Source organism: Chiloscyllium plagiosum, unplaced genomic scaffold, assembly GCF_037043375.1.
Source record: "Chiloscyllium plagiosum isolate Xiang-an unplaced genomic scaffold, Cpla_swu_hap1 HiC_scaffold_24, whole genome shotgun sequence".
NCBI classification, from domain to species: Eukaryota; Metazoa; Chordata; class Chondrichthyes; order Orectolobiformes; family Hemiscylliidae; genus Chiloscyllium; species Chiloscyllium plagiosum.
This window is the reverse complement of record NW_028270162.1, coordinates 14,312,838-14,448,132: the sequence shown is the minus strand read 5'-3', so window position 1 is coordinate 14,448,132 and position 135,295 is coordinate 14,312,838. Positions and strand designations below refer to the sequence as shown.

General features: G+C 42.6%; 4 protein-coding genes across 7 annotated transcripts; 3 read left to right on the top strand and 1 right to left on the bottom strand.

The window, feature by feature from the left end:
- Positions 1-4,978: 4,978 nt before the first annotated feature.
- On the top strand, positions 4,979-12,363 carry LOC122562453 (uncharacterized). The gene is made up of 3 exons (XM_043715300.2): positions 4,979-5,494; positions 7,748-7,907; positions 10,586-12,363. Exons 1-3 carry the CDS (start codon positions 5,017-5,019, stop codon positions 10,797-10,799), a joined length of 852 nt encoding a protein of 283 aa, XP_043571235.2. The 5' UTR covers positions 4,979-5,016; the 3' UTR covers positions 10,800-12,363.
- Positions 12,364-25,164: 12,801 nt separating this feature from the next.
- hps4 (HPS4 biogenesis of lysosomal organelles complex 3 subunit 2) lies at positions 25,165-74,749 on the bottom strand. Of its 3 annotated transcripts, XM_087999910.1 has the most exons (14): positions 74,166-74,749; positions 62,266-62,356; positions 58,601-58,744; positions 56,398-56,505; positions 55,100-55,216; positions 50,569-50,663; positions 49,381-49,453; positions 47,081-47,099; positions 38,901-39,000; positions 36,058-36,943; positions 34,078-34,207; positions 30,077-30,179; positions 28,887-29,102; positions 25,165-27,387 (listed from the first exon to the last, which is right to left on the bottom strand). In XM_087999910.1, exons 1-13 carry the CDS (start codon positions 74,204-74,206, stop codon positions 28,931-28,933), a joined length of 2,079 nt encoding a protein of 692 aa, XP_087856036.1. In that variant the 5' UTR covers positions 74,207-74,749; the 3' UTR covers positions 25,165-27,387; positions 28,887-28,930. The 3 variants fall into 3 exon arrangements, with proteins under 3 accessions (XP_087856036.1, XP_043571406.2, XP_043571407.2); XM_043715471.2 differs by having other exon boundaries at positions 25,165-29,102; XM_043715472.2 differs by having other exon boundaries at positions 25,165-29,102; positions 58,601-58,726.
- A 2,724-nt stretch (positions 74,750-77,473) lies between these two features.
- Positions 77,474-89,650, top strand: dgcr6 (DiGeorge syndrome critical region gene 6). Of its 2 annotated transcripts, none has more exons than XM_043715470.2 (6): positions 77,474-77,685; positions 80,135-80,315; positions 84,013-84,161; positions 85,834-85,934; positions 86,436-86,576; positions 88,541-89,650. In XM_043715470.2, exons 2-6 carry the CDS (start codon positions 80,191-80,193, stop codon positions 88,616-88,618), a joined length of 594 nt encoding a protein of 197 aa, XP_043571405.1. In that variant the 5' UTR covers positions 77,474-77,685; positions 80,135-80,190; the 3' UTR covers positions 88,619-89,650. The 2 variants fall into 2 exon arrangements, with proteins under 2 accessions (XP_043571405.1, XP_043571402.1); XM_043715467.2 differs by having other exon boundaries at positions 77,478-77,685; positions 84,013-84,173.
- A 10,943-nt stretch (positions 89,651-100,593) lies between these two features.
- On the top strand, positions 100,594-134,968 carry slc7a4 (solute carrier family 7 member 4). The gene is made up of 5 exons (XM_043715465.2): positions 100,594-101,013; positions 108,251-109,367; positions 115,059-115,726; positions 122,512-122,620; positions 125,499-134,968. The coding sequence occupies exons 2-5, from the start codon at positions 108,386-108,388 to the stop codon at positions 125,690-125,692; spliced, it is 1,953 nt and encodes a 650-aa protein (XP_043571400.2). The 5' UTR covers positions 100,594-101,013; positions 108,251-108,385; the 3' UTR covers positions 125,693-134,968.
- Positions 134,969-135,295: the final 327 nt, after the last annotated feature.

Here is a 135,295-nt window from a genome sequence, read left to right as displayed (position 1 = left end):
TCATGCCCGAAACGTCGATTCTCCTGCTCCTTGGATGCTGCCTGACCTGCTGCGCTTTTCCAGCAACACATTTTCGATTCTGAGATAATGTCAGGATTAACTTCTTCACACAACTGGTAATGAACTCCCTAACTCTTAGGAACATCCACACCACCTCCTATTGAACTGTTAAGGCTCAGGGTCAACTGAAAGTGTTGAAATTGCAATTGATAGGATATCTTGTTATGGAAGGATATTGAATGAAGGTGGGTAGGTGGAGCTAATATACAGATCAGTGTTGATCACGTAAATGATAGGACATACTCAAAGGGCTGCATGGCCTTCTTCTGTTCCCATGTGACTGTTGCTGAACTAGCCATGTAAATAATGTAGAACATTTTAACCAAACTCTAGGAAATTGGTCAACTCTGCCTCTGAGAGGGATTTTCATGCTTGCAAATGAAAGACTGTGCTAGCTGTCAGAGACAACCCTGTAATTCGATTGGGTGTAATATGTAACAAACATCACACTACCTTAATGTTTCTTCATTAAACCGTTACCCTTTGATTTACATCTATTTGTATGTTCAGTTAATTTTACATAACAATGAAGTAAGGCTCATCTTTAATCATCAGCAAGACACCCATGGGCCTTAATGTTGCATAATGTGAAACTGTTACACTAATCGCCACTTTATTCACACTCATGCATCTTTGTTTCAATCCAAGAATGAGCCTTTTGAAGCCCCTTCACCCACCCCTCCCAAACAGTGGAGCCGCTGTACAATACATCTCATCTCCAAGCATTCTGTAACTTGTTCCAATTCAGACAGATAGATATTGGATCAATGAGCACATACTCAAATTTGAGAGGTCCTTTCAGAAGTCCATTGTCAGACTGTGAAGCGGATCTTTCAAACTTAAATTCTTCAGGATACCACTACCACATTTGGAAAAACAGTGGGCATTTATCAGGAGATGGGAAAACTGAGGAGAGATGCAAGTTGAGAGCACAGCTGAACAGATAGGTTTCAAGAAGTGCTCTAAGGAAGGGAAAGTAACAAATTAAGTGGATAAGGAGACAGTTCCTAAAACAGAGTGTGGTGCTGGAAAAGCACAGCAGGTCAGGCAGCATCCGAGGAGCAGGAGTAAACAGTCCTGACCCTCTTTACAAGTGATATTTTAACCAATTTCAAAACTTAGATTTAACAGGAATGTGCTTATGCCCAAAACATCGATTCTCCTGCTCCTCAGATGCTGCCTGACCTGCTGTGCTTTTTCAGCACCACACTATTGATTCTGATCTCCAGCATCTGCAGTCCTCACTTTCTACTAGCTCCTAAAACCAGAATTGTAATAGCCAAAAGATCAATCATTTGAAATTAAGGTGAAGGAACAGGGAATAGAAGTCTGTGTTTTTCAGAAAGCCAGGCTTTTAAAGGAGGAGTAGGAGAGGTGTGAGACTTTCAAAAAAGGAGTAAAGGGGTCAGAGAGTGTTTTGTGTTGGACAGGAGTCAGTAGGTAAAGCCAGGTACAGACGCTTGGTGTGGAGGTTTCAGTAAAAGAGAAGCTGTTTCCTATGAGCCAGTTTGCTGTGGAAGTTGCAATGACATTGCAATCAGTCCGAAAAAGGTTCTGGATGGTATGCACTTTGTTCCCAGGTGACTGGGCAATTCGAAGCAGGAGAGGGACAATGTTTATTTTTCCTTTGGCAGAATCCACAGGATTGTGATGTGAGGGACAAGTGAAATGGGATAGAAATGCAGAAAATAGGAGCAAGAGTAGGCCATTCAGCCCTACGGGCCTACTCCACCATTCAATATGATCATGGCTGATCATCCAACTCAGTGTACATTGGTACATTCATAATGGACTGGTCATCCAGAGGCCCACTGTAATGACACAGGGACATTGGCTGCAGCTTTAAATTCAGCTAATAAAAATAATTATTTGTTCCTTTGTTGGAAGGAAGGCTGGCAATTGTTGTCTGTCCCTAATCACCCCTGAACTAGGTAGATTGCCTTTCCTAAATGGCATTAGTGAACCATAGAATCAAAGAGATGTACAGCATGGAAACAGACCCTTTGGTCCAACCTGTCCACGCCGACCAGATATCCCAACCCAAACTAGTCCCACCTGTCAGCGCCTGGCCCATATCCCTCCAAACCCTTCCTATTCATATACCCATCCAAATGCCTCTTAAATGTTGTAATTGTACCAGCCTCCACCACATCCTCTGGCAGCTCATTTCATACACGTACCTCCCTCTGTGTGAAAAAGTTGCCCCATAGGTCCCTTTTATATCTTTCCAGTTGAGTTTTTATGATAATTGATGACAGTTTCATGGTCAGGGTCTAATCATAGAGTCCCTCAGTGTGCAAACAGACCATTTGGCCCAACTAGTCCACACCGATCCTCCAAAGAATAACCCACTCAGAACCATTCCCTTACCCTATTACTTTACATTTACCCTTGACTAATGCACCTAACCTAGACATCACTGAATACTGTGGGCAATTTAGCATGACCAATTCACCTAACCTGCATCTTTGGATTGTGGGAGGAAACAAGAGCACCTGGAGGAAACCCACGCAGACACAGGGAGAATGTGCAAACTCCACACAGACAGTCACCCGAGGGTGGAGTCGAATCCAGGTCCCTGGCGCTGTGAGGCAGCAGTACTAACCACTGAGCCACCATGCTGCCCCAAAACCTTTAATTTCAAATTTATTCTGAATTGAAATTGCATTAGCTGCTGTGGATATGAACCCACTTACCCAGAACATTAGTCTGGGCCTGTGGCAATTGGTCTTAATGGCAAAATCAAGACAGCACTTCAGACCTAATGTGTAAATCTAATCAGTATAGGTGACCATGATGATTACTATTGATTGTTGTGGTAGCACATCTTGTTTATTAATATCCTCCAGGGAAGAATAATCTGCCATCCTTACCTGGTCTCGTCTCCATGTGACTCCAAACCCACAGTAATGTGGTTGACTTTTAACTGCCCTCTGAAATGTCTGAGCAATTCCCCACTTTGAGGGGAATAAGGGATGGACAATAAATGCTGGCCTAGCCAGTGATGCCCATATCCCAGAAATTAATCAAAGAAAGACCCTGGCAGGGTCAGTAAGCTTGGTCCCAAATAAAAGCTTATTTTATGTAATCATCAACTGATCCTAAAACGATTCAACACAGCAAGCAGTGTTTGTACCTCTGCTGACCCTCTGAAAGAGGCTCGCTATTCCTCCTTAGCTCTGAAGAAGTCGTGCCAGATTCAACCTGTTACTCTCTCTCTCTTTCCAAAGATACTGCCAGTCCTGTTGAGTTTCTCCAGCAAATCTCTGTGGTGCAGCCACAGTATTTTGCCTTTTTCTATTTCTCCCATTTGTCTGCCCTTTCCCACAAAGTTGTTGAGGAGACTGGGTCTGTACTCAATGGAGTTTAGAGGGACAAAGGGGAATCTGATTGAAGTTTACAGAATACTGAGAGGTCTGGATAGAGTGGATGTGCAGAAGACGTTTCCACCAGGAGGAGAGACTAAGAGTCAATGGCACTGCCTCAGAGGGAAGGCTCGACCCTTTAGATGAGGAAGAATTTCTTCAGCCAGAGTTTGGTGGATCTGTGGAGGACAAGAAATTAGATTAGATTAGAATCCCTACAGTATGGAAATAGGCCCTTTGGCCCAACAAGTCCACACCAACCCTCCAAAGAGCAACCCACCCACACCCATTCCGCTAGCCTGTATCTATCCCTGACTAATGCACCTATCATTATGGGCAATTTAGCACGGCTAATCCACCTAACCTGCACATCTTTGGATAGTGGGAGGAAACTGGAGCACCCAGAGGAAACCCACGCAGACACGGGGAGAATGTGCAAACTCCACACAGTCAGTCGTCCAGGAATTAAACCTGGATCCCTGGTGCTGTGAGGCAGCAGTGCTAACCACTGAGCCACTGTGTCACCCTAAGGCATTGTTTCTTGACTGGTAGGGCAATATAGGGTTATAGGGAGAAGGCAGAAGAATGGGATTGGGAATCAAACAATGGAGCAAAATCAATGGGCCAAATGATCTACTTCTGTTTCTGTATCTATGGCCTTATATTTTATGCTCTAAAGTCTTCCAAGTTGAAGCATTTAGTAACTCACGTTTGAAAGTTTTGATTGATTCCTCCAACTATCCAAGCTGCAGGTTTCAGATGATAAAATTCAAGAACGGTCTGCAATGTCCAATTGCTTATGTAAGGTTATGAACAAAATAAAACAATCTTGTGAATTCCAGAAATCTGGGGGGAACAAACAAAGGAGACAAAGCCAGAAATTGCTGGAGAAACTCAGCAGGTCTGGTAGTATCAGTGGAAAGAATCGTTTCAGGTCCAGTGACCATCCTTCACAACTGAAATCTTAGCTGTTTCTATCTCTACACAGGCTGCCAGATCTGCTGAGTTTCTCCAGCAATGTCTATCTTTTTTTGTTTCAGATCTCCAGTACCCGCAGTTTTTTTTGGTTTTATTTTAGTTCGAAGCGACAGTAAACATTGCAAAGTTCAGAAGGTCAGGTGTGTTGTCCTGAAATGGGAATTGAGTAAACAGTCCTGACCCTCTTTGCAAGTGATATTTTAGCTGAAAATGTGTTGCTGGAAAAATGCAGCAGGTCAGGCAGCATCCAAGGAACAGGAGAATCGATGTTTCGGGCATAAACCCTTCTTCAGGATATTTTAACCAATTTCAAAACTTAGATTATGTGGGCACCCTTTCGACTGAAATTCCAGGCCCATTCTCTAATTTGGTAAGTGCCTGGCGACTTGATGTGCAGCAATGGTGGCTATTAGGGACAAGAGGTATTGTACACCATTATCATCCCATTCACAGGCAAATTTGTTTTAATATCGGCGGACGCCACAAGGCTAGACACACCCTCGTAAATGCTGAAACACACAGTGGCCAGGATTAATGAGTCGCCTGAGGATTATATAGATGTGGGTTGGATCATTAGTTCTGCCCTGACTGATCCTTCAGCTGTTCCTGCCTCATGCACAAGGAGTTGCTCCCCAGTACAGGCAGGATGGTGCTCGGCGCTGCATTCGCTTGCTGCCTGTTCCTGAGCCTCCCTCGGGCTCAATCTGCCTTCCCTGCTGCTTCCCCTTCCCCGTCCCTGGAGGCCGGCCCCTTCTACGACTTCCTCAGCGGCAGCCTGGAGCTGGACCTGAGCGATGACACCCTGGATCCCGCCATCAACAAGAGGATGGGCAGGAGAGAGACCTTCCTAGGGCTCAGGCACCCACACTGCTCCAAGTCCAGGGAGAGCTGGTCCTCCAGTTCCAGCGGCCTGGCCGAAGTCACCGACACAGTCAAGTATAGAGTAACCATCACCACCGCCTCGACTGAACCCCCCTGGAAAGTTTTCCCATTGTGGCACCTCCTGATGTTCATGAAGCGGTTTTACAGCTGCTGCAAACTGGGCTATCCCTGTAAGAAGATAAGAGGCTACCAGGGGCGTTTAATTGGGCGTAAGTACACCCAAAAAGTAATGTGCTCATTGTCAGCCGAGAAGTCAGTTCAGAACAAAAGGGAATACCCAGAAGACTGGCTCGAGCCAGAAGTTGTCCAAAGTCCGCGGAATGTAGAAGGGACAGAGCGAATGCGGGAGAAACTCAAAAAATTAAAACAAAACAGGGATTGCTGGAGGTCCAACAGCATCTGTGGGCAGGGGAACAAGAGTTAAGGTAGAAGGTCTGAGTGAGACGTGAACTCACGTTTCTCTCCCCGCAGATGCTGCTAGAGGTTCTCCAGCTAAAAACCCAAAAGATCTACGGATGCTGGAAATCAGAAAACGTTGCTGCATAGGCTCAGCAGGTCTGGCAGCATGCAGCAATGCTCCAGCTCTCTGTTTCAGATTTCCAGCATTTTGCTTTCAATCCAGTCGAGAAATGATTGAGCTTTAACACATGAATTGATGCAGTGTGTGCTTAAGCACTTTTTTTAAAAAAAGTAATTTCACAGCCATTTTAGCCTCACAGCGCCCGGGTTCTATTCCACCCTCGGGTGACCGTCTGTGTGGAGTTTGTTCATTCTCCCCGTGTCTGCGTGGGTTTCCTCTGGGTGCTCTGGTTTCCTCCCACAGTCCAAAGATGTGCAGGGCAGGTAAATTGGCCATGCTAAATTGTCCACAGTGTTAGGTGCATTAGTCAGGGGGCAGAATTGGATGGGGGAATGGTTCTGGATGGGTTACTCTTCAGAGGGTCAGTGTGGACTTGTTGGGCCGAAGGGCCTGTTTCCACACTGTAGGGAATCTAAATATTTTCAGCTTTTCAGAGGGTTAATAAAAAGGCCAGGATGCTTTATTTTCTGGGCAAAGCAGAAGTCAGCAGGAAAATTCAAAAAGGCTCCGTGGAACCAAAGAGAGAGGGGCAGTGAAATGCACCTCAAAATAGTTAAGGCCAAGAAAGAGTCCCATCGGCCCATCGCAGTTCCTCTCTTTGCTGCCAGTCTCCTGCCTTTTCCCCATATCCCGGCACATCATCTGTATTTAAATAATAATCCAATGTCCCTCTTGAATGCCTCAATTGAACCTACCTCCACCACATTTCCAGGCGGTGTGTTCCAGACCCTATTCTTACTGGCTGTGCAATAACACTCTGACATTATTTGCACATCACTTTAAATCTATGCCCTCTCATTCTGATTCCTGTTACAAGCAGAAACAAGTTCTCCCGGTCTACTCTAGCCAGCTAGTTTGTGATTTTGAAAACCTCCATCAAATCTCAATTGTTAGAATTTCTCAGATATAGTAGTGATTTATGAAGTGCCAGTCTCTTGTCAGTGTGTGTTGCGGGTGATGATGGTGAATTCAGTGCTCCAATGGCAATAAGACATTTTTGTTTTTGGTAACAAAAGAAACCCTGTAGAGCATGTCCCTGGGGCTGGGAGGGAGGGCATTCACACATGGAACAGGAGCTGAGAGTCCAGGGAAAATTGAAATTATAACCTGTGCAATTCAGCAAGGAGATGGGATGGTGAGGAAAGAGGGGTTTAAATGCAATACTTTGACATCGTAAAGCTCCCAACAATGACTTTGCTAGAATTTGGGAATGGGTAATTACCTTCAATACCGTGCTGTAACATGTGCCCACTGGGAATGACCACAGGGTCTGAAATTCAGGAAACTCCAGTCAGTAAATATTCATAGAATCCCTACAGTGTGGAAGCAGGCCATTCAGCCCACACTGACCATCCAAAGAGCATCCCATGTAGAAGCCACCGCCCTACCCTATCTGTGTAACCCTGCATTTCCCATGGCTAATCCTCCCAGCCTGCACATCCCTGGTCACTATGGGATAATCCAACATGGCCAATCCACCTCACCTGCACATCTTTGGACTGTGGGAGGAAACCTGCACAGCTATGGGGAAGAATGTGCAAACTCACCTGAGGCTGGAATCGAGTCCAGATCCCTGGTGCTGTGAGCCACCAGTTCATTACTAAACATTCAAATAACCACCTCTTTTTACTCTTCACCCCATACACCATACAATTTTTCATCTGGACAAAGAATGAGGGAATAGTTTCCAAGTTCATGTACAATATCAATGCAGAGACTTAATTTCATTTACAAATATTTTCTGAACTCTGAATCCTTGTCAACTGGCTGTCAGTTGGATGCAATGGGTTCTGCTCAATTTCAAATGTTACTTCAAAGTAGGCAGGCAGGATTATTTCAAATGAAGTTGAAAGGCTGACGAAGATATGTATTTGTTTCACAGATGACGAGAGGAAGATGGAATTCTTCCTAAGGCCGGAGTATTTGAATCTGAATGTACTCCGAGCACAACTGAACTTGCACATTGCCAACCCAGATCGAGTGATGCTGGAGGCAGAGATCAGATTAAAAATGCAAGGCATCACAGCTACCAAAACCACACGGTGAGGAAATATAAAACCATGCAAATCCTAACCCAGCAATGTAACTAACCGCCATTGTCACCGGGAATGTGATCTAGTGGGTTGCACAGTCAATTCAGAAAACGAGGATCCCATAGTTGATACCAAATTCAGCAGAGCTTGGGAAAGAGGACTCCACAATTAGCTAAAGAGTCAAAATGTTAGCTGTTTCTCTGTCCACAGATGCTGTCAGGCTTGCTGAGTTTCTCCAACACTTTCAGTTGTATTTCTAATTTCCAACATCCAGTTTCTTTCTTGTTGATACTTTTTATTTGTCTTAAGCCCCTGGGCTGGAGAAAATCAGTTGAGACAAATTTCTGACAGAGGTCCAGAAATCACTGGTGGAAATGTGTAAAAATGTCAGGTCAGTATAGGATGAGGCTGTGATGACCTTCCTGTGCAAATAGACAGAGAATCTTAAAGATGTACAGTATGGAAACAAACCCTTCGGTCCAACTCATCCATGCTGACCAGATATCCTAAATTAATCTAGTCCCATCTGCCAGCATTTGGCCCATATCCCTCTAAACCCTTCCTATTCATGCAGCCATCCAGATGCCTTTTAAATATTGTAATGGTACCAGCCCCCACCATTTCCTCTGGCAGTTCATGCACCACTCTCTGCGTGAAAAAGATGCCCCTTAGGTCCCTTCTAAATTTTTCCCTTCTCACCTTAAATCTATGCCCTCTAGTTAGGGACTCCCCCCCACAATCCCAGGGAAAAAAGACCTTGTCTATTTACCCTATCCATGCCCCTCATGATTTTGTAAACCTCTATAAGTTCACACCTCAGCCTCTCATGCTCAAGGGAAACCAGCCCCAGCCTTTTCAGCCTCTCCCTGTAGCTTAAACCCTTGACAACATTCCTCATCAACAGGTTTACATGATCCGTGGACATGATGCCAGAGATAGACCTCTGTCCGTGGAGGCAAGGATCAAGGAAAGAGAGGATAATGTCCTCAGAAATGCTGGCAGCAAATTAAAGATTATTTTAAAGTTGTTTGGGACATATTGCTGTGGTGTATCTTTACTGGCAGGCCATTGCAATTGTGGAAGCTCTGGACCTCAGATTACCATCATCCTGTCTTAGAGTCTCCACACCCAAGCTATTTCTCAAATTTGTAAGGTCATTGTTGCCTGGGCCAGCATAGATTGCCTATCCTTAAATGTCCTTGAGAAGGTGATGTGGTTAGCCAAATTCTTGAACCACTCTGTAACAAGTACCATGTGGTGTAGGTACACCAGAGCTCTGTTTGGGGAGGAATTTCCAGAGTTTTAACCCAGTGACAGTGAAGGAATGGCAATAACAGTCCTGTTGGGATCATGTCCCACTAGTAGGGAAATTATTTGCCGTTTCTGTTGAGTTGCTGTTCACCTGAAGTGCATTGCATATTCATCTGCAAAGTCTAGAGAGATGATTGATGAGTCTCAAAGGTTAATGGGACCCAGACCCCTGTGCCATGGACTATAAGTCCACTTTGCCTGAGGTAAATTCAGAAGCACTGACAGCACTGAATGGCTAACGCAGTGGAACATTGGCAGACAGTCCATGTACCCATCAAGGTTGGCTAATGAGAATCTTAGTGGGAGGAAGCTCAGCTTTCAGCTGTAGCTCTACAAAGTACGCCAGTTGATTGGTCAACTCATCATCTCTTCCTTCAGCTGGCAATCCCTCTGTGCCACGGGGCACACCCAATTTTTGTGAAACCGTGATGAATTAATTGGCTACTGATGAGTTGGAATTTGCTTCCCTTCTTTGATACTGCCCCCTTGAAGGAGAGACTACAATTAAGGGCGACAATATAAGTCTATTTGTGATGAAAATGTGAAGGATTTGTGGATGCTGAGCCTTTGGAACCTTTTCCCTGAGAGAGAGAGACTTGAGTCATTGAATATTTTTAAGACGAGGCAGTTAGATTCCTGATGAACATGGGAGTGAGAAGTTATTAGGTGGTGGGGTAGAGAATGGAGTCAAGGTCAAAATCACCTTATTGAATGATGACACTAGACAGGCTGAATGGCCTACTCCTCTTTCTAAAGGGTCAACCCAACTAAGCAGACGAGAGAGTGATTTGCTGTCTGTCCCTCTGCCAGTGTGTTTTGTTGCTTAGGCTAGTCACCTATTGTACAGAGAATAAAGTCCTTTATATTTGAGCAAATTGTAAAAAATCAGTGTCAGGCTTTATCAAAAGCAGCCTACACATCCTGATGAAAGGCTTTTGCCCGAAATGTCGATTTTCCTGCTCCTCGGATGCTGCCTGACCTGCTGTACTTTTCCAGCACCACTGTAAGCTAGACTCTGATTTCCAGCATCTGCAGTCCTCACTTTTGCCTTTATCAAATATATTGATGAATTTCATTGGGCAGCCTGTCTTTATGGACTCTAAAAGAAATGAAGATCGTAGGAATGTACTTTCTAATTGATGATTGTTCACTGAATAGAGTCATAAAAGGGCATGGTCGTTGGGTATATGGAGATATGGGGATACAGGCAATACAGGATTTGCATTTTGTTTTGGCCCTTGTGCTAATCTATTCATTTCCAGCTTCTGCTGCATCCCTGTGTACATTTGGGAAACGGGAGGCTAATTCAAGGAAAGCTGCTCTGATTCATTCGGCAGTTACCTGTTTCTCATCTCGTCTGATTTTGTGTGTTGCAGTAACATCACCTGGCACAAACACGATGAATCCGAGCTAGCCTTCGACACGTTGTTCCTCTTCAAGATGATGAAGGAGGCACATTTTAAGGAAGGTGGTGGGACAATCGAGTTCTCCCTAATACTGAAGTGCTCTCAGGGCAATACAGCATTGTCATGCAGCGAACATGGGGTCAGTGTGTTGCGTGCACCTTTCATGGCCATTGGTTACATTTAACACACTCCATTAAAGAGGGCGTGCATCACAATCTTTCCTGTTCAGCCGACTCAGCTGAATAAATGCATGGACAGCTGAGGCTTGGTATTGGAATTGGCAGTTTTACCAGTTTGCACCAGCTTTATTGCCCTCATAATGGAACCCCTCTTTAGCGGGATTCCTGATGGTCAATCTTCCTCTTCAAGTGGGGTTTCTGAGCTGAAGCTCAATGTCTACTTGCTCTTTAGTTAAGGGTCTGAATGGTGTCCCTCACCATTAACAGCGATCCTGAAAGCAAGACAAATTCTACAAAGTACAGGGTGACATGGTGGCTCGGTGGTTAGCATTGCTGCCGCACAACGCCAGGTACCCGAGTTTGATCCCAGCTTGGGTGACTGTGTGGAGTTTGCATGTTCTCCCCGTGTCTGCGTGGATTTCCTTCAGGTGCTCCGGTTTCCTCCCACAGTTCAAGGATGTGCAGGTTAGGTCAATTGGCCATGCTAAATTGCCCATATGGATGTGTAGGTTAAGTGCATTGGTCAGGGGCAAATATAGGATAGGGGAATAGGTCTGGGTAGGTTACCCTTCAGAAAGTCGGTGTGGACATGTTGGGTCAAAGGGCCTGTTTCCACACTGTAGGGATTCTAATTCTAATTCTAATGTAGGCTTTTGAAGATGCAATTCACTCATGAAGTCCTTTAAAACCAAAATAGTCAGTAATTCCACTCAACAGAGAATATGCTATGCCCTGGTCCTGAAATGATATGACTAAGGTGGGTAGAATGCGGGCTGTGTAAAAACCCTGACCACAACATCACACAAGGACATAGCATCAAGTCTATCAGTGTTTACAAGACAAATGGCACCATTGAAACAATGGTGAAGGATACAAGTACATTGTCTGCTCCATCACAGTGGGATTTATCCAGTTTGCAGGATAAACCTACAGGAGACGATGCAAAGACGTGTGTTGAGTTGACAGCTTTATGTATATACATGACTAACTTTCTGTCCCAATGTGCCAAATTGAGACTGGAGAAATTGGACAAAGTGCCAATAAGTAATCACTTCTGCTCATGAGACTTCACTACCTCACGGGAATCAAAACTATCTGACCCAATGATGCCAGGAGACTAACAGCCAAGAATAATAATTTGAACAAATTACTATTCAGGCCATTTCTCTACCAATGCCAGCTATTTACATGAATATCATCCTAGAGGTAACACTGTATTGGTGTATAAATATCTAAATGTTAACATGGATTTTTTTTCAGGAATTGTTATCAATTTGCTATGATTTCCTAAAACACTTTAGACACTTATATATTGCCAGGTTATTTCTGGGTTAGGGTTTAAAGATAATGTTGTTCATATTATCTCACTAGTCATATGCACTTTAGAAAATATGTACAGAATTTGTAAACATACAGAACCTGTAAATACAGATTGAATCTATTTATGTATATTTTTAACTTTTTCTTTGTAAATGTATCCATTAAGGTACCTTTACTGTGATGTTACAACATGCTGTAAAAGATATCCATGTTCGGAAAAGCTTTGTATTAAAAACTGCTGTATCTTTGTATGACCACCTTTATCCTCAGTTTCCTTCCCTCCTCTCCACATTCCTGCTGGAGTGCAATTCACGAGTATTAGTTGTACTCTGGTATCTTGCATGTTCTCTGCCTGAGACAGCAAATGCTGAGCAGTCATATTTTTGTATCTGTACCATCCAGTGAGCTAAAGGTCAAGGGATTTAATCAAATCAACATTGTTCACCTGATTGCATTCACTTGCAATAACCACTCTTCTGAAATTAACATATTAATTTGATATGGAACTAAAATTATTTGATTTGTTCCTTACCTGACCGTGCAGGTAATTGTAAAGATTGAATAATATAGCATAAAAAGAATGACTTTTGGTTAATCATACCTGTGATGGCTCTTCAGTAGAGCTTTCCAGTTAATATCATTTCTCTGCTTATTCCCCTTTAAGTGTTTATTAAATTACCATTCGTTCAGGCAGCATATTTCTAATGACCTCAAATGCTTGTAGTCACGTTTGCATGGTGTTCTGATGTCATGAGATCCATCTACTTTTGCAATTTCAAATACCTTGTCATTTGTCTTACATGTTTGTACCATATGGGATTTGTACCACAACTCTTATCATGCACATGTCAAAGGCTTTTACTTTCTTGCGCTGATATTTACTAGTTTGAGTTTTGGTGCATTAAAAGAAGCTCTTCATAGACCTGAAACTCTGGTAGTTAACTGAAAATTTCAAAATGAAGACCTTTGTTAGGTAAGGTTGTGGAACTGAAGCCTTTAGATAAAATTAATGCACAGATCAGATGGAACTGGCTCCAGAAATTGACCAACACAGTAATTGTAGGATTTTAAGATGGATGAATAATGATGTGACACACCATCTGTGACAGTTGTAAGCTGTTCATTGCTTTGAGTGATGGATCACCACTCTCTGTGTCTAAAAGTGCAAAAAGCTAGTACAGTGCAGATCTGTACTTTCAATAAGAATGATCAAACGAGATCAACTCACACTCAAGCTTCTGACCAAACTGTTGGCTATTAATGTTGTATTACAGCGCGACTCATTTTCCACGAATCATTTAATCTCAGACAGTGAATTTTAACATTGCTTTTTCAACCTATTTTGAACATTTTTGGGGAACCTTAAGGCCTAACTTTTAATTACAATTAAACATTGAAATTTTATACACACTTTTAAATTTTCTTCAAGATAAATTTGTGCTTTGATCCACAGATTAAGTTTGAGTTAGAAGCCTAGTGGTAGTAAAACTATAAAAGAGACCACTTCTAGCTTGGTATAACCGTTAGGCAAAGTGCATGCATGCTTAAAAAGATATGCAATAGCTTTAGCCTACATCCTATGCCCCAAATTTATATAACCATTACCTTGAAGAGGGAAAGAAATGGCATAAAATATATTAGAATATTCTTTGGACAGTAACAGTTTATAAATGTATAGTCACCTGTCATGCCTGCTAATCCTTACATCAAACCTTCATGCTACTAAAGAAGTCACTGGATGTGAAACTTTTTGTTTCTCTTTCCATAGATACTGCCAGATCTGCGGAGTTTCTCCAGCAATTTCTGTTTGTTCCTCACATTACTATTTACTTACAAAACACGCATTTTGCTTCATTATAATTCCAATTGAAAAAAAATCTATAAAACTAATTGTTTCTAAGGAAAACTTTAAGCACGACTGAAGCTCTGGTAAACCTGTAATGGAGGATTACTTTTGCTATTACGTTTGACATAAGACGCTTGATCCTTCTAATTTAGTTAACTGCCAGGACAATTCTCCCGTTCATTGTGATGCAGTTCTTTGTCACAGACTGGTGGGGGAAGGTCGAGACAAATATTTGCTTAAGTAGGTGACGATGGTGCTGAACCCATAATCTCTAAAGAGACCTGAAGATTTCAGTTAAAGTGCTTTTACATTAAGTGAATGCGAGCGAATGCTGACATGCAGTTTGCACACTGTTGGCTGTATTCCTAAAGCAACATGACCCATACCTACAAAATGCACAGAAATGGGCCGGTGAAGCTGCTATTGGATCAAAGCCTCTTGTTCCAGTAAAACTAAGTGCACATAATGGTTTGTGAGTGCCACTTCTCTATTAGAGAGGAGGAATTTATATTGTGACCTCAGGATATGTTAAATAATTACAACCAATGAGTACTGTTGTAATGCAGAAATACTGAAAAACAGCTTTCCAAAGAAACGCAGCATCTGCCACCAGATATAACGTAATTGGAGGCTGTAGGATACTCTGCTCTACCTATACTCCAACATTTTCTTGGAAAGCAAAGATGCCCCTCATTTTTTCCTCCCTCCCTGACTCCTTCAGTAATAAATTATGACGACGTGATACATGTCTTTATTATTAAAGGTTAGGATTATCCATTGCATTTGACTAGCCATTCCCAAGTCACTGCAGCTTCCCCCGTTCAAACTTGCTGGAACCCTCATCAAAGTCTAAATTTTGATCCCCTTTAAACTTGGATCGCATCCAAATTTCTGCTGTACTCAAAAACAGCCATCGACCGAAATCTAACCTTCCACATTTCAACAGTGACCACTGTTAAAGAGCAATTCATCGGCTGAAAAGTACTTTGGGATATCCAGAAAAACATGACCTAAAGGCTAAATAAAAACTGAAAGAACTGCAGATGCTGTAAATCAGAAACAAAAATAGAAATTGCTGTGAAAAGCTCAGCAGGTCTGACAGCATTCTGTGGAAAGAAATCAGTTAAATATTTCAGGGTCTGGTGACCCTTCTTCAGAACCTAACCACATAAATGCTGGTTACGTTTTTTTTCTTTAATTAGAAATATGAATTTATAAATCATTGTCAAAATTAGTGGGTGATGCTTTAACACTAGTCAGCAATGCAGTCCATTTTAACTGGATTAACAGCTGCTAAAATAGAGGACAATTCAAGGTCATACAAAGATATAGCACCGATAGTAATTTCAGTCATTTCTAAACTGTAGTTCTTTGAAATAACTGGTGCCTCTGGATTTGCAGGCTTAAAGCCAGATTGATCAGTTCACCATTCACATACAGAAATTTAACCCCGCCACACGGTATTAATGAGGTGTTAACAGTTGAAAAAATAAGCAGCAATGACTCTCCAGCTGCTCTTTAATTTAAAGTCAGCAAAAGCCTTATTCTCATGCAGAAACTGCATTGAACACCTAACTGAATGCAAATTTCTGGATTAGTGTTTAATGTAAAAACATTAGAATGGTAACACACAGTCACATGCGAAGGTAGAAATCCACCTTTGTGTAATAGCTGTGCACAGTTTAAATGCCTGGTATTCCACTTAAAGGGACTCTTTTGAGATTCAAGTTTAGCATAAAGACAATTCTTGAGGGTCCACATGATTTTGCCAGTTTATCCAAAAAATAGTGCAAACAAAACAAGGAAAGCCCTGAACTGAATTCCAATTATGAAATAATTTGCCAGTCAGGTCCTTGAGGGGAGGAGAAGAGTGAGAGCTTTGGTGATGATAACTACTCTTTTTATGGAGTCATAGAGGTTTACAGCATGGAAACAGCCCTTTGGCTCAACTTGTCCATGTCACCCAGTTTTCACAACTAGTCTAGTTCCACTTGCCTGTATTTGGTCCATATCCATACAAACCTATCCCATCCACGTACCTGTTCAAATATTTTTGGAGTCATAGAACTGTACAGCATGGAAACAGATCCTTCCGTCAAACTAGTCCATGCCAACCAGGATTCCAAATTAATCTAGTCCAATTTGACAGTATTTGGCCCATATCCCTCTAAACCATTCTTATGGAGTTGTTCAGGGAGAGGTGGGCTCCGCAGGGAGTGGAGTGCATCATTTCTCCCTCTGTGGTGTAAAATTATGTCCCAATACATGTGTGAATCATAATGCAACACATGTATTGGGCCAAGCAGTGGAATGTGGTGAAAGGGTTAAAATTGTGTCCCAATACATGTGTGAATCTAACCGAAAATGGAAGGTGTCGCTTAGTCCCGTGTGAATCTTATTATACACCTTCCCGTGTGAATCTTCTTATCTGTATGTAACCAGAATGGAATGTGTTTTTTAGCCTTGCTCTGCTGTTCACATGAATGTTTATATCTGGAAAAGAGTATATCAGCTGGAAAAGTCTCCAGTTCGGTAGAGTCTGCTCCGGGGTTGCGTTTAACCGCCGAGCGTGGGTTGTTGGCAACCGCTCTACGAGAACTGACGGCTCCCAGTTCCGGTAACACGTAGAGTGAGTATAAACCAGACCCGTTGTAAGTACGAGACCTGGTTGTGGCGACGCTGCGGGGAATAAAACACTTATATTCTAGCAGACTCGCCTCTTGGCTGTTTGTTCTGTGTCAGACTACTTTCCTGCGAGCCTGGTCCTTGACCTTGAGAATTTTTTGAAACATTTTGGCGTAGTCGGCAGGATCAATCGCAATTGAGGAAAGATTTTGATACAGAACAATGTTTTGGAAAAAGGCTAAGAAACCAGAGGAACAAACTGTGGAGGTCCCGACCGTCCCGGGATGGCATGGACCGTGGCATGGCGTGGCAGTTTGTTTGAGAAATGGTGGGGGGCGACCGGAGAACTGGGAGGCCGAGGGCGTAGGAACCCCAGGGTCGCTGCTGTCCACCCTTGAGAGGATCCCAGTCCTGCCGAAGAACCCCTTGCCTGGGGTACAGCGGAGGATGTGGGCCTGTGCGGCGGCTTGTAGACAATAGTCAGACAAGCGCCAAAAAGCTGAAGCAGAATTAGCCCTCCTGAAACATGAGCAGGGACTCAGTTCGGGAGATGCCTCTATGTTGAGGCAGGAAATTATGAAGTTAAAAACTGAATTGACAGCATTAACTGAACTAGCAGGACGAACTATTATGTATCTGTCTGCTAAGAAACGGAAAGAGAAAAGGAAGGTCCCTCGAACCCCGGACCCAGTACAAGTACGGGCGTTTGTAGCCCAGTTAAATAACGGGGATCGGTGGGATATCGATCATTGGGATGGGAACATTTGGGGAGATTCAGATGATCAGTACGAAGAGGACCCACCCGTACTCCAAGCTAAACCAGTGGTTAGGAGAAAGCAGGTTCAGAGACGTCTCCCAGTGCAACGGGAGGTAATGTTAGATGAGGAAGGAAACCCTATACGGAATGAACAAGGGGAGGCAATTATGCATGAATTACCGTGGGCTCAGCCTCCTGCAGAATTCTCTGAATTAACGGAAGACTTCACTACCGATGAGGTGCTGTTTATCACCCAGAAAACCCGACGTAATCCTGGGGAGCCGTTAGAGCTATGGCTAATTCGGCTCCTCGAGGAAGGGGGGCAACAAGTGCAGGTAGACTATCAGGATGCTCCCAAGTTTGGTGGATTAGCAAAGGATGCTGCCATAGACCTGGGGTACCGCAGACAAGCCAAGGATATGGTAATAGATCGCAGTATGGGGACCTTATTTGGGATGTATGCCAGGGCAGTGGCCGAACAGTATCCCTTCCCGTCCGATTGGCCCCCCTTGGAAGGAACTTGGACAACAATTAAGGAAGGGGTTCAGAGGCTAACCCGTTTGTGTGTGCGGGATGCCCTGTTGCTGGGAGTGCTGGACGAGGTAGATAACACAAATGTTAGTAGACAGACTAGAGACCACCTAGTGAAGACTGCCCCCCCCCATTATAAACCACTGTTATTAACCATAATGTTGAGTGGACGGGGAGAAACCCTAGGAGATGCCCGTAGTATGATGAGGGAGATGGGTGGTTTGGGGGATTGGGGACCCACAACCCGTGCTTCTCAGGGGGGCACGGAGGGGCGTCGCCCTGAGGCTCGGGCAGGGGGAAAAGTAAACCCTAATCAAGGAAGTAACCAAGGCCCCTCACGGCGTGCTTTGTGGCAAGCTTTGATACGGGCGCAGGTCCCAGCATCGGAGATTGATGGCCTACCTACACCGGAATTAAAAGACTTATGCAGACGAAAGGGACTGAAGGTGTCCCGGGTAGAGACGGAGTCCCGACCCACTATGGAAGACCTAGTGGAATTACTAACACAAAAATGTCAGACACGGGGTCCGGTTGTTAATGAGCCTCGAAGGGGTAGAACTTCCACTTCCCAGCGGTGGGAATCCTCGGAGGACGAGGAGGAGGAGGAGGTACGGCCTCCCCTCCGAGAGTGTTATAAAGTGGATAGGCGTGGCCGGAAACCTAGTAAGAAAGGCAAGAACAAAGAAGGGCGAGGCAAACGTCTTTACCCAGTGCTGTCTGGGGAAGATGAATGGGAGGAACAATAGGAATCGGGCCAAGCCCCAAGGGTTTGCCCACGAACGAGCCAATGGTCAGCAGACGACATTCGCAAATCCGTCCAAACCGTTATGGCTCTAGTGGACACAGGGGCGGAGGCCACCTTAATCTATGGGACGCCCCATAAGTTTAAAGGAACCCCAGGCACGCTGGTTGGGCTGGGAGGTAATCTGATTGAAGGAAAAACAGTACAATTGCCCCTAAAGATAGGTACAATGCCCATTAAAACTTATTCAATTATCATTACACCAGTTAGAGAATGGATCCTGGGAATGGACATTCTGGCCGGTTTAACACTTCACCTCCAACAAGGGAAGTTTGAATTTGGAATCACGAAAATGGCTTTGCGCTGTAGGACGGTGTTAGTGGGAAAGGTTAAAATGGACCCCTTCCCCATCCCGATCGCCGATCGCGTAATAAGTCTTAGACAGTATAGGATTCCCGGCGGACATAAAGAAATATCCGCCACAATTAAGGATTATTTGGAAGCAGGAGTGCTTAGGACATGCACCACGGCGTGGAATAACCCCTTATGGCCCGTACATAAAGCCGATGGGTCATGGCGGATGACGGCAGATTATCGGCAACTAAACCGTCACACTCCGGCCTTGACGGCAGCGGTCCCGGATGCCGTCACTATTATAGGACGAATCCAACATCATCCAGGGGTGTGGTACGGAGTAATTGATTTGGCTAATGCCTTCTTCACAATTCCTATTCCCGAAGATAGGCAGGAACAGTTTGCATTCACTTGGGAGGGTAGACAATTCACGTTCACGCGATTGCCCCAAGGATATCTGCATAGCCCTACTATCTGCCACCGGATAGTTGCAGAACACTTGGCTGCCTTTAAAGTGCCTGACGAAGTGATGATCTCGCACTATATTGACGATATGATGATACAGGGGACAAGTCAGAAGCAGGTTCAGGAATTGCTGGACCAACTGGTTCAACATATGCGAGGATATGGGTGGGAGATCAACCCAGCCAAAATCCAGGGTCCCTCACAAACGGTAAAATTCTTAGGAATCGTGTGGAACAAGGGGGAAAGGGAAATCACTGCGAAAGCTAAAAATAAGATTCAGGTCTTTGCCGTCCCTCACACCCAGAAGGACGTGCAGCAATTTATTGGGTTATTCGGATTCTGGAGACAGCATATTCCCCATTTAGGACAAATTTTAAAACCTTTGTATCGAGTTACGAGGAAAAAGGCAGCGTTCGGATGGACGGAGGTCCATCAAACTGCATTTGAAATGGCCAAGCAAGCGATACAGCAAGCTGTATCCTTGGGAAAGGTACAGTCAGGACCTGTAGAACTGCAAGTCTCAGCACAGGGGGATTATGCCAATTGGAGCTTATGGCAAAAACAGGGAAGAACCTGTAAGCCATTGGGATTTTGGTCCCGAAAATTACCCCCGGCAGGGGAACGGTATACCCCCTTTGAGAAACAGTTATTAGCATGCTACTGGGGCTTGGTGGAAACCGAAGCCCTGACCATTGGACATGAAGTGATCATGAGAACAGCTATCCCTATTCTTCCGTGGGTACTTAGTGACCTCACTACCCACCGAATAGGAACTGCCCAAGAGAGCAGCATCATTAAATGGAAATGGTATGTGTCGGAGAGAGTGCGGACTGGACAGAAAGGAGTGTCAGTCCTACATGAGCAAGTGGCGGAGGCCCCTGAGGAAGGGGAAAAGCGGTTTGAGGTGATTGAATACAAGGAATCACCCGTTAAGATGGGAAAACGGTATGATGAACTGACCCCGGATGAACAAGCCACGGCTTGGTTCGTAGATGGGTCAGCCCAATGGAAAGCGGGACAGCGTAGATGGAAAGCTGCCGCCTTTAACCCAAAACAAGGCACTACCCTAGAAGAATTAGGGGAGGGAAAAAGTAGTCAGTGGGCAGAATTAAAAGCAGTGCATATGGTAGTCATGTCGGCTGGACTGGACTTACGAGCGTTAACTACACAGACTTTGGTCCAACAAAAACCTACGGTGATTAAGACCGGATTAGGATTGATTTGTCCCCCTGGAACCTATGGGCATATCCTCCCGCGATCGGGATTGTCACTAAAGGGGATTGATGTGATGGCAGGCGTAATTGACGCGGACTACCAAGGGGAGTTGGGGGTGGTCCTGGTCAACATCACTGCTGAACCTTACGTGATACAGAAGGGGGACAGAATAGCGCAATTGGTCATTAAGCCATGTAACCTTACAACGGTGGAAGAGACGGGAGCTCCCGTTAAGGTTACTGAGCGTGGGACGGGGGGATTTGGGTCTACTGACACTCAGGGTGCCAAGGTATGGGTACGCCAGACAACTGGTCCCCCCAAACCGGCAGAGATCATAGCCCAAGGAAAAGACAGTCTGGTCACCATTATGTATCCTGGGGAATCAGTCTGGAGGAGTGTGCCAGCTCAGTCGTTGGTACCCTTATCGAAACAAAATGTAGGTTGGAAAATTAGTAGTGAGGAACGACAGCAAGATGATTTTAAGTGCGCGGCAAATCAATGGTGTACAATTTTAGATCTCACGAGTGATTGTCAAATGTATACTTGTGTACGATGTTATAAGGGGAGAAATGTAACTTTGATAACCCCTAACTGTACATTGATGTTGAATGCAACGGTGAATATGTGTCATTGGAATATAACCGCTCGTGAATGTGAAAGCTCAAACGGGACACGATGGAACATCACGACTGGAGATGAGGACATCTGGATCAGCAATGGAACAGTTATTCAAAACTGGACTCGAATGTTATGGCTGATCTTGGTGCGCCCTAACGTCTCTGACGCGCACCGCACACAGTTGGCTCCCATTATGTCAACTTGTCAGCAGATGGCCCAGGCAGTACTGCACACTGATGTTCACTGGCAGGTGCGGCTGCCGGCTATCCCAGAATGCCAACATAAGAGGAGGCGGCGTGCATGGTATGACACTCTACTGGGAGGTGCAGGAACTGTCATGGGTATCTCAAATGCTATTGACTCTGAGGTAACCCGTACTAAATTATCTAACACGGGACAGGCCACCTCACAAGGACTACATACTATTGGAAGGTGGATGCCATCCGTAATGATGACTCAAGGAGAGACAGCTGAAATAATGATACGATCTCTGCAATGGGAACTGGATGTCTGGGGTGCCACTCAGGAACTGTTTGAGAACATTACGGCTCAGTTAAATTGGACTGCCTGTCATATTCAAATGTTGCATGCTCAAATACAGAAAGAACGCTTTTTGCGTGTGGTAACATCCCCCAATGTACAAGCGTGGAGGGGAATATGGAATGTATCTGAGAAATTGTGGATGATAACCCATCCATGGTGTAACGCAACTATGTGTAACGGATACTTTGTTACCATGAATGTAACCCACACTGTTACGGTCTGTCGATATTATGTATTACCAGTGATTACATCTTCTGGATATTATTTTCTGAAGACAAGGGGACAGTGGTTTAGCCCAGATACCAATATTGCCTATGATCTGTCCGCTTGTGAACAGACTGATCAGGGGAAAACTTGCCTACTGATGGACAGGTATCGGGACCCTTGCTTGACTAAGGGAACGGCCCTGTGCGAATGGACTGTTGAAACTCCAAGGGACATGATGTGGCAGATTGGGCCACACACGCTCTGTGTGGCTACCAATAATCCACATCCTATCGGGATGCCTCTCAAATGTCTATCAGTGGCACTGGCAGAATCAGACCTATCTGTTGACCACTTATAGCAGTGCTCGCCACTTTACCAAGGTGCAGTGGAAAGTGCTGATGAATCCTTGGAACATTTCCCTGGATCGGTTTAAGCGAGCATTGGACCGATCCGAGGAGCTTAAGCAGATATTATGAAAGCATCAAACCAATGTCACCAAGGTTACGGTGTCTACCTTTATACATGGACAGGAGGTAGTACATGCTGCCCGTGTAGTGGACGTGGAGTCAGCTCATCATTGGTGGGACATATTGAGTGGTATGTCCTCCACTGCGGGGACATTCCTGTTCCCACCCTTGTCGATCCTGGTAGCGGTCCTGGTGATTTTAACATGCTGTAATGTCCTGACTTGCTTGTATATTTGGCGTGTACGTAGGCGCTTGTTAGAAAGAATACATATGGGCATAATGTAACACATGTATTGGGCCAAGCAGTGGAATGTGGTGTAAAATTATGTCCCAATACATGTGTGAATCATAATGCAACACATGTATTGGGCCAAGCAGTGGAATGTGGTGAAAGGGTTAAAATTGTGTCCCAATACATGTGTGAATCTAACCGAAAATGGAAGGTGTCGCTTAGTCCCGTGTGAATCTTATTATACACCTTCCCGTGTGAATCTTCTTATCTGTATGTAACCAGAATGGAATGTGTTTTTTAGCCTTGCTCTGCTGTTCACATGAATGTTTATATCTGGAAAAGAGTATATCAGCTGGAAAAGTCTCCAGTTCGGTAGAGTCTGCTCCGGGGTTGCGTTTAACCGCCGAGCGTGGGTTGTTGGCAACCGCTCTACGAGAACTGACGGCTCCCAGTTCCGGTAACACGTAGAGTGAGTATAAACCAGACCCGTTGTAAGTACGAGACCTGGTTGTGGCGACGCTGCGGGGAATAAAACACTTATATTCTAGCAGACTCGCCTCTTGGCTGTTTGTTCTGTGTCAGACTACTTTCCTGCGAGCCTGGTCCTTGACCTTGAGAATTTTTTGAAACACCCTCCAACTCTATTTTGATTTAGTCCCTACCCTCCCCTTCACTGTTTTGATCACACAGCACTGCCCTCTGATGTGAAGGGCAGTGTTTGTCACTGGCCACCCGGGTGTTTTCCTATCTTCCTGGTGGTGGAAATTGAATAAAGATTCGTGCACTTTGTGTCTTTCACTGTGTCTCACACCTGCGCACACACACACCATGGGTGCTGGGAGAAAAAAAAAATATGAAAAAAAAATAAACCATTCTTATTTATATAGCCATCCAGATGCCTTTTAAATGTTGTAGCTCTACCAGCCTCTACCACTTCATCTGGCAGCTCATTCCATACATACACCACCCTGTGTATGAAAAAGATCTCTTTTAAATTTTTCCCCTCTCACCCTGAACCAATGCCCTCTAGTTCTGGACTCCCCCAATCCAGGGAAAAGACCTTGTCTATTTACCCTATCCATATCCCCCATTATTTTATAAACCTCTATAAGGTCACTCCTCAGACTCCAATGCTCCAGGGAAAACAGCCCCAGCCTATTCAGCCCACTCTATAGCTCAAATCCTCCAACCCTGGCAACATCCTTGTAAATCTTTTCTGAACCATTTCAAGTTTCACAACAACCTACCGATAGGAAGGAGACCAGAATTGCACATAATATTCTAAAAGTGGCCTAACCAATGTCCTGCACAGCTGCAACATGACCTCCCAATTCCTACACTCAATACTCTAAACCAATAAAATAAAGCATACTGAATTCCTTTTTTATTATCCTGTGATTCTACTTTCAAGGAACTATGAATCTGCATGCCCAAGGTCTCTTTGTTCAGCAACACTCTCCAGGACCTTACCATTAAGTGTATAAGTCCTATGAGAAAGTGAGGATGGCAGATGCTGGAGATCAGAGTCGAAGAGTGTGGTGCTGTAAAAACACAGCCAGTCAGGCAGCATCCAAGGAGGAGAATCAACTTTTCAGGCATAAATTAGATTAGATTACTTATAGCGTGGAAACAGGCCCTTCGGCCCAACAAAACCACACCGACCCGCTGAAGCGTAACCCACCCAGACCCATTCTCCTTCATGTACCCCTTCACCGAACACTACAGGCAATTTAGCATGGCCAATTCACCTGACCTGCACATTTTTTTTGGATTGTGGGAGGAAACCGGAGCACCTGGAGGAAACCCACGCAGACACGGGGAGAATGTGCAAACTCCACACAGACAGTCGCCTTGGGTGGGAATTGAACCCGGGTCTCTGGCGCTGTGAGGCAGCAGTGCTAACCACTGTGCCACCGTGCTGCCCACGCCCAAGTTGATTCCTGATGATGGGCTTATGCCCGAATTAATCGATTCTCCTGCTCCTCGGATGCTGCCTGACTGGTTGTGCTTTTCCAGTACCACACTCTTCGACCATGCCCGGAGTTGTCTTTTCAAAATGCAGCACCTCACATTTATCTAAATTACAACATTTAAAAGGCATCCGGACGGGTATACATATATGAATACGATGGACATGGACCAAGTGCCGGCAAATCGGACTAGATTTAGACTATCTGGTCAGCATGGATGAGTTGGACCGAAGGGTCTCTTTCTGTGTTGTACAACTCTAAGATTTACTAATGCTTTTGTGAAATGCCCACACACATTGAAAAAACCCTAGCTGTGGACCACGGAAGACATGTTAATGAAGAATTTGGTGGAAACCTCAGGTTGATAAGACATTACTACAGCATGTACTGTAAAAGAAAACAGTTGACAATTAGTTCCTCAAAAGGGCCCAGTCCTGCCCCTCTATCTAATACTTTACTTTAAGAAAAGCACTTGGTGAGCAGTGTATATTCAATTTATTGCACAGATGTGAAAACATAGCAGTCTGAGCTGAACCCAGAATATATTGTATACAAGCTTACATACAACAGATTTTTCATTTAAAATTCTACAATGTACCATTTGAAGAAACACCCTGCATTGTGGAGACACTTTGACTTAAGAAATGTAACTAATATCTATAGTAACAGTAATTCATCAGTCAAATTGTAGCTAGGAGAAAGTGAGGACTGCAGATGCTGGAGATCGGAATCAAAAAGTGTAGTGCTAGAAAAGCACAGCAGATCAGGCAGCATCCAAGGAGCAGGAGAGTCGACGTTTCGGGCACATGCCCTTCATCAGGAATGTGGAAGAAGCGATTATGCTCGAAACGCTAACTCTCCTGTTCCTCGGATGCTGCCTGACCGGCTGTGCTTTTCCAGCACCACACATTTTGAGTCAAATTGTAGCGCCAATTATACAAGGTTGCACTATTAAGAAATACTGAAGTTGTAAAAATTATAAAGTATAACAGGAATGCCTGGCTACTATAGAACCCCTACAGTGCAGAAGCAGGCCATTCTGCCCCTCAACTCCACTCTGCTCCTTCAAAGAACATCCCACCCAGACTCCATCCCCTACCCTATCACTGTAACCCTACATTTCCCATAGCTAACCCACCTAACCTACATCCCTGAACACTATAGGTAATTTTGCATGGCTAATCCACTCTAACCTGCATATCTTTGGACTGTGATGGAAATGTGTTGCTGGAAAAGCGCAGCAGGTGAGGCAGCATCTAGGGAACAGGAGAATCGACGTTTCGGGCATTAGCCCTTCTTCAGGAGGAAACCACAGCACCCAAAGGAAACCCACATGGACAAAGGGAGAATGTCTGTGTGGAGTTTGCACAGTCACCCAAAGGTGCTGTGATACTAATTTTGTGAGGCTGAGGAGATGACAGTAGACAGCAGATTTAAAAGAGAGGAGGAGCAAATTGGAATAACAAGGAGGACACAGATGACCATGTGGTTATCACAGTACTATGGTCAGGATTAGAGTTACAGTGGGCAGCTGTACCACATTACTACTGAAAAACAGCAGCAAAGAGAAAAGGTATTGGTACACACCACAGGAATAGCAGTAAAGATAATTTACACAAACTTACAAAATCATTTAATATACTAAAATGAGAGAATATTAAACTTAAATTTCCATCACCTTATGATGGAAAAAAACTAGGATTTAGGATTTAAAAATACCTATCAAATTCATTCCTTTACATTTGAAATTTAGCTAGCTGTCTGATCATTAAGTCCACCAATTACTACTGGCTTCCAAACATACATATAAAAATAATTTATATTATCTGGTTCAATGACCTCCCAGTGATTTGTTCTACCAACCCATTATTCTCTACATAATGCTAGAATAATGTATTCAGTGTGTGATGAAGTCTAAGAGACCTTCCTCTAGTTTGCTTTCAGTGCAATGCTTCATTCACTTTACATTTCTAATGATTTCAATGTGGGATAAGCTTGCCTGCTAGAGACACCTTTTTTCACCACAACCGTCAATTAGTTACCAAGATTTGAGTATTAAATCACTGAGTATCTCCAGGGTCACTCCATGCAGCTCACCATCATACTGGGCAAATCCGGAGTTCATGACCTTCCAGCTGAGAGTAAGCCAAATCATTAACTGAAATTCCAGGCCTCTCAAACTTTTAGTAGTTCCAAGATGCAAGTAACAAGTTGTGAAGTTAAAAAAAGTAAACAATAATTTGATGGTAAGCCATAGTGGTTGCGAAATATCTAACAGTGAAATGCATTCCAAAAGGGCCATTCAGCAGCAAGGTATACATACATAGTTTACTTTCATTTTCACCTACACCGACCCCAATATTAAAACATTTTATATTTGATATATACGTACACTAATGTTTTCAATTTAGTACGAATGGCATGTTACACTGTTCTGTTTATGATAAAAGTTACTTATAAACATTCAAGTTACCTTTGCTAGCTAACAAAATTCCTAACATCTCTCACATCAGCCACAGAATGTGTGTAAAGTGCAAAACTTAACAGAAATAAAAAATGTCACTGTATCTCAGAAAAAAGGCAGGTGTGCTGATACTGGATTAGTGGTGCTGGAAGAGCACAGCACTTCAGGCAGCATCCAAGGAAGCAGCGAAATCGACGTTTCGGGCAAAAGCCCTTAGTTAGCTCCAATGTCTCTGGGCTGTGGACAAGGAGAAGTCAAGTCATTCTCACCCTGATAAATGCACAAAACCTAGTGTTGAATCAGAGTTAGTTGTAATGTTCTTAAGCATTGAAAAGTCAAAAAGATGAGTGAACACATGGACCAATCATCATAAGATTGTCAGCACCCATGGAATTTCAGAGAAAAAAAAACAATAAAACTATTAAAATTATTCTACTAGCACTGCAATATAGTACTGGGAGAGACTGGTACCGGGGATATTGTTTAAAGGAGAAGATCTCCCTTTTAAGACAGATGCAAGGATGTCGTTCTCTCAAATGATTGTTGGTTCTGTGGAATACTCTTCCCCAGAAAGTAGTGAAGACTGCGTCATTGAATTAAGTCCAGTAGATCTTTAAGGAAGTCAAGGACTCTTACAGCTAGATAAGAAAGTGGAGTTGAGACCACAATCAGATCAGCCCCGATCTTAATGAACAGCAGAGGAGGCTTGACTCCCACTCCCAAGTCATAGAGGCATACAACATAGAAACAGGCCCTTTAGTCCAACATGTCTATACTGACCAACAAACACAAGCTACACTAATCCAATTTTCCTATACTAGGTCCCTAGTCTACCATGGCCTAGCATTTTAAGTCTTCATCCAGATGCTTCTTAAATATTGAGAGAGTATCTGCCTCCATTGCTTCAGGCATCATATTCCATATTTCCACCACTATCTGGGTGAAAAGACCTTTTCTGAGCTCCCCCCTCATTTACTTACTCCTCATTTTAAGCTTAGGTCCTCTAATCTTGAGTTCCTAATATGTATATGAATAGGGATGTTGAAAGTTGAGATATTACAGCAAGCCCTAAGCTCTGAAATTCTGCCATGCACTCCCCAACCCCCCCATGACTCAAACATTTTCCTTAAAACCCATCAAGCTTTTGTTTAGATCTTAATGTTTCCTCATGTAGCTTAGTATCAAATCGCTCCTGTGAAGCACGATAGGATATTTGTCTACATTAAAAGGCACTACATAAATCCAACTTATCAGACTGAAGTTGGAGTAGATCAAGAAAGTCGCAGGAATCAACATTTCCACAAATTTGATTAAATAGAAACTTGTTCAATTTTACCACATTTAATCAAAACTATTGATAAGCCAAGGTGTGTGGACTGGATGTTCCATGTCTATTTAGGAGTTTTCTACATTTTAAAAGCCATGTATATTTTCCAACATACAGATAGTCTGGTTAATGATTTTGGCTGATCCATTAATTCTTTTAAACAATGTCAGAAAACCCCGACTCAAGTAAGGCAAGCTGTGTGAATGCGTTTCTTTACTTCTTTCAACACTCATCCCTATTGAAAATTCCTAAGAATCTCCAATTATTAGTACATCTAAGGAAATATATTGGAGGAAGAGGCAGCCCATGATACCTGAGTGTATTGTCTAATGGTTGTAAGTTGAGTGTGCGACTTTAAAAAGGTTATACTTTTAACCATTTGTTCTTTTCAATTAAAAAAAGTGCTAACATTTGTCGGTGTAATACTGTTGGCAAATCTCAGATTGCTGTGACTCAGAGCAGGTTTACTCCATATTTTAGTAGTTTCTGCTTGGCTCTTCCTGGCAAAGCGAAGGCACTGTCACGAGGGTTTGGAACGCCGGAGTTGCGAGCGGGAGTTGCAAGGATCTGGAAATGCGTTTCCTGGGCTGGGTTCTGGCAGCTGTAAACAGCGGTGGAGGCATTCCTATTGGGTGAGAAGGGTAACGATTAACGCAGGATTGTCAGCTGAAGTGGGGAAATCACTTCATGTCTTATTTCTCTCGCTTTTTCTCTTAGAAGCCTCGGCAGACAGTCCCAACGCCATGAAGTGGAGGTGCTGGTGTTGGATTGGGGTAGACAAAGTCAGAAGTCACACGACACCAGGTTATCATCAACTAGGAGAAAGTGAGGAGTGCAGATGCTGGAGATCAGAATCAAGGTGTGTGGTGCTGGAATAGCACAGCATGGCAGGCAGCATTGCTTGAAACGTCAACTCTCCTGCTCCTAGGATGCTGCCTAACCAGCTGTGCTTTTCCAGCACCACACTTTTTGACACCAGATTATAGTCCGACAGGTTTATTTCAAATCACAAGCTTTCAGAGTGCTACTCCTTCAAAGGATAAACTTGCCAGATGCACTGAGGACAATTGCCAAGAAAGGTTAGTTTAATTTATTTCACTTGCTCAACTGCCATACACTGCCTCTCTGTGCCTCTGGTGCTGTGACAGTGCAAGAGAGACCAACACTCTGCAAGTTGGAGATACTGATAGGCCACTTTTCTTCAAGTTCTGGGAGATAGATATACCAGAAAAGGAAACATGGAAATGTTTGTTCTACAATAAAAAAGTTAGCAAGTAATATCTTGGTGAAAATGTGCTGGAAAAACACAGCCGGTCAGGCAGCATCCAAGGTGCAGGAGAATCAACATTTCAGGCATAAGTCTGATCAAGGGCTTATGCCCAAAACATCGAATCTCCTGCTCTTTGGATGCTGCTTGACCGGCTGTGCTTTTCCAGCACCACACTCACAACTCTGATCTCCAGCATCTGCAGCCCTCACTCTCTCCTAATAAAATGCTAGCAGCCAAGTGCTGGAAATGTGATTAGAGTAGATAGGTGCCTAACTGGCACGAATATGATGGAACTTTGTGCTGAAATACCATACAATTCTACAACATACCGGATAATCATTTCACGAGTGCTCCTGTTGTGGTCCAAATCAGTGTGCATCAAAGCTGTTGCTCTGATGAAATGACCCTTCTGATCACCAGAGGAAAGCTGAGCTTTAAAATGAAAAGGAACAATTTAGTATCAATCATTTAGTCACTAAGAAATATACTGCCAGAGATCTCACCATTTTCTGTCGAAGTCTGCAGAACCACATCAGATGCAACATTAGCGTTTACTCCATTTGGTAATTTCAACCACCAGCACCCAGTCTTCCTCCCTCCTCTGTTAATGATATTTTATAGATTCTATAGATCACCCTCCAGCATATTAACCACGAGCAATGATTCAAACATGAACAGGTACTGCTCACACAGTTGTCAATTAACCCTTAATTACTGCAATTAGTGTGAGGTGAAGGGGTAAACGTCAGGGAATGGGTCTGGGTGGGTTGCTCTTCGGAGGGTCGGAGTGGACTCGTTGGGCCGAAGGGTTTGTTTCCACACTGTAAGTAATCTAATCTAAAGTGTTATACCCAAACTGTCAACTTCCCCACCTCCTGATGCTGTCTGTGTTCTTCCAGCCTCCTGCTTATATACTTTGGATTCCAGCATCTGCAGCTTCTTTGTCTCTAAGTTTATGCCACTGGAAAGTCTCTTCAAAGAATGCCCACTTTGAAGAAGTTCTCTGCCTCCCTCAGACCCTTTCTCACTGCCAGACCACTGTGACCTCTTCAGCTCTTTGACCACACCCCATGAAACAAATCTGCTCCTACAAATATGTGACCTTCCTCAAGGGTTACTGGACAGCAACGAATGGTAACCTTGACTAATTTACCATCGTCAGCTCTTCCACCTCCTAAAATCAGCCAACTCTTCAACTGTGGCTGGTCCTCACTGAAGCTGCTGTCAGCTCGTTTCCGCTACCTCCTTTGTTGAGAATTCTGGGCTCTAAAGACACACCACCATTTATTTGCACTTTCCATTCCATCACATGATTTTGATTTCATTTTAATTAACTCTAATAGGTTTGTATGGTTCGCAGGTGATGATTCTTTCCTTCTTTATAGATGATCAAAGTTTCCAAGTCATCTGGGCATTAATGTTCTCGAGATTGGAACGGATTCTGTAGCTGTTTGCAGGACTAGAGCTGAGGCACGTCTTCAAGGGCTGATAGTTTTGGGGTATTAGTAGATGCAGAAGTAACTTGTTTCAGGTACACTCTTCTCTCAATGAACTTCAACCTTCAGTGTGCAAACAACTCCTTCAGTTCTTTGCCATGCATCCTACTCTCTATTAAATTCTACTTATCCATGGATCCCTGTCCTTATCTGGCTCCCTAGTTCCGCAACATTGATTTCATTACCATGGTCTTCGTTTGTTTTGTTTTAATTCCTCATGGATTGTGGGAGTCGCTATCTGGCCAGTATTTTATCACCCGTCCCTAGTTGCCCTTGAGAAGGTGGTGTTGAGCTGCATTCTTGAACCACTGCAGTCCATACTGACCCACAATGTCCTTAGGGATGGGAATTCCAGGATTTTGACCCAGAGACAGCGAAGGGACGGCAATTATAATTCCAGGTCAGGATGGTGACTGGCTTGAAGGGGAACTTGCAGGTGGTGGTATGGATCCACTGCCCCTTGTCCTTCTAGATGGAAGTGGTCATGGGTTTGGAAAGTGCTGCCTAAGGACTTTTAGTGAATTTCTGCAGTGCATCTCGAAGAGAGTACACAATAATGCTATTGAGTGTCAATGGTGGAGGGAGTGAATGTTTGCGGACGTGGTGCCAATCAAGCAGACTGCTTTGTTTTGGATGGTGACAAGCTTCTTGAGTGTTGTGGGAGCAGTTCCCAAGTGGGGAGTATTCCATCACGCTCCTGACTTGTGCCTGGTAGATGGTGGACAGGTTTTGGGAGATTTGTAGATTCTTACAGAGCCTCATGCCAGCTCTGAAGTCTCTTCCAGCCCAAATTTCCCATCTTGCATGGTCTGTTCTGGGGTCTGAATCACTGTGCACCCTCTCTCCTTCCTCGCACTGCAACCAGTGAAATCTGTGCCTCAGAATAAAAATCCTGCCACCTGAAACCTCACTAATCAGCCTGCACTCTGCAAAATCTCCCCACATCTTCCTCGAAACCTGCAGCTCTGATAATATTTGCATTAGTTCCCAAACCTTCTTATTTTCCCAGTGACCAGTCGGTTTCTTTATGAAGCACCTTAGGATAGTGTTGAACTGAAGTTCTGGGATGTCAAAAAATTATTCGGATTTGAGACTACTGAGGACATCTGCTGGCCCATTTTTAGATTGCACCTTTTTTCTCCAGATGGTTTTTAACATTTCTGACTTTATGAAAACTTCTGAAAACTGACTTTATTATGCAAGATATGCAGAGTTTCTAACATACTGCAGAATGTTAGTCCAATTTAGTTATCTTAAGGACAGAACGTTAAAAAATTGTGGGTATTATTTGGAATGCAGTGTCCGACTAGTGAATGTAGGGGAATGGGTCTGGGTGGGTTGCTCTTCGGAGGGTCGGTGTGGACTTGTTGGGCCAAAGAGCCTGTTTCCACACTGTAAGTAATCTAATCTAATCTAATCTAATCTAATCTAATCTAATCTAGTGGTGGATACAGACACAAGAGTCATTTTGAAAACAGACCATTTGTTGAAAGAGCAAAACATTACAGGGTCAGGGGCCAGTAGGTTGGATGCTCTTTCAAGGGCCAGTGCAGACTCAAATGAGCCAAATGGTCTCTTTCTGCACTGCAAGGATTCTACGATTCTAAAGGGTGACCTCACAATACTAGAGACCTGGGTTCGATTCCACCCTCAGGTGAGAATCTGTGTGGAGTTTGCACATTCTCTCGGTGTCTATGTGGGTTTCCTCCGGGTGTTCTGGTTTCCTCCCCCACTCCAAAGATGTGCAGGTCAGGGTGGATTGGCCATGCTAAATTACCCCATAGTGTCCAGGGATGTACAGGCTAGGTGGGTTAGCCATGGGCAATTTAGGGTTACTGGGATAGCATAGGTGAGTGGGAGGGTCTCCGAAGGGTTGGTGCAGACTTAATGGGCGGAATGGCCTCTAGCTGCACTGCAGGGATTCTATGATTTATGGGAAACAGGAAAAAGTGGGAGAGTGGGTCTAACTGGATTACTCTTCAAATCAAAAAGCGATGAATACACAGGAGACTAATAGCTTCCTTCAGTAAACAACTGTTCTTTGATACCATGAATTAATCATAGAATCCCCCCAGTGTGGAAGCAGGCCATTCAGCCCATCAAGTTCACACTGACTCTTCGAACAGCATCACACCCTGATTGACGCCCCTACCCTATCGCTGTAATCCGGCATCTCCAATGGCCAAACCACTGCTCATCTTTGGACTGTTTCGGAGCACCCAGAGGAAACCCACGCAGACACAGGAAGAATGTGCAGTCAGACAGTCGCCCGAGGCTGGAATTGAACCTGGGTCCCTGGCGCTGTGAGGCAGCAGTGCTAACCACTGAACCACTGCCACCCTACAAATGTCTATGAAGATCCCGCCATCTATTCAGGAGATGCTGGACGTCAGCTCAGGATTAAACCTCGAAATGTTTATGCTGTAATTTCACTCAATATCTAAATCGCAGGTCTTAAATTAACCAGGTAACAGGCGAGACTATAATTGCTTTCATTACCTTAAACCAAGGTAATAAAGGTAAGTAAGGTAACCTTAAACCAACCTAAAACAAAATATTGCTTTTTCTGAATCCTGATCACAATCCAATGATCCCTGATAGAAATTGGAAGTATGTATGCAAGGCAAGAATAGAAACGGGTTCAACTGTGATAACCTTCTTAGCCAAACCCAAATAATCAACATTACATGCTAATGCTCAATATTGAGAGTCAGACAACAGGAATGCCCACTTGGGTAAGATCTCGGAGGATCATCAATACATGATAAAATTACATAGGTCAGCCATTCCTAAAGAGGGAAGTGACATTGACATATATACACACAAATACTGACCTGTGAGTATATGCTGAATACAGTCATAATGCGCAAAGTTGTAGCCAAGTAAGTTACAGAAACTCCTGTTGAGTAACGTCTCACTCAGGTGAACCTCTAAGCCATTTAAAGATGCCAGGACACTGTGATACTGTGGAGGAGACGAAAGCAGTTGGGATTCTGTTAGCCAAGTGACTGCCATTGATGTCTAACTGCAGTCAGCAGTGTGCAATGCATCAAGCACCCAAATTTATACAATATTTATTCAAAATCTCAAAGGATCAAGTTCCCTCAGTGTTTTTCTCCCTAACCGCACAGTTTAAGATTTCCATATGAAATGGATTGAGAACTACATTTAAATGACCCGCACAGCAATTTAAAATTAACCACATGCACAGCCATTAACAACTGATCAGCCCATGTATGTATCCTAAAAAGCATTAATCATAGGGGTAGCTTGATTGGGAGGCATAAAATATAATGGAGAATTTTACAAGTTAAGAAGTACGAAGTTACTTATTTCTTTTCTAATAATAATAATAATAATAATAATAATATGTTGGTGGCTACAATACTGGATGGTAATTAACAGTCAAGAGAGTGGTGCTGGAAAAGCACAGCAGGTCAGGCAGCATCTGAGGAGCAGGAAAATTGACGTTTAGCACAAAAGTCATTCCTGATGAAGGGCTTTTGCCTGAAACGTCGATTTTCCTGCTCCTTGGACGCTGTCTGACCTGCTGTGCTTTTCCAGCACCACACACTTGATTCTAATCTCCAGTATCTGCAGTCCTCACTTTCGCCGAGGTAATGAACAGGTTTCTTGATTGGAATGCAAGAAAACCCTAAAGCACATGAATGAAAAACTGTCTGTTCCCCAGGCTAGCAAATCAAAAACTTAAGTGCATTGGTTTAATGTGGAAGGGCAAAGATTTAAAAAGGACCAAAGGGGCAACGTTTTCACACAGAGGGTGGTGCATCTATGGATTTACTAGCCTGTATGAAGGCCTGTTGCCCCTCACATCAATTTTAAAATTTTTATCCTCATGTTCAAACAAGACTGAGATAGAAAGGTTCTTGAGTATCAAGGAGATCAAGGGTTACGGGAGAAACCGGGAGAATGTGGTTGAGAAACTTATTAGCCATGATTGAATGGCGGAACAGACTTGATGGGCTGAATGACCTAATTTCTGCTCTTATGTCTTACGGTGTATGGAATGAACTGCCAGAAGAAGTGATGGAGACTGGTACAATTACAACATTGAAGAGGCATCTGGATAGGTACATGATTAGGATGGGTTTAGAGAGAGATATGAGCCTAATGCTGGGACTAGATTAATTTGAGATATCTGCTCAGCATGGACAAGTTGGATCAATGGGTCTGTTTCCATGTTGTGCAGCTGTATGATTCTAAGTTGGACAAATGCAGATTGTGCAAACATGGTACCCAATTATACATAATGGGCTTGGTTCAAATCCTCTGCATCTGGGCAGTGTGTGATCATAGTTATAATGTATTACCATTATGTTTGACCTCAAAGTGAGATCAGTCAAGTTTCCTCATCAACATCAAACCATTTCTGCAGCAGAGTTCCTGACATTTAGAGGGGATCAAATAAAACCATAAATGGGTCGCTCTTGGCCTTGTCTCATTCCATATAAAAATCACAGCCATGACTCATTCACGAGAATTTGACACAGTACCAGAAAGCTGCTGAATTATACTCCTGGACAAGTCAATGCAATTGAAAACCAGAACTTAAATCCAAGATGACAATCTCACCTTCCCTAACAAAAGTTAAAAAAACCTCAAGTATTAGACCATGTTTTTGAAAGTATTTATATAAGGAACATTCCGGGAGCAATTTGCTGAACAAACCTGTTCAGGAATTTTACTGGAAGGTGCTAAGATTTCTCCTGTCCATATTTAAGGTTCTTGCAGCAATGACATTTAAAAGACTAGTCTTGTTGTTTTAACATCACACATTGGTTAAAAATACTCACAACATCTTCAATGGCGCTGCGATTGGCTCTAAATCCATCTTCAGCCAAAAGAAACATTACTAATCCTTTCACCGCATGAATATATAGATTGAGTTTCACCAAATTTCCATGGTGACTGGGTTCACCCAGGCATCCATTCTTAAATATCACAGTCTGCTCAATTTCCGCACTCTCTTTTCTATATTCAGTGGGTGGTGAAGGGTGAGACAAGTCTCTAAGCAAGGTTCCTTGAGACAAGACAGCATCACCATGTAGTAAATTCCTGTGTTGTTGCAAAGGAACAGTTTGAACAGCAATAGGAGAGGTTAAAGGAGGCGTGACACTGGCCTCTTTCTGATCAGGAACCTCATCATTTTCAAATTCAGAAGCAAGCTGCACTTTTGAAGAGTCAGATATAGTCAATCTACTTGAAGCATTTATGTCTGAGGAATCACTAATTCTTTCAGGTCCAGTCACTCTTTCAGTGTTCTCATTATTTCCACTTTCTTTCAATTCCACATACAGATCCCTGGAAATTGAATTAGGCTGTTCCCTCTCCAATTGTAGTGTAAAGCAAGAGTTGCTAGGAGGAGTACAGGCTTCAGGAGTGGAAGACAATGGGATTTCGTTCTCAGGATGAGAGCTTGCACTCACTGAAGACTTATAGTCAACCTCCATTGAACGAGGTTGTATAGAGCGTTCTTCTTTGTAGTTCTGGGCAAGATCCCTGGAATCTGCTGGTCTATCACGGTCTTTAGAATTTGAATGTGGGTTCTCAAACTCAGTGGTATCTCTGCACTCCGCCTCACCATTCATCTCAGAATTTGAACTGGTTGGCAGTGTTCTGGAGACAGGCTGTTTCTGAATATTCTCGTCAGTCAAATCCGGCTTCGGAGACTCAGCTAACCTACAATACGAAATGAATTTTTTAAAAAAGATGCAAAATGAGCTTTGTTCCAAATTTTATCTTACTTTTAAAATCCCAGCATTAATGCACAGCGAGTTGATTGCTTTTCATCTGGAGTATTGTCTCCCCGTCACTCTTAACCTTTCACTGAATTTGTCCTCCAACAGTGTCCAACTCCATTATCCATGTATTGACATTGAAAATGTTGATAGTTATTGTATTAATGGTTATTAACAAGACTAAGGGCTGAACTTTCCATCCCCTGAGTAAAGTAGACAATGGCAAGTCAGTTTGGAAAACATGGAGCTTGGAAAAATGAGATTCTCAAAATTGAAAAGAAAAATTCAGATTGCGCAACGAAGTTTCAAACAATGAGGGAAGGGGAAAGAGACTCATTGAATGCATTTACATCTCTTTAGTCCCCAACCTCAACCCATTGACACGCAGTTGTTATTCTCCCAAATGTCAGAGTGACTATTCCTGACATAAAAGAAGAGCAAGTATCTGACAATGCCAGCTCATTGACTGTTCTTCCTGGTCACTACTGTGGACAGTAGGGTGTGCTCCATGAGCTGCAGTTGCCTCCTCATCCATGGGGTTTGGCATCAGACACGCACCAACTTACCACATCATCATGGCACATCTCTGACCCACGTAGTATATCGTTCTCCATTTTCAACTTGAAGCATACTAGCACCTTTCACTGTAATGCTATGCCGGGACAAACACCATTGAATCAGGCTGCACCCCAGGGCTCCTCATTTGATCTCCTAGCGCCTCACATACTTTGCACCTATATGGATGCTCACAGTAACTCTGCCTTGCCTTTCTGTGCTTTGTACCTCATCAGAATTTAGAAGGATCATAGGTGGCTTTGTGGTTAGCACTGCTGCCTCACAGTGCCAGGGACCCAGGTTTAATTCCAGCCTTGGGTGACTGTGTGGAGTTTGCACATTCTCCCCGCGTCTGGATGGGTTTGCTCTGGCTTCTTCCCACAGAACAAAGATGTATAGATTAGATGAATTGGCCATGCTAAGTTGTCCACAGTGTTCAGGGATGTGTAAGTTGGGTGCATTAGTCAGGGGTTAAATCTAGGGGAATGGTTCTGGGTGGGTTCCTCTTCAGAGTGTCGGTGTGGATTTGTTGGGCCAAAGGGCCTCTTTCCACACTGTAGGGATTCTATGAGTAGTTTTGTCTGGACTCTGGGGAGTTAACAACAGTCAGCCTTACAGGTCCAATGTAACCAATACCCAGGGATCTGCTCAGAGATCATTCAGATATTCAGTCACACATAAGTTAGTGCTGTCCATCCCATCCAGTCAGAGTGGTGAGCTGTCGTCAGTATGTTGAAATTGTCAAACCATAACGTAGCAGACTTCTTCAACAGAAACAAAGAGTTTCATTTCAATGTCCGACATATCCAAGTGCTCCAGTTTCCTTCCATGGTCCAAAGATGTGCCGGCTAGATGGATCGGCCATCCAAAATTGCCCATAAGTGTCCAGGGATGTGCAGGTTGGGTGAATTAGCCATGGGAAGTACAGGGATAGGGTAGGGGACAGGATGCTGTTCGGAGGGTTGTTGTGTACTTGATGGGCCGAATAGCCTGCTTCCACACTGTAGGGATTCTATCCTGTGATCATCAATATCACTTCTTCGATGTCGATGCCAGGTACTCTGGGAGCTGCCATGATGTGATGATTGGTCTTTGTTGGGCAGGTCTGGGGTATGTGAAAAGACAAAGCAGTTCACGATTATCATCTAGTGATTGGTTGTTTGGATGTGAGTAAGAAAAGCACTAGAGCTTGCTCTGATGCCTACTCTCTGACCCAAAAGCCTACAGACACCATTCATCTGTGCTTAAATATCAAGAATGCTGTCTTGGGTAGGATACAACTTCAGAAATGTATTGTAACACAGATCAGTACTTGACTCAACTCCTGGAAAGCCAAATCTCACCCATGCATCCATTCAACTGCGAACTGCCGCAGAGCTGCAGACTCCTCTTCAGTAATGAATACAGTCAAGACTGTGACATCTTTGGGTAAGGGTGCATCTTCTGCAAGTAAAAATAGACGCAGGATTATATTATAAATTACTAGCTACAATATATCAACATCACACAGTTACCATAAAAACAACCACACCAAAAAGGATCAGTCATATGGAAACATACTGTTGTCTGTGTCAACTGGAGTGCACTGGTTAGACAAGAGACGATTTAGGGTCCAGCTTGATATCCCTGGGTCTTGAGCCAAAGTTACTCATATCAAAACTGCTCTCCCTTTCCATAAACTTGAAATCCGGAACCAGTTTCCTCTAAAGTAATTGCATCTATGGAGAAGGTATTTGCAATGAAATTGAAATAGGAGATCTGTGTAAAATGGTAAAGACAACGTAGATTGGACTGCATGTATGGGCGCTAAATTTGCTGCTGACACAATGATCGAACATCAATTTGTAAAGAGGGCATAGGGAGTCTAGGAAGGAGTTTTTGAATGAGGTGTATTATCAGGATTTAGATGGGTTACTTAACTGGGCAAAAATTTGCATGTAGCCGAAACATAATGTGGGAAAATCTGAACTTGCCCACTTTGGTGGAGAGTATAGAAAAGCAGCATATTGTTTAAATTGAGAGTGATTGCAGACCGCTGCAGTAGTGAGGTGTCCTGTACATAAAGCAGGAAAGGTTAATAGGCAGGTAGAACAAATTAATAGGAAGGCTAATGGAATGTTAGAAATTATTTTAAAGGAGAAATAAAGATAAAAGGAAGCAAGTTTTGCTGCAGTTATGCACTACATTGCTCTGGAGCACTGTGTACAGTCTCCTTATTTAAGGAAGGACATAACTGCATTTTAAGCAGCACAGAGGTGGTTCATTCGGGTCAGTCCAGGAATGAAGGGCCTGTCTGACAAGGTAATGACACATGGGCGTGAATGTGCCAGTCTGCTGAGGAATGTTCTTGCATCTTTCCATTAAAGATTAAATTCCCAGGCTAAATCTCCAAATTAAACAGCTACCTTGCTTTAATTTAGTGATGGCACTCCTGTCTGATTAAGAATGGGTGATGTTCACACCCCATTCCAGATAATCCCATTAGGTAAACAACAAAGTTCTGGGTTCATAACCAATTGGCTACTCGCAGCAGATGGACGTGGGAGATCCCACTCTCCAGTTGTGTGGGTTGCGGCAATCCATACCATTTTCCTGTGGTATCCAATGAGCTATTGTATCGGTATAATGATTATGGTCTGGCAGATTGTGCATCAGCCGAAGGATGCTTCCTCTCCACTGAAAGTGTATGAAGACATAAAAGCAAGAAACCTATATCATGGGCTGAATACTGCAAGACATACTGAAACTAAATCAATTTAAAAAGGAAAAAGATGGAGAGAACAGGCTGAAGATAGATTTGCAGAATACAAGATATGAGAAGCTCAATCAATTCATTGTTCCAGATGAACTACTCATTCATCAACTGTTTATGGGATCTTGACATGTACAAATTTGGCTGCTGTTCAATTGAGCATTTTCAGTACATCTTCAAATTCAACCACTGTTGTATCCATTACGAATTCTCTTGGCATTATAAAATGCAGGAAAACTTTGCCATTGTTGAATTTGGCTTCCAAGACTGTGCTTAATCCTAGTTGTTGAATTATTCTCAACAGTTCTCATTTCTTCCAATTGCCTTTCTACAGTCTTCATAAAATTAGTTTTTCCTACTTCATTTAATAATGTCTTACGAACACCAAAGTAGAATTCTTTGAGGAGCTATAAAGCAAGGTAGCTAAAGGAGAGCCAGAGGATGTAATCTATTTGGATTTCCAGAAGGCCTTCCAGGTGCCACATATGACGCTGTGAAATAAGGCAAGCGCCCAGGGTCAGGGGTAAGGTACTGACATGGGTGGAGGATGGGCTGACTTGCAGAAGGCAGAGTGTGGGGATAAAGGAGTCTTTTTCAGGATTGCAGCCAGTCACTGGAGATCGACAGGGGTCACTGTTAGGACCACAACTATTCATATTTTGCATTAATGATCTGGACAAAGGAACTGGGGGCATTGATGTAAATTTGCAGGTGACACAAAGAGAGGTGGAGGGACAGGTAGAGTTGAGGATGAGGGGAGGCTGCAGAAGTACTTGGACAGGCTAGGCGAGTCGGAATACAATATGGGAAAGTAACAAGTTATGCACTTTGGCAGGAAGAACAGTAGACCATTTTCTAAATGGGAAATGGCTTTGGAAATCTGAAGCACAAAGGAACTTGGGAGTTTGAGTTCAGGATTCTCTTCAGGCTAATATGCAGGTTCAGTTGGCAGTAAGGAAGGCAAATGCAACATTAACATTCATTTCACGAGGCTAGAATATAAGAGCAGAGATGTACTGCTGGGGTTGTATAAGGCTCTGGTCAGACTGCATTTGGAATATTGAGAGCAGTTTTGGGTCCTGTATCTGGAGGGAGTCCACAGGAAGTATACAAGAATGATCCCAGGGATAAAGGCCTTGTCAGATGAAGAGTGGTTGAGGACAAAGGGTCTGTACCCAATGGTGTTTAGAAGGATGAGGGGAGATCTGACTGAAGCTTATAGAATACTGAGTAGGCTGGATAGAGTGGGCATAAAGACGTTTCCACCAGTGGGAGAGACTAGGACCTGAGGGCACAGCCTCAGAGTGAAGGGACGACCCTTCAAAACTGAGATGAGGAAAAATTCCTTCAGCCAGAGGATGGTCAATCTATGGAACTCATTGCCACAGAAGATTGTGGAGGCCAAGTCATTAAGCGTATTTAAGACAGAGTTCATAGGTCATTGATTAGTTCGAGGATCAAGGGTTACGGGGAGAAGGCAGAAGTATAGGGTTGAGAAACACATCAGCCATGATCGAACAGTAGAGTAGACGTGATGGACCGAATGGCTTAATTCTGCTCCTATACCTTTTAGTCTTATTTACATAGCTTATATTTCATAATCTTTCATGCACAATTAGTCTTGAAACAGGAAAGGAAAACAATTTCCCAAGCCTATATGTAGCAATCCTCCCAGTCTCAGGTCATTCCAAAGCCCTTCACAGCTATTGGGAACACAGTTATGACTATAATGGAAGTCATCATAACAACCAACTCACTCACATGGATGTCTGAATAATTTAACAAGTTCCAACTCATAGGCTATTGCTTTTGGGTACAGTTGCTTCACCCTGGGTTCTTGCAGACATCAGCCAGGTTTACAAGACTACAAGACAAAGATCGATTTTGAGAGGAGGACAATGCTATTTCATGTCTGCCCACGCGAGAGGTTTATCCATTGGCCAGGGCAAATATGAACACGGCCTCCATCCTACAGCCAAATGTCCATATTCATCAAACTTGTTGATGCTGATCATTAACTTAACTGCCATCCACAAACGCCATTATGGCTACAGGGCAGACCCAATGGAAGTACTTGAATTTCAAATCGCTGCATTTAACCGATTCAGAATCGTTAGTTAAAGAGACTGTAGCTGAAAATTCTGAAAAACCCGTCAGTAATCAAGCAGAGTCAGTATGGTTTTGTCAAAGGTAAATCACTTTTAACCAATTTATTGCCGTTTGTTGAAGGAGTAAAATGTACTTTGGATAAGATGGGGACAGGGTGAGGGGAGCACTGTTGATGTAATAAACTTAGATTTCCAGAAGGCATTGGGTAAGGTGCCATTTGAAAGGCTACTCCACAAAATAAATGATGTAGGCAGTTAACATATTAAGCAGAAGTGGGTACTGCAGATGCTGGAGATTTGAGTCAAGATTAGAGTGGTGCTGGAAATGCACAGCAAGTCAAGCAGCATTCAAACAGCAGGAAAATCGACGTTTCGGGCAAAAGTACTTCATCAGAAATGAGCCTCATTCCTCATTCCTGATGAAGTGCTTTTGCCTGAAATGTCGATTTTCCTGCTCCTTGGATGCTGTCTGACCTGCTGCGCTTTTCCAGCACCACTCTAATCTCAGTTAACATATTAGCATGAATAGGTAAATTGGCTGAGTATCCTGAAAGGTGGAGAGATAAATGAGAGGAGCTCCTCTCATTTATCTCTCCACCCTTCAGGCATTCTGCCTGTATTCCTGATGAAGGGCTTTTGCCCGAAACGTCGATTTTACTGCCCCTCGGATTCTGCCTGAACTGCTGTGATTTTCCAGCACCACTAATCCAGAATCTGGTTTCCAGCATCTGCAGTCATTGTTTTTACTGCGTATGTTGCGAAGACAACATAAGGAAGTTTATAGAGAGGTTGGGTGAGCAGGCAGCGTATCTGGCAGTTGGGGTATAGTGGGAAAAATGTGAAGTTGTTCATTTTGGCTGAGAGAATTGTAGAGTGCTGCTTAAACAGAACAACTGCAGAACTGAACTACAGAGAGGAATTTAGGTGTTTTGGTTCATGAGTCACAAAAACTTAAGTGTGCAGGTACAGCACATCATCAAGATGGCTAATAGAATGCTCTGTTATGATTTAGGAATTCAACATAAAAGGAAGGATGTTATGCATCAGTTCTACAGCACATCAGTGAGGCTGCATTTTGAATTTTGTGTGCTCTTTGGGTCTACTTGTTTAAGGAAGGATGAAAATGCATTTGAAGTGGTTCAGAGCAATTTACTAGAGTCATACAGCACGGAAACAAACCCTTCGGTCCAACCAGTCCACGCCAATCATAATCACAAACTAAATTAATCACACCCGCCTGTGTTTGGTCCATATCTCTCTGTAACTTTCCTCTTCATGCACTTATCCAAATGTCTTTTAAATGTTGTAACTGTACCTGCATCCACCACTTCCTCTGAAAGTTCATTCCACATATGAACCACACTGTGTAAAAATAGTTGCTCCTCATGTCTTTTTTTAAATCTTTCTTCCTTCACCTTAAAATTATGGCCCCAGTCTTGAAATCCCCCACCCTAGGGAAAAGACACCTGTCTTTCACCTTATTGATACCCCACACGATCCGAGAAACTTCTATAACGGACAGCCCTCAACCTCCTATGCTCCAATGAAATAGGTCCCAGCCTATCCTCATAACTCAAACCCTCCATTCCCAGCAACATCCAGGTAAATATTTTCTGAGCTCTCTCTAACTTAATAATGTCCTTTCTATTCCTGATGAACGGCTTTTGCCCGAAACGTCGATTTTCCTGCTCCTCGGATGCTGCCTGACCTGTTGTGCTTTTCCAGCACCACTCCAATCTAGACTCTGATTTCCAGCATCTGCAGACCTCACTTTTGCTTAATATCCTTTCTATAACAGAGCGACCAGAACTGGACAAATAATCCAGAAGAGGCCTCACCAGTGTCCTGTACAGCCTCAACATGACATCCCAACTCCTTTAGTCAAAGGTCTGAGCAATGAAGGCAAGCAAGATCGATACTAGGAATGAATGGATTGTCTTAAGGTTGGACAGGCTGAGCTGCTTTCTGTTGGAGTTTAAAACAGTGAAGGCCAACTTGATTGAAGTGTACAACGTTCCGAATGGTCTTGACAAGGTAGAATGGAGAGTACATTTCCTCTTGTGGGTCAGTGCAGAACTGGCAGTGATGTAAAGTTACAGGTCACGGTTTTAAAATCAGGAAGAATTGAGGAGGAACATTTTATTCTCACAGAGGATTGAGAGACTTTGGAACTCTTTGCCTCAGAAGCTGGTGGAGGTGGGGACATTGAATATTACGATACAGATTCTTGCTAGGCAGGGGAATCAAGAGTTAATCAGAGGAAGATGGGAATGTGGAATTCAAAGCAGAAACAGATCAGACCACAATTTTATTAAGCTCGAGGGGATCAAGGGGCTAAAATTTACTTCTGCTCCTATTTCATATATTCATATTTGTGTCACAGAGTCATACAGCACGGAAACAGACCCTTGGGTCCATACCAAACTTAATCCTTAATTTTTATTGCTCATTTTAATAATACAGAACAGGGAATGAAAGAGGCAAAAATATCTTTGTAATGTCTACAGTCTCTGACCAAACTGCCTGGGATCAATAGTTTCTAAAGCTAGAAAACTGGGGAATGTTAACCCTGTTATATAGAGTCATAGACATGTACAGCATGGAAACAGACTCTTCAGTCCAACCCGTCCATGCCGACCAGATATCCCAACCCAATCTAGTCCCACCTGCCAGCACCTGGCCCATATCCCTCCAAACCCTTCCTATTCATATACCCATCCAGATGTCTTTTAAATGTTGCAATTATACTAGCCTCTACCACTTCCCCTGGCAGCTCATTCCATACACGTATCACCCTCTGCATGAAAAGGTTGCGTCTTAGGTCTCTTTTATATATTTCCCCTCTCACACTAAACCTCTAGTTCTGGACTCCCCGACCCCAGGGAAAAGACAATGTCTATTTATCCTATCCATGCCCCTCATCATTTTGTAAACCTCTATAAGCTCACCCCTCAGCCTCTGATGCTCCAGGGAAAACAGCCCCAGCCTGTTCAGCCTCTTCCTATAGCTCAAATCCTCCAACCCTGGCAACATCCTTGTAAATCTTTTCTGAACCATTTCAAGTTTCACAACATCTTTCCGACAGGAAGGAGACCAGAAATGCACATAATATTCCAACAGTGAGTCATCCCATGCCCCCTTCCCCCCAGAGAGTTTCAAATGAGCTTATGGTTTGGCCTGAATGAAGACTGGAGCATTGAGAACTGCAACTATGTTCAGCAATAAGGAGACACAGAATAAAATGGTATTTAGAACAATACAGCACAGAACAGGCCCTTCGGCCCTCGATGTTGCGCCAACCTGTGAACTACACTATCCCAAAATCATCCCTGTGCTTATCTAAGGATTGTTTAAATCTCCCTAATGTGGCTGAGTTGACTACATTAGCAGGTAGGGCATTCCACGCCCTTACCACTCTCTGCATAAAGAACCTGCGTCTAACATCTGTCTTAAATCTATCACCCTTCAATTTGTAGTTATGCCCTCTCATACAAGCTGACGTCATCATCCTAGGAAAAAGCCTTTCACTGTCTACCCTATTTAAGCCTCTGATCATCTTGTATGTCTCTATTAAATCCTCTCTTAGCTTTCTTCTTTCCAATGAGAACAGACCCAAGTCTCTCAACCTCTCCTCATAAGACCTTCCTTCCAGAACAGGGAACATCCTGGTAAATCTCCTCTGCAACTTTTCCAATGCTTCCACATCCTTCCTGTAATGGGACGACCAGAACTGTACGCAATATTCCAAGTGAGGCTGCACCAGCGTTTTGTATAGTCGCAGCATGATATTGCGGTTCCGGAACTCAATCCCTCTACCAATGAAACCAAACACACCGTATGCCTTCTTAACGGCATCATCCACCTGGATAGCAACTTTCAGGGATCTATGCACTTGGACTCCAAGATCCCTCTGCACATCCACACTACCAAGAATCTTTCCATTGACCCAGTATTCTGCCTTCCTGTTATTCTTCCCAAAGTGCATCACCTCACATTTAACTGCATTGAACACCATTTGCCACCTCTAAGCCCAATTCTGCAGTTTATCCAAGTCCCCCTGCAACCTATAACATTCTTCCAAACTGTCCACTACTCCACCGACTTTAGTGTCGTTTGCAAATTTATGAATCCATCCACCTATGCCTGCGTCTAAGTCATTTATAAAAATGACAAACAGCAGTGGTCCCAAAACAGATCCTTGTGGCACACCACTAGTAACTGGACTCCAGACTGAATATTTTCCATCAACCACCACTCGCTGCCTTCTCTCAGAAAGCCAGTTTCTAATCCAAACTGCTAAATCACCCTCAATTCCATGCCTCTGCATTTTCTCCATCAGCCTACCACGTGGCACCTTATCAAAGGTTCATACTGAACTGAAAAGAAAAATCAAGAAATAAGGTTCAAATGTGCTAAATGTCTAGTTGTTAGCTGTTTCTGTAATTGTTTTTTTTAAAGCTAGTAGAAAAATTGTCGTAAAATTACACAAATTAAGGTATAAATGTCTGATTGCTGGTTAGTTAGCTTTCTGACACTAAATTTTAAAGCTCATACCTCAACAGACAAGGTATTTGGAACACCGTAGAAATGGTTACACAAGGTAACATGTTCAAGAAAGAAGGAAACTAGGATGGGAAGTAACTGGAAATAAAATAAATCTTACCGGTATTCTCAGGGAGATTCTGAAAGAAAAGGCAGTGATTCAGTTAAACTTTGTTGTCAATGTCCAAACATTCTCCATCAACCCAAGAGACATAATTCTTGCTTCTGGTCAATGGATACAGATTATTTTGAGAGAGAGGAGAAAATTTGCTTTATTCAGAAATCCTAAGAAAGGGCCATGTTCCCAGATGCAGGTCACCAAACATTGAAAAGGACAGTAAGGGAGCAATATGGAAAAAAGTGGTTAGTTGAAGCAACTCTTGTATTGTGAAAGACAGCACGGTGGCACAGTGGTTAGCACTGCTGCCTCACAGCGCCAGAGAACCGGGTTCAATTCCCGCCTCAGGCAACTGTCTGTGTGGAGTTTGCACATTCTCCCCGTGTCTGCGTGGGTTTCCTCCGGGTGCTCCGGTTTCCTCCCACAGTCCAAAAATGTGCAGGTTACGTGAATTGGCCATTCCAAATTGCCCATAGTGTTAGGTGAAGGGGTAAATATAGGGGAATGGGTCTGGCTGGGTTGCTCTTCGGAGGGTCGGTGTGGTCTTGTTGGGCCGAAGGGCCTGTTTCTACACTGTAAGTAATCTAATATGTAAGAAGGACAGAAAGAGTTATGAAGTTCTAAGTCTTAAAGTCTTAGCAAAGCATTTTTTTCAGTTAATTGTGACACATGTGGGGGTGTAGGGGGAAAGACGAATGTGAGGGGTGACACTGTGGCGCAGTGATTAGCAATGCTGCCTTACAGCACCAGGGACCCAGGGTCTATTCCAGCCTCAGGTGACTGTTTATGTGGAGTTTGCACATTTTCTGTGTCTGTGTTTCCTCCAGGTTTCCTCCCACATTCCAAAGATGTGAAGGTTAGGTGAAATAGCCATGCTAAATTGCCCATAGTGTTCAGGGATGTGTAGGTTAGGTGCATTAGTCAGGGTAAAGGTAGAGTAATGGGGAACAGGTTTGGATAGGATACTCTTCGTTGGGTTGGCGTGTACTTGTTGGGCCGAAGGGCCTGTTTTCACACTGTAGGGATTCTCATTCTTGTTCTATAAGGCTGTTTATTTAGAACTTGCAAGACATAAAACATCAGAAGCATTCATCATATAAAAAGAAAGGTGGGAGGCAGGGAAAAAAAGAGGAATTGCGTTACGAGAGAGGGAACTGTGAGATGAAGAGTAAAAGAGTGATGTAGGGAGATGGAGGACGTGTGAGAGCAACAGAAAGGCTGGGGTAGGAGTTCAGGGTGTGGGAGGCAAGGAGAGGGATTAGGAATAAGAAATCAAAAGGACAAAGCTAGATGATGCAGGAAATAAGAGAGGAGAAGATTATGAAAAGCTAGATGAAATATTAACTATAAATCACAAGGCCTTTCGTATCCCTCATCCACGATTGTGAAAACTTTCCATCACATACGCATTGCATTTAGTCCAGAACTACGTTTGCAACACTTCGTATTTGTGATGGAAAGTGAAAATATTCTCTGGTGCATCACAGAAAGAGTGTTGAAATAATAGCTACTGTTTCAGGAGACCACTATTTTCAGGTTTTCTTCGAACACTAACACGAGACAATGATTTAATTGTCTCAGTCTGGTGAAGACTCTAGTACAGGTAGAAGATCCTTTAACCGAACATCCAAAAACCGAAAAGCTCCGAAATCCAAAAGTTTTTTTGTGAAACGTTTTTTTTTCATTAACAAGGTCGTTTGGTGAGCAAACAGTTAACCCAAGTCGACACCTACTTGATGCGTGTCATTCAGATGCGACGTGGGGAGTGGCGTGGTCAAGCACATTCTTAGAAGTCTGCTCCTCTGTTAAGATTTTTTAAAATTTCACTATTAAAAACTGTTACTTATTCTGAAAACCAAAAAAGTCTGAATTCCGAAAAACAGCTGGTCCTGAGCATTTCGGATAAAAGATTTTCTACCTGTACCACAGCAGTATCAAAGATGCACTTCAGTCAGACATTAGTCAAACAGAGAATATAATCAAACAGACTGTAACATGTTGTGAAGAAGATGTGCAGCACCATAAGTCCCGTGTTTTACTGAAATTTGATTTGCCACAAACTGGCTGAAAATTGTGAATGTGCATCCTCACAGTCAAAGATCAACCTTGCATTAGAAAATGGTGGTGCAGTGGAATCAAGTAACACATTCAACACTGAAGAATCTTTAGTACCTTTCAAAGGAGGAAGTTACTGCACAGATCTGCAAATGTTGAACAAGCGAAATGCAGCATTACACTCAGTACTTGCACATGAAAGATACAATCTGCAAGTATTCCAGTGTATGAATGATCCAGCAACTCACCTGACTGTTAACACCAGGTTGATATGCTAATATTTTAGCTGTTATTGCAGGTGGAAGCTGAGTGCTGACAATTCTGAAAACAGAACATTAACAGGTAATACAGAAATTGTATATTACTGAAAAAGGACACACTTTGGCAAAGTTTCCATCTTTTACTCATCTGGATCATTTTTGCCACAAAACGATTAGATTCCCTATAGTATGGAAACAGATCCTTCGGCCCAACAAGTCCACACCGCCCCTCCGAAGAGTAATCCACCCAGACCCATTCCCCTACCCTATGTTTACCCCTGACAAATGCACCTAACACGATGGGCAATTTTTCATGGCCAATTCACCTGACCTGCACATCTTTGGATTGTGGGAGGAAACCCACATGGACACGGGGAGACTGTGTGGAATTTGCACAGTCTCCTGAGGCTGGAATTGAACCTGGAACTCTGGTACTGTGAGGCAGCAGTGCTAACTACTGAGCCACCAGATAAGGAGACAAAAAGATAAAGAGACAAAAGGTTTCAGCAAAACGTATTTTTTCCATCAATGCATATTATTGTGTACATCGGCATCTAATATCGGGACATAGACCATGTCAACCTAACACTGATTTACACATCCATGATATACGTGAAAAATTATTTCAATGTGTCAAGTTCCTCTGTCCCAATATTCTCCAGATTCCATCTGAAAACTGTGACAATTTTCACGAGCACCAACAGTCTTCTGATTCATAGATAAAGTGGCACAAGTCCAGGCAAGGATTGTCAACTGGCTATTTGACCATGAGGACATCACAGATAAGAGTGACCATGTCCTCAACTGACCAAAGACATATACAAATGCAATGAGCATGGCTGTTTCTTCCCCATCTCTTGTCCAAGGATCTGAAGGTGATTGCTAAATCTCCACCCCTGCCCCTATCCAAATCAGTTAACCCAAAGCACAGATCAGTGAAGCCTCACCACATTGAGTTCTGTAATTACTAAAGGATGTCTGCAGGATGCTGGATATATTTTTCATTCATTTTATACAGGGGAGGTGAAGCTTGTCTACATATTAAAAATCAAAAATACTGCAGTTTAAAAGAGCTATACCTCAAAAGCAAGCATCAGAAGGCAAGGACTGTTAATTAATAGATGTTGGCTTCTATTAGTGGAAATAATGTGGAAACAGAGTACAGCGCAAACTTACAGGTTTTTGTAAAGGATGCAACCAGCCAGGATCTCTGGGCAACGCTGACAAGTCTGTAAGATGAGCGCAGCTTTCAGCAGCAGCAGCGGTTCCACCTTTTGTTGGAAGACAGATAGAGCAGAGGACTGGATCAGAAAACCTGGCTTCGGGAAGCTACAAGTCAACTTCAGATCAACACATGATGAAGTCAGGCCACGTATTCAGCCAGACAAAATGTTAATCACCGCGCAATTATGAAACCAGATTGATTATCATTGTGAACCTCTTAAAACGTCAGGAATACCTCAGAGTTACACTATGAAATTTCTGCAGTATTAACATTTTTATTGGGCTTGAACTCCACCCCACCCCCCCTCAAAGTGCAATCATCAAGGTTTCATACAAATGGTGGGACATATTATTTCAAGGTAAGAATCCGCCTCATCCATGTCATTCTGTGCCTCACAGCAACAGCCATCTGATATATTGATGGAATAATTAGATTAGATTACATTACATTACAGTGTGGAAACAGGCTCTTCGGCCCAACAAGTCCACACCGACCCGCCAAAGCACAACCCACCCATACCCCATTTACCCCTTACCTAACACTACGGGCAATTTAGCATGGCCAATTCACCTGACCTGCACATCTTTGGACTGTGGGAGGAAACCGGAGCACTTGGAGGAAACCCACGCAGACACGGGGAGAACGTGCAAACTTCACACAGCCTGAGGCGGGAATTGAACCCGGGTCTCAGGCGCTGTGAGGCAGCAGTGCTAACCACTGTGCCACCGTGCCGCCCACACTCTTTAGAGTGTGGCACAGTCTTTAGAATTTGGGGATGAGCAACTCAAGTAAGAGTTCCTTAACCTTCAACCACGACTACTGAATAACTTCATTCATCTCACCAGTATTTTACACAGAAAACAGCTGCAGCACTGCCCCACATATAAGCAGTCGGCGCTCTTCAAAATAATTTGACGCACTTGGAAATACTTTTTTCAAATTCTAAGCAATGTAGATGGAGGCATACCATTGCAAAGAGGTGTTGCTTGATGAAGGAAATTGGCAAAAACTGTGTCAAATGGATTTCAAAGATTGGCCTGATCAACAACCTCTTTTTTTTTGCTTCGTTGTGCAAGCTTAATGCTGAAATATCAAAACCATTTCAAGGGATAATGGATTTCTCGATCAGATCATTTCCCACTGCGAATCGTGCAAACCCAAGAACAGGCCCAAGCCAGTCTTGAAAACTGTCCAATCTACCTCCAATTACCCTGGAAGTGTAAGATATCTCAACTGTTTGAGCAGCAAGTGAAGCTAACTCTTACAAACTTCTACTTTGCTGTAGCAACTCAAATAACCAATCTGTTCACCACTAACAGATTGCTGCCTTCAGGTCATAAAGGCATTCTGCCCATCACACCAATAAGTAATATAATACGTGAATTTCTGTGCTGGGTTCATGTTACATATGAAGCCTACACATCCCAAAGACTGGTACATCATATCAAAATAGCATATGCCTTTGGCTGTTTGCAAAAAGCAAGGTTCTGACCTAACAAAACCAGCCTTGCTTGCAAAATTCAAAACACAGTGTACAACATTTGTTTCGATTCTACAATTGGTCAACTTTTGCTAATTAATATAGATTTTGCAAACAATTTAAGGTTGGGTTCCTAGTGTGATGCTCTTACATGTATGGAAGCTACATACATAAATACAGATGGGATTGATATTTGCAGACAAAAAGAATGTGTAAATATAATGCATCCCTTTCTACTCAACAAAATAGGTAACAACTATTCTCTTTTCTTTTCTTGAAGCGATGCCTGATAAATCAGACTCCACCCAAACAAAAAGGTTTAAAGTGTAAACAAAGCTTGGCAGCTAACTGTCAATCACCATCTAACTAGTGCATTTCCCTCCTCTAACTGGCTAACAGATATAAATAGGAGTGTCAGAGGTTCTGTTCACTCAGAGAGCTAGATCAATGTCAAAGAATTTCCACATGTAAGTAAACAGTGACAGGATACCTGCCTCTGTGGAGTTATTTCAATGCTGAATGATTATTTCGCTTCAGTATTCACAGCAGGAAAGGAGGAGAGGTTATCGGAAGTCCCAAAGAAATTAACAGAAGATCAGGGACAGCATAAAAATAAAATCAGCTTAAGTAATAATCAGTTCCATGAATTTTCCTGTTATTGAAGAGTGACAAATCCCCTTTGACCTGATAGTTTCCATCCACGGGTGTTAAAGGAGGTCGGATAGTGCACTGCTGATGCCCTAACCACAGTCTTTCAGAGTTCTCTGTATTGAGGTATTGTACTTCTGGATTGGAATATCACTCAGGTCACTTGCTCTTTAAGAAAGGGGACAGCGGAAAACCAGTGAATTACAGACCAGTTAGCCTAACAACAGGGGTGGGGAAATTATTGGAGCCCAATATCAAGGATAGGGAATTGACCATCCCAAAACATTTCAGTTAATCACGGAGAGTCAACATGGATTCATGAAAGACAAGTCATGCCCGACAAACCTCAGAGATTTTTGAAGAAATGACCAAAGGTGGTAGACAGAGGTAAATCGATCAAACTTGTTAACATGGATTTTCAGAAAACTTCTGATAAAGTACCACAGAAGATGGTTAGCTAAGGTGGAAGCCGACAGAACTGAGGGCAATTTACTGACATGGATCGGAAATTGGTTGAGTGGAATGAACAGAGAGTTGGAATAATGGGTCAGTACTCAAACTGGCAGGACATGACTAGTGATTTCCTACAGAGATCAGTGTTGGGGCCTCCATTATTGACAATATTCATTAATGACTTGGATAATGGCATAAAAAACTGATAATGTTAAAAAACTGGATGACACAAAATTAGACAGCATTGTCAAACCCTGTTGACGACAGGTAATATTACAACCAGTGGTTTGGTAGATTAGGTGAATGGCAAAGCTGTGGCAGATGGATTTTAATGTAAGCAAGAGACTATCTATTTCTGACTGATAAAAGATAAATCAGGGCTTTTTTTTTTCAAGAAGCTGCCAAGTTAAATAGAGTGGATGCCGAACAAGATTTGGGGGTTCAGCTGTAGAACTCTTTGTAATGCCATGAGCAGTTGCAGAAAGTAGTCAAGAAGACTAATGGAATGCTAGCCTTCATATGTAAAGGGCCAGAGGACAGAGATGTAGGCATTATGCTGTAGTTATACAAAACCCTGGTGAGATACCAGTTAGAGTACTGTCAGCATACCTGGGCACCATACCTTAAGAAGCATGTTTACAGAGTGATGCTTGGACTTCACTGGTTATGTTATGAGGAGAAATTAGTCAAATTAGGCCTTTCTTCTCTAGAATTTGGAAGGTTAATGTGTGGTCTAATCGAGATCTTCAGGATATTAAAAAGGGAAAAACAGGGTAGATAATGATAAACTATTTCCACTGGTTGAAGATTCTAGAAACCGGGAAGCATAGTCTAAGAATGAGGACCATTCAGGGGATGTCAGAAAGCAAAAAATGGTGGAGTTTTGGAACCCTCTTCTCCAGATGACGGTTGATGCAAATTTAATCATTAAATTTCAATCTGAGATTGGCAAATTTTTGTTTAGTCAGGGAAATGTGCCCTAGGCAAGGATATGAAGTTAGGCCACAGATCAGCCATGAATGATGGACCAGGTTCGAGGGGCCGAATGGCCTACTCCTGTTCCTATGGAATCTAGAACTAGAGAGCATAGCAGAAGTAAAAAATTAGAACCAGGCATTTCAAGAATGAAATTAGGAAAGACTTTGATATGATAGCTTGGAAATTTGAAATTCTCTTCTGTCAACAATACTTGATGCTAGTTCAATCATTAATTTTAAAAGTAAGACTTCTAGAGTGGGAAAAACAATTACAAATTAGTCTTGATCTCACTGTATATCATAACAGGCTTGAGGTGCTGGATTACCCACTCCTATGTCTACGTTTCCTAACTAAAGCATTTTTTTCTTAACATCACTTATTAGGCTCAGTTCAGCCAAATTGATAAGATTTGAATGTACAACTGAAAAGGATATTATCCATTGTTGTTAGGAAGCAGATTTAATAGCAATGTTCAAAAGGAAATTTGATAAATACTCAGAGGAAAAAAATTGCAAAGTTATGGGAAAAGAGCAGGGCATAGAATGATTCGGATATTTGTTTTTCCCCCATTGTACTGACTTAGGCAGAATTACAACCTCCTGTGCTTTGTTATTTTTTGGCTCTGTCCTGTAAAATTAGCCTCTATTCCAAGACCAACTATTCCAGTGAATAACAAACCGAGCGTTCGGAGGAAGGGTTACCAGACTCGAAATATTAACTCTGATTTCTCTCCACTGATATTGCCAGACTTGCTGAGCTTTTCTAGCAATTTGTGTTTTTGTTTCTGATCTATAGCATCCACAATTTTATTGGTTTTTATTCCAGTGAGTAAGTGGGTTATTGGTTTGGTATTTATTCCTGCTTTAACCTTACAGAAAGTACTGCAACAAAAGAATCTGCCAGTCTTCCAGGACTACACATACTTCAGTCCTGTCCAGGTTAGACAAGGAGGTGAATATCTGGTGCAGGTCACAGCTGTTCTGCTGAATGTGCTCCATATGCAGATCCCACTGATGAGTGAGTTCTTCTTGCTTCTGTACCTGGAAATGGAAATCAAAAAACAGAAGAGATAAGAAGTTTTTCAGAAAAACAAGAGTTGCGTTCCAACAGGTTCTGGAAAGGCAAGTGTTACTCCAACTGAATCTATCCCAGATCAACAGAAATGAAAGGCTTCATTTAACAGAGCAACATAGAATGCGCTGCAAGAGCTTCAACACAATTATGAGCCAGTGCAGATACATAGAACAGAAAACATCTAAACTTTGGTACAAACTTGGCAATTTGACACAGAATCGTTTGCATGGCTGAATTCCAAAATGGAAAAAAAATATTGTACTGATGCATTTGTGAGCTTCATTTTGCACTTGGAACTGCTCTGCCAAATTTGCAAAACGCTCACTGTTGAATTTGGGCACTCAAACTATTAGGCTCAACAGCCATTTTTTCGACAGGCAGAAACTTTCTTCTTAAAATCAGAAAGATCAGCAGCAAATAGCTTGTTATGGGATTTTGCTGCCTGCTGTTAAAAACTTGTATGAGGCAAGTTCATAAGACAATTTAGGCAACTGAGTTCCTACTCACAATTTACTTCTATTTGAAACTAATTCCTATACATCCTAATGGGTTCTGAGAATACCACAATTCTATTGGTCATAATGAACTCTCACACTGGATTCTGCTGTATATTGTAAAATTGCAACACTAAACAACAAGTTAAAATCACAATTTTCTTTATCACTGACTATGTGCTTGATGAATGCTTGGATCTATTTTGATCAAATCAGTAGATGTGATACCAGGTTTTTACAGTCACCAAATAAGCACATCTTTATTATGTATCGCACAAACAAACACAAGATCCACTCGAACTAAAGGAAGATAATGTTTAAATGGTGGTCATCCAGGAATACAAGAATTGTATGACTGACTGATTGATATAGGTGATGAAGGGCTTTTGCCCGAAATGTCGATTTTCCTGCTCCTCGGATGCTGCCTGACCTGCTGTGCTTTTCCAGCACCACACTCTTGACTAATCTCCAGCATCTCAATCCTCACTTTCACTTAGTAAAGACATGGTCAACTCAGAAAAACACTTAAAGAAATAGTAGCGAGCAACAAAATAGAAATTGCAGGAGAAACTCAGCACCTGTTAAGAAAAAGGAAAGTCAAAGTTTCGGGCCCAGTGACCACTCTTCAGAACTTTGCAATTGAAAAGCATTACCTGGTATACATGCTGACTAGATCCATTGTAAAATGTAAAGATGCCGACAAGTTGATCCAGAAATCGTTTACAGCTCACATCAGGGACTTCTACAGAACATCCAAGAGCCTACAACAGAAGAGAGAAAATATCTGAAAAGTCTCAGATGTACAGCTCAGAAACAGACCCTTCAGTCCAACTCGTCCATGCCAACTAGATATCCTAAATTAATTTATTCCATTTGCCAGTATTTGGCCCATATCCCTCTAAACCCTTCCTATTCATATACCCAACCAAAATGCCTTTTAAGTATTGTAATTGTACCAGCCTCCACCACTTCCTCTAATAGCTCATTCCATATATGCACTACCCTCTACATGAAAAAGTTGCCCCTTAGGTCTTTTTAAATCTTACCCCTCTCACCCTAAACCTATTTCCTCTAGTTTTGGACTCCCCTACCCTGGGAAAAAGGCTTTGGCTATTCATCCTATCCATGCCCCTCATGATTTTATAAACCTCTATAAGATCAGCCTCCAACACTCCAGGGAAAACAGCCACAGCCTACTTAGCCTCTCCCTGCAGCTCAAACCCTCCACCCATATGCATTTTAAGCCATTCAGCACCTCCTCCTCTATAATATGGACACTTTTCAAGATGTCGCTATTTATTTCCTCATGTTCTCTATCTTCCATATTCTCTGCACAGCAAACACTGATACGAAATACTCATTTGGTATCTCCTCCATCTCCTGCAGTTCCACACATCTGTGACCTTGCTGATCTTTAAGGGGTCTTATTCTCTCCCTAGTTATTCTTTTGTCCTTAATATATTTGTAGAATTCCTTTAGATTCTCCTTAAAGCTAGTTGCCAACGCATGTCCCCTTTTTGCCCTCCTGATTTCCATCTTAAGTATATACAGACTGCCTTTCTCATCTTCTAGGGATTTACTCAATTTCTTCTTTCTATACCTAACCATAACCTCAATTTCTTTAGTCATCCAGCACTCTCTACAGCTACCATCCTTGCCCGACATCCTAACAGGAACACTCTGTCTCTGGACTCTTATTATCTAATTTTTGAAGACTCCTCAGTTTCCAGCCGTCCCTTTACCTGCGAACATCTGACTCAATCAGCTTTCGAAAGTTCTTGTCTCATACCGTCAAAATTAGCCTTCCTCCAATTTAGAACTTCAACTTTTATATCCGGTCTATCCTTTTCCATCATTATTTTAAAACTAGTAGAATTATGGTCGCTGGCCCCAAAGTGCTCCCCCACTGACACCTCAGTCACCTGCCCTGCTTTATTTCCCAAGAGGTCAAGTTTTGTACCTCCTCTAGTAGGTACATCCACACATGAACCAGAAAATTTTCTTGTACACACTTAACAAATTCCTCTCCATCTAAACCCTTTACACTATGACAGTCCCAGTCTATGTTAGGAAAGTTAAAATCCCCTACCATAACTACTCTATTATTCTTACAGAGAACTGAGACCTCCTTACAAGTTTGTTTCTCATTTTCCCGCTGACTGTTTGGTGGGGTCTATAGTACAATCCCAATAAAGGTGATCATACCTTTCTTATTTTTTAGTTCCACCCAAATAACTTCCCAGGACTATTCCCAGGAATATCCTCCCCAAGTACAGCCGTGATGTGATCCCAAATCAAAAATGCCACTCCCCCTCCTCTCTTGCCCCCCTTTCTATCCTTCCTATAGCATCTATAGCTTGTAACCTTAAGCTGCCAGTCCTGTCCACCTCTGAGCCATATTTCTGTAATTGTTATGATGTCCCAGTGTCATGTTCTCAATCATGCCCTGAGTTCATCTGCCTTACCTGTTCGGCCTTTTACATTGAAATAAATGCAGTTTCATTTATCAGTCCGACCTCAGTCTCTGCTTTGTTCCTGCCTACCCTGACTGTTTGACTTGCTCCTTTTCCTAACTGTACCAGTCTAGGACTGATTTCTTTCCTCACTATCTCCCTGGATTCCAATTACACCTCCTCCCCTTTCACTAGTGTAAATCCTCCTGAGCAGCTCGAGCAAATCTCCCTGCCAGTATAATAGTCCTCTTCCAATTCAGGTGTAACCTGTCTTTCTTCTACAGGTCACTTCTATCCCAGAAGAGATATTTACAGTTTGGAGGTGGTGGTGGGATGGGGGAAATCTGCATTGTCTTGATAAATAGACACTCATCCTTTTGCTGTGAAAGGCACTTATACATACCCAAAGGTATTCCCCATCCAACCGGATAGCAAACTTCAGCTTTCGCAAGTGGATTAAACTGGGTGGTGATCCAGAAATTTCACTAATGCAGCAAACCACACCAGCTATCTGCCCACACAGCAATTCCTGTTGGTCAAGAGTAGTCTGTTCAAGAAAAGTGAGTTAAGATTTAGAGAGTCAGTCAAAAGAGACAGGAGAAAAAGATGGATCTAAAATGGAAAGAAAACTTTTCAAGTGACTTTTATTTGAGGATGAAATGTTGCAACTTACCGGACCACATTTTTAAAATTTAAACAAGTGACTCCCAGTTGCTAAATTTGCAAAAGGCACAGCAAAGCTGAGCCACATAGGCCAGGAGGCCAGTTCCCAGTTAGGATGGTCTTAGCTGATTTCAGCTAGGTGGCTAACGGAGCGTTAGAAATAGAATCATAGAATCCTACAGTGTGGAAATAGGCCATTGAGTCTAAACCAACCCACCAAAGAGCATCCCACACAGACCCAAACCCTCTACCCTATCTCCATGACACTGCATTTACCATTTCTAATCCTCCCAGCCTGCACGTGCCTAGTCACGATGGACAATTGCGCATGGCCGATCCATCTAATCTGCACAGCTTTGGACTGTGGGAGGAAAGCAGGGCACCTGGACAAAAGCCACACAAGACATGGAGAGTACATGCAAACTCCACACAGTCACCAAAGGTTGGAATTGAACCCAGATCCCTGGTGCTGTGAGGCATCAGTACTAACCACTGAGACACCATGCAGCCCAATAATTGAGACCTGTGGGGTATGGAAATCAGCTACATTCTGAAGCCTGCTCACCAATAAGTCAGGTGTTCAAATGCAGACGACGGACAACAGATTCAACCACGTTGGCTTCTTTCCAGTTGACAAATATGACAACATTCACAATCTAAGCTTACCTGTGGAAACGGTCGCTCAGACATTAAACATGACTCTAGTACACAATAGTACCGAGGAGAAGTGAGCAACAAATGACAAACAAATAATTGATGGTTTTAAAATTAAAGAGAACCTTCAGATTTCCTACATTTAGCTGGTAATCAGGTAAAAGTTTTTATTCATTTATTCACAGGATGAGAGTGCCATTTGCTAGGCCAGTGTTTATTGCCCATCCCTAATGGCCTTTGCAAAGGTGGTAGTGAACTGCCTTCTTGCACATCTGCAGGCCTTTCAGATGAATATACATCCACAGTCCTGTTAAGAAGGAAGGGTGACATTTCAGGATTTTGACCAGCAATTGTAAAGGAATGCTGATAGGATTCCAAGTTAGGATGATGAGTGGCTTAGAGGGGAACTTGGTGGTGTTCCTAAGCATCTGCTGCTCTTGTTCTTCCAGGTAATAGAGGTCTCATGTGTGAAAGATACTGTTAAACAAACCTTGATGAGTTGCTGCATGCGTCTTGTGAAAGGTACAAAATGCTGCTACCACATACTGGTGGTGGAGAGAGTGAGTATTGAAGAGGTCAAGCGGCTGCTTCATCCTAAAAGGCTTCTCCAGTGTTATTGGAGCTACACTCATCCAGGCAAATGGAGAATACTCCATCAAATCCCTGACTTGTGAGTAAGGAGTAAGGAAGCATGTTGTTCACCACTCTTGTGGCCATTGCATTTATATGGGTGTCCACTTCAGTTTCAGTCCTAGGACGGCCATCTTAGGAAAATTCAGCAATGTTAATGCTAATGAACGTCAAGGGGAAACTAGATTCTCTCTTGGCTGAGATGGTCATTGCCTACAATTCTTTGGTGTGAATGTTATTTGCCATCCAAACCTGGATGTTGTCCAGATTTTGCTACATATGTACATAGTCTTCTTCCCTACCCAATAAGTTATGAATGGCACTGAATGTTCTGCAATTATCACCAAACACCACCATCTCTGGCCTTATGATGGAGGCATGGTCATTTATTGGCCCTGGGATACTACCCTGAGGAACCTCTTCGATGATAACCTGGGTAGTGATGACTAACCTCCAACAAACCTAAGTGTCTTCCTTTGTGCAATTTATGACTCCAACCAACAAAGTTTTTCCTCAGCTCTTAATGACTGCAGTTTTGCCAAGACTTCTCGATGGCACACTTGGTCAAATGCTGCCTTGATATCAAGTGTTATCAATCTTATCTCACCTCTGGCGTTCACCTCTTTTGACCACAATTGGACCAAGGCTCTGCGAGGTCAGGAGCAGAGTGGCCCCTGTGGAAACCAAACTGAGCCTCAGTGAGTCAGTTATTGCTGAGCAAGTGCCACTTGTCAACAACCATTCCATCACTTTGCTAATAACTGAAGGTACACTACTGATGGTAATTGGCCAGGTTGGACTTGTCTTGCTTTTGTGTACAGAACATACCTGGGCAATTTTCCACATTGCCAGGTAGATGCTAGTGTTGGAGCCATAGTGGAATCATTTGGTTAAGGCAAGTTCTTAAGCACAAATTTTTATTATTACTGACAGAAAAACAAACACAGAAAACAAAGAAGTGGTGGATGCGAGCACAGATACAACATTTAAGATATTTAGATAAGCACATGAATAAGGAGGAGTTGGAGGGATATGGGCCAAGCGCAGGCAGGTAAGACTAGTTTAGTTTGGGATTATGGTCAACATGGACTGGTTGGACTGAACGGTCTGTTTCTGTGCTTTATGACCTCTGTCTATGATTCTATAACTTGCCAGGGCCCATAGTCTGTGCAAAGTCCAGTGAATTTAGCTATTTTTTGATATCATATGGCAAAAGTCATATTGGCTGAAGACTGACATCTCTTATGTTGTGGACGTCAGAAGATGATGATGTAATAATTTATCTCCATCAACATGGCAGTTCATTGGCTAAGTATTACAGACTGGGAAAATAAATGAATCATTACACATAACTGCCCATGGTGTATGTTCACATAAAGACTGGATGAGAATAATATGGGCAGCTGAAAAGGATTGCCCCCCACCCTCAACATCCCTTTTATGCTTGCTACTCTGCCCACACCCAGGAGGAATACATGACAACTTGGATGTGTCCTCTTGTGCAGGACTGTAATTCTGCATAATCTGACATCTTCAGAGTGATTGAAATGAAAGGAAACTCACACAGGAAGGTTCTCACTCCAAACTGTTACTCAATAACTCTTTCTAAGAAGTGTAACATTTATAGTCAGTTACATTGATCATTTAGGGTAAATTCAGAAAGCATTTGTTAAAACAAAACATAAACATAGGGGCAGCTCAATGGTTAGCGCTGCTACCTCACAGTGCCAGGGACCTGGGTTCAATTCCCACCTCAGGTGACTGTCTGTCTGGAGTTTGCATATTCTCGCTGTGTCTGTGTGGGTTTCCTCCCACAATCAAAAGGTGTGCAGGCCAGATGAGTTGGCCATGCCAGGTCGCCTACAGTGTTAGATGCATTAGTCGGGGGTTAAATATAGGGTAGGAGAATGGGTCTGGGTGGGTTACTCTTCAGAGGGTTGGGGTGGACTCATTGGGCCTGTTTCCATATTGGAGGGATTCTAATCTAAACGTGAGGGTATTGAAATGTATTGCCATTTTGTTCATAAATTAAGTTAATTTAATTACATTGATACAGGAATCCTGGTTTGTCCCTCTTCCCCTCCAAAAGAAGTAAACTACCACTTTAATTTCGAGTCTCACCTGTGAAGGGAAAAAATAATAGATACCAGCTCTCGTTGGATCGCCCTCTTCTTTAACTTTTGAAGTATCATAGAGAAAGAAATAGTTACACCTAGACATAAAGGAACAATAAATGAGAAAGATTAGACAAACCAACATATATGTGCTGATATCGGTTAACTTTCTTCTCCCTAATAACACTAAGTCAATGACAACTTAGAAACCTGTTTCACAAATAACTCTGTGTGAAAGCCGATATAAGCACGTGCTCAGTCTATCTGGTGCATCAGTAGATGCAGGAAAGCCTTAAAGTAATGTTAAATACTGGAGCTGCATTCAATTTAGAAAATGTCCTCCTATAAGTTTGTAAAGCACACATGGGATTTAATTTTCTTCCGTCAATTTACATGTTGTGGTAATTTAACACTGGAGGGAAGTAATGTTTGTGCTAGCAAAAGAAACATTTCCCCTTTCAAACACACAGTGTCAACACTCAGTAATCCCAGGTGATATATAGCATAGGTTGATACAGAGAACGGTCTGTAATTGCTCTGAACATGTGCCTCAGCATCCAGGACAGGGAAACATCCTTCAGCCATCTTTCAAACTGTTAGAATAAGATTGTCGTCATCTTTTTAAAAATTCTTGCAGTGTGATTTATGCCCATTGAAAACTGGAATGAGACTGATCAATGTGCATTAGATTAGGATATTTTAAAAAGGACAAGAGATGTACGTACTCAGCTCGGCTGGATCAGAAGCCAGGTCATGGTTTTACGTGATGCTATGGTAAAACTTCCTTTCTCCACTGTGGATTTGCTACTTTTAATTAATTTAAGCCTTTGATGTTGGTTTCATAAGCTTATGGTGTTTTAAAATAAAATATTGTAATTGTAGCAGTCTCCACCACTTCCTCTGGCAGTTCATTCCATACACACACCATCCACTTGGTGAAAACATTGCCCCTTAGGTCCCTTTTAAATCCTTCCACTCTCACTGTAAACCTATGCCCTCTAGTTTTGGACTCCCCTACTCTGGGGAAAAGACCTTGGTTATTTACCCTCTCCATGTCCCTCATGACCTTATAAACCAATATGAGATCACCACTCAGCCTCTAATGCTCCAGGGAAAATAGCTCCAGTCTATTCAGCCTCTCCATATAGCTCAAAGTCCTGGCTTCCTAGTTTCACAACATCCTTCTTATAGTAGGGAGACCAGAACTGCAGAATTTTAATAAGTATTAATAGGGGAGGAAAAGCAGTACATATTAAACAAACAACAATTTTGCTTCTTACATTGAAAGAAAATGCTATGATTGGTTGCAAAATTGATTGGGTTATTTTATAAGACAGTCCCATTTATTTTGAAGAGAAACTTTACCCTCTTCTTCAGAAAGCAGTTACGTGGACATAATTTCCAATATAAACCCATGAAATCAAATTCCATTCTTTCCCTGATCTCCTTATATATTCCATTAATCCCATACAACTTTAAATTGCAGACTTTATTAAATCTCGCTATCAGAAAAAATTTGTTTGGAATAAATTGTACTGACGTTTGAACAAAAAGGTCTTTCAAACCTCAGCACGAGCAAAACAAACATGTATTTCTATAGCACCGCTGACAAATGCAAAATAAGTCAAAAATCACAAAGTAGGACAAGGAAATAGTTCAAATAAAAGCAAACATAGATGCTGGAAAATCTAGCAGGTTTGGTAGCATCTACCAAGAAAGCAGAGTTAATATTTCAGGTGCAATTTGACTCCTCAAAGAGTTTGAAGAGTTCCTCTAGCATTTTCTGTTTTTATTCAAGAAAAGTGCTTGACATTTTACGCAGCTATGCCCTTTCCAAAGAGCAGGTTTATATCATAAAAGGGGAAATGGTTTTCTTACACATTTATCAAGTATACCAAACAGGCTAAATGCTGACATTCTGATAGACAAGCTACTGTTAAACAGACTTACATTTATATCATGCTGTTCACTAATTTAAGATGTTGCAAAAGTCTTTTACAGGCAATTGAGCATTTTGAAGTATTAGTCATTGTGCAATATAAAAAATGTCCCAGTCAACTTGTTCACAGCAAGCACCCACAGATATTTTATAATGTGCAATCTATTGAACGATAACTATTGGCCAGGACACTAGGGAGAGAATCAGATTAAAAGAAAAAAAAAATCAGGCCTGTTTCCCACTCCTGGATTTTCCAACCTAAAAAAGGGTCATGCTAGAAAATGCATATTTTACAGCAAAAACAAAAACCTCTGCTTTCCCAAAGAGAAGCTAGCTATATCTGCCACTGTGCACACCCAGCTGACAATCTGCATTAAACTCAGCTCTTTCCTTTCAATCCCAGAATGTTCTATTGCTTACTTCTGCAGACTCATCAATGACTAGGAGGATCAGCTCACTGAGTGTATAAGCATCTTCCAGTACAAATTCAACTGACCATACTTCTAGCCTATGGTCATAGTATGCCAGCATGCAACAAATCCCATGATTCCACAACTATTATAACAAGTCATCCTTTTATCACAGTTGACAGAATATTTAATTGTCTTCTATCTGCTCTTTCATCTTGTATAAGTGCTGATAGGCTCACAAGACAAAAAGAAATTTTTAATGATTGACAGTGCCATTAATAATTGTACGCAGGTACTTTGTCCCTTAGTAAACATTTACATTTATCAAAAAAAAGGCACGTAGACCGTGATTGAAACTACCAATGAAAAAGTCTTCCTTGATAAGACTCCTCGACATATTCACATAAGAAGAGGTTAAAATAATGAGTAGCCTCGAAGTCAGGCAGTGGACTAGTCATTTATGAAGTGCCATGGGATGTTTTTGTGCTATTAATGACATTATATAAATGTAAGTTGTTGCTGTATGCATAAACAACTTAAGACATATAACTGGGTACCACAATGGGAAGACTCAAGGTACAGCTGGGAAGATCAATTAACAAACAAATAACCTTCCTAAGCCTGTGATCACAATCAATGGAGAAGATTTAAGGAAACACCAGGGTGTTTGTTGCAAAACAGACTGGTATGAGAATATCCCATAGTCTTCCAAGTGAGATACAGCCCAAGAGATGAATGGTTAGGTTATTTCTGATAAAGGAAACAAGTAAAGGGCATTTTATATCCCTTTGTTTAGAAAGATGTCTTACTGTAATGATTCTGTCATTGTACAATTTTAAATGTGCTGTGGCTCTCCCTAGTGGACAGCAACCACCTAGCACACAGAAAAGCTTTGTGATGTTTTAGGAATGAAAGCTGAATTCACCACAACTATTTACTGCAGGCTGGAAAACTGCACTTGTGGAAGCCTCCTCTTCACAATACCCAAAGCATTCAGTTGGTAAGCGGAATGTCTTGTGCAACTAGGTGTACCCCAGACTCTAGTTTACTTCAAGCTAAACTGCTTTTACATTCCTGCTGTGGCTGCTGGAATATCTAATTCATTCAGTGAAACTGCAACCAGCAATAGTGATATACAGCAGGGAAACAGATCCTTGGGTCCAACTCATCCATGCGGACCAAATATCCTAAATTAGTCTTGTCCCATTGGCCAGCACTTGGCCCGTATTTCTCAAAACCCTTCCTATTCATAAACCCATCCAGATGCCCTTGAAACATTGTAAGTGTACCACCACTCCCTCTGGCAGCTCATTCCATACATGCACCACCCTCTGCATGAAAAAGTTGCCTCTTAGACCTCTTAAATCATTCCTCTCTCAGCATAAACCAAGCCCTCTAGTTTTGGAGTTCCCCCACCCCAGGGAAACAACCTTGTCTACTTACCGTATCCATGCCCCTCATGATTTTAGAAGCCTCTATAAGATCACCCCCTCAGTCAAATTTGGATTACCCAAAATTCTGGTTGTCTCAAAGTAGTCAGCTATTCTCACCAGCAGGATAGAAAGTCTAACAAAATAATGCCTGTAATAAGCCAAAATTTCAGAAAATCCAGATTAGTAGCCATATGCTTGTACCAATTAATTTAAGTGTAATTAGGCCATACTACAGCATGAAAAAGGAATCATTTGAAATCAAAATCTCCCTGGGAAATTCGGGTTGGCATGGTGGCTAGTACCGCTACCTCACAGCACCAGGGACCTGGGTTTGATTCCAGGGAAACAGTCTGTGTGGTGTTGCACATTCTCTCAGTGTCTGCGTGGGAAGATGGGGAGGGAGCCCACACTTGCCAATGCTGCCATGCTAGTTCAACACGCCATGCTGAGAAGAAGCTTGGGGTGAGGAAAACCAATGCAAAGACCAGGCTCTTCTCTCACCTGCAGCACAATGGCATGGAAATTCTGGCAGAGACAACTATGGAAATGTGTGCCGAGGTGGATGACACTGAATGCTATGTACAATGGAACGGATGGTTGAATCAATCAGAGGCTCAGCATTTTTTCCACTGAGGGGTCACATCTCTCTGAAGAATTTGATGGATGCCAGCTAATTCTCCCAGCTGAAGCTGCAAAGTCTGTAGAGATACTACAGAATTTCACACTGCAGACCCAAAAACATGGAATACATGGTTGGCTGCACTGATGACATGACAGACTGTGTCCTCTCATCCACTGGCAGTGCGCTATGCAGAAAACCATTACAGAGCTTTTTCCAAACAGAATTTAGAATAACAACAATTTGAAAACCCAACCAACATGATATCCCCCGCAACTTAACAAAGAGCTGTTCTGATTTCCTGCAACATCCCATAAACACACCCCCGCCCCCCCTTGGCAAAGAAGGTAATTCAAACACCAGATCTTACATGAGAGATGTCAGAAAGAGAGAGGATCAGGGAGGAATCATTTGTTGAAGCATGGAACCCCTTTCCATCTGCAACTGTTTCTCGGGGTCCCCAGCTAAAACTAAACCAAACTAGAAAAATCCCTGAACTGGGAGGACTGGCCACTCCCCTTTCATTGTACAGCTGTTATGAAAACAAACCTCAAAGCCTTTTGCCTGATTGCTGTCTTGGGCAGTATCTGTTAGCCATTAGCAAAGACCCCAAATCCCAGACAAATTGGAAACTCTGCCTTTTATAATGCCTCTTAAAAAAAAACCAAGGTCAACATAACCTTGTTAAAGGGGCAGCATTGTCACAGGTGCAAAGTAGTTGAAAATGAACACATTTTGCATATACTCACTGCGTTTGGGATTTTTCTTTCCATGTAGAGTGTGTTTGTAATCAAATGTTTTTCTGCAGGCCCCCTCCAAAATGGACATCATGCTAACTATATCACCACTCCTTCACTGTAGCTTGTTCAGAATCCTGGAACCCCTTCCTCACAGCACTATGCGTGTCCCATACCTCAAGGACTGCAGCAGTTCAAAAAGGCTGCTCACCACTATCCTTCCTGGGTAATAAATGTCTGCGTACCAGTGATGCTAACATCCCTTGAACACTTTTTTCAAACAGAAAATCAGTTTGCATCAGGTTTCCTCAGCTATCTTGAAGCTCCACTTAATATGAATTTGTGGGCAGATCCTTGCAATTTGATTCATCTCAATTTTGTTGTAGGTTAGGCCAAGGTAGCCACTGTTGGCTAATCCAAGGCTGGGCATTTTCAATTTTGATCACTCTACATTTAGCAGCCATGCATTCAGCTGCCTCGGTATGAAGTCTGAAATTCCTTCACTAAACCTCACCGCACACATTAAATCTTAACACTTTGATCTTTGCACACATCTGGTCACTTGTTCTTCTAACTCCTTGACATTTTAGTGTCAAATTTTGTTTCATAATTCTGTTGTGAAGTGTCTTGGGGTGCTGTATAAAGTTAAAGGTGCTATGTAAATGTGAGTCAGTGTTGTAGGCAGGGTACTACTGTAGAACTGGAAGCATCCATTCAGACATGAATAGATTAAACACAGGGTCTGCCTGACAGACCTTTAACTTCGAATCTGTAATGGGCAGAGAATGAAAATTCTCACCCTGCTTTCAGATAATTCTGCATGCACAAACTCCTATTTATTCACGGATTAATTCATCCCAGATGATACTCGAAAGGCTGCCAAATATCATATCTACTCTACAAGGTGAATAGTATGGATTGCGAAACATTTGGTGCCAAAGGTCAGTCTCATTTTCCTGGAGTAGAAGAAGAGGCAAGAGGGAAAGAAGAAATTAAAGGATTTGTTAATGGATGGCAAATGGCTCAGGTGGTGCATTAACACCAGCACTGCCTGTTTCTGAACTATACATTTTGGGAACATGTACTGCCAATGTAGGAGACAGGATACTGCCATTAAAAATGGCCATCATGATCCATCTGCATGTGTAGGTGCAACAATAATTAACAGGAAGAACGTTTTGGAGTCATGATCTGTCTGCATAGCTTTCAAACAAAAACTACATCGCTGTGTTTTTCAGTAAGGGGGCTTGAACATACACGTTACACAGTAATGCAATGCAGCAAATTAATGATTAAACCTAATTATTGTAAGCGGATAAAACATGTTAAAAAAATGAAAATGAGAGGGAGGATCTGTAGATTTAAGTTAATTTAGTGTGTGATGGTCAATAGTAAAATCACATTTTGAAATAAATGCAAACATAAGTTTCATTTCAGTTTGCACACCTCCTTCATAAAAAATGGAAGCACATTTAATGACTAAATATTGAGATAGATGCACTAATAAAATGTGCCAATTTGTGTCCATATTTCATCGGCTTTCATATTGCATTCCAGAAGAGAAATTACTGATAGCATGAACACACGTAGCGCCCTGATTTTAAATAAAAGTGCAACAGCAGTTGTCAGAATGATAGTCAGCGATTGACAAGCATGTGAAAGCTAGGGATTTCTTAATTTTGCGTCTGAATGCGTGCTGTTCCACCTAACAGCATTGTTAGCCACATAAATGCAGCCATACGTTTGTTGTAATTCCTTTTCTTGTTTGACTCTGACAAGTGCGCTTTGATATTGTTACTAAATGCTAAAAACTAGCAACTGTGGCACCATGACAAGTATGTGAAAAAAGTTATCACAGCAATAGCAATGAGGAGTTTACTATAACTAGCCTGAACATTGCTGACCTAATGTTCCATCAAAACTTAGTTTAAGGTCCCTATCTTGATCACAACTCTGTGCTCCTACTGAGCTCGTGCTTATGTCTGAGATTGAGATGATATGATCAGGTTAATCTGCCATGCTCTCCTCAGTCAAATAAATTTCTAATAATTGCTGTCTCCATTCATGTACCAAAAACAGCAAACTTACTAATCATGACTTATCATGTTGTGAAATAGGAAAGAAACTCAAAGAATTTAAAGAAAAAAAAAACCTTCTTACGATTGATGATTTGAGCACTCCAGTTTGGTCTCAATTCAGAGTAATTCAGTCTAATTTAGTAAGATCATTGTACACCAACATAGCCTGTGCAAATTAATACTTAATTCTATCTTGCAGAATCATTAAAATACTCTCCACAATGTAACATTGAACGACTTAACCATTTCAGAATAGCCATGCAGAAACAACTAACTTGTTAAACTTCAGCAATGAATGTAAAGTTATACCCAGAAAAGGACGAGAAGAGAAATTCCACATGTCAAAGATTTAGACGTTTCTTAAAGGGTCTAGGATCAACTGGAAAACTTAAATTTTTATACTGTTTTAATAGAAAGAAGGGAGTTCAGGAATAATATAAAGTATTGTGACAAGTAAATTTCTGGGACATGAGGTGAGAAAGGATGAGAAGGGTAAAATGTGTGACATTGATATTATAGAGCTCCCTTCAGTGGTGATCCTGGCTTTGACTGTTGTAATGTAAACAAGGCAATGTTAAATACCTACAGTAGCAGAGAATACCAATCTTTTCCTTTGCCGCCTATATTTTAAAATTCTCATCTGTTTTCAAATCCTGCCAGGGCCTCTCCCCATTTTCAGAACACCCTCTAGCTTTACAACTATTTGAGATAATGTCGCTCCTCCAATTCTGATCTTTTAAAAACATTTTCAATTTTGATCACTCTACATTTAGCAGCCATGCATTCAGCTGCCTAGGTATGAAGTCTGAAATTCCTTCACTAAACCTCACCGCACACATTAAATCTTAACACTTTGATCTTTGCACACATCTGGTCACTTGTTCTTCTAACTCCTTGACATTTTAGTGTCAAATTTTGTTTCATAATTCTGTTGTGAAGTGTCTTGGGGTGCTGTATAAAGTTAAAGGTGCTATGTAAATGTGAGTCAGTGTTGTAGGCAGGGTACTACTGTAGAACTGGAAGCATCCATTCAGACATGAATAGATTAAACACAGGGTCTGCCTGACAGACCTTTAACTTCGAATCTGTAATGGGCAGAGAATGAAAATTCTCACCCTGCTTTCAGACAATTCTGCATGCACAAACTCCTATTTATTCACAGATTAATTCATCCCAGATGATACTCAAAAGGCTGCCATATATCATATCTACTCTGCAAGGTGAATGATATGGATTGTGAAACATTTGGTGCCAAACAGACCAACGTATGTTTAATGTACAAGTAAAGAGAATATAAGAAGGTAAAAGAAAGAGAACTAACTTGCCTTTCCTCTTTTAGTCCCCTTTAATCAAACATTCCAACACTTAATAATAGTCCTAACACAACTAGGCTGCAATGAGAGTCGACCAGTTAAACATTAAGTAGACAAACATTAAATAGACAAACAGTACCCATTATTTACGAATCTTCCTCAATACTCATGAAAGAGTTCTTGAGTAGATTTAAATAGCATTCTCTGTGTCATGGTGAAAGATTCTTGTCTGTCTGATTTTAGAAAAAAATTCAAGTTGAAAGAGACAGAAAGAGAAAATGGAAGCTAAGAAATCTATTGTCAATCTTTTGACTTCACTGGGTTAAAACCCTAGAACTATGTTTCTAAGTGCACAGTGGGAAGATCTTCACCACACACATTACAGCAACTCCAGGAGGTAACTCACCACTTACTGCTTTCTCAAGAACAAATAGGGATAGATAATACATAAATGCTTATTAGCCATTGATGTCTAGATCCCATGACTTTTTTTTTAAATAAAGCAAATAAGCAGCTATTTCTAATTCTGCATCCAGTTACTTTTTCATCAACTAATGGTTTGGGACAATCAAGCTGCAGCAGTTTCTAATCCAAAATAATATATTTGTTCAGTGCAGAGGGACTGCTGCATTGTCGGTAATTCCATCTCTGTAATGTGGCATTAAACCGAGGCCCCTCTTAGATGGATGCAAAGAATCCCTAACCATTATTTTAAAATAGCCAAGCAGTTCTCTAGGTTGTGTTTTGTTTTTTACCGCTGTTTACCTATTATTTACTTATCTACGCTTCTTAACTCTGTGATCTGCCTGTATAGCTCACAAGACAACGCTTCTCACTGTGCCTCGGTACACATGACAATAAATTGAAATTCAATTCAATTCAGACCAACATTTATCCTTTAACTAATATAACTAAAAACAGGTTGTCTGATCGTTATCTCATTACATTTTTTTGGGGCATGCTGAGTGCAAAATGACTTCTGCTTTTCTCATATTACAGCAGCGACAATTCTTCCAAAGCATGTCATTGGCAGCAAATCAATTTAAATATATTAATGTAACAAAACCCTCTAGATAAATGCACATCTTTCTTTCTTAAAATATTAATCAGCACCTGTGGAACTAGTTGAAGGGATGTAATTCATATGAAATGTTACCTATTTAATGTTATCAAAGATTACAAAGGGATCTTGATCAATTGGGCCAAGGAGTGGCAGATGGAGTTTAATTTAGATAAACGTGAGGTGTTGTATTTTGGAAAGGCAAATAAGGACAGGACTTACACAGTTAATGGTCAGGTCCTGGGGAGTGTTGTAGAACAGAGAGACCTAGGGGTTTCAAGAACATTATTTATTGCAAGTTGTTTCACAGGTAGACAGATTAATAAAGAAGGAGGCAGTGAGGTCTGCAGATGCTGGAGATGAGAGTTGACTGTGTTGCTGGAAAAACACAGCAGGTCAGGCAGCATCGGAGGAGCAGGAAAAATCGACATTTGAGGCTGGAGCCCTTAATCAGGAAATGATGAAGGGCTCCAACCCGAAATATTGATGTTCCTGGGTTTGGGGAATTCAAAACTAGAAACATAATTTTAAGGTGAGAGAGAAAGATTTAAAAAGGGATTGGTGGGGCAATTTTTTCTCAAAGAGGGTGGTTCATGTGTGGAATGAACTGCCACAGGAAGTGGTAGATGCAGGGACAGTTACAACATTTAAAAGACATTTGGACAGGTACTTGAATAGGAAACGTTTATAGGAATATGGGCCAAATGCAGGCAAATGAGACTAGTTTAGTTTGGGAAACTTAACATGCATAAGTTGGGGGTTGAGAGTGTGGTGCTGGAAAAGCACATCAAGTCAGGCAGAATCTGAGGAGCAGGAGAATCGATATTTTGGGCATAAACCCTTCATCAGGCATTAGTTAGACCAAAGAGTCTGTTTCCATGCTGTATGATTCTGTTTCTCTCTACAGCAAATCCTGCCTAGCTTGCTGTTTATTTCCAATCTTTTGTTCATACTTCACATTTTCAGCATCTATAGTAAGCTGCTTTTCCTTAATATGACAATTCTTATTATTTAAAAAGTCTTGATTTGTTTTATTATAAAAGGGTAATACACTTCAGTTTCACTCAAATCATAAGGCGGCTATGGTAGCTAATTTTTTAAAAACACCAGGATCAAAATAAACTCTTAGCAAGCAACCAGCCCACCCAGTGTTAGTAACAGCACATCAAACATGTGCCATTATGCATGTGTGCACAATATAGGCATGATTTTAACTTACGATAGTTACAAACATTTTTTAACCTATCCATGGTAGCAACTATGGTATTGCATTCATACATATCATTCAGTCACAAACACGGTCAAAACACCAATTACAGGCGTTTATGCATGAAAGTAGTAGAGACTGGACCAAAGAAACAGATAACAAAAGCAAGTGAAAGTTTGTTCAAAATGGAGGGCTTTAAAAAAAGAGTGAGATTTAATGGGAAACCTGAGCTCAGGTATCTTCTATTATTTGATATTATTATTATGAGAATCATACGTTACACAAGTACATCAGGGCGATAAAATAAGAATGCAGAATATGTAGCGTTACAGCTACAGTGAAGATGCAAAGAAAGATCAACTCTAATATAGGAGAGGGTTGTTCAAAAGTCTGACAACAGCAGGGAATAAGCTGTTTTTTAAAGTAAAATGCTGAGAGTAAAACCCTCAAATGAATATACAATGCATAAAAACTTCAAATCCAAACAGCATGGTGGCACCTTACTGAAATATATTTCTCAAGAGCATCATTCAGTTACAAGTTCAATTACAACACCTCAAGGTACTTCAAGTCATGGCATCCTCTTACACAGTGTGGTTACATTGATGATAAAGTGCCCTTCCCTCTTTATTTTGTCTGTATTTTTATCATACACCACTTTCTCAACAGTGGTTACCCTTTAAAAGTAGAAAGAATTGGTCTTCATCCAGCAGGGTCCTAAGCTGCTGAACTCCCTCGCTGAACCTCACCATCTCTCTTTCCTTTGTTTTAAGATGCCACTTACAAACCAAGTTCACAGCACAAGTCAATAGCAATATTCTGAACATGCATTTTTTTTTGTTGAAGCTTCTTGGGGCAGCGTCATGTTAAATGTGCGATGTAAACACGTAGTTGCTGGATACTTTACAGAATTAAACCAGGTCGAACCCTTTACAGTATAAAGCATTGTAGCGAATCTATGAGACATGGCAATAGCTGGGAGTCAGATGGACTGGCAGCAAGCAGCTGACTGCAGGACTAACAGGATACAGTGGAACGCCAGAGCAGAAAGCACAATGAATGACTTTAATACATGCGAATCCAAATACTTTCTGCCTAAACCATTGCTTACCATGTTGTGGCTTTCTGTTCTGTATCAGTCGCGGTGGCCATTTACGACCAAGGGCTTCATGCAAGTTTTAAAGACGGTCGGATTCCATGGAAATTTCAGGACAAAGAAAAAGGCTCTGTCCGAGTGGCCAGACACTCATCTCCTTACAGAATGCATCACAACTCCCGACTAATGGAACAACAAGAAAAGACCTCCTCACGGATATCTGAACTCTTCTTCCTGTTCGGCGTCGCTTGCTGTTTTGCGTTGCAAAGCTTATTTTAATCTATGCAGTCGTCTACTCCCTCCCTTCGAGACCAGCCACACCTTCCAGAGGGTTGTTCCCTAACCAGTTTTGGCAGCTCTATAGTAACCATGAGTTGGTTTTTACCCGACCTCCCAGTAACAGAGAGGAAGGAGATAAGGTGGATTTTCGAACTGGTGAACAGAGATGTTTCCAAAAGCGCTGTTCCTCCATCAAACCTCAGCATTTATTTGTTTTCTTCATCTCCTACTGTACAGAACCGAACTGCTCTCATGTCTTTGTATGGATATATCTATTTTCTATTTATGAATCAAGTATATTTTTGAATAAAAGACAGCTGTTCCCCACTTCGGCCAGTGTCTGTAATCATTTCAAACTTTTCAAATAAAATACACTTATCATTTACTGTAAACTCCAGAAAAGGAAATAAAATCAACCCGAGAATTTTTCATCTGATGTTGCCTTCTCTAGTCCCTTTAAAGGCGAATTTATTACAGCTTCTCTCCTTGTCTTCTTGGCCTAAGTATTTTCTGGGAATTTCAATGTATGGGGGCACTTTTATTTGCTAGTCAAATTGTTGGGAGTTTCCAAGGATAGATAGATGTGAAAGTTGGAACACAAACTGATCAGCCGTGATCTTACTGGCAAATGGAGTTTAATCCAGAAATGTGCGTGGTGACGCATTTTTGGGATGTCACCAGAAAAGCTCTTCCAGTTCTATTCCCTTAAAGATACTCCTTAGATTAGTTTCTCTACAGTGTGGAAACATGCCCTTCGGCCCAACGAGTCCACACCGACCCTCCGAAGAGTAACCCCGCCCTTGATTAATGCACTTAACACTATGGACAATTTAGCATGGCCAATTCACATGACCTGCACATCTTTGGACTGTGTTAGGAAACCCGAGCACCCAGAGGAAACCCACACAGACTCAGGGATAATGTGCAAACTCCACACAGACAGTCACCAAAGGCTGAGAATCAAACCTGGGAGCCTGGCGCTTTGAGGCAGCAGTGCTGAGCCACTGTGCCACCAAAGACATTTTCTTACCATCCTGTTCAGAGATGTTATTACACATCTCTGGTACAGGTAGAACCTGAACCTAGGTCTCCTGCTACAAATGGTGTCCAAAAAAACGGAACAGGAATAGTAAATAAAAATCAAAATGCATTTAAAAGCAGACTCAATAGTCTGAATGGTCTACTCCTGTTCCTACCAGACTGGAAAGATTTACAAATGGTAGAATAAATCAGGTGCAACAGATCAGCTTGCATTGGACAGCACCCTCAACCGCTGCTATGCTCCAACTCACATAAAACAACAGTAGGCTATTCAGCCCCAGTCACAATCAGTGTGATTCTTACTAAACAAGGTTAGGGCAAACAAGGGCCCTGACATGGTGAAAGTGGGTACTGCAGATGCTGGAGACTAGAGTCAAGGTTAGAGTAGTCCTGGAAAAGGACAGCAGGTCTGGCAGCATCCAAGATATAGGAAAATTGACGTTTTGGGCCAAAGCCCTTCATCAGAAGCCTCGGGAATGGAGAGTAGCCAACCTCCAGGTAAAGGTTGCACTTACAACAGAAGCAAGCAATCCTGCTCATTAGTGAGAAATGTTCCCTCCAGAAACAAAGTGGACTAATCACCTTAAACCCTACAAATGTGGAAGGGATTGCTTTGCTTCTGGGGATTTGCACTTGCTCAGTAAAACAAATTGCAGCTTAAACTTGATGCTCGGCCCTCATCCATCCAGCCTACTGTTTCAGCACCATAGAATGGTTTCAGCACAGGAAGCCATCAGATCATCACATCTGAGGAACTTTCTCCAAAGTGCTGCATTCTTTTCAGATAATAATCTAATTCCCACTTGAATATCGATTGAGCCAGCTTCCACCATGCAGCACATTCCAGATTGTGCCCTCTTGTCCTTAATCCTACCATCAGTGGGATTTTGTCCCTAACTAAACTGCCAAACGCTCATGTCTTTGAGTAGCTTTATTAAATCTCCCTTGAACCTTCTCTAAAAGAAAGTCCCAACTTTTCCAATCTATGTGACTGAAGGTCCTTACCCCTGGAACTTAAGGAACATTTGCTGCACTCTCACTGTCTTTATATCTTTCCTAAAGTATGGTGTCCAGACATGGACATAATACTCCAGCCGAGCGCCGTATTTTCTACAATTTTAACCTAACTCCGTTGCTTTTCAATGCCTCTATTGAGAAAGCACAGGCCACACCGTATGGATTATGAAACACCTTCTCAACCTGTCCTGTCACTTACAATGAGTTGTGCAGTAGTTCGAGAGCGTAGAACCAGGGAGCAGAATTTAAAAATAAGGGAGATGCCACTAAGGACCTAGATGGGGCAAAATAATTTTACTCAGAGAGTTGTGAACCTTTGGAATTTGGTAGTACACAAGACTGTGGAAGCTCAGTGTTTTGAGGATGTTTAAGGTGGACGTTGACAGATTTCTGATTACTAGTGACATTCAGAATTATGGAATGGGTTTAAAGGGATTGAAGTGTTTGTCCAGCCGTCATCATATTGAATGGAGGGGCAGGATCAGAGGGCTGAATGGCCTACACTTGTGCCTATATATAACCCCAGTCATTGCCTTTACAATTATACCCTTTAGAGCAAAAATTCACCTCAACCAATGGATTCTTGTGATGCAATAGTAGTTATGCAATAACATATCTGAGTAGGTTCATTAATAATAACTGCAATCAGCCAACCCTATATCAAAACTCCCTTTCACGGCCAGCGGTCTCTGAAAAAATAAACTTTCTTCATCTCCAGGTCATTCCCACTCACCCTCCCTTTCCCTTCAATTTAGATCCACCTTCCCACATGAACCACTGGGGGCCCCCTCAGGCTAACATCACGTGATCGCGCCACTCTCAAGATGGCGGACCTTGACAGGCACGGTGTGAAAGCTTTGCAGAGGCGCCACACTCAAGATGGCGGACTTTGGGGGATGCCGTGAAAAGTTCGGCGGTGGCGCCACACTCAAGATGGCGGACGTTGGGGGACGCCGTGAAAAGCCCAGTGGAGGCGCCACACTCAAGATGGCGGAAGTAGCAAGGCGAGGGGAGAGACAGACGGTTAAATCCGTTAGGATTGCGGCCCGACACAGGGTTTCCTTCCAAATACCTCTGGCGTATATCGATTAGCTGCGGGTTTTCAAACAAAAAACAAATTCTGACTTTGAAACAATCAATGTGACTTCTATTGAGCGATGTTCTCCTTTGTGTGAAAGCGGAAAGTATTCACTTTATGGTATAACTCCGTCTTTATGTTGCTGTATTATTTAAGGATTGAGTCAGGGTGCAGAATGGTGATATGTTTTTATTTTTGATTTAGTTTGCATTGTGTGACTTGTACTAATATTGAGCAGAGTCATTGACTCGCACCAATTTAATCAGGAATCTGTGTTGCTAACCCTCCTGGATTGCTCTGTCATTCCCCCCTACCCCCGGGTTCTGCCTGTTATTGTAACCACTGCTAATAGAGAAAACAGGAACCGTGGCCTTTTCAAAATGCTCTTTTAAACACTATAAACTTAAAGTATTAGTGATGGAGTAGGAAATAAGGCTGTCTGGCTAGGGGTGGTAGCAGGTCCTGATGTGATTTTGTTATTGTCACATGTCCTGAGATAGAGAGAAAAAATCATTTTGAGTGGGTCAAATCCCCAGGACTGCATGTAACCAGAGTGGTAACCCTAAATCCAAAGAATTTATTGTTTACTAATGTATTAGGTAAATCCAGTCCCCCAGTTTATAAGAATTCCAGACTATAGATCATGTGATGGCTATTGGTGATACATGATTTGGAGATACCGGTGTAGGACTGGTGTGTACAAAGTTAAAAATCACACAACACCAGGTTATAGTTCAACAGGAGTGCTTCCAATTAAATCTGTTGGACTATAACCTGGTGTTGTGTGATTTTTAACATTGGTGATACAGCTTGCCTTGACTCAACTGATGTGTGTATCTGTAATGTGCCAGTTGTAAGTAATGGTTTATCAAGTGAAAGAACTTCGGTTTATGTAGTGCCTTTCACAATATTGGGATATCCGGAAGTACTCCATAACTCTTTCTGAAGTGGATTTGCTGGCATGATGTCAGAATAAGGACAGCTGGTTTGTGCACTGTAATGAGTCTCAAAACAAGACTGTGTAGGGTTGGACCTGTACCCATTGGAATTTGAGGTGACCATATTGAAACATGCAGAATTCTTAAGTGACTTGACAGGGTAGATATGGAAAGATTGTTTCTCCTTGTGGGAGAGTTTAGAACGAAATGGGTAAGGGGTTGCCTAGTTAGGAGAGACCTGAGGAGGAATTTCTTGAGGATTGTGACATTCTTTACTGCTGAGGGCTTTTGAGGCTGACTTGTGAAGCATATTCAAGACTGACTTTTTTTTTAAATTGGTAAAGGATCTAGATGTAGGTTTGCTCGCTGAGCTGGAAGGTTTGGATTCAGATGTTTTGTCACCATAGTAGGTAACATCATCAGTGAGCCTCAGGATGAAGCACTGGTGGTCCAAGCAAACCTACATCCAGAACCTCAATGTGAGCTCCAAATCTTCTCACAACTTGCTACCATTAGTAAAGGAATTGAGTTGTGGGGTAAGTGAAGTTGAGGATTAGTCATGATCTCATTGAGTCTGCTTTTAATGGGCTGAGTGGCCTAACTTTGCTTCTGGGAGAAAGTGAGGACTGCAGATGCTGGAGATCAGAGCTGAAAATGTGTTGCTGGAAAAGTGCAGCAGGTCAGGCAGCATCCAAGGAGCAGGAGAATCGACGTTTCGGGCATAAGCCCTTCTTCAGGATTCCTGAAGAAGGGCTTATGCCCGAAACGTTGATTCTCCTGCTCCTTGGATGCTGCCTGACCTGCTGCGCTTTTCCAGCAACACATTTTTAACTTTGCTTCTGCATCTAATCCATTTGCATTGTAGAGGAGTTTATGCACCTTGCTTAGATTTTGAGTACTGTAATGGCCAGCATGTACACATGATGCAGTTTTGATAATAAATTGTCAGGCCCGTAGGAATTCAAGTCTCATCTGGCAAATGGTGAAAATAATTACATTTCCACTCTGCAACCAAACTTTATATTACAGCCAATAAAACATCTCTACTGAAGTCTCAAATAATGAAGAATGAATCCCTCACTATGATGTCAGATTTTTTGATTTGTTATTTGCCCATGTGTCTGGTGTAACTCCAGCCTTGGGGTGATTTTCCCTCTTTGGTCTATCTCCTTCAATTTTGCTTGAACTCATTAGTATTGTTTCTGATTGAATGCTGCCCTGATGTGAAGTACAGTTGTTCTCTCTTTCAACCTGAGCTTTAGTTTGCAGTTTCAGAAGTGAGTGGCAAGGGGTACAGCTAATAATTTTCATTGTCTGGGTGGCATGTGGCTTAAATGGTGGTGTGATAGTTAACTTGGTAATTAGTTAAGGTAGGAGGTGGTGTGGATAGAAAACCGGATGTTTTGAACTAAAAGTATATTCTCCTTTGGTCTCTGCCTTACAATTTTTGGGCCACAGAAGGATTAGTAAGGCAATTCACTTCTACATGCGATAAGAGTGCAAATATGTAGTTGTGTCAAATATGTTAAATTACAAAAGAGAAAAATCTATTCTTGTAAAAAATTAACAATGAAGTCTTTGACCATGTGTTCTTGACAACACTAGAAATTATTTTTAAATCTCTGTTTTAGGAGTGGGCATTCCTATTTGAAAGAAACTAGTATCTTACTACTGGGATGATTTCCTCATGAAACATCTGAAGATGAATAAAACTGTAGAGGTATATAAAGAGCCAGCGGATATTGCTAAGCAGCAGGAACAGCATTATCATCTTCTCTCTCAGCTGCAGAGCCTGGTCAAAGACCTATCAAGGTAGCAACTCAGTGAATTGAAACATTTCTAGATATGTTTGATCAACCTGTTCAGAAATGCTACGACTCACCTCTGGAGCAGGTGGGGACTTGAATGCTGTGACTCTCTTAAGCTAGTCTACCGATTATTTGAAAATCTGAGTGATAAACATGTATAATAAGTCTAAATCCTCATCCCTTTAATCTGTATTTTTTACGTGATTTATACATTTCAGCTGCTTCCATTTAAAATGGCCAGTAAAACATAGAACTGGTAATTCGATTTATGCATTGAGGTCTTAGAGCACAAAATTTAAATAAAACAAAGTTGAAGCATCAGTGTAGTAATAAGAGGGCACTGCTTTGTTGGAGATGCAATATTTCAGATGAGCTGTTAAACCAATGCCTTGTCTGTCCTTTTAGGTAGACAAAAAATCACTTTGGCATTATTTTAAATATCAACAAGGGAATTATCCCAGTGCACAAGCCAATATTTTATCCTCCAATCAACATCGCAACAAATTGTCTGGTCAATATTACATTGTTGTTTCTGGGATTTTGCTCTGCACAAAATATTTGCCTTGTCAAGTGCCCTTCATTGACTAAAATATTGTGGGTATATGTACAGCACCAAATAGTCTGCAGTGACTTAAGAACGCAACTTGCCACCACCTTCAAGGGCAATAAGGGATGGACATTAACTATTGGCCCAACCAGCAAAGACCATATCCTATGAATTTAACATTTTTTTTTAAAAATTGAGATGAGGTTGTGCAAGAGTTTTAAAGGCTCTGATTTTTTTAATGTCCATACTTCTATTTGGAAATCTCCAGCTCTGTATTTTTGAATCCTGTCTCATATCCTTAATTGTTGATAAATATCATCTCTTGTCCCATCATGCAGTTCATTTTAAAGTTAAGGCTTAGTTGTCACTAATTTGAAAGCACATGTAATGACCAATAGAAATGGGCAATAAAAGCTGCTCCCAACTAACAAAATGCAACCTTGGATCAGTTCAACAAAAAATATCCCTTTTGCAATTTCTTTTTTAAAAAAAAGAATCTGTTCAGTAATCAAATCTTTCCATTTCTTATTGCATGTGGACAACAGGGAAGTTACTTCTTTTCTACTTCTATATCCTCACCATCTCGTGAGCACAATACATGAATCGTTGAAGGATGCAAATTTTTGTTCTCAAAGAACATTACAGCGCAGTACAGGCCCTTCAGCCCTCAGTGCTGCACCCGACTTGTGAAATCCATTTGAAGCCCATCTAACTTCTACTATTCTATTATCATTCATGGCCTTACTACTCTGAGTAAAGAACCTACCTCTGACATTTCTCCTATATCTATCACCCCTCAATTTAAAGCTGTCCCCTCATGCTAGGCATCACTATCCAAGGAAAAAGGCTGTCACTATCCAATCCTCTGATCATCTTGTATGTCTCTATTAAGTCACCTTTCAACCTTCTCTCTAATGACCTCCAGTCCCTCAGCCCTTCCTTCCATACCTGGCAATATCTGGGTAAATCTCCTCTGCACCTTTCCAATGCTTCTGCCACCTTCCTATCGTAATTGTGCATTATTGGAAATCTAGTAGCTTTTCTGGTTTGAAATAGGTGATTGTATTTAAAAATCAAATCTAATTTGGTATCCTTGAGTAAAACTGCATTCTCCACTCTCTGATATTGAATCCAATAATGAGATGTGGCTGATGATCAATTGCTGGAAGCATCCACTGTACTTTTAGTGGAAGTATTGCATAGGGCAATTCGGTCGAAAAGATTTGAAGTAACTTCATTAACTCCCAAGCTGCCTGTAACTTTTGTAGTGTGCATCTGTCCATGGTCCAGCTCTGCACCTATGTTTCATTAATGAGGGATATATGTATCAAATGGCTGCACTCCAGTCTCGTACTTTTCAGTATAGGACTTTAGGCAGGGCTAGAGATGCCTGTCGAGTGTGCTCTGGGCCCAACCAAAGTGTCTACCAGCTGCTCGGGTGTAAGCTGTTGTGGTGATTACTCTGGTTGCCTGTCTATATTCTGCAGCATTTTCTGTGCCCAGATAATCCCTTAGGAGCAAGTGGCGACTGTTATCCTGCTTGAGGTCTTGTTTGAACGTTGGGCACCACAGTCTGAAATGTTTTGTACAAAAACAATATCTATTTGGTTTTTTGAATTTTTTTCATTGTAGCTCTCCATGAAAAACAATTGGATATTGTTTTTGATTTGCCATTTGATGGCAGCAACAGCTAGTCTTTTTTAATTAACAGGAGAAAGTTCCCATTCCAGGGCAACCACTGTCAATAGGGGCTAGTGGCTGTCACTGCTGCCTCACAGCATCTGGGTTCCATGGGCAATTGATTGATTGATTGATTGATTGAGCAAGCTTGACACATTCTGCCTGCTTCTGAATGGATTTCCTCCTGAGTATTCCAGTTTCCACTCTTAACCAACCCACTTAACTTGCACATCTTTGAATTATGCCCATAGTGTCCAGAGATGTGTAGGTAAATTAGCCATGGGGAATGCAGGGTGACAGGGATAGGGTACTAGGGTGGGTCTACTTTCTGAATGGTGAGAAAATTAATAAAGCCAAAGCACAAAGGGATCTGGGAGTGCTAGTCGAGGATTCTCTAAAGGTAAACATGCAGGTTGAGTCCGTGATTAAGAAAGCGAATGCAATGTTGTCTCTTATCTCAAGAGGGTTGGAATATAAAAGCAGAGATGTACTACTAAGACTTTATAAAGCTCTGGTTAGGCCCCATTTGGAGTACTGTGTCCAGTTTTGGTCCCCACACCTCAGAAAGGACATACTGGCACTGGAACGTGTCCAGCGGAGATTCACACGGATGATCCCTGGAATGACAGGTCTCACATATGAGGAACGGCTTAGGATACTGGGATTGTATTCGTTGGAGTTTAGAAGATTAAGGGGAGACTTAATAGAGACGTACAAAATAATACATGGCTTGGAAAAGGTGGATGCTAGGAAATTGTTTCAGTTAGACAAGGAGACGAGGACCCGTGGACACAGCCTTAGAATTAGAGGGGGTCATTTCAGAACAGAAATGCGGAGACATTTCTTCAGCCAGAGAGTGGTGGGCTTGTGGAATTCATTGCCACGGAGTGCAGTGGAAGCCGGGACGCTAAATGTTTTCAAGGCCGAGATTGATAGATTCTTGTTGTCTAGAGGAATTAAGGGCTACGGGGAGAACGTTGGTAAGTGGAGCTGAAATGCGCATCAGCCATGATTGAATGGCGGAGTGGACTCGATGGGCTGAATGGCCTTGCTTCCGCTCCTATGTCTTATGGTCTTATGGTCTAGATGGTCTTTGTGGGGAAGGGGGGTCGATGTTGACTGGATGGGCTAAATGGCCCATTTCCATACTGTAGGGATCTACAGGTGAGTAGTATTTTAAAAAGGATAGAACAATGATAATGAGAAGAAAATTCACACTTATTTTTAATACATGTATTATTGTCTCCTACTGTCACAAGTTACCACCAATTTGTCCATTTAATCTGTTTCTATGAAGTGTTTAAAAGATCATTCCATTAACTGTCTGGTTGACTCATGGTTTTAACCATTTTAAGTCTCTTTTATCTGTACTTTTGTAAGCTAGGATGAAAAGTTTGCCTGAAGTGTTCTTTGTTTTTTTTCCCATGCATCCTGACTGTGTTTAAATGTTTAGCTTTTTTCTTTCTATTTTTAGCTCATGCCAGCAGCGATTATCCTACGATACACTAAGTAATCTGGCCTTGGCTTTGATTGATGGCACTGTCTTTGAGATTGTACAGGGTTTGCTCGAGATTCAGCACCTGACTGAGAAAAATCTCTACAACCAGCGTCTAAAACTGCACAGTGAGCACAGAGGTAGCATGCTTGTGGATGTCCCAGATTGAAAATTGAACTTTTAACAGATGGAAAGGGGAAGAGGCATTTACATTTGTTCTCAAATCATTCTGCTTAAACACAGTAAATATCTTTGGCAGAAATGACTACCCAGGGGAAAGAAAACAGATTTTCAAAAAAAAATGTAATTAAATGTAGTGGTTCTGCATTTTGAATTCGCCAGTATATGTTATTTGATAAGCAGGTTTTACTGTTTACTACTTCTGCATTGTGGTGCAGGAACCAATATTTATTTTAAGTTGCCTGAAGGCTGGGCTGACCTACAGGCCAACAACAATGTGTAGGGTGAAGAAACAGATCCCAAATCCTCCACAGCTGGAGAATGAATGCTATGTAGTTGGCACTGACCTTTCCCATGCTGACAGCATAGCCAACTTAGCCAACCAGTTCCTTGAGGTGTTTTTGTTGCTGTGACAACGTGTGTTTTAGCACTCCTTGTAGCCTCGAGCTGTAGACAGTGATGCTAACATTATCTTGTTTGGTGGCATTATTAATCGACCATCCTTTACTGTCAAATCCTGAAGTGAAATTTGAGCCGAGATGCTCCCTTTCAAAGGCAGAGACGCTACCCACTGCACCACAAAAAAAACCCAGCGAACTATTAGCATTACTATTTGTTTATTTTAATATATTCTGTATAGTAGGACTAAAATTAGTTTCTTTTTGTTGCCCCTGAAATACGTAGCTGGCTAGGCACGTTTTGAGAATTTGCAGGTAAGTCAGGTGAGCCAAGAACAAACTTCCTTCCCTTAAGAACACTAGTGAACCAGATATAGATTTTCATGACCAACAATGATTATCTTTTTTGTTTAATGAAACTGAAATTGCTGGAGAAACTCAGCAGATTTGACAGACATGGTTCTGAAGAAGGGTCTCTGCATATTTAAAAGCCAACCAGCTGTGGGTCTGGAATTGCATGCAGGCCAAACAACACAAAGATGGCAGATTTCCTTCCTAAAGGTCATTACTGTTTTTACTACCATTGACAGTGGTTACATGGTCACCATGAAAATGACTTTTAATTCCAGATCCATTTATTGGATTCTGATTTCACTATATGCCTTGGTGGGACTTGAACCCTGGGCACTGGTTGGGTATTCTGGTTTACTAGTCCAAAGACGTTACCAGAATTATTCTAGGATTCTTAACTGAATTTAAATCCAAATGATGGGTTTGAACATGTATCCATAAGGCATTAGCCTGGACCTCTGGATTACTGGTCTAGTTCAGTGATATTGCACAATGCCATCACATGCAAGAGGTCCTTGTTGATAGCAAATGTGAACAGATTGGCAGCAACTCACTTAGAAAACCTATAACAGGGAGAAAATGATGATTTCTAACGTCTCTGCTATTTATTACAAATTTAAAACTCTAGTAACATGCATTTTACATAGTGAAATATTCTTATTGCAATGCACTTCACAGAACCATTATAGAACTTGACATCAAAACAGCTGGTACACTGCTTTTAGTAAGGAAAGGTTCATAGTTTGCAAGTTGATCTGGAAACCAGCACAGTCCCTTTGGCAGGGGAGAGGGGGGAGCAGTTCTGCCAAAATATTGTATTTCTTGATGAAATTTCCTTCAAGAAAAAAATACAAAATAAATTTTCTTAAAGCGCTTAAACAGGAGTTGCTGAAAAAACACAAGGAGGCACTACAGAGCTGCAAGACCCACAACATGGCAGTGCTCCGTGCAGCACAGCAAAGGGAGCTTGAGGTAAAAGATTTGAGTTAACCTGCTTTTGCAATGGCTTTAATCCTTTCTCCAAGCTTTTTAGATTTGTCTAATATTTTTGTACAAGATGAGCTAACATTCAGAGGCTAATTCTTAAGTGTTGAACTATATTGGATATGTTTCACTTGTTAAATTTTGGTCACTTATTGATTTCAAGTCGTCATGACGAGAGAGCTGTCTTCAGTCTGAAATTTACTTCAGACCTCTACTAGTGCTGACGGGTAGTCTGACTGTTGTAAGACATCAGGGAAATAGACAAACGTGACTTTTCTCCTGCATTCAAAACTTAATAAGGTTAAACGAACAAAGGCTTGGGTTTGCAATACTTAATTGTTTTTGTATTTTTTTAGCAATTACATTCCTTTGCCATTGCTGTAAAATTTAGAACTGAGCTAGTGATTTTCTTTTTTTTTCTTTTCTCTTGTCTTTTAACCCAAACAGGCTTGAGCTCTATAACACTTTTTTTTTTTCTTTCCTCGCTAGGCTTTGGAGCAGAGAGTTAAGGATGAGCAAAGGATGATGGATGAGAAGATAGTCTTGGAGCTAGATCAGAAAGTGATTGACCAGCAGAACACCCTGGAGAAGGCTGGTGTTCCAGGATTCTACATTACTACAAACCCTCAGGTGACTCCCCTCTCAAAGATGTTTAGTATAATCTTTACTTTTTGGGTCACTTTTCTTTGCTTACCAATTACACTTAATGTTAATGGGTTTTATGTTTTTTAAAAAAAAACATTTACTTCTAGACTTCCAAGCCTGAGTTGCTCTCCAAAAGTCTGTCAATATTGTACTGTTAACTTGTGTATTTGGATAACAGGTGGTGAGAAGACAACTCTCAAACAGGACAAAGAGCATTCTTGCTGAGAAGCTTGTTATCCAGAGCTTGATGATGTTACTAGGACTGATTATTCATAGGCTTGCTGTCAGCAATAGTACAATAAAATGTGCTCGTGTGTGTATGTAATCTATTCATATTCATGTTTTGTGAATTTTTAAAACCGCACTATCACTGTTACTCTGCTTTCCCGTTGGCTGAGAGTTTATCCTATGCTGTAAATGGTTGGGCTCAAAGGCCCTGGGTTTAATGACTACCCTGCTGAACTGATTGAAAGTATTGATGTTATGATTGGTCCCATTCCCCTCTTAGGAAGGGAGAAAAATATGCCATAGATTACACTTTCTTCTTACTGTTGAGAAACCTTTGGAAGCACAGGGAGACTCTCTAAATAGCTTAGCTGGTCTGCTTCCCCTTAGTCAGATCAGCTTCCCCTTCGTCAGATCCAAACCCATGACCTGTATAACCTAGAAGGGCAAGGGCAACAGATACAAGGGAACCTGCAATTCCCTTCCAAGCCAGTCGCCATCCTGACTTGGAAATATATCACTGTGTATCATTGGCTGTCATTGGATCAAAATCCATGAACTCCCTCCCTAACAGCATTATGGGGATTCTTGATCCGATGAGCTACAATGGTTCATGAAGTAGCTCACCACCACCTTCTCAGGCAATAAATGATGACCATACTAGCAAAGCCTGCATCCCCTGAATGAAGGTGTGGAAAGTATCTATGAATATCCAGGTTCATGTTACGTGAGAGCTGTCTACTGTAGTCAGGCCAATGTTTGAATAGGTGCTTGTGGCATTGGTTGTTAGGAGCCAACAAAAGCAGTGTTTTAGTGGGATACTTGTACAATATTAACTTTACTTTCAATTTGAAACAGGTAATAGGAAAGGACTTCCATATTTACTGACTGTTATCTTATGACCCCAGCATCTGATCCCACCCTCAACGTCTTCTGCTGTCATAATTTTTAGGACTGTATCTGGCCATCCCTCACTCTTTGGTTTTTGGAAGGGAAAGAGCCTGTCTCGCAACATCTTCTACATGGGAAGTAATCACTCAGTTCTCATGTTGGTTTTGTTTGAGCCACCTCAGTGCCATTTTGTTTTTAAAATATAGGGACCAGAAGTGATCAGTGTATTCATAGTCTAACTGAGCTTCTATTCAAATTTTAAATTGATTTTCAATTGTCCTTGTGGACATTAACCACAGTGATTTTATTTTTCTGAATGGCCTTATTAGCCTTATCACTACTTTAGTGATTTGTGTAACTGTGCCCTTGCTCCCCCTCCTACCTCTACCCCATTTAGGTACTTGCTTGTCAAAGAATACGTGACCTCCTCATTCTTCCTACCAAAATAAGTTGCATTACATTTTTAAAAGTATGTAGAACTTTGCTTCCTAACTGCAGGAAGGACATTTTCCCCAAATCAGAGACTCACTGGAGTATTTATGATTAATTTTGGAACAATTCACCAGAAATTAGCCAAACTAGCATAAGATTAACAAATTTCAAGTGTAAGTTATATCCAGTGCAAATTTACATTTTTGCAGGTTTTTTTGAAAGCATCATATTGGCTGTTTTTGTCCACAAACTTGCCTCCCCTCGAGATCAAAACAATCAGCATTGCAAGTTTCTGCCAGTTGTGGCACATTATCAATGACAGGACGTTGTGGCCTTGCTGGATATTTGGCAAAGCTTTTAGTGGTCCAAGTTCTAAATGGTTTTGTTTCTGTATTTTACAGGAACTGACCTTACAGATGAATTTGTTGGAACTGATCTTAAAAATGCAGCAGAAAGTATGTGAATCGGGGAGTTGCTGATGTAGTATGTCATTGGATTTAAATCAAAGAAGTGGTCAGTTCATCATCTAATAAACGTTCAGCAACCCCTAGATTTGAAATGACAAGCCAGAACAATCGATACTAAAGGTTTGCTAAGTGCTATTTATACAGGAACTCCTGACTCTAACTCTGGTTATATGATAAGATGTCTGTAAATTTCAACTTGTATTCAGATGCCAAATCATTATACATTACATGTGCACAAGGAGAGGAATACAAAACACATTGCAGTTGTACTTTATTTTGGTTCAAATGCTCCATATTAAATCTGCTCATCTTTCGACACTCAGGTTTTTGGAAAGTGAATTGTGTAATTGGTACCGTCTACTTACAGAGCTTCCTGTAATATTACCATGTTTATCTTGGAATGTGACTGAGTGGTAAAACTGATACTGGTATCAAAGAACATCTTTTATCCAATTTATTTTTGTTATGCAAGTTGACATAAAGGAATCATGTGAATTAGTGTGACCGAACTGTGCATGTTGTATAAGCAGAAAATCTAGCGAAAGGAAAGCAAATGCAAGAAAATGAAATGCTGACAAGTGAGAGGCTGCAGATTCCACTTCCAGTAGCTTATTTTTGTTATGGTGGGTTCACAGAGAAATTGTGATCTTTGTTTAAAAAGCTTGAATATTGATATCAATGTTACACACTTTTAGCAGATGGGAATCTTTTTTGCTTTCAATTGGCATTTACTTGATATACTTGAAATGGAGTAAGTGTCTCAATGCTATGTGAAATAATCTATTTATAAATCTAGATAATGACCTGTAATATAGTGGGGACGATTGCATAAAATTCCTACAGGCAAGTCTGACTGGCTTACCAAGGTTGTTTATTCAGCTACTACACTCTTAACTTTTTCAGTTTAAATTGGGAAAGCATCTTGGCTCATTAGTGTTGTATATTTTTAACTTGGTTTGTTTTCGATCTGTAAGATTCTCAAAGTTTTCAATAATTTGAACATTTTTCTCAATGAATAAACTTTTATTTTTTTTTTAAAAATCATTTATACTTTCCTGTCTTTAATCACTTGTTCAGTAAGTGTACACAGTATTAATAAATGTCTAACATTTTAGAACTGAAATGGTTGGAATGGTTATGTTGCTTGTGATATCATTAATTTTTAGATGGTTAGTGGGGACAGAAATACTATAATCACCCAGATTCGTACAATATTTGGGTAATATGACTTGATGCATCAAATATTAACTTTGTAATTCACCTTCTCCCTTACCTTCACCTACCTATCGCTTTCTATACTACCATCCCTGCCCTGCAACCCTACCCACCTCTCATTTATCTCTTGCCCCCCTGGCCCACAAGCCTCATTCCTGATGAAGGGCTATGCCCAAACATCGATTCTCCTGCTCCTCGGATGCTGCCTGACATGCTATGCTTTTCCAGCACCACTCTCTTAACTCTGATCTCCAGCATCTGCAGTCCTCCCATTCTCCTTTTGTTCTAGATGGTGTTGAATTTGAGTGTTGTTGAAGCTGCACTCTTCTTCAGCCATGTAGGAAGTATTCCATTATATTCTTGACTTGTGCTTTTGTAGCTGATGTACATGGTAAATGGAGTCAAGTGAATTGCTTGCTGTAGTATTACTAATCTCTGGCTCTTGACCACAGCCATAATAAATACTGTGGGTCCCAGTTCAATTTCAGGTCAATGCTGAAAATGTGTTGCTGGAAAAGCGCAGCAGGTCAGGCAGCATCCATGGAACAGGAGAATTGACATTTCGGGCATAAGCGAAGGGCTTATGCCCGAAACGTCGATTCTCCTATTCCTTGGATGCTGCCTCACCTGCGCTTTTCCAGCAACACATTTTCAGCTCTGATCTCCAGCATCTGCAGTCCTCACTTTCTCCTCAATTTCTGGTTAACACCTGGGATGTTGAGTTGTTGAGCTAGTGGGGACAGAATTCAGTGAATGTTGAGGGATAATGGTCATACCCTGTAGTTGGAGATGGTCAATGCTCATCATTTGTGTGACATAAATGTTATTTGCCACTTAGCAGCACAAGCCTCAATGTTGTCCAGGTCTTGTTGCATACAGATACATGCATCAGCATCTGAGAAATCAAGAATTCTGCTGGACATTCTGTGCAATTACCATTTTTGGAGGGGAGTTCATTAATACAGCTGAAGATGTTTAGGTTGAGAATGCTACCCTGAGGAGCTGCTGCCATGATATCTTGGGCTAAGATAATAAAGAAGCTGAATGTTTCAAGTCTGGTTTCAAATGTGCACGTGATAAAGGACAAGCTGCTTTGTGTAATATTGATTGAGGATTTAAAGGTTGCTTGAGAATTAAATGCTGAGAGATCTCTTGGTCTTGGAGTACGTTATTGTAGAATGGTCGTTGTCGTCATTATCCATGGTGTCTCTATTCAGTATCTCATCCAAAAGGCACCACCTCTGATAATGCAACTGAAATATTGATCTAATTATGCTCTGGTCACTGAAGCGAGGCACCAACACCCAACTTCCTCTTCCTGAGAAGTGAGTACCACCAGTGAGCCATAGGTCAGAGGTTATAGTAAGGGATTATATATTGTTACTTTGGATTACCACAACCAGAAGAAAATATTTGTTTTGAGGTATGAATTAGCTAGCCCAGTGAACAATAACCCTTGACTAACATCAAAACTGTCTCTCTCTGTACTGCCCACTCTATAATGACCTAGCCCCTTCCACTTCCCACAGCCATATAAACCTCAAAATGGTCAAAAGTAAGTTTTTTTTTTGGAAAATAGCTTGAGATTACTCAACTGCTGCCACATGTCAATAAATTCAGGCAATGATGCCAATATTTTAACAATCTGTCTTTCCTTTCTAGCGATGCTTGCAATAACAAGAAGCTGTCAACTTGTTTTTTAACCTCCAGGATTTCCCAGAAAGCATAGCTTTAAGTTTCTTGCTCTGTGCCATTCTGTGTGCATATCCCAGGTTTTATCAGGAAATCTCTATCCTTAAATAACTGTTCCCATAACAACAGCAAAGAATCAAAATATACCAGAGGCACTTCAGGATGGAAGTGCCTCTGGTTATTAAGTAGGTGGGTGGGTAGATGCTGCTAATTTGCATAACATTTATAACACAAATGTGGCATTTAATCCAATAAAATGCTGATGGTGTTTTTGCTGAACAGAAAGTTTCTCTATCTTCACCTAACTCTCTTCCTTTCTCCCTCAAATATTCTTTTAATTTGCTGTAACCAGTTTGCTATCAATTTGTAGTGACCTCCTGCTTCCACCTGCTGTTCCCTAGTCATGAATCTACAATCTGATGCCTTATCGAAGTTTGCTGACAGTTCTGCTGTTTGACTGGTTCTTCCAGTTTATGGTGAGCAATAATTTGACTCTTCAAGTAATTGGTCATTAAAAATAAATTTACCGTTCAGAGTTTACAGTTGTCAGAAAAATAATGATGAGCACAGCACTGCCTATTATGTGTATGGAAAGCCTGGCAATTTGTGACCAGGAAAACATGGAGTTGCAAATTGCTATAAAATTGCAGCACTCTTCTCAAATGGGATTCACCAACAATTATCCAGAGTCCAAAAAAAGGTAAATTTGCACTGTAAATTTCAAATAGCCCTGGCACAGCCATTTCAGGTTAGCAATTTGTGTTGCAAAGTTATGGTGGATAGGAAAGTCACTCTATCCACTGGTAGAAGAGTCAATAACCATAGTGGGAGAAGAGGTAGAAAGCTAAGCTGAGAATTGAGAACTACTTTTCTCTGAGGGTGGTTGTAGTCTAGAACTTACTGCCTGAAAGGGTGGTTGAGTCAGAAATTCTCCAACATTTTAAGCAGTATTCAGATATTCCTTTGTTTCCCTCCGGGCTATGGGCTAAGAAATAGAAAATGGGGCCTGTTTAGTCAGATATTTGTGGGTAAGCGCACAATGGGCTGAATGGCTTCCTTTTGTGCTGTAAATGTTTAAGTCTGAGCTTACAATCGAGGCACACGAAAGCACAGTTGCCAGTTGTGCAGAGATCAAAGTGTACGATGCCAGAATTGGAGGAATGCAGAGACTTTGGTTTTAAGGGTAAGACCATGGAGGTTGTTCCAAACAGGTAAGTGGGTATTGCATTTGAGGTATTGTTGCACTGAGAACTAACATAACTCAGCTAGAGACTAACGTGTTGACCAACCAGGTCATACCCTCTACCTGTCTTCACCCATCCTCACCTTACCACCCTGCCCCCCCACCCCCTTTATCTGCAGCTCCCCTTACACCCACCCCCAGTCCTGAAAAAGGGTTACACCCAAAATGTTGACTTCTCCACCTCCCTGATGCTGCCTGGCTCACTGCGTTCTCCCAGCCTCCTGCTTGTCTAATATAACTCTGCTAGCACAAAAGTGATTCGTGAAAACTTAGTGGATATGGACTGCAGAGACTGGATGAGCACAAGTCTATGTAAACTGGAAGGTGAGACCTAATCTTGGAATATGTTGGATAGTCCAGACTAGAAGTAACATGTCTCTGTCCTGGGAGTTTTGGGGGGGACAATATCAATGGAACTTTTAAGTGGGGAGTAAAGAGTGGAAGGAGCTTTACTTTTCAGTTACCTTTAGTCTGAAAGATTGCAGTGGGTTTTACTTTCTGTTCAAATGAATAGAGGGGTCTTTACTATCTAACCCTGGGCTGTATCTGCTTTGGGAGTGTTTGATGGAGGAGGTGCAGAAGGAATTAACTTTTTTCTTTTAAAAGAATGGAGGTAACAATGCCATGGATGAGGAAATGTTCTGAGGCAGGGTGGGAAAGAGTTCTGTGAAGTTTTTTCCCCTTTGCTCTTTCGATTAACGAATAAAAGACAATAGTTTCAATTAAAGTCTTCTCTATGTTTACTGGATGAGCAAGAATTTCCAGCTACTGCATGTTGGCAGGAAGTGTGACAGTGGAGGGATCAAGAGAAACGGTGTTAAGATTTGTCCTGATGGCATTCAGTTCTATGCTGAACCTGATATTATCACCCAGAGACATCATTATCAATCCTCCCAAAATTCATCGTCTCATAATTTCTGAATAAAATTCCATTTACCACTCCTTTTTCACATCCGACCAATATATATTGTAGGCTAAGACTTTCATCCTTACTATTTACCATGCTGTCAATGTTCATGTCATCTGCAAACTCACTTGTCAAGCATCCTATATTTGTGCTCCGATCATTTAATGTGCACTACAGACAGCAAGGGACCCAGCACTAAATCAAGTAGTATTCCATCAGACACCAGCTTTGTCACTACAACCTTCAACATTACTCGCTGCTTCCTATTATTAAGCCAATTTTTGATTCCACTTGCCTTGGACCAGGTGAGCTTTTACTATCGTAAAATCCCTACATTACCTAAAGCTGTGGTGTTGGAAAAGTGCAGCAGGTCAGGCAGCATCCGAGGAGCAAGAGAGTGTTTCGGGCGTAAGCCCTTCATCAAGAATTGCAGAAAGGGGTCATGCAGCTCATCAAGTCAGTACTGACCCTCTGAAGAGCATCCTAGCCAGACCTAGCTGCCTACCCCATAATCCAGATTTATCACGGCTATTCCACTTAGCCTACACATCCCTGGACACTATGGATAATTTATCACAGCCAGCCAACCAACCTAACCTACGCAACTTTAGACACTGGAGCATCTGATGAAAACCTATGCAGACACAGGAAGAATGTACTAACTCCACACAACAGTCACCCAAGGCCAGAATTGAACTTGGGTACTTCCTGGTACTGTGAAGCTATGCCACTGTCCTCTGAGCTATTCACGCAAACCATGCACTGTTGGAGGTACTGTTTTTGTGATGTGATGGTCAAACCAATACTTTGACTATCTCGTCATCTGAATATAAAGAGATGGTAGGATTCACAGATGGAGGATGGTAAGGGAGTTTCCACCAGCTTCATGCAATCTCCCACAGAACACCTCGGATGAAATAGTGAGACAGGGTGGGTATGGTAATCATTGCTTTCCATCTGACAAATCTGGCAGGATTCTACGTGAACATGGGTGCCTAGTCCACTTGTCACACAGTGGCCAAGTTGAAAGGGAATCCCTGTTCTCGGTTGTCAAGGCCTTTACTCCATGGGATATGCATTGATTTTTCCTGAAGTTAGGCAGAAAACTAGCCACAAAAAGACATGACCCTCTCTCACTAGTATCCTTACATACAAATGAGGAAGGACACCACGTTGACTGGGACAACACATCCATCTTAGGACAAGACAAACAAAGACATGCATGAGAATTCCTAGAAGCATAGCATTCCAACCAGAACTCTATCAACAAACACATTGAGTTAGACCCCATCTACCACACCCTGAGAAAAGGAACAGGAAGTGACTTCACCACAGGAAATTACATCACGAACCCAAAGAAACCCAAACATATAAATAGAAAGCAGGAATTACAGCATTGCTTCACCTGAGGCCCACTGAAGATATTAGCTAGTTGGGTGACGAAACATCTGGAAATGAACCTTCAAGCTCAGTGAGTAAACCTACATCCAAAACCTCAACCTAAGCTACAAATCTCAAACCTTGCTGTGAGGGGGCTTAACTAGGAAGATGTCAGGAGCATGCTTCCCCACATGGGACACCTAGACCTGGGGGAACAGTTTCAAACTAAAAGGTCTTCCGTTTAAGGAGATGGTGAGGAGGTGGTCTGTTGAAGTGGCAGGCAATGGGAAGCTCAGGATTTTTTTTTTGGACAGAACGTAGGTAGTCTGCGAAGATGGGCTTCTGCTAAGCTTCCAGTTACCTGCCACTTTAACACACCATCCCGTTCCCCGGCTAACATCTGTCTCAGGCATGCTGCAGCGTTCCAGTGAAGCTCCGTGCAAGCTGGAAGAACAGCACCTCATTTTCCACTTGGGGACCTTGCAGCCTTCTGGACTCAATATTGATTTTAGGTTAGAGCTCCTTCCCCACACTTTCCCCCTACCCCCATACACCAGGCCTCATTATCCCGTGGTCTGCAATTGCCCACAATCCATTATTCACCGTTAACAGCTCTTTATTCTCCCAGGCTGACCATTTTCCACTCCTTTGTCTGTCCAACTGGTCTTCTCTCTCTTTGGGCTCTCCCTTCACCTATTGTTTCCTCCTTAGCCCCTCCCCCCCCCCCCCCCCCCCATCATCAGTTCTGAAGAAGGATTACTGGACCTGAAATGTTAATTCCAATTTTTCTCCACAGATGCTGCCAAACTTGCTGAGTTTTGCAGCAATTTCTGATTTTGTTTCTGATTTCTAGCATCTGTAGTTCTTTTGGTTTTTCTTTAGCTTTCTTGAGTAATAGTACCCCACTAACTGTTCTCCTGTCCTCTGGCACCACTCCTATGGTCAAAGAGGATTTGAAAATTAATGTCAGGGCCCCTGTAACCACCTCACTTTTTTTCCTATGTCTCACTGGCATACATCTATCTGAGCCTGGGTTTTTATTTCAAATTTAAAACCTCTAATACTTATCCCATGTCCCATTCTAATTTAGTCATGTACGTCACTGTCCTCCTGAGATTTCTATACCTGCATTGTTCTTCTTTATAATCAATAAAGATGCATAACACGCATTTAAAACCTTACCTATGCCTTCTGGCTTCACACACAGTTTGCCATTTTGATCCCAAATGGACCCTACACTGCCCCGGGTATCTTCTTGCCACAGAATATTTATAAAATCCTTTTGAATTTTCCTTTATTTTATCCACCAGTGTTTTCTCATGTCTCCTCTTTATTCTTCTAATTAATTTTAAACAACCCCTGCATTTTCTATACTCTGCTAGGCTTCTAGCTTTTTGAACCTTTTTGGTATCTACCATCAGCTTCCCTATTTCCATTATCTGATCCTGTTTACCCTTTAACAAACATGGTTCTCTCGATTTGTCATTCCCACCCTTCAATTTTATCAATTTTAGATCGTCCTTCCACCCTCATTATTTCTCTTTTTGAATGACTCCCCTGTTTCTGATGAGATTTTCCTATAAGTAGATGCTTTTCGGTCCACTGACTAGACCCTGTTCATCAAATTAAAATCAGCCTGCCTCTAGTTCGGAACCTTTATTCCGGGTCCATCTTTGTCATTTTCCATGACTACCTTAAATCATACTGAGTTACGATCACTCACCGAAATGCATCTCCATTGACACATCTGCCAGGCTTTGTTCCTTAAAATTAGGTTCAGCATAAAGTTCTCCTCTAGAACTTTATATGTGGTGCTCTCCAAGAAATATTTTAAGAATTTTATGCCTTTTAAGTCTTTCACACTTTGTCTATCCCAATTAAGATTCAGGAAGTTAAAACCCCCTAGTATTTTTATACTTGCCGATATTACCCGATCTTCTGTCTCTCCCTGAGCATTTGGAGATCCACAATACATTCCCAACAATCTGATTGTCTCCTTTTTGCTTTTAAGTTCCAGCCATATGACATCAACTGAGGAGCCTCCCAAGCCACCAGCCCTCCTTAATAATTGACTCCTTAATCAATATTGCAACACCATCTCCTCTTTTACATCTCTCCCTATCTTGCCTGAAGATTCTAAACATCAGAATATTGAGCTGCCAGTCCTGCTCCTGTCTTTCTTACTGTCTCTGTAATAGCAAAATCATACCCCATGTTTAATGATCACCCTCAACTTCTCTACCTTACATTAAAGGAGCCTTGCCCTGCTCCTTCTGCCTTAACTTCTCCTTATACACTCTGCCATCCAGACTGACTTGCTTTTCTTTATTTATCTGTGCATCACATCTTATTGTACTCCATTCCCCTGCCAAATTAGCTTAAACCCTTACTAACAGCATGAGCAAATGCACTGCCACAAGGATTTTGGTTCCATTTCAGCTCAGATGCAACCAAGCAGACTTATATTGGTTTCTCCTTTCCCAGCAGCAGACCCATAGATTCATAAGAGTCATAGAGGTCTACTCCACAGAAAAAGGCTGTACCAGTGAAAAGCAACAACCTAACTATTTCCAGTACTTGCACAGAACCTTGTATGACTTAACACCACAAGTGCACATCTAAATACTACTCCGTTATTTGTGTTTCTGCTTCTCCCATCCTTAGAGCCAGTGAGTTCCAGATTCCTACCACTCTCTGGGTAAAAACATTTTTCCTCTCATCCCTTCCAAACCTCCTTCCTCTTACCTTAAATCTTACCTTCAGGGTGGCACGGTGGCTCAGTGGTTAGCACTGCTACCTCACAGCACCAGGGTTCCAGGTTCGATTCCAGCCTCAGGTGACTGTGTTAGGTTGCACATTCTCCCTTGTCTGCATGGGTTTCCTCCTAAAGTCTAAAGGTGTGCAGGTCAGGTGAATTGGCCATGATAAATTGCCCATAGTGTTAGGTGCATTAGTCAGAGTGAAATGGGTCTGAGTGGGTTACTCCCCAAAGGGTTGGTGTGGACTTGTTGGGCTGAAAGGCTTGTTTCCACATTGTAGGGAATCTAATAAACTAATAAATCTGTGCCCCTGGTCACCGATCTCTTCACCAAGGGAAAAAAATCTCTTTTTGTCTATGCTCCTCATTATTTTATACATCTCAATCATTCCTAATCTCCTCTGCTCTAAGGCAAACAACCTCAGACTTTCCGAGCTCCCTCCATAACTAAAGCTCCCCAACTCAGGCAACATTCCTCTGCACCCTCTCCAGGGCTATCACATCCAGACTATAGCTGCACACAATATTCTAGCTGTGGCCTAACCAATGCTTTACACAGTTCCGGCATTACCTCCTTGCTCCTAACTCTATGCCTTGGCTAATAAAGGCAAGTACACTACAAATGCCTGAATAATCACTTTATCTGCCTGTCCTGAGACCTTTAGGGGCCGGTGGACATGCTCACCAAAATCTCCTGATCCTTGCTGCCTCTCGGGGTCCAATGAAAAATCAATAGTCTTCCCTCCTTCTGCCACACATTCATCTGTTACGTTCCCCACATTCATATAGCACATGGTACCAGGAACGATCTGGAGAATAAATCCCTCAAAGTCCTGCTTTTCAATCAGCTGCTTAGTTTCCTAAATTCTTGCTGTAGGACCTCATCCCTTTTCCCACCCATGTCAGAGGTACCAATGTGAACCCCAACTTCTGACTGTTCACTCCATCCCTTCAGAATGCTGTGTAGCTGTTCGGTGAGATCCTGGACCTTGGAGTCAGGGGAGACAACACACAATTGTGGAGTCAAGTCTGCAGAAACTCCTATCTGTACCCCTGATTATTGAGTCTTCTACCACTAAAGCTCTTCCTCAACCCACCTCAGGTAGCTGGTCTCTGGCTGCACCCCCCCTGCCCCCCCCCCCCCCCCCCCCCCACCAGAGAATCCACCAAAAAGCTATCCTTCAGTGAGATGCACTCTGTTGCTCTCCTGAATGCTTGTGTGCCATTCTTCAGACTGTTGGTCACCCGTCCCTTCCCTGATGCGCTTTCCTATGTTGTAGAGTGACCACATGTCATCCAAATAACTGCTGTGCCTCCAGGTGACACTCAAACCCCAAAACCAAGCTCTCAAGCTGCCCAAACCACAGCACTTCCTGCAGGTGTGGTCATCCACACCACCGGAATGTCTAAGACTTCTCATATACTGTTGGCTGAGCGACGCACATGACTGAGGCTCCCTTGGCATACCCTAAGTTGCATTTTGGGGTCATGAACTCTGCAGCAGTAATGAGCTTCATGGAGCCTTGACCGAGTTGTCCCAATTGTACCCCGCATTGTAACAGCCCCTGTTCTCTCAGACATCCTCCCCTCTCACCCACAATGCCCTCTGGTGGGTTCTCAGTGGGGTCACCACTACTTTCAAGCCTCAAATGGGGCCACAGTGCCGAAATGGTTCAGACCCACCTAGATGATCTGTTGCCCTCACCACATGGTAATCGATTTGCTCTTCTGGTAATTTATGCCACAACATCGTTATCCGAATTATAATGTTGAGTGAAGATCCAATTCATGGCATTGATACTCCCCATGCTTCAGCAATGTTAAGTTCCAAAGACGATCTACTGGACTGGAAATGTTAACATTGTTTCTCTCTTCACAGATGCTGCCAGACCTGTTGAGTTTCTCCAGCACTTTCTGTTCTTATTTCAGATCTTCATCCTCCACAGTGTTTTGCTTGTAATTGCTTCAGCAATTTCTGTCCAATCTCCAGTGTCGATTCTGATTTAAGATACACATTACTTTTGATGTAAAGGGCACTGCTTGTCACTGGCCACTCGGGTGTTTCTTTTCTTCCTGATGTTGGAAACTGAATAAAGATTCGTGCACCTTGTGTCTCTCACTGTGTCTCACACCTACACACACACAACATGGGTGCTGGTGAAAAAATAAGCACTACCTACCGCAGTTAGGCGGGAGTGTGGGGGTTTAAAAAAAATTAAAAAAATAAAAACTAAAAAAGAGAACGAAAAAATAGGAAAGAAAACACATTATTAAGGTGTAAATGGACAGTTAAGCCTTTTTTTCAACAACAGCAGCTATCAATTGAAAAATACTGTATTAAAGGCAAAGGTAATATAGACAGAAGTCAATTTTGTAATAAGGGAACAATAGAGGGCTAGATTTCACCTGTTTAAGGGGTGTGTAATGGGTGTGGGTGTATGTGTCAATGTGAACAATTCCTAGAGCCAAAATTACTCCTGGAAATGTAACCTCTACAGGAGGTCACATGTTTGATTAATTTACCTGCATTAATTTTGCTTTTAGCTTCCCTGTTCTGTCTTTCAACTGTTAATTATGTGATATCGTCTTCATTGTGTGCATTAGGTAATGCACTTTTTTTTGGTTAGTTTGGTGGTTTAATTACAGCACAGAGAGAGCGAGGTGAGAATCTTCCGTTTTTAATCGGCTTCCCTGAATTTTCAAGTCTGTTAAATTCCCGACTTCTCCGGTGCCCCGTGTTGCCAAATGTGTGTTGACCTTCCAAAAGCTTCGTCCTTGGCTCTTACCTCATGCTGTATCCTCACACCTCTTTCTCTCTCTCTCTCTCTCTCTCTGAGTCCTCTCTTTTCGCTGTCACTATCAGTCCATTCTCTCTCTCTCTTTCCATCCCCACTCAGTATTGTCTGACGTCAGTCTGATCAGAGAGAGAGAGAGGGAGAAAGAGATCAGAAGAAAGAAAATACCCCAGGAGCCAGGAAAACAGGTGCCACCCTTTGCTTTGTCCTCAGCAACACCCTTTACCCACCTGGCTGACTGTGTTCCAAATCGCCTTTCACTGACCCACCTCATCTCTTGCCCTTTCCCTGGTACAGAATGACCAATCAATCCTCCCCCTCCCTTGAACCTTTCATCATCTTTTCGACGAGGCGGAGCTAGGTTCCGCGGAGATTTTTGCAGATTGACGGATTTGACCCTCTGCCTCGGATGCAAAGGTACAATTCTCAACCTTTTTCTTGGGCGGGGGTTGGTTTGGGAGGCTTTAGCCCGTTTGGTCCCTCGTCCCCCACCCACCCCTTTCTGCTGCATTTTATTGAGCCGAGCTGGGAATTTTGAGGCCGTCCAGTTTGTTTTTGTTATTTATTTAAGCAGCCTTGTTCCCAAGTCTAGACAAAACCAGGGAGTAATCGGAGGTGAAATTGCAAATGATAAGACGTGAAATTGACATCAGTGCGTTATCACCGGCGACTCGATACATCAGGCATTCGGTCATAAAGCATCCGGCCGGATTGTTACAAATGGACCTGTTATGTACAAACGTATTCTTATTTGTGACAGACACTCTGTGCTTACTTTACATTGTGCGTTTATAGGAAATCTACCTTAGTTCCAACTCCTCGTTCACGCAAACGTTGCCTGTTTGTTATGACTCCTCTAACTGTGAACTGGATATCAGAGTTTGCCTTGGAAAGGGTTTAATAATTTATTGTTTTTAATTGTCTGTGAACAAAGAGACAGGGCAAACGCAAGAAGGCCAAATTGCAAACAACCGCAACAACATACGCTCCAGGATGAAAAGTTGGCAGAGGTGAACCTGTCACTCAAAGCATCAGCAACATGTCTCTTCAGGAAGGGGCATCGATATTACCCCTGGAGTCTCTTTAGGGTTGGGGGATAGGATCAGAAAATACATCACAAAGGGCCAGTTCACTTCTTCAAGTGGATCATCAGCCTCAAGAAGTTGATCATGATGATCATTTTGACTTGCAGCCTGTGACTGTTATATGCATGTCAGAGAATTTCCTCCCAGCCTCCCAGATGTAATTTATGCCTCTTACCAATTTTCCACACACCCCTGAATTGCCCAATTGTTGCTCTGAGTGAACCTGGGAGCTGTCTTCCAGGAGAACAACCATTACCTCACTTAACTCCAACAGAAGAAAGTGAGGACTGCAGATGCTGGAGATCAGAGCTGAAAAATGTGTTGCTGGAAAAGCGCAGCAGGTCAGGCAGCATCCAAGGAGAAGGGCTTTTGCCCAAAATGTCGATTCTCCTGCTCGTTGGATGCTGCCTGACCTGTTGCGCTTTTCCAGCAACACATTTTTCAGCTCTTAACTCCAACAGATGCATACATTGCATGACTCCTATTATTGTATGTGGCCATGCAAGAACAATATGCATTCAGAAACATATGTCGTGATGGTTCACCCATAATAATATTGGACGGATGAGATGGACCGACTGAGCTTTGCCTGCTCACTAACCCTGTCTGAAACAGTGGACAGTAGATGTCTTTGGTGAAAGTGAGGACTGCAGATGCTGGAGATTAGAGTCGAGAGAGTGGTGCTGGAAAAGCAGAGCAGGTCAGGCAGCATCCGAGGAGCAAGAAAATCGATGTTTCGGGCAAAAGTCCTTCATCAGGAATGGGGCTGGGAGCTGAGGGGGTGGAGAGATAAATGGGAGGGGGTTGGGGCTCGAGGGAAGGTAGCTGAGAGTATGATAGGTTGGTGAAGGTGGGGAGGTAAAGGTGATAGGTCAGAGAGGAGGGTGGAGTGGATAGGTGAGAAGGAAGATGGACAGGTAGGACAGATCAAGAGGGCAGTGCCGAGTTGGAAAGTTGGAACTGCGATAAGGTGGGGGGAGGGGAAATGAGGAAACTGGTGAAATCCACATTGATGCCTTAGGGTTAGAGAGTCCCGAGGCAGAAGATGAGGTGTTCTTCCTCCAGGCATCAGGTAGTGAGGGAGTGGCAATGGAGGAGGCCCAAGACCTGCATGTCCTCGGCAGAGTGGGAGGGGGAATTGAAATGTTTGGCCATGGGGCGGTGGGGTTGGTTGGTGCGGGTGTACTGGAGATGTTCTCTGAAGCACTGTACAAGAAGGCATCCTGTCTCCCCAATGTAGAGGAGACCACAGCGGGAGCAACAGATACAGTAAATGACATGTGTGGAAGTACACGTAAAACTTTGATGGATGTGGAAGCTCCTTTGGGACCTTGGACAGAGGTGAGGGGGAGGTGTGGGTGCAGACTTTGCAATTCCTGAGGTAGCAGGGGAAGGAGCTGGGAGGGGTGGTTGGGTTGATGCAGGGCCTGGACCTGACAAGGGAGTCGTGGAGGGAATGGTCTTTACAGAAAGCAGATAGGGGTGGGGAGGGAAATATAGCTCTGTGGGTGGTGGAAATGGCCGAGGGTGATGCAATGTATAGGGAGGTTCTTGGGGTGGAAGGTGAGGACCGGGGGATTCTGTCCTTGTCTCCAAAGAGTACAAGTCCCTCTTGTCCAGATTCTACACTGAGAGTCTACATCTTGAGACTTGAGGCAAGACTTCATGTATCTTGATGTTGCCCATTAGTTTGCTCTCATTCGCTAGTTGCACTGTGAGTGCCCAGCACTGGGAGGTATGCTAGGAGTGGGCTTTACCCTATTTCGCCTCATCTCATTTCTTTTAGATAGCGAGCTGGCACAATTGGGCTGTATCTGTTCTCCATTGAAATGAATTTCAATGTTCTTGTCTCCTTAATCTGGTTTTTGAATAATGTTAGTGATAGCATGTTAATGCATCATTCATCAGGTCTGTGGCAATCCACCTAACCAACTGCATGCATAACATTTGACACACCCAACACAGCCCACTCAATATTGCTACCTTTGTTCTGTTCTTGCAGAGGATGCTGTGATGCTACACCTTGCTGTTTTGTTCTGGTGGTCTGTGTGCTGGCTGGGCAGTGGGGGGGGGGGGGGTTTGGGGTTGTTGAAGGGGAAGGTCTCTACATCAGGCTAGATCAAACCTCTCGGCCATCAGTGCTGTGCATGGGCCTGGAAGAGATCAGGATGGTGTGTGGGATACAGGAAGAGGGCAGGGCTGTCCATACAGTTTACTGATACCTACCAAATCAAGTTGGCATTAGCACTCCAATGCATTGCTGCTATTGCTTAATGTCTGAGTGTATCATTTGAGATGGAAAGGAGATGTGCCAGCTAGTCTCTTTCCTATTGGAAAGATGTTGTGAAACTTGAAAGGGTTCAGAAAAGATTTACAAGGATGTTGCCAGGGTTGGAGGATTTGAGCTATAGGGAGAGGCTGAACAGGCTGGGGCTGTTTTCCCTGGAGTGTCGGAGGCTGAAGGGTGACCTTATAGAGGTTTACAAAATTATGAGGGGCATGGATCGGGTAAATAGGCAAAGTCTTTTCCCTGGGGTCAGGGAGTCCAGAAATATAGGGCATAGGTTTAGGATGAGAGAGGAAAGATATAAAGGAGATCTGCGGGGCAACTTTTTCACACAGAGGGTGGTATGTGTATGGAATGAGCTGCCAGAGGAAGTGGTGGAGGCTGGTTCAATTGCAACATTTAAGAGGCATTTGGGTGGGTATATGAATAGGAAGGGTTTGGAGGGATATGGGCCGGTGCTGGCAGGTGGGACTAGATTGGGTTGGGATATCTGGTTAGCATGGATGGGTTGGACTGAAGGGTCTGTTTCCATGCTGTACAGCTCTATGACTCTATGACTCTAATCACATGAGCAGAAAGTGCACCAGCTACTACTCAGTTGTTAGCATAAGAACATAAGAAATATGACTGATCTTCTATCTCAGTCTGCCCTCCTGATCGATCTGTGATTTGCCTTAATTCATTTATTGCTCAAAAATGTTATCAATCTCTGTCCTGAATATGCTCGAAGACCAAAGGGCAACGTTGGCAGAGAAATCTGAAGATTCATGAGTTTCTAAGTGAAGGTGTTACTCCTCCGTCTTAAAGAGCCAAAATCTTATCCTGAAAGATCTAGAGTCTTCAGCTGAGGGACGCAGTGTCTCAATATCTAAATGCTTCTCAGTATCAGGACCATCACCATGAGCCTATCATTAATGTATCCAAGGACTAGCTGGTCTCCACAGATCAAGAAGAACCCAAACTTGATAGTTAGCAACGTTCAATGCTGTTGCAACACAGTTCAACGGACGGGTTGGGGTGAGTATTTTAACCAGGGATTGCTAACATAGAAACAGAGAAGCCAGGAGAAGGAATAGGCCAATTGGCCCTTCAAGCCTGGACTGCCATTCAATATGATCATGGCTGATCATCCAAATCCTGTTCCCACATTTTCCCCATTTCCCCTTGATCTTCATAGTCCTCGGAACTATCTCAATTTAATGTGAGAGGGCAGGAGTGTAAGGAAACGTGAGGAAAAACATTTACACCCAGAGGGTGGTGGGAGTCTGGAACTCACTGTGTGTAAGGGTGGGAGAGACAGAAAGCCCCGTAACATTTAACAAGCATTTCGATGTGCATTTGCGATGCCAAGGTATTAGGGAAATGGGCCAAGTGCTGGAAAATGGGATTGAGGTAGTTGTTTTTGAATAGTGTTGACAGGGTGGGTCAAAGGAGCTTTTTGGATCTCTCTGACTACAGAAATCCTCCTCCAAGAGCAGCCAACATACAGTTTGTCTTTCCAGTTGCTTGCACCACTCTGCAAAAGCTAAAATCGGAACAGTTTCTATGCAATGTTTTATTATAGTTTGGGGAAGATTTGGTTAAACAAAAGAAGTGAAGGGATTGAGGTACCTCGAGCAGAACTGATGGATGACTTCATGTATGTACGTCACCTTAACCACTATCCAAATCATTTCTAGAATTGACCTGATAGATAACATGCAAACCGGGACGGAGGAAGTAATAAAAAAACACATTGAAGTTAATTATGTTTAGCTGTTTACAATTTAAAAGGTGTGCTAACGCACAAAATATGACTTTGAAAGGCTTTGCCTTTTTGTAAGTGTTCACTTTTGCTCGTGCATTTATGGTAATCTAAATTGTATTTGGTTTTGCCATGAACGTGTCTTGTGGTCACCTCTCATTTCCAATGCAAAAATCAGCAGAGCTGATTATCACAGGATGGATTCTGGGAGGGTTTAGCTAGCATAGTTGGATGAACAATAGAGATTAATGTCAACAGCATAGTTTCATAATGATAGAGCCTTGGGTAGTGTTAGGAGAAAGTGAGGACTGCAGATGCTGGAGAGTAAGAGTCGAAAAGTGTCACACTGGAAAAGCACAGCCGGTCAGGCAGCATCCGAGGAACAGGAGAATCGATGTTGTGGGCAAAAGCCCTTTATCAGGAATGAGGCTTGTGGGCCGGGGGACTGAGAGATAAATGGGAGGGGGGTGGGGCTGGGGTAGATGGGAATGTGAAAGGTAGATGAAGGTGGGGGGAAGGTGATAGGAGGGCGGAATGGATAAATGTAAAATATGATGGACAGGTCAAGAGGGCAATGCTGAGTTGGAGGCTTGGTACTGGGATAAGTTGGGGGGAGGGGAAATGAGGAAACTGGTGAAATCCACATTGATCCCGTGTGGTTACAGGGTCCCAAGGCAGATGAAGAGGTGTTGGGTGGTTAAGGTTTGGCGATGGAGGAGGCCCAGGACCTGCATGTCCTTGATGGAGTGGGAGGGGAGTTGAAGTGTTCAGCCACAGGGCGATGGAGTTGGTTGGGTATCCTAGAGATGTTCTCTGAAACGATCCGCAAGTTGGCGTCCTATCTCCCCGATGTAGTTTCATTTCCCTTGCCAATGTGGAATTTTGACCCTTCCACATGGAAGAACATTCAGTTGGGAAGAGTTTGCTGGATGCTGTGGAGCTGTTCATCTAGCAGGACTGGGCATTGTCAGAATGCCAAGCGTGAAGGGTCTGGCTGAGGTTTCCAGTGGCTGATAGGCTGGATAGAAGGGGCAGTGGGGAAGCAGACATTCACGCTGGTCTTGAGACAAAGTTGAAAGCTCAGCTTGGGGTGAACCATAAGAGGAAACAATAAGAACAAATCTTGATAAAACACTGGTTTGCCCCCAGGGGGAATATTGCGTCCAATTCTGGCAGCAGACCACAAGGAAACATGTGAGGATTTTAGAGCTAGGTGTGAAAATGGTTTCTGCAAATGGTTCCAGGAATGAGGAGTTCCAACCAGATAGAGTAGGGAAGCTGAAGTTGTTCTCTACAGAGAGCAGACAGTTGAGAGGCATTGAAGGTTATGAGTATCTCGACAGAGTAAATAGAGAGACTATAGAAGGATCAAAAAGTGAAGGAGACAAATTTAAGGTACAGGGCAGAACAATCAAAAAAGGATCTGAGATAGAGCTTTTTTTATTGAGCCTGTGGCTAGAATCTGTAACGTATTGTCTGAGAGTATGATGGAAGCAAGGTTCAATCATGGCTTTCACAAGGGGACTGGAAAATCACCTGATGAGAAAAGAAAAGCAAGGTTACAGAAGGAGGACCAGAGAGTGGGGTTCGATAAATCATTTCTGAAGAAAGTCCGCATGGATTCTGCACTGTAGCCATTGGGTGAGGCTATAACAGGATATCGAGGTTGTGAACAGTTACCTGGAGGGGGAGGGGAAGTGGAAGGACTAGGAAGAAGGGGAAAGACATAATATTAATTGTAACAGCATAGAGTTTGTGGTGGCCGCAAAGATGATGACCTCAATAACTGTTTAACTGTAGGCTGGAAATTGTGGAGGTGGAGTGTGTGAACTGTGTTATAGAGACTGAGCAAATATTTTGTGTTAAAAGTAAGTAATTCTTGCTTCAATTATTTTTATACATACACTGTCCAAGGGTTTATGGAAATAATGCAATAATTCATTGCATGCTTTCAACTTTGACTATAAAGGGAAGATGATGAGATCAACAAGTGGTGTCTGCTGCCAGAGACCCCTCCTTCCCCTGCCAATGAGAATGGCATGCTCCTGGCCATTGTGCCAACTGTTAGATGGTGCACACTCAGATTGGCATACACTCACACCAAAAGATGTCACAGCATGGCCCTTAAGCTAATGACTGTCCATCAGACAATCACAATGAATAAAATTACCTGAGAGCTTCTTCTGGGCAGCCAAGATAGAGTTAGGGTCAGGGTTAAGTTTAGGGTTAATGTTAGGGCTAGTGTCATGGTTAGGGTCAGAGTTAGAGTTAATGTCATGGTTAGGGTTAGGGTCAGGGTCAGGGTCAGGGTTAGTGTCATGGTTAGGGTCAGGGTTAAGGTTAGGGTTAAGTTTAGGGTTAATGTTAGGGCTAGTGTCATGGTTAGGGTCAGAGTTGGGGTTAGTGTCATGGTTAAGGTTAAGTTTAGTGTCAGTGTTAGAGGTCATGTCAGGGTTATGGTTAGGATTAAGTTTAGGTTTAGAGATGGATAGTAATTCTCAACCATTAACATTGTTTTGTTTATTTTGTTTTCCACAGATCTGCGATTCTCATCTTTCAGAAATGAGGTTTTCTCTGCAGCTTCAGAGTATAGAATGAGATACTGATAAACTAAGTCACCAACTCCAGCCCATACCTTTAACACAGAATATCACAGAGACGGTAAGGGGAACAATGGTGAGCAGGTTACCCGGCTGTAGCTCACTGGCTCGATTCTGCCAGAAACTGAACAGAGTCAAAACCCTCGAGGCAGATATGATGGAGACTGCCCTGAATAGGTGCCTGTCCACTCTGGACCTGACGTTGCTTGGCTTTGGGGGTATGGTTGGCTCCGGCCTTTACGTCCTGACGGGTGCGGTTGCCAAAGACGTGGCGGGCCCCGCCATTATCCTCTCCTACATCTTTGCAGGTTTCGCATCTCTGCTGGCTGCTTTGTGCTACGCCGAGTTTGGCTCCCGTGTGCCAAAGACGGGCTCCGCCTACATGTTCACCTACGTCTCAGTGGGCGAGATCTGGGCCTTTCTGATTGGCTGGAACGTCATTCTGGAGTACGTGATTGGCGGGGCAGCAGTGGCCAGGGCTTGGAGTGGCTACCTGGACTCCATCTTCAATCACAAGATTCAGAATTTCACCGAAACGCACATTGGCAGGTGGAATGTGCCCCTCCTTGCCCCCAACCCCGATCTGCTCGCGGCCGCCATATTGCTCGTTGCTACAGCATTCATCACTTGTGGGGCCAAAGTGGCGTCTTGGATGAACCACCTGTTTGCGGTGGTGAGCATGGGAGTGATCCTCTTCATTCTGATATTCGGCTTCATCCTGGCCGACCCGAGGAACTTCAGTGCTGCGGAGGGTGGCTTCTCTCCCTTCGGATTCTCGGGCATCATGGCTGGATCAGCGACCTGCTTCTACGCGTTTGTCGGATTCGATGTCATCGCCGCATCCAGCGAAGAAGCTCGGAACCCTCAAAAGGCCGTCCCTATCGCGACGGCTCTTTCCTTGGGTCTGGCCACTTTGGCGTACACTTTGGTCTCTGCAGCCCTCACCCTGATGGTACCTTGGCACAGCCTGAACCCAGACTCAGCTCTCTCAGATGCCTTCTACAGGAGAGGCTATGCCTGGGCTGGATTCATCGTGGCTGTCGGATCTATTTGTGGTGAGTGTTTGGCAATCTGTGCAGATTGAATCATGAGGGAAGACTAGGCAGGCTGGGCCTGAATCCTCTGGAGTTTAGAAGTGTCGGAGTTGAGTTCACTGAAATATATAAGACCCTTAGGGGATTTTACTGGGCGGATGTTGAAAGGATGTTTCCTCCTGTGAGACAATCTAGAATCCCATTTAAAAAATAAGGGGCCGCCCATTTAAGACAGAGGTAAGGAAACGTTTTCTCTCAGAGGATTGTGAGTCTTTGGAAATCCCTTCCTCGAAAGGCAGTGGATGCAGTATCTTTAAATATTATTAAGACAGAGGTAGATAGATTCTTCATGATCAATGGGATGAAAGATTATCAGGGATATTCAGCAAGTAGAGTTGAGATTAAAGTCAGATCGGCCACAGTATTTTCTTTATATAGAATTCCCTACAGTGTGGAAACAGGCTCTTTGGCCCAACAAGTCCACACCAACCCTCTAAAGAGTAACCCACCCAGATCTATTCTCCTACTACTTTACATTTACCCCTGACTAATGCACCTAACCCACACATCCCTGGACACCAAAGGCAATTTAGCATGGCCAATCCATCTAACCTGCACATCTTTGGATTGTGGGAGGAAACCCACACAGACACAGGGGGAATGTACAAACTCCACACAGAAGTTGGAATCGAACCTGGGTCCCTGGCGCTGTGCAGTAGCAGTGCGAACCAGTGAGCCACCATTTCACCCTTAATTGAGTATCTTATTGAATAATGGCACAGGCTCAAAGGGCCGAGTGGCCTTCTCTGGTTTCTTATTTGTATGTTTGAGTGGGTTTTTAATTTACTTTTCCCACAGTGTGTGCTTAGCAGGGCAATGTCCAAGCCTTTGAGTCAAAGCACGTGCTCAAAGCATAGCCAATGACATCTTGCTCCTCTTGTTCATTTTTTGTCAAACATGGGACACATATTTAAGGGGAGAAGAGGGACATGTAAAAATGACATGAGGGGCAAATGTTTTACACAGAGGGTGGTTTGTGTGTGGACTGAGGAAGTGGTGGATGTGAGCACAATTAATGCGTTTAAAAGACATTTGGATAAATACTGTATGTGAATAGGAAAAGTTTGGAAGGATATGGGCCAGGAGCAGGCAGGTGGGGTTAGGTTAGTTTGGGATTACGTGCAGCACGGACTGGTTGGACCAAAGAGTTTGTTTTCGTTCTGGATAACTCTCCCAATCGTCCAAGATACACAGCATTAAACCAGATCTTTAACTGGTCCGTTTCCATTTATTCTTATGGTGAGTCTCAACATTAATGCAGACCTGAACGTGGCATGGCGTAAGAATGTTGTAATGTACATTACCCTGGAAAGCGAGAGATCTGTGCTTCTTGAGAAACTACGATGGAAGATCATTGCAAAGAGACAGCAAACAAGAGTGGGCTTTGGCCCATCATGCCTATCGTTTTATTGGTTTATAAGCCATCAAGATTGAAAATGAATTGAACAAGTAATGTAAGTAGCCATGATATCAATAGAAAGAAATAAAACTTCTTCAAAATTCATTCATGGGCTGAAGGCATCACTGGCCAGACCAAAATTTATTGTCCATCCCTAACTGTCCTGGAAGATGGTTGTGAATTGCATTCTTAAGTTACATCAGCCATTGAGTGCTGTTAGAAAGGGACTTTCAGAATGGTTACTCAATTGGCGATAATTCAGGATAATGAGGGATTTAGAGGGAATTCTAGTAATAATGTTCCTGAGCATTTGCTGCCCTTGTCCTTCTAGATGGTAGACTTGCAGGCTTTTTAATTTGTTTTGTGGGATGTGGGCGTCGCTGGCTGGCCAGCATTTATTGCCCGTTCCAGTTGCCCTTGAGAAAGTGGAGGTGAGCTGCCTTCTTGAACCGATACATTCCACCTGCTGTGGCTTAACCCACAATGCCTCCAGGATTTTAACCCAATGACAGTGAAGGAACAAGGAATGGCGATATATTTCCAAGTCAGAATGGTGAGTGGCTTGGAGGGAAAGTTGAAGGTGCTGGTGTTCTCATATATCTGTTGCCTTTGTCTTTCTAGATGGAAGTGTTTGTAGATTTGGAAGGTGCAGTCTGAGGATTGTTGGTGAATTTCTGTAGTGCATCTTGTAGGTAGTACACACTGCTGCTACTTGAGTGTCAGTGATGGAGGGAGTGGATGCTTGTGGATGTGGTGCCAATTAAGCGAGCTGCTTTGTCCTAGATGATGTCAAGCTTCTTGAGTGTTGTTGGAGCTGCACCCATCCATGCAAGTGAAGAGCATTCCAATACACGCCTGACTTTTGCCTTGTAGATTGTGGACAGGCTTTGGGGAGTCAGGAGATGAGTTATTCACAGCAGTATTCTGAGCCTCTGACCTGCTCTTGTAGCCGCTGTGTTTATGTGGTGAGTCCAGTTGAGTTTCTGATGAATGATAACTCCCAGGATGTTGATGTTGGGGGATTCAGTGATGATAACAACATTGAATGTCAGGGATGGTGGTTAGATTGTCCCTTGTTAGTGATGGTCATAGCCTGTCATTTGTGTGATGTGAATATTACTTGCCACTTGTCAGCCCAAGCCTGGATATTGTCTAGATCTTGTTGCATTTGGACACAGATGGCTTCAGGATCTGAGGAGTAGTGAATGGTGCTGAACTTTGTGCAATCATCGGTGAACATTCCCACTTCTGACCTTATGATGGCAGGAAGGTATTTGACAAAGCAACTGAAGATGTTTGGGCCTAAGACACTACCCTGAGGGACTCCTGTGGAGATGTCTTGGAGCTGAGTTGTCTGACCTCCAACAGCCACGACCATCTTCCAATATGTCAGTTATGACTCTAACCACAAGACAATTTACCCCGATATCTATTGATCCCGGTTTCGTGAGGGCTCCGTGATGTCACACCCAGTCGAATGCAGCCATCATGTCAAGGGCAATCACTCTCACCCCACCTCTGGAATTCAACTCTTTTGTCCATGTTTGAACCAAGGCTATAATGAGGTCAGGAGCTGAGTGGTCTTGGCAGGACCCAAACTGGCGTCACTTGAGCAGGTTATTGCTGAGCAGGTGCTGTATGATAGCACTGTTGATAACCTTCCATCGCTTGACGGATGATTAGCAGTAGACTGGTGGGGCGGTAATTGGCTGGGTTGGATTTGACCTGCTTTTTATGTACAGGACATAGTTGAGCAACTTTCCACATTGTAGTGTAGATGCTAGTGTTGTAACTGTACTGGAACAGCTTGGCTAGGGGAGTGGCAGGTTCTGGAGCACAGGTTGTCAGGTCCCAAAAGCCTTTGCAGTATCCAGTGCCTCCAACTGTTTCTTGATATCACATGGAGTGAATCGAATTGGCTGAAGACTGGTATCTGTAATGCTGGAGTCCACTGGAGGAGGCCCAAATGAATCATCTATTGGCACGTCTGACTGAAGATTACTGCGAAAGCTTCAGCCTTATCTTTTGCACTGATGTGCTGGGCTCTTCCATCATCGAGGGTGGGGATATCTATGGAGCCTCCTCCTCGAGTGAGTTGTTTAATCATCCACCACCATCCATGCCTGGATGTGGTAGGACTGCAGAGCTTAGATCTGATCCATTGGTTATGGGATCGCTTAGCTCTGTCTATCACCTGCTGCTTCTGCTTTTTGGCAGGTAGCCCTGCTTGGTGGCTTCACCAGGTTAACACCTCATCTTCAGGTACGCCTGATGATGATCCTGGCTTAGTGCTAAGGGGCACCTATCGTCATCCCACCTACCTCTCCCCCAGCCTCAAACCCCTCCCCAGTCCTGATGAAGGGTCCTGGCCAAAATGTCGACTCTCCTCCTCCTCAGATGCTGCCTGACCTGTTGTGCTTTTTCCAGTGCCACATTCTATCCACACTGCTCCTGGCACGCCCTCCTGCACTCTCCATTGAACCAGAGTTGATCCCCTGGCTTGACAGTAATGGTGGAGTGGGGGATATGCTGGGCCATGAGGTTACAGATTGTACTGGAGTTCAATTCTGTTGCTGTTGATGGCCCACAGCTCCTCATGAATGCCTGGTCATGAGTTGATAGAAGGTGTTCTCAACAGGGTCTTGGTGAGTTGCTTCAGTGCATCTTGTAGATGACATAAGATTGCTTTGGATGTGGTGCCAATCAAGTTAACTAAATTTTTCCTGGATGGTGTTGATCTTCTTGAGGGATGTTGGAGCTGCATTCAGCCAGACAAACAGAGACTATTGCATCTTACTCCTGCTTTCTGTGTTATAATGGCAGGCAGACATTGCTGTCTTCACTGTAGAGAAAGCAAAAAAAAAGAAAAATCAATAGTAGCTGTAAATTGGGAATTGCACTTGTGAGGGAAATGGTGTTGAGCAAACTGATGGAGTTGCAAGTTGACAGGTCTCCAGCTCCTAATGTATTCATCTTCAGGGTAGTTGGTGTCAATTTTCTAAAATTCTCTAGATTCTAGGGAGATCCAATCAGATGTGAACATAACAAATGTAACCCCTCTAGCCATCCCTAATTTCCCTGAGAAGATGGTGGCGAGCTGCCTCCTTTAACTGTTGCACTCCATGTGATTTCCTTAACATCTTGTGAAACCATTTCAAAGCCTCATGTAGACCAGACCAGGTAAGGACAGCCGATTTCTTTCGTCGTGGGGCACCAGTGAACTAAATGAGTTTTCACCATATTTGGTGGTTTCACAATCACGATTAAAGAAACCAAAGTTTAATTCAAGATTTTTATTCAAGTGGATATGAAGGCCATTTGGCCCAACATTTGGTTCTTTTAAAGAATAATTTAATTAGTCTCACTTACTTGCTTCTCACAACCCTTCATTGTCGTAGAGTCATAGAGATGTTCAGCACTGAAACAGACCCTTCGGTCCAACTCATCCATGCCAACTAGATATCCCAACCTAATCTAGTCCCACCTGCCAGCACCTGGCCCATATCCCTCCAATCCCTTCCTATTCATATACCTATCAGATGCCTTTTAAATGTTGCAATTGTACCAGCCTCTACCACTTCCTCTGACAGCTCATTCCATACACGTACCACCCTCTGTGTGAAAACGTTGCCCCTTAGGTCTCTTTTATATCTTTCCCCTCTCACCCTAAACCTCGTTCTGGACTCCCCGACCCCAGGGAAAAGACTTTGTCTATTTATCCTATCCATGCCCCTCATGATTGGGCCAAAGTCCTACAGCTCTCTCCTTGACTGCAACATGGGTGCACCCCAAGCACTATCGCAATTCAAGTTTTCTCCAGGGCAGTTAGAAAAGGGCAATAAATGCTGGTCTAGCCAGTGGCATTCTTCCCCTCATAGGTCCTCACCACCATTCAAGATATCATTGCTGATTTGCAACCTAAACCCATAGATGCAATTTTGCCCCACATCTCTTAATACTTTTAATAAACTAAAAATCTATCAATCACAATTTTATAATTAACAATTGATCTAGTATCAACTGTTCTTTGCAGATGAGAGTTCCACACATCTACATCACCCTCTGGGTGTTGATGTGTGTTTTTCAATTTCACTCCTGAAGTTCAGGATTAAATGGTGTCTTTGTTAAAACCTAAGTCACTAACTTCAAATCAGTATAAGAACAAGATGAGGTGAGATACAGAAATAAATGATTAGATGTTGTCTATCTTGAAACGTCTTCTGATTATTATTTCTTTCCCCCTTATCTTCAAGCAATGAACACAGTCCTCCTCTGCAACCTGTTTTCTGTCCCGCGGATTGCGTACGCCATGTCTGAGGATGGCCTACTCTTCAAGGTATTTGCGCGAGTGAACCCAGTCACTAAGGTTCCAGTGATCGGCATTGTCCTGTTTGGAATCCTGATGGCCATCCTGGCCATGGTGTTTGACCTGGAATCCCTGGTGCAGTTCCTGTCTATCGGAACGCTCCTGGCTTACACATTTGTTGCTGCCAGTACCATCGTGCTACGCTACCAGACAGACAAAATAAAGCGCTCGGAGACACCCCCGCCCAATCCAAGTCCTCAAACCCAGGATGGCAGTGGGCTGAAGGAGTATGAATCATTTTCGGATAAGCTCCAGTTAGTGGAGAAGCAAAAAGCAGCCAAGGAACGAAGGGAGCCTGGCCAACTGAAGTCCTCCTTTGAGCCTTATTTACATTTCCTTAGTGACTTTGTACCTGGGGAGATAGTGACTGTCGCAGTTACCTCCATGGTGCTCTGTTCAATATGCCTGTGCTGCATACTGGTTTTTGGTGTCAGTCATCTCCAGCTCCCTCAGTGGGCTTACATTCTATTCATCGTGTTCTTTGCAATTGGGTTCCTCCTCAGCTTATTCCTCATCTGGATTCATGAACAGCATCAAAAGCTGAATACCTTTCAGGTGAGTCCTCGTATGTTTAGCACTCAGGCAGCTTTTATTTTAAATTCATCAATGGATGCAGGCATTTATAACCATTCCTATTTGCCCAATGGGAAATGAGGGGTCCACCATATTGCTGTGGGTCTGAAGTCATATATTGGCCAGACTTGGTAAAGACAGCAGATTTCCTTTCCCAAAGCAAGGGTCAGGTGAATAGCCAAGGTCAATTCCCTGGGGTAGGGGAGTCCAAAATTAGAGGGCATAGGTTTAGGGTGAGAGTGGAAAGATACAAAAGGGACCTAAGGGGCAACTTTTTCACACTGAGTGTGGTGTGTGTATGGAATGGGCTGCCAGAGGAAGTGGTGGAGGCTGGTACAATTACAACATTTAAAAGGCATCTCGTTTGGTATATGAATAGGAAGGGTTGAGAGGCATATGGGCCGAATGGGACTAGATGAATTTAGGATATCTGGTTAGCATGGACGAGTTGGACCGAAGGGTCTGTTACCATGCTGTCGAACTCTATGCCTCTAAAGGTCATTAGTGAACCAGGTGGGCTTTCATCAACAATGTTATCAACTACCGTTTTCTTTTAAATTAAGCTTTCACCATCTGCTGGCAACAGGATTTGAACCCACATCCCAGAACATTAACCCAGGGCTTTTGGATTGCTCAATGACATTACCACTATGCCATTGCCTTCCCTTGGTCACTATTGAGCACACTGAGTTATGACTTTTCAAAATTGAATGGTTGTCTGTCAATTAGATGTTGAAAAAAGCAGTACATCATTTGAATGGAGATGATCAAGAACCGCAGCTGTTGAAGTTACTGGAGAATTATTCAGATGTGCTTAGGTAACATCAAGTACTGTATCCTGGAAATAAAATCATGGTGCAAAGTTATTTGGGAAGCTTTATGCCAGGATGGGATGATGAGATGATTGGGGTTGTTCAGGTTCAGTTATGTTTACATTCAGGTTAATATCCATTTTCCAGCCAAGTATCTGAGGGTAGCGCTGATTAAACTGGGCATGAGGTTCTGAGATGGTTGTCCTGAGAATGAAAAGGTTTAAATGGAAATAATCTGAAGAATGATAAAGAGTCTTGAGGATTCCAAACGATGGGAATGTATTGATCTCCATCTACAGATTGTTCCACTGTAGGACTGTTCTTGGAATACACTATTCTGGAAGCAAATGGTTTCTGTGGATGGCTACCTTGTGTTCTATCTTTGCCAGAGGGCACCAGGCACTAGGGGGAGTGTATTTTTAAGGTGAGCAGAGAACGATTTAAAAAGGACACAAACGGGCAATTTTTTTAACACAGAGAGTGGTTCATGTGTGGAATGAACTGCCAGAGAAAATGGTGGATGTGGGTGCAGTTACAACATTTAAAAGACAATTGCATAAGTTCATGAACAGGAAAGGTTTGGAAGGATGTGGACCAAGCGCAGAGTGGTGAGACTGCTTTAACTTGGGAACATGGTCGGTTTGGACTTTGAACCGAAGAGTCTGTTACTGTGCTGTATGATTCTATGGCTCTATAACATGGGCAGGCTGCTTTTCCCCCTCCTTACAATAGAGGAGGTTCGGGTCAGAATTAATAATTCTGAAAAAGTAGCAGGAAGAGACTGCCTCCAGTGGCTGGAGGGTCACTAACCAGAAGACACAGACAAAATGAAAATAATTAGGACAAGAAACAGTCATGAAATGAGCTCTATTTTCTTGAACACAGTGAATAGTTTTATGATCTGGAAAGAGGAGTACTCCAGAACTTCAGGCTAATGTTCTGGGGACACGGGTTCAAATCCCACCATACAGATATTGAAGTTTGAATTTAATAAAATGTGAAATTAAAAGGTGGACAAATTATGACTGTTGTCAGCGTTTGTGACAATCCATCTGGGTCACTAATTTTCTGTAGGAATGGAAATCCGCCATTCTTACTTGGTCTTGCCTACATGTGAGATCAGGCCCACAGTGATGTGGTTCGACTCTTAACCTGCTTCTGCAATGACATAACAAGCTCCTCGTTTCATGGGGAGTTAGGCACAGACAACAAATGCTGACCTTGCCACTCCTGCAAAAATGACAAATGTACACAGGCAATTTTCATTCGATGTATTCAGAGATTAATTTACACCGGAAACTTGACACAACTGTGACAAAAATGTGAACATTTTGATGTGCACATGAGTGCAAAATATTTATAAAGTCAAGTAGAAACAATATTGCTATTTTAGATGTCTTGTGGACAAACCTTTCTCTTTTACTTATTCTTTCATTGGATGTGAGCATCACACGAAAGACCAACATCTAATGCCCCTCACTAATTAAACTTGGTACCCAATCCAAATTTTCCCACGGTAGGGGAGTCTAAAACTAGAGAGCATAGGTTTAAGGTGAGAGGGGAGAGATACAAAAGAGTCTAGAGGGGCAATCTTCTTCATAGTAAGGTTGGTGAGTGTCTGGAATGGGCTATCCGAGGTAGTGGCGGAAGCGAGTACAATTTCACCATTAAAGAAATATTTAGACAGGTGCATGGATGGAATAGGTACACATGGATATGGACCAAAAGCAGGCCAATAGGACTAGTTTAATTGTGAAAACTGGGGGGCATAGGCAAATCAGGCTGAGGGCCCATTTCCATGCTGTAGAGGACATCTGTAACTCTGTGCTGGGCTATTTCAGAGGGCTGATGGGTTTGAATGATAATTGATGATAGGTTCATGGTCACCATTACTAGAAATGGGGGCATGATTCTTCCCACCCCTGGAGGAGGCAGAAAGGGAAATTATTGGGTGAGTTTGCCTTTTGCAATTAGAAACACAGAAAGTAGGAGCAGCAGAGAGCATATCCCTAACTTTGGACCAGGAGGCCCAGGTTCAAGTCCCACCAGTTCTGGTGGTGTATTATCGCATTGCTGAATAAGTTGATTAGAAAACATTATGTTCCAAATATGTCATGCCTACTCAATCCTGAAGTATGTTGAACCATGGTTCAAGAATATTTACTTAATTGTGTCTTACACAAGGACTGTTTACCTGTGGTATTGTTAGCTTAGTTCGCTGGACAACTGGTTTACAACATAAAGTGATGCCAACAGAGCAGTTTTGATTCCTGCCCTGGCTGAGGTTACCATAAAGGACTCTCCTTCACAATCTTTCCCCTCATTTGAGGCATGGTGACCCTCAGGTTAAACTACTGCTAGTTCTCTCTAATGACAGAGTGGGACGCTGGCAAATTTACTGATATTGTGACATTTATAATATTTTTTGTGTTTGTCAGATTGGTACCTCAGCAGTTTGTTGTTGAATACTCCCCTTTTTTTCTTGATGTGATTTGATATGATATGACTGTATGCTTGTACTGAAAGAAATTACAATTGCTAAAGTGTGAGGCAGTTCCTGTGATTCCACATCACTTTGAGTTCATGCAGCCAGCATTAACTTTCCTTTCCCTCTCCTGCAATGCCCATACTCAGTCATGTTGTTTCACTCACATTAAAGCCTTTTAAATCCTTAACAGGGACTGGGGTGGGGGGCTACACATTTTGTTAAATTCCAAGTTATTTGGGATTAAAGTTAACTTACTTCCCCTCAGTGCCTCTTCCCACTTAGCTTCTTTTGGAATGCTGGGACGAAATTACATGCATGACAGGCTGACTATTGACAGTTACTTGACCAAAGAGAATTAGATACAGAGTCAAGAATGAATCTGCCCATGCCCGATGCTCACGCACCAGCAGATTCAAGCTGGACTCGCTGGATAGCATTCCCCAGAGTCTTCGCAACTAAGAAAGACTTGCTTTTATCTCAGACCTTTCTCAGCCTCTAGGTATCCTGTAGGGTTTTTATGCTCACTGCCTTACATTGAAGTGCAGGTCCTGTTGCAAAGTTTTGAAAGGCAGCAGTTAAGTTGCACACTATGGCATCATCCCTTCAAAGTCAAAATCCTCCATCTTCCCTCCCTAGTGTGAATGCACTAGCACCCCCCGGGCTGCAGTGATCCAGGAAAATGGCATCACAATAGAGATGGACAGTCAACGCTTATCAAGCCAGCGATGCCCACATCTCACGATAAGATTTTTAAAAATGTAGCAAGGTCCCTCAAATGTGACAATGTTGGTTCATGGATAATATTTATTAGGTCATCAGTGACAACTCCCTGGCCCACGTTGAGATGTTGCCATGAGATCTTTGATGTCCATCTGAAAGGGCAGTCAGTGTCAAAATCTCAACAGAGAATTGACACACATGATGATCAAATGCTGATTGCAGATTTTACTCTCCAGTTGTCAGAGTCAGACTTGGCTCCAAAGATTTGTACTCTGAGGTAAGAGTACTCTGCACTAACTCCTCAGGCCACTTATTGCGTTACCACTTCAAATACTGAGATCAATTACAGTGCAGACTCACATTGAGTGCAGCAATCATCTGGGTCCTATCACATAATCACCACCATCCCAGATGTCTACTTGCTTATTAGTGAGTGATGACTACTAGTTGTTTAACCTGAGGGTCACCACGCCTCAGATGAATGGAGAGAGAGACCTTCACAGGAACATCAGCTAGAGTGGGAATTGAACCCACGATAGGCACATTAGAAATGTGGAGCTTATTCAAGGAAAAGCTACTGTGTGTCCTAGATAAATATGTACCTGTCAGGCAGGGAGGAAGTTGTAGAGCGTGGGAGCCGTGGTTTACGGAGGAAGTGGAATCTCTGGTCAAGAGGAAGAAGAAGGCTTATGTTAGGATGAGATGTGAAGGCTCAGTTAGGGCGCTTGAGGATTACAAGGTAGCCAGGAAAGACATAAAGAGAGACCTCAGAAGAGCCAGGAGGAGACATGAGAAGTTGTTGGCGGATAGGATCAGGGTAAACCCAAAGGCTTTCTATAGGTATTTAAGGAATAAAAGAATGATGAGAGTAAGATTAGGGCCAATCAAGGATAGTAGTGGGAAGTTGTGTGTGGAGTCAGAGGAGATAGGGGAAGCACTAAATGAATACTTTTCAACTGTATTCACTCTAGAAAACAACAATGTTGTCGAGGAGATTACTGAGATACAGGCTACTAGACTAGGTGTGATTGAGGTTCACAAGGAGGAGGTATTAGAAATCCTGCAGAGTGTGAAAATAGATAAGTCCCCTGGGCCAGGTGGGATTTATCCTAGGATCCTCTGGGAAGCTAGGGAGGAGATTGTGGAGCCTTTGGCATTGAGCTTTAAATCGCCATTGTCTACAGGAATAGTGTCAGAAAACTGGAGGATAGCAAATGTGGTTCCCCTGTTCAAGAAGGGGAGTAGAGACAATCCTGGTAATTATAGACCAGTGAGCCTCACTTCAGTTGTTGGTAAAGTGTTGGAAAAGGTTGTAAGAGATAGGATTTATAATCATCTAGAAAAGAATAATTTGATTAGGCATAGTCAGCACGGTTTTGTGAAGGGTAGGTCGTGCCTCACAAATCTTATTGAGTTCTTTGAGAAGGTGACCAAACAGGTAGATGAGAGTAAATCTGTTGATGTGGTGTATATGGATTTCAGCAAGGCGTTCGATAAGGTTCCCCACAGTAGGCTATTGTACAAAATGCGGAGGAATGGGATTGTGGGAGATATAGCAGTTTGGATCAGTAATTGGCTTGCTGAAAGAAGACAGAGGGTGGTGGTTGATAGGAAATGTTCATCCTGGAGTCCAGTTACTAGTGGTGTACTGCAAGGGTCAGTGTTGGGTCCACTGCTGTTCGTCATTTTTATAAATGACCTGGATGAGGGCGTAGAAAGATGGGTTAGTGAATTTGCAGCCGACACTAAGGTCGGTGGATAGTGATGAAGGATGTAGTAGGTTACAGAGAGACACAGATAAGCTGCAGAGCTGGGCTGAGAGGTGGCAAATAGAGTTTAATGTGGACAAGTGCGAGGTGATTCACTTTGGTCGGAGTAACCAGAATGCAAAGTACTGGGCTAATGGTAAGATTCTTGGTAGTGTAGATGGGCAGAGAGATCTCGGTGTCCAGGTACACAGATCCTTGAAAGTTGCCACCAAGGTTGACAGGGTTGTTAAGAAGGCATACAGTGTTTTAGCTTTTATTAATAGAGGGATCGGGTTCCGGAACCATGAGGTTATGCGAGAGCTGTACAAAACTCTAGTGCGGCCGCACTTAGAGTATTGTGTATAGTTCTGGTCACCGCATTATAAGAAGGGTGTGGAAGCTTTGGAAAGGGTGCAGAGGAGATTTACAAGGATGTTGCCTGGTATGGAGGGAAGGTCTTACGAGGAAAGGCTGAGGGACTTGAGGCTGTTTTCGTTAGAGAGAAGAAGGTTGAGAGGTGACTTAATAGAGACATATAAGATAATCAGAGGGTTAAATAGGGTGGACCGGGAGAGCCTTTTTCCAAGAATGGTGATGGCGAGCATGAGGGGACATAGCTTTAAATTGAGGGGTGATAGATATAGGACAGATGTCAGAGGTAGTTTCTTTATTCAGAGAGTAGTAAGGGTATGGAATGCTTTGCCTGCAACGGTACCAGATTCGCCAACTTTAAGTACATTTAAGTCGTCATTGGACAAGCATATGGACGTACATGGAATAGTGTAGGTTAGATGGGCTTCAGATTGGGATGACAGGTCGGCGCAACATCGAGGGCTGAAGTGCCTGTACTGCGCTGTAATGTTCTATGTTCTATGGCCGTTACTCTGAATCACAAACCAGCCATCCAGCTCTTTACATTAAGAGATAATCCAGTAGTTTGTAATAAAATTATGATGAGTTGTACCACTAATGAGATTTTTATGACTTTTCATTTTGTAGGTTCCATTGGTGCCCTTGATTCCTGGAATCAGTATCTTACTGAATGTATACCTGATGTTAAAGCTCAGTTTATTGACTTGGGTGCGATTCTCTGTTTGGATAGTTATAGGTAAGACAATTTTACTTTTAAACATTAATTGCTCATTTACTTAGCTGGGTTCCACAGGTGGAGTGTTGTCATGATATGGCAGGTCATTAATTAGGGAATCTGATGTATGGTTTTCGTATCTCCTGTTCAACTATCTGTTCCAGTAATGAATTATAAAGTTACTAGTAATCCTTTAGAAATAACGATGAAACAACCAGTGGAAAAACATGCGTTTGCCATCCGTAGGCATGCAAAATTATCTAAAATTCCTTGATTCTGCCAGTTATAGAGTCATACAGTCATACAGCACGGGAATAGACCCTACTGTTCAACTAATCTGCACTTAACAGACATTACAATCTGACCTAGTTACATTTGCCAGCATTTGGCCCATATCTCTCTAAACCCTTCCTATTCACATACCAATCCAGATGCCTTTTAAATGTTGTGATTGTACCTGCCTTCACCAGTTCCGCTGGCAGCTTGTTCCATAAGCTATGTTAAATTTCTGCCATTGTTCAACTGTTTGTTTTTCTACTGAACTTCTTTCCCATTCCACCCAGCCAACTCAGCCCTTATCCATGTTTAATTACCAAGTCTTGTTTTCAACCCATGTTTCTCACTCTCCAACTGAACGCTAAGTTCTGCCATGCCATGGCCACTGTTCCCTAGGGGGATCTCTTACTCAGAAATAATTTATCAAATCTGTTGCATTACAGAACACCAGATCCAAAGTAGTAGCTGGATCAGGAAATGGTCCTGAAGATACTCAATAATTCTTTGCAACCACTACGTTTGCGAATTTAATCTTCATGTAGATTGGGAAAATCAAAGTCATCCATGTGCGTTGACTCTTTTGACATGCCAACTTTGACCTCCTTGTAACCATATCTCCAAAATGGCTGTAAGATCATACCCCTATTTGTGCTGTTCATTCATTTAATTTATTCTGAATACTTTGTAGAATAGAGCACCATTAATTTTGCCATTTTGCCATTTCACCCACAACCTTTGCCCCTATTTGTTGTGATCTGGAAAATATTGCCTGAAAGGATGGTAGAAAAATACATAGTAAGAACTTGCAAAAAGGATACATACTTAAAATAAATTGGAGGTTATGTGGAAAAATCAGATGAAAAAGTCTAATTGCCAGCTATTTTAGAGAGCCAGTCAGGCAGCATCCGAGGAGCAGGAGAGTCGATGTTTTGAGTATAAGCTCTTCATCAGAAATGATGAAGAGCTTATGCTCGAAATGTTGACTTTCCTGCTCCTCGGACGCTGCCTGATCTGCTGTGCTTTTCCAGCATCACATTCTTCGACTCTGATCTCCAGCATCTGCAGTGCTCACTTTCTCCTAGCTAATTTTAAAGAGCCAGCATTGATATAATGGACCAAATGGACTCCTTCTTGTAGTGTCACATCTCACTGGGGTAACATGCCGGCTATCAAGCTCTACTATTACAAAGTTAAAAATTTTTCAACGGATTCAAACTTCTCCAAGTTACCTCTCTTTTAAAATGGACCAGATTTTTGTACTTTGCAAGAATTACCATTTATTACACAGCTACAGATTCTAACCAAAGGCAAGCAACTACTAATTGTCAAGATATTCCTCTAATGTTAGAACTATAACCCCCTTATAAACAAAACCCTCCCCCATTACATACACATGCGGACAGAGGCAGGCAGACAAATAACATTGGTGTAATGGCTGGTGGGAATGCTGTTCAATGGTCCCAGTTCACAGGATTAGGTGAGATGATCCTTTTGCTTGCCAGGACCTGCTGCTCCTTCATCCCTTATTCCAGGTTCTTTCCACTTCTGCATCGGAGACACATTAACCGCAAAGACTCTGATTAAAAACCCCACTGCTTACAGCAATGAGCATGGGGGAATAAAAAGTGACTTGCGGAACCATAGTAACTAACACTGCCAAATGCCTGAGGACAACTTTTTAACATCACACTGTGGATGAATGCTCAGCACTAGATACCAGCCAAGGAATCACAATTTGCCACAGTGTTGTTGGGCTGAATGTTGACTCCTATCATTAATCTCCAGTGAAGGTGGGCAAGGGAAGTGTCCATGTTTAGCCTGGATGAGCCTATGTCTGGGCAAATTGTCTAACAACAGCCAACTTGCATGGCTCATGCGTGGACAGTGGCTTTATATTTGTTACATTCAGCTTACCATTTTCTCAAGAACATGAGGGGTAGGGTAAGAGTGGGGCTGGTGGCTGAAAGATGATAAAAAGAGGGATAGGAAAAATGTGATTCCTATTATGGAGGAGTTATCAATATTCAGACAGAGGGCTTGTGTGGTACAGAGGTACTGTCCATACATCGGAGTCAGGAGGCCTGGGTTCAAGTGCCACCTGTTCCAGAGGTGTATAATTACATCCCTGAGCAGGTTAATTAGAACATTCAGGAGAAAGTGAGGGCTGGAGATCAGAGTCAAAGAGTGTGGTTCTGGAAAAGCTGGCAGTATCCGAGCAGCAGGACAGTCAGAGCTTATGCACGAAACATCAATTTTCCTGCTCCTCAGATGCTTCCTGACTGGCTGTGCTTTTCCAGCACCATACTCTTCGATATCTAAATATTCAGCCAAGCCAGTCAAGTGTAAACTGAGAGAGGTTTAAACTTATGTCAATGGAATTGCTCTTGTACAAATGATTTCACATGCTGGTAATCTAAGAGGGAAACTGTCCAACAACACTGGACAAATCTTCCATGCTGTCCTAATATCTCCTCATGAAGTCAGGATCTCTCCTGTGGAAGGATTGGAGGGGGAGGGTGGACATTGTACTAAATGAAATACACTCCGTAAATGTAAAATGTCATTGAGTATGACTGTTGTGGGTAGAACTGGAGGCTCCTAATGTGCTTTCTTATTTTGTAAGGTTTTCTCATCTATTTTGGTTATGGGATCTGGCACAGTAAGGAGAATCTGAAGGAGCCAAAACCACGGAATGTTGTTGCCCGGTATGTTGTCCTTCCTAGCGGCAGCTTGGTGGAAACAGTCCAAACCGTGCAGCCAGACACCCAGCACACCACGGGCATGGCGGAAGTGACCGGAGAAGGAGCGAGTAGATAGTAGCAGACTTGGCCAGTTGTCCTTCGCTAGAGGAACCCTCCCACTCTTCTAAGCTTTGGTGTTATTCCAGGTAAAGTTGGACAGAGCTGCACCACAGTATTTTCACCAGGTTGCAGGAGGTCACGTGCGGCACCTTTCTTGTTTCACCCATGAGCTTTTCCAACCTTTGCTGACCTTAGCTTCTTTACCTAATGAAAGTGGAGTGTGGCATGAACCCTTCTGAAGTAGATGAGATAAAACACCTCCAGTGAGGAATGTCATTATACATGCCTACAGAAGGGGTCATTGTAGAATCTAAATCCTGTATCCGCTATACATTTTTTTGGTCTCATTTTATTCAGTTGTGCAAATGTTTCTTTTCTTCATCTGATTATCTGGTTGAGTAAGGGAAAGAGGGAAAAAGTAAAAGGAAAACACTTTCTAACAACGTCCCTGTCCCCATAGCTGTATATTGAAGGGTGACACATGCATATTACTCTCTGTAAGAAATATTCAGAAAAGTTTCAGTTTGCTGGGGAGTGTATACTGTACTAAAATTATCAAACACCTGTCACATGAACCTGTGTAAGTTCAGAGATTTCAAGTGCTTTATTTAATGATGTGGTCCAGGAAACATTCCTGTCTTGATTGCTCTTCACTATGATCCAATGGGCAAACTCAGCTCATTAATGACCTATACACAATTATAATGTTGATATTATGTGGAATTATTTTCATTGCACTGTTCCCTCATTATATTTTTCCCAGCTCCTCCTCCTCCCACAATCAGGTAATGTACTGGTTGTTGCTGTTTTAATCTGATCTACTTCCTCACCCCTCCCCACCTCCACCCTTTCTCTTGCTTTTTCACTTTCCCCTCTCCTTTTGCACTCCATCTCTCTTCCTAGTCTTCCTTTACTTTGTCCACTCCTCAGTCCTCTCTCTTTCTTTTTCCTTCTTTTGATTCCTTTCTCTTTCTCTTTATTCCCTCCCTCCCTCCCTCCCCTCCATCACTGCCTTTCCATGACTCTGACTCTTCATTTATCCTCTGTTCTTTTTCCCCCTCCCTACTTCCTTCACTCTTCCAAACCATCCTCACTTCCATGCCCCTCCATTCACTTCTCTACCACCCTCCCTTCACTCTTCTAACCCTCCTCCCTTCGCCCTTCTATCCCATTTCCACTGCCCCCTCCCACTTCCACCACCCCCTTCACACCCTCTCCCCTTCCTTCACTCTTCTACTCCTGCGTTACATTAGTTCTCATTCATTGTCACAGGATTCAATCAGCTACCTTGTACAATTTCGCACCTCTCTAACACACTTAAATCATGGTACTTCAACATTTAATAATGTGCAACAGTAAAGACAGTTGGAACCACACATTTCCAGCAGCCTCTTAATTCATCTTTACTCAAGCTCACCCAGGGTTTACTTAACAGCAATTGGCCTTTGAGGTGTTAAAGGAACACACAATTGCATAGTAGCAGAACAGCCATATTATGTTTTGCTTTATATGGTGTTCCTCCCCTTATAAAGCAGCATATCCTGACTTACTGGGAGTAGAGCCAACAGTCTATGTCTGTTCATCTTTCCAAAGCTTTGTGTCTAATGCGTGTTGGATTTTAAATATATTTGTAACTTAGATGAAAATTCTCGTCTGTTTTTGTGACTGGCTCCAGTTTCTCAGGTCACGATGAAAAAGAAAACCTTTCACTGATGCCAATTTGGAGCCAATCTAAAGAATGCTTCACCATTAACCAATTACTTCAATTCTTCTCTCAGACGCTCTAGCAACCTATTATGAGCAATAACATGGGACATCCATGATTGGTAGATTCATAATTCCCTCTCTGGAGGTGGGAAAGGAGATGGTAAGAAGGGGAAATAACCTGGCAGGTTGACCCAGAGAGATACTCTCCCCACTTAGGCAGTTGATCTCCAATTAACAGCTTTAAGCAACCAATTATGGGTTTCAATTTGCCAACTCCCAGGTAGCCAGCCTGCTTGGCAGATGAGAAAGGAGGTTAATTTCTCCAACAGGGTAACCAGGTCAACTTGTACAGGACATTGGTTAGGGCACTTTTGTAATTCTGCATTCAATTCTGATCTCCCTGCTATAGGAGCGATGTTGTTAAACTTGAAAGGGTGCAGAAAAAGGTTACATGGATGTTGCCAGGGTTGGAGGGTTTGCGGTATGGGGAAAGACTGAATAGTCTGGGGCTATTTTCCCTGGAGGGTTGGAGGCTGAGGGATGACCTGATTAGGTTTGTAAAATCATGAGGGGCATGGATAGGGTGAATAGCCAAGATCTTTTTCCCAGTGTAGGGGAGACCAAAAATAGAAGGCATAGGTTTAAGGTGACAGGAGAAAGATATAAAGAGGACTTAGTGGATAACTTCTTCACACAGAGGGTGAAGCATGTCTGGAACAATTTGCCAGAGGACTTAGTGGAGGCTGGTACAATTTCAGCATTTAAAAGGATGTGTACATGATGAGGAAGGTTTAGAGGAATATGGACCAAATGCTGGCAAATAGGAGTAGATTAATTTAGGATATCTGGTCAGCATGGATGAGTTGGACCAAAGGGTCTGTTTCTGCGCTGTACCTTTCTATGACTCTATGATCATCCGTAACTAGGTTGAATGGTGGAGCAGGCTCGAAGAGCTGAATGGCCTACTAATTGCTCCAATGTTGTGTGTTTCTACCTTTATCCTCTGGCTACTGAACTTCCAGCCAGTGGAACTGGGTTCCCGTTGTCCAGTCTAATTAGTCTTCTCATGTTTTGCCTTATTTGATGACTTGGACATTGAACTTACCACTACTCCCAAAGGATGCAGCTTTAAAAGACAGGCTCCCCTTTAAATGGCAGCAACTCCCGCAGCAAACCAGCTGCCCATAACTAGCCAGATCCGTGTTGGTCACACGCAAAATAGTAAATCTCTCAATGTGGCCCAAATCCTGCATGTAAGTGAGTTAGAAGCAATGACCCTCAGCTGGTCTATGGTTGGAGTACTCGCGTGAAAATATCACGTCTTGCAGGTACCTCTTCCACATTCATTGAAATGGAAGGCAACTGAAATAGTTTCCATTGCTAACAGCATTTGACCTTCCCTCACTGATTGATCCTGTTAATAATAGCCACACTTTATCTGGCTTGCTGCCTGGAATGTCAGGAGATGCTCAGTGGAGTTAGCAAGGCTGATAGAACTGCAGAGGGACCTGACTGTTCTTGTGCATGAATCACAAAAAAAAATAGTTTACAGATGCAGCAGGAATTAATAAGGCAAATGGATTATTGTCCTTCATTGCTGGAGGGATGGAGTTTAAAAACAGGGAGGTTATTCTGCAGCTGTACAAGGTGCTTTCAATAAGATCAATCTGGGACGATTCTGTGGGTGCTCAGTCCACTTGTCACACAGCGGCCAAGTTGAAAGGGAATCCCTGTTCTCAGTTGTCAAGGCCTTTACTCCATGGGATTTCCATTGATTTCTCCTGGAGTTAGGGCAGAAAATGGCAAGTACCCTTGTAGAAACCTTAGGTTTCTCCCTTTTCCAACATTGATGTTGGTTGCTTGTGTTACTGTTGCTGTCTGTCACATATTTGCAGTAGGCTTGACATTTAACTGTTGCGGTCTGCTTTGCAGCGATTGGCCATATGCATAAAATGACTGCACCAAATGAAATTTGCTGGTTGTGGGCATTTTCAGAACATTGTGACAAGGCATTAAATAAATGGAAGTTTTCCCTTCAGAGTACAAATGCGAAAGGGTTAGTTAACTCTACTATGTCCTGCTACAACCTCACAGGACATTAGTGAGACTGCTTCTAGAGTACTGTCTATCATTTTGGTCATCCTCATTCAGGAGGGATATACATGAATTGGAGGTGGTTCACTAGGCTCACTTTTGGGATGAAGGGATGAGGAAAGATTGAACAACTCATTGGAGTTGAGAATTTATGAGAAGTGTTTGGACTGAAACACATAACGCTGTGAGAGGGCTTAACTGGGAAGATGTCAGGAGCGTGCTTCCCCACGTGGGACACCTAGATCTGGCGGAACAGTTTCAAACGAAAAGGTCTTCCATTTAAGGATGTGGTGAGGAGGAATTTCCTCTCTCAAAGGATCGTTACTGTTTTAGATTTTCTTCCCAGCAACCAGCAAAGGCTGGGACATTGAATATATCAATTGACGACAAAGTCAGGTATTATGGGGATACACGGGAAAGTAGAGTTAAGGCCACAACCAAATTGGCCATGATCTCATTGAAACATGGAGGGGCTGAATGGCCTACTGCTGTTCCTGGTTCATATGTCTGTAAAGAAACAAAGAAAATATGACCATAAGAAGGCCGTTTGAGCTTCTCTTACCATTTAAATGATATCCAACTCAGTCCCCTTTTCTCGCTTTCTCCCCATATCCCTTTAACCTTAAGAACTATATCTAACTCCTTCTTGAAAACAGTTTTTGGCTTCAACCACTTGCTGTGGCAAACAATTCTACAGGCTCATCACTCTCTGGGTGAAGAAATTTCCCCTCATCTCAGTCCTAAGTGGTCTGCTCCTGGACTCCCCAGTTATTGAAAACATCCTTCCTAAGTTTGTCGTGCCTAGTCCTATTAGAATTTTATCGATTCCACAAGATGTCTCTTAACTTCTAAACTCCCAACAAATATAGTCCTAATCAATCCACATCTCTGTTTACACATCAGTCCTGCCATTCCCTGGAATTAGTTTGGTAGGCCTTTTTTTTCACTCCTTCCATAACCAGAACATCCTTCCTCAGGTAAGGAGACCAAAACTGCACCCAGTACTCCAGGTGTGATCTAATCAGGGCTCTGTATAGTTTCAGAAAGACATGTCTGCTCCTGTACTCAAAATGTCTCCCCTTCTTCATCACCTGCTGCGCCCGCATGCTTACTTTCAGCAACTGATATACAACCCTCCCACCCAGCTTTGTGTTTTCTACAGAGCTTGTAATATAATTCATTAGCTGTTGGCCTTTAACTGTTTGCAAGCATTGACACAAGAAGGAAGCATTAAAAAACTGTTCAAGCGCAAAATCAGACACCTCAACACAAAATGTAATTCAAACAGACACAATTCTCTCTCCAGTTTCTAAGTTACTATCCCTCCCAATTCCAAAACTTGGACTCTCCATACACCATTGGATACACAAAGGAAATGATAGGAAGGTATCAGGCACAGGGAAGGGCTGGGACTTTTCCCTGTGGCTCCTCTGTTGTGCCCTGTTGTAAGGAACAAGTCAGGATTAGAATGCTCCTCTGTGTGGGGAACAGTCAGTCAATAAAGGACAATGGTTGGGATCTCGAGGTTGTGTGGCCAGTGAGAAGCTTGAAAGCAATGACAAGGAGCCCCAACAGGAAAGTAAGGAAAATGAGGCATCTTTTGTCCAAGTTTTTAAGAGTCGAAATAATAAGTGTCCCTTCACAATACCACAGTGGAGGATGAGACAGAGGATCCTTCTACAGGCCAGACTGCAGTTGGTGCTCTACCTAGCCAGGATTGTGGGAGTTAAGTCTGTGCTCCCCTCTCCGGTGACATCGGGATGCTACCTCCAGTAAGCTAACCTAGCTCCCATTACCTGTGGGGCCTTAGAGGCTGACTGGGAAATCTCTGACTGGAAACTCCCACTCAGTCTCCTTTCCCAGATCTAATGCGGCCTTTCTGATCTCAATCAGTTTTCTATCATTTGTGTGGCCAGGTGGCCCATGCACTTCCCATCCTGACTCTGGGAAAATGGACCACAGACAGAGACAGGGAAGATTCGATTAGATGCTCTACAGTGTTGAAACAGGCCCTCCGGCCCAACAAGTCCACACCGACCCTCCGAAGAGTAACCCACCCAGACCCATACATTTACCCTTGACCATGGCCAATTCACCTGACCTGCACATCTTTGGATTGTGGGAGGAAACCAGAGCACCCGGAGGGAACCCACGCAGACAAAGGGAGAATGTGTAGTTGCCCGAGATGGGAATTGAACCCGGGTCCCTGACGCTGTGCGGTAGCAGTACTAACCACTGAGTCACTATGCCGCCCAAAATGGCACACTGACCATTGCTATGGTTACTACAAATCGTGGGGCCTCAAAATCCAGATGGAAGTCACCACATCAAGTTGTGCCATTTTTCGTAGAAAATATAGAAGAGGACGAGGCCATTCTGCCCTTCGAGCCTATTCCATACCTCAACAATATTATAGCTGATCATCCACGGGTACAGATAGGTTTAATGCTAGGTGTCTTTTCCCTAGGATGGGGGATTTCAAGACTCGGATGCATAGTTTCCTTTATTCATAAGCCTTTCTGCTAAATCCTATGGCAGCATAGTGACTATGTTACAAGCATTCCATACATCTCAACCACTTTGTTATGAGTTCAAATCTCAGCACAGCAACTTGGGAATTTAATTAATTTCTAATTAGATTTAAAGTAAATATGGACTAGACGTAGTGAATGTCATAAAAATCCACATAACTAAAGGAGAGATAAGTTCAACCGATGCATTCAAGAGGGTGTGGAGGATTGTTTGGATAGAAATAGTGTGTGGAGATAGGGGAAAAGGCAGAAGATTGGCGCTATTGAATAGAATTGGAGCAGGCACGATGGTCCGAATGGCCTCTTTCTGTACTGTAACAATTCTGTGATGGTGTCTTTTTGGGAAGAGAATGTGCTAATCTGACCCCAGCACGGCCAATACATTACGCCAGATGCACAGCAGTCTGGTTGACTCTTAACTGAACTCAGAATGACTTTGCAAGTCACTCAGTTGTATTCATGACTCACTTACTATTTTTCTTTCTGAGGGTGGCATGGTGGCTCAATAGTTAGCACTGCTGCCTCACAACATTAGGGACCTGGGTTCAATTCTAGGACTCGGGCGACTGTCTGTGTGGAGTTTGCACGTTCTCCCCGTGTCTGTGTGGGTTTCCTCCGGGTCCTCCGGTTTCCTCCCACAGTTGAAAAATGTGGTGCTGGAAAAACACAGCAGGCCAGGCAGCATCCGAGGAGCAGGAGAATCGACGTTTCGGGCACAAGCCCTTCCTCCCACAGTCCAAAGATGCGCCGGTTAGGTGAATTGGCCGTGCTAAATTGCCCATAGTGTTAGGTGCATTAGTCAGGGGCAAATGGGTCTGAATGGCTTGCCCCAACTTGCCAGATCCCCAACCCACCAGGTTCTTTTTCCTAATGGGCTAAACACATAGTACTGATGCCCACAGCCCCACCACTGATAAAATCCCAGTGGCAATGGGTGGATGCCAGTAAGAGCCCATGAATTGGCCGTTGAAGAGCATCAAATGCCTCCAGGCAAGTAAATTGCCTGCTGTGTCCCCTGAGGCTGGTAAAACTGCAACAGGAGTGGACAAAGGTGACAGGCACAAAACCCACTCCCCTGGTGTTCACTGGTTGTAGTTGGGGCTCTACACTCTGTCCGAAAAGCCACGATGTGGAGGTGCCAGTGATGGACAAAGGTAAAAATCACACAACACCAGGTTATAGTCCAACGGGTTTATTTGGAAGCACTAGCTTTCGGAGCGCTGCTCCTTTGTCAGGTAGCTTGTGGGGCAGGATCATAGGACACAGAATTTATAGTAAAAGATCATAGTGTCATGCAACTGATATGATATATTGAACAAATCTAGATTGCTGTTAAGTCTTTCATCTCTTAGAATGGGTTACAGGTTTTGATGCATTAATATGTTAATCCCAGAACTTCTTTTAAGTCACATTCCTGAGATAATTTAAGGTTTTATATAAAAAAAGGTGACATCTCAGCTCAGACAATGCACTAAAGGTGTGAAGTTAGAGTCTGTCTGTATTGAGTCAGACTGTTTCTATTTCCAAAGTAGGAATTTATAAAATCTCACATGGACTGACTGACCACAGACTGTGTGCTTTTTAAACAAAATAGAATGTATCTGCAAATATAATTCTGCAAATGCATATTCACCCCATGGACTTATATGTGTGTGTGCATGCATGTGAGGGACAGAGAGAGTGAGAGAGTGTGTATGTGTGTGCGCATGCTTGTTAGAGTGTTTGTGAGTGTGGCGGAGTATGTGCTTGTGGGAGGGTGTGGGTGTGGTGTGAGAGTGTGTCTGAAAGATTGCGTGTGTATGAGAGAGGGCCTGCGTGAATGTGTTACTTTGAAAGAGTGTATGTGTATGTGTATATATTTGTGCTGATTTCATATGTTGCAGGCAAGGATGTCCCGAGGCATGGTACATTGTTGAGACCAAGCAGACACGCTATGACAGCGGATGAATGGACACCACACAACAATAAGCAGGCAGTGTTGTTTCCTTCCACATGGGGAACACTTTAGCAGTCAGGAACATTCAGCCTCAGATCTTCAGGTGACCATCCTCCAAGGTGGACTTCAGGATATGAAACAATGCAGAGTGGCGGAGCAGAGGCTGATAGCTAAGTTCGGTACCCATGGGATGGCTTCAGTCGGGACTTGGTTCATGTCACACTACAGGTGACCCCATTACACTATATTGTACACATACACACACATAAGCACACACAGAAGCACACATGCACACACACAATACATACATAACACACACTCTTACATACTCACACACTCACGCAGACCCTCTCTCATACAAGTGCTTTCTCTCAGACACACACACATATATAAGCCCCCATATGCGCACACCCTCTCACAGGCATATACTCTGTCAGACTCATGCGCACACACACACACACACATGTACATAAGTCTATGGAGTGAATTTGCATTTGCACTATTGTATTTGCAAATACATTTTATTTTGTTCAAAAAGTACACAATCTGTAGTCAGTCAATCCATGTGACATTTTATAAATTCCTACTCTGGAAATAGAACCAGTCTGACTCAAGATTGGAATACAGACAGACTCTAACCTTATACCTTTAATGCATTGTCTGAGCTGAGATGTCACCTTTTTTTTTATAAAACCTTAAGTTTTGAGTTCCGAAAATTGAGTTTTAGAATGGAGATTTTCCAAACTTCCAACTTTTCTTACTACCCTAACTCTCCAAAAAATGGGTGAAACATTTGTAGTTATCTCTTTGCTTCTGTACCTCCTGAAATAATAAGTGCTGGCAAACTTGGTATTTATATTTTTGTAGAATAGGATTTTTCTAAAATAAATGATTTGTCCCACTGTCTTGTAAAAATGATGCTACCTTTTGAATTGCAGCTGCTGTTTCTGTTGTCATTCTTGTCAATGTTGTATTTACTTTGGGACACATTTCTAATTTGGTGAATAAACGTTCTGAAGCAGCAGATTCGTGTGTTGGGTATTTACTTCCTGTTTGTTAATAATTCAGTTGCCTTCCCCATATATTGCAAAGTCACCAATTCACCCTGTTTTATGGGCCGTTTGCTCTCGCCATATTGCTCATTGGTGAGGCAGTGAATATTGAACATGACCATTGGACATTTCTCTGGTCTCTCTCCCAGCAGTGCTCATTGTTGCTCAGTTCATAGACACATAGAATCATTACAGTGTGGAAACAGGCGTTCAGCCCAACAAATCTGCACTGACCCTCCAAAGAGTAGCCCACCCAGACTCATTCCTCTACCCTATATTTATCCCTGACTAATGCACCT

Coding starts and splice junctions, on each gene's coding strand:
- LOC122562453 (XM_043715300.2), top strand. CDS start 5,017: ATGCACAAGGAGTTGCTCCCCAGTACAGGCAGGATGGTGCTCGGCGCT. Junction 5,495..7,747: donor CCAGGGGCGTTTAATTGGGC/GTAAGTACACCC, acceptor TTTGTTTCACAG/ATGACGAGAGGAAGATGGAA. Junction 7,908..10,585: donor ACAGCTACCAAAACCACACG/GTGAGGAAATAT, acceptor TGTGTGTTGCAG/TAACATCACCTGGCACAAAC.
- hps4 (XM_043715471.2), bottom strand. CDS start 74,206: ATGGCCACCGCGACTGATACAGAACAGAAAGCCACAACATG. Junction 58,745..62,265: donor ATTATTTTTTCCCTTCACAG/GTGAGACTCGAA, acceptor TTTCTTGAACAG/ACTACTCTTGACCAACAGGA. Junction 34,208..36,057: donor GCAGCGCCATTGAAGATGTT/GTGAGTATTTTT, acceptor TCTCCTCCACAG/TATCACAGTGTCCTGGCATC.
- dgcr6 (XM_043715467.2), top strand. CDS start 80,191: ATGAAACATCTGAAGATGAATAAAACTGTAGAGGTATATAAAGAGCCA. Junction 85,935..86,435: donor CACAGCAAAGGGAGCTTGAG/GTAAAAGATTTG, acceptor TTTCCTCGCTAG/GCTTTGGAGCAGAGAGTTAA. Junction 86,577..88,540: donor ACATTACTACAAACCCTCAG/GTGACTCCCCTC, acceptor TGTATTTTACAG/GAACTGACCTTACAGATGAA.
- slc7a4 (XM_043715465.2), top strand. CDS start 108,386: ATGGTGAGCAGGTTACCCGGCTGTAGCTCACTGGCTCGATTCTGCCAG. Junction 115,727..122,511: donor AAAAGCTGAATACCTTTCAG/GTGAGTCCTCGT, acceptor TTCATTTTGTAG/GTTCCATTGGTGCCCTTGAT. Junction 122,621..125,498: donor CTCTGTTTGGATAGTTATAG/GTAAGACAATTT, acceptor TTATTTTGTAAG/GTTTTCTCATCTATTTTGGT.